Here is a 144,179-nt window from a genome sequence, read left to right on the forward strand (position 1 = left end):
AAAGACCACTTGCCACAAGGCAAGTTTACTTGTTTAAGTGATGCTGAGATAGTATAAAAGTTTATCTCCTAACAGTTAACAAACCATCTTGAGGCAGTTGGAGAAAAGCATCATGTACATATATCCCAGGTTTCAAATTTACTATCTGGGTAGTAACAATACCCTGGGAAAAGATAACATATTATCCCAATTTGGTATACAACTACAAGTGAAGACTACTAACACAGACACACTGACATTTTGACGTGGGGAAATCTGAACATAATGGCTATTCTTAATGGAAAAGTCTTCCAAATATCTGTTCTAAAATATCTGAATAGGAGACATCTTAGCGCAGATCAATATGGCTGGGGGGGGGGGGGAGTATTTTATGTAGTGTACATAGAAGTAAAATTCTCATCTCTTATATTTCATATTTAAATTTATTAAACACATTGTGTAAAATCTACATTGTTTCCGTTTTCATGTTTACAGATAGGTGCTTTGTCACCATGATATGGTAAAGGACTTCCACAGCCTACCTTTTTAAATGAATTCTGTTCAATACTGAGAAATTCTGGCTCATTAAGCTCTCTTTTCATTGCTTTCCCTTTATTTCCCTAAGTCACAGCAAAGACAGGCTTAAGTTCCAGAAAAAAAGTGAAACCATTCCAAGGAATGTCTGTTGATATGAGTACCTGGAATCTATTCTGGGAACAGGGAGAACTCCTAGAGAGATCTAAATGCATCTGACAAAAATACATAAAAGGGCAATGTCTTTTGGACAGCAATTTGAAAAAATAATTGAAGTGCCACCATCTTAAAAAGTGCTGGATACACAGTGCCATTTGTGAAGGTTTCAGGCATCATTGTGGAATTTCTTCAGCATCAGACAGGTTTTGTGGAGTTACTGTGCAAATCCTCAAATGGTACAAATTCACCCCACTTTTCAACTGATGGCACTGTACAAATGGAAAATATGCATTAGCTACTTTCTTTTAAAGCAACAGTACTAGCTATCTGCAAACTACAGTTAATGCACATGTAAACTTTCATGCACCAGAAGCCAATTTTAGTCATACAAGAAAGGGTTATTTTCATATCCTGTGACACCTCTCCTTACGCATATGTAGAAATCAGATTGCACCTTTTATTCTGACATCACACTAGCACACATACCGTATATTTGTATTACCCTAAGATACAACTCTCCTTCATAATTAGTTTACCTTTTATTATACATCCACTAATTTATAGTTTTGTTCTTTACAAAGAAGATGTTAGAGACTCTTTATGGCATTGAAATAAAAACATGATTCCAGAATTTGTACAGGGAAAAATGGAATGGCTTGCTGTCAATTCACATGATAATTTTTTAATTCCAGGTCAATGATATGGCACATACTGTGAAATGAAGAACTAGTCACGAAAAAGAAAAGAAAAAACAACACACATTGAAAATGTACACCCGATAAAAGTAATTTACATTGACAGGTAAGGAATGTCATTTATTAAGGCTGTGCTTTAGAGAGGACATTTAGGGTCAAGTCGCCTTGGTCAAGGCACAGAACAGGAAGAGGTGAGCACAGCTGTCTAGAAGAGGTATATACAATCACTGATGAGGTGGGCAGGCATGCAAATACAAAACCGCACAGCTGTTGTTTGCAACAAAACTTGACATAAGTAAAACAAAATACTGTGAAGTTTTTACAAGTCCACCATTTTACTTCATTATTTAAAAAAATTGGCAAAAATTCCAAAACAAAAAAGATTCACAATTTGAGTAAGTTAAATCATTTGAAACAAAAGTGCTTCCCAGCTCCAAAACCTGCCTGGTTGTGCTATCTGGTCTAGAAGCATTTTGCAGACATCTTAGGAGTGTTCCACACAACTGAAATGTCAGCCGGGAGAAAAGAAATGGAATATTTCCACAGGATACTTCAAACAGTTTTAAATCGTTCAAGTAGTCGACTTCTTACAGCTTCATTTCCAAACCAACCACAATGGTACAGCAATGAGGCTCAGGCATCCTTTAGCAGCAGAAGTTTGCCTCAAAGGGCACGGGGTCTCTTCGGATTGATTTGTTTACTGGCCTGTTCTTCCTCTTGTAGTGCTGTGCGGAAGGACTTCACTTTATCTTAAAAGGAAATAAGGAAGATCAATAGTAACTAAGTAATTTCAGTGTGGTTCCAATACCTAGGGGCTCCACCCTGATGGCTAATTATGTGTTTTTAAAAATTGATGCACAGTAATTGTTTTAGATGTTTTAATTCTCTGGTTTTTAATGTAGATGTTTACCAATTGTTTGTTATTCTAAGGCACTGAATTGTTGCTGATATGTGAGACTGCTCAGAGTCCGGCTGGGGGTTGAAAAGGGTGGGGTACAAATAAGGTAAATAAAGAAATACTTCGAAAAAATAATATTAAAATCAGAGTTTAGCCTCAAGGGAACAGACTGCATTGTGTTCACTACTTCTACAGAATAAATGCAAGAAGAAAACTGGAAATAAAGTTTCTGTTTTAGAGGAAATATAATTTATCATTACTTTCAAACCTAAAACAAAGCCTTAACTATCTTAAATGGAAAGAAGCCAGCTTTGTGTATTATTATTTGTAGCTGGCTTGTTTCCACTACCCCCAATTAAGATTAACACTACAAGTTATGTGTGGCCAACATAACATAGGAACAAACATTTCCAAATTCTTCACAGCCATACTGGAAGAATGGAGATTATACAAGTCCAAATCACACTGAAGCTCTCTCAAGACAATTATACAAACTGTATAAGCTTATGTGCTCCCTCTCATTGAAATTTAATCCTCTAGGTAGAATTTGTACAATTGCTTTCTATGAGCAGCACAATGACACTCTATTCCCAGCATCTAACTGTTTATCAACCACCCACTGAATTCTAAAATAAGTCAATTAACACTCTTGTTAAATCCGCTAGTTACGCAAAAGAGATATTCAACCTACCTCGAAGTTCAGTAAACACGTAAATTTTTTGTTCTAGGATTGCTTCAAGCTGTGTCGCATAGGAGTCCACATCATAGTCTACTTCTTCTGTCATTTCCAGAAGAGCTTTTTCATCTTCTAACCATCTAATAGATTCCTAATAAGAACAAAAAGAGGCAAGGAGACAAACAATTGGATAGAAAGCTGAACTTAAATTCTAATGCCATTCTCAAAATCAGCTATTTGTATCCTGCAGGTTTTTTATGACCCCCTATTCTACCACCCCATTTTTTATTCAAAACAACTTTCATGACTTTGGGGAGCATAGGGACAATGTCCTTAAATACCTCAGTGTCCTTAAATACCTCAAGGGGAAGGAACATAATGAAACTGCACTTATACACCCAAAAGCAGGAGGATGGTGTGAGTTTTAAATAGGGATGTCCAATCTGTGTGGACGGTCTCTTGGGGCTAGGCGCATATCCAGACAAACAGATTCATCTGAAATACTGACCCCAAAACAAGAACTTTAAAGTACTGTTTCAATGAATATGATGTATCATAATCTTGTGATGATAATTTACAGCATATGTAGGTGGATATGCAAATAAATATTTGTATTATAACCTACCATATATTTTACTGAACTAACATGTCTGGTTTTCAAGCCTTTTGCTCTGCCTTTTTCGGTACAGGCTTTATGTCATTGTAATTTCAGGTTTCCCACCCCATACTACAATGTACTTAAAATGTCTAACAAGCTTGAATAAGGTATCAAAACATACCTTAGATTAATATATAATCTTATGTAAAATGTCTTTATAACCAACTTTATAACCAACTACGGTTAACCAACTAACCGTCATACTGTGTTTTTATAATAAGTTATTAAGTACTTAGAAAACTATAGAAAAATAAACAGGCTTACTGCCCCAATTTGGTCTTACTAGTACTACTCTTGACAGCTAACAAGCTAAGTTTGGACATAGTGATTTTTTTATTTATTTGTTTTAGACAGTAGATAACTATGTCATAGCCTTTCTCTGCTTCTAAAAGTTCCTTCAGTTTCAATAATATCTTGCTTTGTGGGATGGGAGAAACTATTGTTTCTGAAACATAAACTGAAAGACCACACAGATGCTCCGAAATAACAAGGTTCTTTGTACTGTGAATGCTTACCTGGAAGACAGCTCTGTGGTCTTCTACAACTTGCTCCTCCATTTCCACCAACTGTGACACAGCTTCATGGAAAGTGAACAGCTGTGGTGAAACTTCCTCCTCCTTTGAAAAATAAGGAAGCTTGTTATAATTTGTATACACCGAGAAACAATTTGAAGCTGAGGCTAAAAGGAAAGTAGTGTTTAGAAGGAAAAAAATGACAGCTTTATGAAACTGCTTAACCTGTTATCAATTTCAAGGCTACTAATGGAGCCTATCTGAAGCATTTGTCTATCACTGGAAAGCAATAACCTAACCATGACCTAAGCCACAGAATCTCAGACCAAACAGAAAATAACTGCCAGAAAACCCTTACAAATGCCAAACCCTTACCAATTTACATCAAATCAGACTTTTTTCATGAATGATATTGTTTGTATGTTAATTCCAAGCAGAGCATCTTCTTAGAGCAAGTCCATGGTCTCTAATTAATTAATATCCCAGATTCCTATTAAAAGTTATGCTCAGGGCAGAAAACAATAAAATAATAATGGTATTGCAAAATATTAAAACAAAAGCAAAATATAAATGCCCACACCAGGTTAAAATCTGAATAACAACAAATCATCTTAGACATGCAAAGTCCATCCAAACAAAAATTAGCAACCAACAAGACAATTTGGCCTTCCCTGTAAAAGGGTTCCGGTCTAGGAAAGCCCTCTCCCACCTTGGCAACAAAGAAAGAGACAGTATCTTCAAATCCAAAAAGATTCATATAAAAGAATGGGATTTTTCAAATAGTGATAACATATTCCAGAAATTGTCCCCATCCTCGCCCTCTACTCCAATCTGACAAGATGAGCTATTACCCAATCAAACTATCTAAAAGTAAGGCTTGGAATTTTATTTCCTAAAAAAAGGACCAGCCTGGACAAAGGGAATGAGGTCATCCGGGGTTTTGGAGTTCGGTGCCATCTCTACGCGGATGACACCCAACTCTACTACTCTTTTCCACCTAAATCCAAGGAAGCCCCTCGGATACTGGATCAGTGTCTGGCCGCTGTGTTGGCCTGGATGAGGGCGAACAAGCTGAGACTTAATCCTGATAAGACAGAGGTCCTCCAGGTCAGTCGAAAGTCCGATCGGGGTATTGGGTGGCAACCTGTGCTTGACGGGGTCACACTCCCCCTGAAGGCGCAGGTCAGCAGCTTGGGGGTCCTCCTGGATTCGGGGCTGACGCTTGAAGCTCAGGTGTCGGCCGTGGCCGGGAGGGCCTTTGCACAATTAAAATTTGTGCGCCAGCTGCGACCATACCTCGAGAAGTCTGATCTGACCATGGTGGTCCACACCTTAGTTACCTCTAGACTGGATTATTGCAATGCGCTCTACGTGGGGCTGCCTTTGAAGACGGTCTGGAAACTGCAATTAGTTCAACGCACGGCAGCCAGGTTTCTAACTGGAGCAAATTACAGGGCACGTTCAACGCCTCTGTTTAAGGAGCTCCACTGGCTGCCGCTTACTTTCCAAGCCCAATTCAAGGTGCAGGTTCTTACCTACAAAGCCCTAAACGGTTTGGGACCCGCCTACCTTAGAGACCGCATTTCCCCCTATGAACCCGCACGATCTCTTCGCTCGTCAGGGGAGGCCCTCCTCTCGCTCCCACCACCCTCGCAGGCGAGGTTGGTGGGGACAAGAGAGAGGGCCTTCTCTGTCGTGGCCCCCCAGCTTTGGAACCTGCTCCCTAGGGAGATTAGGCTGCCCCCCACCCTCCTCTCCTTCCGGAAGAATCTGAAAACCTGGCTTTTCCGGAAAGCCTTTGATGAGTGACTTTTGTTGGTTTAAGATGCCTGCCTATGTAATAATAGACCCACTTTTATGTAATAATAGGCCCTTTTATTGTCACTATTGTCATTTATAGTACTTCATTGACTATGTCAATTGTGTAACTATCTCCTCCCGATTTGACACATTCACCTTTCGGCCCAGACTTGTGTTTGATATACCTGTTTTAACATTTTATCTTGTATTGTTGATATTGTTGATTTAGTGTTGTAAATTTGTGTTTTTGTTTTGATTTTATATTGTGATGTTGGGCAAGGCCCCATGTGAGCCGCCCCGAGTCCCTTCGGGGAGATGGAGCGGGGTACAAGAATAAATTATTATTATTATTATTATTATTATTATTATTATTATTATTATTATTAAATCTAAAGAGCACAAAAAGCTAATTTTCAAAAATATATTACTTGAAACTATGCAACCCCGCTTAACCTTCACACAATTAGACACAAAAACTACAAAAAATGACTTCATTAGGAATATTTCTCACTCCATAGTAATCCCAATGTATATCAGGGTTTAAAATGTTCTGTGCCCAGATGGGTATTTCTGCTGGCAAAATCAAGAACATTTCACAATATCCACTCAAAATCAAGATAGCAGAATCACAGAACAGTAGAGTTGGAAGAGACCTCATGGGCCATCCAGTCCAACCCCCTGCCAAGAAGCAGGAAATCGCATTCAAAGCACCCCTGACAGATGGCCATCCAGCCTCTGCTTAAAAAGCCTCCAAGGAAGGAGCCTCCACCACAGTCCGGGGGAGAGAGTTCCACTGCCGAACAGCCCTCACAGTGAGGAAGTTCTTCCTGATGTTCAGGTGGAATCTCCTTTCCTGTAGTTTGAAGCCATTGTTCCGCGTCCTAGTCTGCAGGGCAGTAGAAAACAAGCTTGCTCCCTCCTCCCTATGACTTCCCCTCACATATTTGTACATGGCTATCATGTCTCCTCTTAGCCTTCTCTTCTGCAGGCTAAACATGCCCAGTTCTTTAAGCCGCTCCTCATAGGGCTTGTTCTCCAGACCTTTGATCATTTTAGTTGCCCTCCTCTGGACGCTTTCCAGCTTGTCAACCCTTCAACTGCGGTGCCCAGAATTGGACGCAGTATTCCAGGTGTGGTCTGACCAAGGCAGAATAGAGGGGGAGCATGACTTCCCTGGATCTAGACGCTATACCCCTATTGATGCAGGCCAGAATCCCGTTGGCTTTCTTAGCAACTGCATCACATTGCTGGCTCATGTTTAACTTGTTGTCCACAAGGACTCCAAGATCTTTTTCACATGTACTGCTGTCTAGCCAGGCGTCCCCCATTCTGTATCTTTGCATTCCATTTTTTCTGCCGAAGTGAAGTATCTTGCATTTGTCCCTGTTGAACTTCATTTTGTTAGTTTCGGCCCATCTCTCTAGTCTGTTAAGATCGTTTTGAATTCTGCTCCTGTCTTCTGGAGTATTGGCTATCCTTCCCAGTTTGGTGTCGTCTGCAAACTTGATGATCATGCCTTCTAACCCTTCATCTAAGTCGTTAATAAAGATGTTAAACAGAATCGGGCCCAGGACAGAACCCTGCGGCACTCCATTCGTGACTTCTTTCCAAGATGAAGACGACGCATTGGTGAGCACCCTTTGGGTTCGTTTGCTTAGCCAATTACAGATCCACCTAACCGTAGTTTTGTCTATCCCACACTTTACTAGTTTGTTTGCCAGAAGGTTGTGAGGGACTTTGTCGAAGGCCTTACTGAAATCTAGGTACGCTACATCCATGGCATTCCCTGTATCGACCCAATTCGTAACTCTATCGAAAAAAGAGATCAGATTAGTCTGGCATGACTTGTTTTTGGTAAATCCGTGTTGACTATTAGCAATGACTGCATTTGTTTCTAAGTGTTTGCATTTGTACCTCTAGTGGAACATTTCCCTGTCAGCCCTCTTTCTTTGAAAAAAAAAATAATACCATGGCTGTGTCTTTAAAAAACATGGCAGATGCCTGAAACTCAGCAGCATTGTTTCCAGCTCTTTGGGTGCAGTGCTGTAAAATAGCACTCTAAACACCACAGAAGCATACAAGAAGCTCGGCCTCTCACTGAACATAGAGAAAACCAAAGTGCTCTTCCAACAGGCACCAGCTAATCCCTCTGCAAAGCCAGGAATACAACTTAATGGTGTAACATTAGAAAATGTTGATCATTTCCGCTACCTTGGCAGCCACCTCTCCACAAAAGTCAACATCGACACTGAAATACAACACCACTTGAGATCTGCAAGTGCAGCATTTTTCAGAATGAAGCAGAGAGTGTTTGATGATCGGGACATCTGTAGAGATACCAAGGTGCTTGTTTATAAAGCCATTGTCCTCCCAACCCTGCTCTACGCCTGCGAAACATGGACGGTCTACAGACGTCACACTCAACTCCTGGAGCGTTTCCATCAGCGTTGACTCAGAAAAATCCTGCAAATCTCTTGAGAAGACAGGCAGACAAGTGTCAGCGTGCTTGAGGAAGCAAAGACCACCAGCATTGAAGCGATGCTCCTACGCCATCAACTCCGCTGGACTGGCCACGTCGTCCGAATGCCCGATCACCGTCTCCCAAAGCAGTTGCTCTACTTCGAACTCAAGAACGGGAAACAGAATGTTGGTGGGCAGGAAAAGAGATTTAAAGATGGGCTTAAAGCCAACCTTAAAAACTGTGGCATAGACACAGAGAACTGGGAAGTCCTGGCCCTTGAGCACTCTAATTGGAGGTCAGCTGTGACCAGCAGTGCTGCGGAGTTCGAAGAGGCACAAATAGAGAGCTTAAGGGAGAAACATGCCAAGAGGAAGGAGCGTCAAGCCAACCCTGACCAGGACCGCCTTCCACCTGGAAACCAATGTCCTCACTGCAGGAGAACATTCAGATCAAGTATAGGTCTCTTCAGCCACCTATGGACACACCCCCAAGACAACAGAAATGGAAGACAATCGTCCTCGAACTACGAGGGATCGCCTAAGGTAAGGTAAAATAGCTCATTTTGCAAGTATAGTTCTCAGTGAATTGTGCCACAGGACATGACGTTGGGGAACTAAAATATCTCATCTGCCTGACGGAGTGTTGTGATCATTTCATTCTGCTTAGGGCAATTTCTATTGAAAAAGTGTGATGCTGTGAAGAAAAACAATGTGCATAATGATGATGATAATAATAATAATAGTGTTTATTTATACCCTTCCTTCTCTCTCCACAAGAAGACTCAATTAAAAGCATTTCAATACAATTTAAAATCGACAAATATACAAACATTAAAACAGGAATAAATATAAATGGTATTTTTAAAATTCAGTTAAAATCCAGTGCTTGGTACACCTCCAAAAACTGTTAGAAGCGAGGGTGCCTCACTACTGAATTGAACTGAAGCTCAAAGCCAAGAACCTAACAGGAAAAGACAACAGGACTGTTATGTTTCATGAATGCTCTCGTGTCCAAATACAGGCCCCACAAGGGTAACTGAATCACTGTGAGAATTCTAATACCATTAGCCTCCACTATCACTGAGGAATATTTCCAGCCAGGTATGTAAAACCCTAAAAGGTATATAGACAGCCACGTGAAGTCTTTTTTAGAACCATATTTGGCAGAGACACATCTTGCTGCCATTAAAGTAAAATATAGATTTTTTTTTATTTTGAGTGGATATTGTGATGAATGTTGTTTTAACTAAGTTTCAAGTTGTGGTTTTATATGCTTATTGTTTTAGTCAATTTGTGTTTTTATTGTAGATGTACTTCTTGTTTTATGTTTTGGTACTTTATATGGGGTGTAAGTTGTCCCGAGTCCCTTTGGGGAGATGGTGGAGAGCTACAAGAATAATTTATTATTATTATTATTATTATTATTATTATTATTATTATTATTAAATAAGATTCTGTAGAATTCAAAGTAATTTAACTGAAATAAATCTCAGGCGATTCACAAAACAAAAGATGAATGCCTCCAACATGTCATTCACTTCGGCTTTTGTTTCATACAAAAAGATAAATGCCAACTGGCCAGGGTTTGCATTTCCACTGCACCAAAAACTACTGAGATTTGTGAGGTACTCACATTTTGTTCACAAAGCAGTTTCAGATCATCTCGCTGAGGTGAGCTCCCAACACCCCACTGTGCTTCCAAGTCGTCAATCTGATTTGGAGCATGATGCATGATTGGACGGATATCACCAGCAGCACTGGGATCAACTGTCAGCTCCTTTACTCTACAGTTGCAAAATAAGTGTTCATTTTAGCAACAATTCACTTAAACAAGTCAAAAAAAGAACACTTCATCAATTCACAGGCAATTCACAGAAATTATGGTGATGTCAGCTTCATGCTGTTAATGTAAGGTATTAATTGTAGTATTGTTGATTAAAAGATGAAACTTTGCAGTCATACAAGAATTTGTATCATACTATAATTTCATATCATTATTTAAACAAGCACACATCTTACTTCAATTAGTCAGATGCAGAAAATCTAAAGCTACTAAAGGTGACATCACCATCACTTACACATGAGGGGGAGGGGGAACAAGCCTGGGCATGAAATGTTTGAAAAAGTAAAGATGAATAATAGTAACTGGGAAGATGATTTGCAGGCCATGCAGTGCCAACACCTGTTGTCAAACAAAATGAAAACAAAAAGGTGATGACTCAAAAAACAACGACAGTAAGTGGAGGTTTGTCTGTAAGATTACACAACTTAATAGGGGTGATCCCACTAAAACAAAAAAAAATTCCATGTAAAGAATGAAGTAGACCTTGTGATCGAAGGAGAAAAGTCGTCATACTCATAGGAAGGAGAGAGATCAGAGCGACTGCCACTACCCTGTGAGAAGGGAATGTCTGAAGGACTAATTCCAAATTCCTTTACTCTGCAGCAGCAAGATACAGCAGCAAATTAAAAGAAAATGTTCTTGTAAAGACCATGAAAATTACAACCACTATTATTGTAAGCAGCTATGTATGTAGCCCTTGAGCCATCAAACAAAATACTTCACAATCAATCTTTCAATAATACTCTTAGAAACCCTATACAAGTAATTAATATAAACTACTGTATATACTCATATATAAATCAACCTCATGTATAAGTTGAGAATAGGTTTGGGGGCCAAAATTATAGATTTTGATATGCCCCATGAATAAGTCAAGGGTTATGGATACGGAGAGGAGAATACGCCAATGCTGCTTCAAGGGCTTAGCCACCCATGTCACCATTTCATTGCCCAGGGATTCAAAAAGGCAAGAAGCGGTGCCACGATGGAGACAGTAATAGGGCAAGTACTTTCAGGTTATCCAAGGATGGACTAAGCTCTGGCCTTTTGCCACTCTACTCAAAGGGATTTTGGCCTGCAGCAATAGGAGTATAGTGTCTAGATTCAGGGAAGTCATGCTACCTCTCTTTTCTGTCTTGGTCAGACCACACCTGGAATACTGTGTCCAATTCTGGGCACTGCAATTTAAGGGACATGTTGACAAGCTGGAATGTGTCCAGAGGAGGGCGACTAAAATGATCAAGGGTCTGGAGAATAAGTCCTATGAGGAGCGGCTTAAAGAGCTGGGCATGTTTAACCTGCAGAAGAGAAGGCTAAGAGGAGACATGATAGCCATGTATAAATATGTGAGGGAAAGTCATCGAGAGGAGGAAGCAAGCTTGTTTTCTGCTGCTCTGGAGACTAGGTTAATGCTGAACAATGGCTTTAAACTACAGGAAAGGAGATTTCACCTGAACATCAGGAAGAACTTCCTCACTGTGAGAGCTGTTTGGCAGTGGAACTCTCTCCCCCAGACTGTGGTGGAGGTTCCTTCGTTGGAGGCTTTTTAAGCAGAGGCTGGATGGCCATCTGTCGGGGGTGCTTTGAATGCAATTTCCTGCTTGTTGGCAGGGGGTTGGACTGGATGGCCCATGAGGTCTCTTCCAACTCTATTATTCTATGATTCTATGATTCTAAGAAGCAGATGGTTCCTGTTTTTGATTAGTTAATGTACTATACTCACATTGACCCGTGAATAGTCAATGCAGTTTGTTGGGTTTGACTCTTCTGACTAGATTTTCTAGACTTACACATGAGTACATAGGATAGGAAACTGAGGTCAAAGGATGGTAACTTCAACATGGTTTTCTTACGAGTCAATACATGGAACAGAATGGAAGGAAACTGATTCCCATTAATGAGCCACATAAGCATCTCAGGGCAGCACTAGTTATATTTTTGTATAACTTCAGAAATGGGAACAAATCATTGCAATGTGACCCATGAATCAGTTCTTATTTTAGTCATATACATTACAAAAATACACAGCCATGCACTTTAAAGGCTTCACCAATATCTACTTATAAAAGCTTAAAAGGTTGTACACTGAGAAGAACCTATATAGGACCTGCTAAAATGTTACGAGATGCAGAAACAGAATCCAAATATAGTTAGTTACAAACAGACATGTATCAACAAAGGAATTAGTCCTCCTGTATAAGCCTAGAAATTTGGCAGCAGCACCACAGCAGATCTGTCTAGCATAATACCTGAATACACAGTGCTATCGTTCTGCCAACAGAACAGGTAATATTTTCCAGTAAGGTACATCATCCAAGGAAACGCGAGTTTTAAGACAAACAAACACAATTTGCTCTTCCAGTATTCACTGCTGACCTTATCCCACCCCCCACCCCCATTTTCTTATCATCTTCATGCACTAGCAAAACTGAGTCCCATGGAAGCCATCCCATGGCCGCACATGGAAATCCATCTTGCTAGAGTGAGACGATGGTCAGAAGCCTTAATTGAAGACAGCGTGAAACAGAGGAAAGCCAGAAGAAGATGGAAAACGTTGTGGGATGGCTGCCCATTCCCAAAGACGGAATTTGCTAAGGTAGATCGGGTCCCCAATCTTAAGGACGCTTTCCCCCGCTTCCTCCTCCCCTCTTGCACGTGAAATTTGAAAACAGGAGAAGACAGCTGTTTTCAACACAAGACCTTCTGTTTATGTTTAAGCCAGCCCAATGCCAGTTCAGATCTTCATCTGTATTACCCTACAACAGTGTAAGAAAGCTGAGTCCTGAAAGAAGATTTTCAGGTTTAAATGGAGTCTAATTCATTACAATTAGTCTTCAGTTGGTATCAAAAGTCACAAACGTATGTCAATTGAGGCTTTTTCAGTGTTAAACTTGAAGTGTATATAAATAAATATAAAGCAGTTCAAATCTGTCCTTTGGTCTAGATTTTCGAATGCCATTAAATAAACCTAGACAGCTCAAAAGCTAAATTGCACCAACAAACCACAAACAAAGAATGTATATACATTTATATAAACTTTATCATACCTGTTTGCATATCTTAATGTATTTAGTGTGTTTTCACAAGATGCCATCCCAGGAGAAATAGTAGCAATCTGAGAGCAAAAAAATAACAAAGGCCCAGAAGTGAATTTCTATTTAAAAGATATTTTTAAAAGGGATGTTTTTTAATGAAGCATACTAGCAGTTGGTTGCTGCATATTGTTTTTAACCTATTGTCAGCCATTAGAAAAGTTTAAAGCGAATCCATATTTCAGACCACCTTACACAGTACCATTCTACCCCACTATTCTTACAGTCTACTAAAGATGCCACTGCATTTTATTCAAAATGAATAACAGTAAACATACTTTTTTTTCTATTGGAAATGTTCTCTCTTTATTTCTTCATACCTAGCAATTCTTCTGAAAGGGGATACACCCCAGTTCTAGGAGATATCATATCGAACCTATGATCATGCTTCCTTATGTATATCTACAATCTGAATTCTAGTAACAGAAAGTTAGGAACTTTGAGTTGTAGCAAGCAGAGAGCCTCTAACTGCTCATGCTGCCATAGCAATGCCATGAGAAACAAGATACCAAACAATTACAATCCTTCCAAGATCATTTCAAATAAACACAAGATTTATTCTAAAGTGAGTACAATAATTAAATGAATAAATACCATATAAAATGTATTTTTTTAAAAATAACAGTGCCATTGTTCCTGTTGGTGCTTGATTTTCAGAATACTTTGGCAGTGAACTTTCTGCAAAGTGCAAGGAAAACCAATCTTATTCATATGCAGATATGCAATTTCTGAAGTTCCACTCAAACCAAGTAGAAGGATCCAACCAAGAAAGGGTTAATTCCAGTCAATGTCCAAGCTTGGCAAGAGACCATGTGTATCTTTTTTGAAAAATATTTATTATTTTAGAGTGTTTTCCCCCATTTGCCTTTCTCTGCCAGGAGATAAGGAACTACCCATGAAAGGTAATTACCATAGTGGAACAATGCCCTGCTAGGGACAGTGGCAAGAATGTACAGTAGAGTCTCACTCATCCAAGCTAAATGGGCCGGCAGAACCTTGGATAAGTGAATATCTTGGATAATAAGGCGGGATTAAAGAAAAACCTACTAAACATCAAATTAGGTTACGATTTTACAAATTAAGCACCAAAACATCATGTTATACAACAAATTTGACAGAAAAAGTAGTTCAATACGCAGTAATGTTATGTTGTAATTACTGTATTTACAAATTTAGCACCAAAATATCACGATATATTGAAAACATTGACTACAAAAATGCACTGGATAATCCAGAACCTTGGATAAGCGAGTCTTGGATAAGTGAGACTCTACTGTAATTTAATTGGACAGGATTTGCTAAAGCAATCTTCTGCCAAAGAGCACCCTAGCTGAGGCAAATCTGTCCAGTCTGTAATACTTTGTAAAAAAAAAAAAAAAAAGGCGTAGCCCACGTTCCTGCTCTGAAAAATTTCCTTCAGGGCAGCGCTAGTTGCGAAGGCTGCTGAAGTGGCTTCTGACCTGGTAGAGTATGCTGTTACCCTATGTGGGTTCAGGGAGGTCAAGGGATTCATAAGCTAGGGATACATGTCTTAATCCATTGAACCAATACATATGGAGAGACCTTCTTCGCACACAGAAGGCAAGGAGTGTCCATTTTTCTGAATGACCTAGTAGTGTGTCTGATATACAGCTTTGGAGCTCTCCTAATGCCCATTTTGTTTCATTGATTCTTTTAAGGATGAAATGGGGTAAAACAGTAGTAAAAAATCACCATTGGGCAGTGTAACAGGGAATTTACTATAGGTAAAAAAAACCCAGATTAAACCAGAGAGAGACAGGGTGGTTATCAAATTTACAAGAAAAGGGGTCCATACAGAGAACTGATAGATCAGAAACCCCCTGGTTGAGGTAACCAGGAAAAGTACCTTTTCACAGGATTCGTAGTGAAACCGTCTTTAAGGCAGTCTGGAAAGGTCTTCTTTATGTGAGGATGGAAAGAAATAAACTGATTGTAGCAAGTCAACAAATGGAGACCGTAACTATAATTTGGCACCATAAGATGTTAGGTTTAAGACCCAGGTCAAGGCCTATTTGCAGAACTAGGGGGGGGGGCAATGATAAATACTCTTTGCATTACCTGGGTGGTGATTGAAATTAATCCTTTCATGAATGGTTGCTTCTCCACTGGGTGAGAAAGTATTAATCTCTTCACAAAGAACTAAGAAAGGATACAGCATCCTTAGAAGTAGGACAGTGTATGTAGAGTAAGATGGACACTACTGTATCTTTCTGACAAATAAAATAACAATGAATTAAAGGGCTATTGTAGTAGTAACTCTTAAGCTGGCACATGGCATCTGGTGAGATATATGAAATACTTCCCCCACAGAGAGAATTTACTGAATTCTGATGAGTAAGTTTCACATCAAAATCAGTCATGAAAAGCTGAGCATCAATGCCCCAAAAGAAAGATCACAGCTGGAATAAATCCCTTAAGCTAATTTTAAAGGCAAGTATTTGAACAGATAGCTGAAGGATGAGGAAATAATCAAGGAAGAACATGATATAACTGCCATGTATTGTGAATAATAACTACAATAATGCTTAATTAGCAGGGCCAATAGGAAGAATAATGAGAATTGCATTTTGAAACATCTAGTGTATTCCAAGTATCTTAGACCTGGCTAACATGATTTGTTGTTGTTGCTGTGTGCCTTCAAGATGTTTTTGACTCACGGCAACCCTAAGGCTGCCATCATGGGATTTGCTTGTACCAATTTATTAGCTCCAAAGAATATACAACCTGCCATCCAATTTGGACATGGTCTCCAGTGAATTACACTTGACCTATTAAAATGGAACAAAATACTTACCATACACGTGCGAGAGTTTTCTCCTATGAATGAATCTCTCAGGACCTGAGTAAGTTTACTCGCTCTGAATGGCGTATGAGGTTTATTTCGGCCTAAGGCTCTGATGCACTCCTGTAAAGAGTAAATATGTTTATGCCTTTTCTTTTGCAAGATCTCTATAAAATACAAGCCAAATAAACAAATACATTATGTGGCATTTCACATGTTTATAAGCTAGTATCAGAAAGGTGCTTCTTGTTACGGGTTTGTTGAAAAACAAACTGCGTGCAGTTCTGTCCAGACTTATCCAGTTCTTTGTTGTATCCACAATGAGCAAAAGAAAACAAGCCAGGAAAATGGAAGAAAATCAAAATTTACTCTTAAGTAGCAGAGTCAAAAAAATCACAATAAAACTTCCAGCAACAAAACTCACATAAAGTCCCTTGCATTAAATTCATGCATCTTCATAGTAGGCTCTCAGCAAGCATTCAGTAAGTCCCCAAAAGACATTACAAACATTTCCCAGATATCACACAACTCTGACTGTATATAGTTCAAACCAGAATACCGATTCTGAACTGAATACAAACACTAGATTTTGGTGGAAACATTAAACGGGCAGCTAATGCTTTTAATTGCCACTGTTTCTCCTAACTTCATGAGCTTCTGCTTTGCAGCACAAAATAAATCACTCAAACTATGAACTGAGGAAAAGGAAAACCTAATATGATCATTTTTTTACTGCTGGCATTTTTAATGCCTCTTAAAAATTAAACTGAAAAAGCCCCTAGGCCAGTGGTTCCCAACCTTTGGTCCTCCAGGTGTTTTGGACTTAAACTCCCAGGAAATTTGTTTAGCAGCTGTTAGGAATTGTGGGAGCTGAAGTCCAAAACACTAAGGAATTTATCGGGTTTTAATCTGCTTTAATTTTTACTTTGGATGTTCTTAATGTATTATTAGCCGCTTTGAGTCTCGCCTTAGTGTGAGAGAAAAGCGGGTTAAAAATCAACTCAATAAATAAATAATAACACCTAGAGGATGAAAGGTTGAGAACCACTGCTCTAAACTAATAGCTTTTTCTGTATGTTTAAAATGGAATCAGGGTATAAAATGTACATATCTTATGTTTAGGCAACATGCACAATTCCTTCAAAGTTTTTCTTTGTAAATTGGTTGTTGTGGATACTTCTCTGACTGTGCATAACCAATACAGAACCAAACTATGAAATAAAGGGTTTATATTTATTTTATTTTTACATTTTAATTTATAATTTCGGTTATTTTACTGAAAGTAGCTTTGAAATGTAATACATAACTTTAAATGTGGTTCATTTCTAGTGAAGACAGCATTTAACCGCTCTGAGTCCCTTCAGGGAGAGGGCGGGATATAAATAAAGTATTATTATTATTATTATTATTATTATTATTAGCATTAAAATGCTGCTGTTGCTGAACTCACATTACTATATGCATGTTTTGAAATCATTCACACATAGCTACTTCTATAAACAATCCCCAAAATGAATGGCACTCCAAGCAGTACAAACACAGTTTAAGAGCCATCTGTTAGGTGTATTCCTTGCCTGGTATAGGTGCAAAGGACAAAGGAGGTCAGGACACAAAAAGAGACTTAAAAAAGATAGGCCTAAAAACCAAGGATGATTTTCAAGAAGTTTTATGTCTTTCCTTATGATGTTTGCCTGCTACAGATGTATTTGACTATTACTGCTAAAAATAATAACAATGTTTTGAATATTTTATCCATTGGAAAGATAACACTGCTATTTCAAACTAGAACAATGCTTTGACAAGTGGACTAGAGGATCTCTAGGTAGCTGAATTCCAATCTATTTTATTTTTTATCTTGAAACAAAAACTATCAGAGGTTACAGATGAAGCCATTCAATTATAAATGTTCCATTTATTTCTAACAATAGTAATTTGGAGTATATGTGGTTGTTTAGTTATTCTTAATCCCCTATATAATTAATGACATTGAGAAGATGACAAACAAAGCGGAGAAAGAGCACAACAATTCACTGCAATTAAGTACAAATGAACATTAAATCATGGATTTATATTTTTCATGTGCTGAATTACCTATGCATACATATCCAAATACAAAACATGTAGATATGGATATTTATTGTTGGATTTCTATTGCTAGCAAGTTACACAAACAGCAAAAATGCTTGCTGGTAAAATACTGTAAGTTCTTTTCCTAAGGAGAAACTAACATGTCAAAGATAGACACAATGAATGAATGACTACACACAAAAGACAACTTCCTCCAAGACCAAATACTGAAAACTTTCAAATGTAAATAAATGTGGCAAAGCAAGGAATAGAATTATATTATTTTGGCATGTCCTCAAAAGAGATGCTAAGAATACATTTTACAGTAATCATCATTGTATTATATAGAGTTATTTTCTGGTTAGCTAAGTAGGCAAGTCTGAAAATAGTTGTATTATTAAGTATTCACCATGTAATAAATTGTCTTCTTGTTTTGTAAACAATATAATATACACTGAAGATCAAAACAGAACTAATGCACTTCCTCTGTCTCTCTCACTCCATTTTGTTTAGTTACCTTAACAAATACATAATTTTCATATAAATGAAGTATGTAGTGGAACTTACAAAGAAAATCTATTCACCTTGGTGCCTATCTTATTTACTTGGCTAGTAGGCTATTTCATTTGAAAGTCATTATATAATACTATATTTTGTCTGAGATATAGGGTCAAAGAGACAGCTTAAATACCCTGAAGTCGCTAGATCCTTTCTGATTTTGGAAGTTAAATAGAAGCTATCCTGGTTAGTAACTGAATGGGGGACCACTAATGAGTATCAGGTAAAACAGGCTATATTTCAGAGGAAGACATTTCTGAGTATTCCTTGCCTAAAAAAACTGTGAAAATCATAAATTATCAGGCAACTTCAAGATATATAAACCCACGCATGAGGTAGAAGATCAGTTTGCTTTATCTTTCAAAGCTTCCCCTACTGAGTAATAGAAATTCAGTAAATACCTCCCCCTTCTTCACCTTATAATTGTAGTCAGAACTGGATGACATTTCTAGATGTAGTAGCCCTTTCTAAAGCAATATTTTTATCATGTCAGAAGCAAATTGAAAACATACTGCAAGTTGCTTCTGGTGTGAGAAAATTGGCCATCTACAAAGATGTTGCACAGGGGACGCCCGGATGTGTTACTATCCTGTTGGGAGGCTTCTCTCATATCCCTGCATGAGAAGCTAGGGCTGATAGATGGGAACTCACCCCGTCGTGCAGATATGAACCACCAACATTTAGGTCAGCAGTTCAGCCGGTCCCTTAGGCCCCTTTTAAGACAATAAGATTGCTAAACTTCAGAGATGTAAGTGTGATGCTGAAAAGGTATGTATTTTTAAAATTACCAAGGCTTTAAAATATATTATTGTACTCTGCTCAATTTACATGATGTTTACAGATACTGCAAAGCTATCAGAAGTAGGCTGGAGGAAAGAATCAAAACATCTGTCCACTGAGAACTCTTGTTCAGTGGTTCTCAACCTGGGGTCCCCAGATGTTTTTGGCCTACAACTCCCAGAAATCCCAGCCAGTTTATCAGCTGTTAGGATTTCTGGGAGTTGAAGACCAAAGACATCTGGGGACCCCAAGTTGAGAACCACTCCTCTAGATGGTGGCCGAAACCAGTATATGAGTGACTTCATATTTAAAACAAGGGTAGGTTTTAGGGTCAAAATACAGATTTTGGTATGACTTGTGGATAAGTTGGAGGTCATTCTGCAGAGAAGTAAAAGTAACAGCACTGTTTCAAGGACCCACCGGCTTCTGAACACCACAATCATGTTCCCACCTAGGCTTACAAAAAAACCTTTTGCCATTTTACTCAGAGAAGGGGATGATTCATTTTTTTTAATAAAAGCTACAGTGCAGTATTAACTAATATCAAACAAGGAATTATCCTCCTCTCTGATTAGAGTACCAAAAGGTGAAAGCTTAGTCTGTTTCAAGAAAACCTAAGAGAAGCACAAAGCCTCCCTTTTCTCTTGGTGTTACTTTTGAGTAAGCCACCCCTCCCTACTCTGAATGACTCCGAAGGGAAGGTGCAGAGCAGGAATCAAAGTATGGGAGAGCCATGGGGGTGATGCTGTGTGTCTCACAAGGACTGGAGAATTCAGGAGATTGAAGAGGTGGCCATCATTTCAATGTCACTCCCTCCACAACCCCCAAATGATGCTATTGCATCATTGGTTTCTTGTCTTGTTTTATTGTTCTATTCGGGCTTGGCCCCATGTAAGCCGCCCCGAGTCCCTTCGGGGAGATGGGGCGGGGTATAAGAATAAAATTATTATTATTATTATTATTATTATTATTATTATTATTATTATTGCGCTAGACATTCGAAAGGTCAGAAACAGAACCATGGAGAAGAGTGTACCATATGTAGGCAAGTATAAGCTGAGTTTTTCAGCTCTTTTTTAGGGCTGAAAAAGCCCTCCTCAGCTTATACTCGAGTGAGGGTCTTAGACAACTTATATTCAGGTCGGCTTATACTAGAGTATATAGGCAATTAGAGTTGGTCAGTCTTATCTTATTAAGTCTTATTATCTTAAATTACACTTTTATGTAAATATTCAAATACATTTAACCTACTGGTGCATCAATTAATGTAATTTCATTGGTATCTATTTTTATTTTTTAAATTTACCAGTAGCTGCTACATTTCCCACCTTCATCTTATACTTGAATCAATACATTATCTCAATTTTTTGTGGTAAAATTACTTATATTCTGGTCGGCTTATACTCGAGTATATACGATATTTACATTGCGACTAAGACAATTCAGGGTTTTTTTAGTTGACTTTTTGTTTAAAATATTTCTACTTATACACAAGTATATATGGTAAGTTATACTCCTCTACTCTAACATATATTTACAAACATATAACATATATCTACATATATTTATATAACATATATCTACTCTAACATATAGGTTTCTTATGATCTTAAAATGCTACTTGGTGGAAGAAGGGTGGGAATATTGGAAAAAAGGTGGGAATACAAACACATACTATTCATTAGTTACCTTCTCTGTATGACCTGTAATAGTGCATTACATAAAATATGATCCATGTGAGATAGAGTTCCGGATTTCCTGTGTATACGCAAACTGCAAATAACAAATCAACTCTATTGAAATGAAGGACTTCTGATTTAAGAATACTAAAGTTGCGCTGAAGGACTTAGAAAATGACTAGGGAGAACATCTTTTGTCAGATGTGGATAAATGAAACCACAGGTATCAATCCCTCAGATACAGAGGCCGTACTGTATTGTCCAAAAGCATATCAAATGAAATGTGTGCATCTATACTAAGGCATGTAAATAGTTTCTCCCTTTTTCATTTTTATTTTCCAATTGCTGTAATGGAGAAAGTCTGTGGTTTTATTACATTAAACAATGGCAGGCATTTAATTTACCTTGAGTGCTAAAAGGCTCTTGTTAATTTCAGCACCTTCCAGTCGTGTTTGTCTGTCTGCACTAGAAGTGTCTGCTCCTCTTTCATTTCCAGCCAAGTCAATCAATGAAAATTTACCATGCAGTTTCCCTTTTCTCCTGAGGATGATCTGAAACACTGCATGACTCCGAGATGAGTGTGCATTTGCAGATGTCTGACCAGATGTTCTTTAACAAAGGGTGGGGAGAGAAGAGGGGGAAATACCATTGAACCACAAATTATCACCAAAAATAGCATCTTCAGCATTGTTTATCACAGCTAAGCTCTCTTTTCTGTTGACAGTTTAAAAGATACTCTAGCTTTTATCAAAATAAAATAAATAAGGCATTTGTTGTATCTGCATACCAATTACTTTTTCTCATCAGCTTTTATACAGGCGTTAACTATGAAATGCAATAGCATCTCTCTTTTGTATTTCCCATTTATCACACCACTGTCTGTTTAAATTCTATTGAGACTATGTTTTTTTTTAAAAAAAAAAAGCTATTTAAACAATTTAAGTCTAAACTTGAATATTAAAAAACTATGTCTAGTCAGAATGTGACTATTATTTGACAATATGTCAAAGAATTAGCAACATGGTAAAACAGTAAGCTGATTACAGAAATGCATATGTTTCTAATACAAAGAAAAGGACTCTTACTATTTTCCTAAAATATTTTAGAACACAATATGTCTTGGAAAATGGATGCAATTTCAAAATATCTCTGTAATTTGTCCCAAACTGTTATATTTCAAAAGATTAAAGTATTTAGAAATATTCACATTTACTATAACTCACTAGAAAAGGCAAAAATAATACCTGCAACTGTTGCCTATCTCAATAAGCTTTAATACATCTTCAACACATTTAACCTCTCGCTCCTGTAATCCCACCACCTGGACTTGCTGTTTACCATCTTCTAAAACTCTTAATTTGGTCTTCCTGTTCAATAAGTCGAAAACCTTGTGGGGATGGGGGACAGCAGGGAAAAGAGAAGGAGAAGAGATGTGTTTGTTAGCAACTAACACATCTAATGTTCTTTGGAACATTAATTATGCCTTTTTCTTGTAACAAAACCAAACCAGTCGAGAGACAAAGAGATACAAAATCAGAGATAAAAACTGAGAACTTCTGACAAATAAGTTCCTTTAAAATCTACTACAGAAGTAGATAATTAATTACATATTTTAAAATAGCATACCTTTCCACTGTAAATTTCAAAAAACGTTGCATATACTTGAAGTTCTAGTTTCTTATAGTTTGGTTTCTTCAACATTAAAAAGACATCTCTAGCTGTGAATAGATTAAAAACAATGGAAGTGAATGACAGAAACATCTTTACAGCCAAACTTATTGACATACTGACTTCTATTTCTTAAAGCCAAATCCTAGTCCCAATTAGTTTAGGCAACTGAATCAATTACTAATTCACCACTTATATACATTCCATTGGTTCAATGGGTCTACTCCAACTGGAAGTAGTAATGGCACTCCATCCCATAAATTCAATTCTCAAAGAATAACAGTTTGCATTTCTGTAGCACTTAAAGACTGAGTGTACTTCATACACACCTATCATAACATAGTGCTAGGTGCATAAAAACAAACAAACGTGTATACAAATACTACGCTTGATCACTCCTTCCTCTCCTCTCTTTCCCCTGCATAGCCAGGAGAAGGAATAAAAAAGCAAGCAGTTTGACAATTCAATTTCTAGGCTTCTTACCACATGTAAACCAGCAATCCTGGCTTAAATAAACTAATCCATATTGCAAAACAATTAAGAAGTCAACAGCAAACGCAATGTAACTGCAATGTTTACCAATACATTTGAGTTTATTTTAAAGCAAAGCTCTGGTCTTTACAAAACAATGTTTATAGCATGAAATTATAGTTTAGCATTATGAGCAGATGTGTCACCCACAGCATATATAAGAAACTGGTAGAATGACTTTGCATGTATTTTGGGGGGAAAACTAGCAAAAGCTAAAAGAGACCACACATGAAATCTGATTGCTCTGATTCTGGGAATTACAAGTGGCTGTCACTCACAGAAGATATTCCCACTCCTATTCTCCATGAAATATTAGGAAAAGTCATTCCTGAGAGTTCTAGAAAGCTTCCAAATAGAGTGAAATACAGTGCAAAAAATATTTAAGAATAAGGTGTGAGTATTCTGCATAAGAGATCCATAAAACCTCAACCTGTCTTCAGCAGTTTCTTTAATTCTTCCAAACAAGTCCCTCAGTCCATATCATGCACTGTTTTGGAGGCTCACCAATCCTCTGAAGCAGCTTTTGGAAAACACAGTGAAGCTCGTGGAAAAAATTCCTCTGTAGTCTTCCCTCTGCCTACATTTCACAGAGTGAAATCCAGTGTAATTCAGCTTTGGACCTGTAAGAACTGCCAAATAAGCCAACTTCACCTGGTACTTCTACTCCTTGCTAATGTTAAGAGCCATGTGCTTCACCAAAAAAGCACTGGATAGCCCAATGAGTAAGTGCCGGCCTTTGATTACAGACAGAGGCAATGGACACTACATTCCTAAAGTAAAAACCGGATACTATCACACCTTAACCTAGTTCTTAAAGCCTGCAATCTCCATTTTGGGGCTCTGATTTTTTATAACATCCTGTAAATAGCCAGGATAGTTTCTGGAAATTTCAATATCTTCTCCAATTTAAAACACCACATCTAACACCACCAAGGTGTTCTGGAGAATGTGGAAGCTTGTTTATTCATAATATTTCAGAACTCTAATAAAGGTTTACCCAAACCTGATGTTTTATTTTGCTCATGAACCTCAAAGCAAAAGTATTTTGGGGATGGGATTGCTTTGCTGTGGATTAACCATAGGCTCACTAAGTAGTATTCGACTCCTAGGCTCTGCTCATCAGAAGAATATTACTAATCTTCATCACCTACCACAGAAATATGCAGCTATAAGATACAAATTATTTTGCATAGAACCAAAGCAGATATCACTCACCTGCTAACGCATAAATTCCTTTAGAACAATCTTGATTCTTTCCTGAAAAATCACCACCCATAGTCTGAAGGAAAAATATAATAAAGTGAAACTACAACACTCCACATGCTCACGTCTAAGAAGCTTTGAATAACCATTTAATTAAGCAGATTCATTGAAATCAATGGACATGTACCAAAATATTAATTGAGTTTGCTCCCCTCAGGTGCTGAAAATACATTATCCTTTTACATTAATGGCAACAATAAACATTCTGAAGGAATTCCATAAAAGCTAATCAAATCCAAATTGTATATGGATTTTTATAACACCAAAGCAATTTGGAAGCAAATAACCTTTGAGATCCCTAACACATGTAAGTAAGCAGGCCTGCAATAAAAGAGGTCCACTATTAGTGTTAATTTGTCAAAATGTCTTGTAGCAGTTTAATTCTAAGACAAAATAATTCTCACGTTGTGTAATTTATTTAGGAACACTTACATGGGTTTTTCCACTGCCTGTTTGTCCATAAGCAAAACAGGTAGCCATTCCTCTTTCAAATATGGTTTCTACCAGGGGCCTTGCAGTAAACCTTTAGCAAAAAGAACAAACATACCACCTATTACATTTAGCTCACAGCTGGTGAAAACAAAACAAAAAGATCAGTGCAATTTTTATAACTATCTGCCTGAGTTAAAGCAAAGAGAGGTGGTGGGGGGACACACACAAACAATCCAATAACAGAGTACTTTGACACAGGTTCAAGTTAGAATTCAGAGACAGTCAGCTCATATTTTCTGCCTTCTAAACACTTTAGAATGTGAGTACAAAGGGTTTTTAAAGGTCTTTCACTTCTAGAGAAGTTTTCTAAAGTAGAATTCAATTTTCTCACATAAGAGATTATAACAGAACTACCTTGACCAGAAATCAGCTAAAAGCACAACGTTTACTAAATCAAACAGGATCAGATCCTGCATCTTTTGTTTAAAAAATAAATAAAAGAACAATAAGCAATTCAGCAAAGGAAAAGATAGCACTTGCACGCAAACAGTTCTCCAAAACATGACTGAAATGATTTAACATGACCAATGACAAGTCTCCATGCAATGTGTGTGTGTGTCTGTGTAGTAATAGTAGTAGTAGTAGAAGTAGCTTTAAAATGTAAACTAAAACGTGGGTAGATTCACAATCACACTGCCACCTGACATGGAAATCACTGGCTGTCCCTATCTAGATCAAAGATAAAAAATAAATAATAATTACTGTATTTCACTGTGTAATAGTCACCACCGCATAATCGGTGCACCCCTTGTTTCCTGTGCAAAAATTGGTTTCTTAGCTTTTCTCATGTAATTGTCACATTAATCCTACCCCCCCCCCCCCTTGGTGTAAGACTTTAAAAAAAAAAAAAAAGAAACGAATAGAAACCGGAGCTGGCTAGGCTTCTAACTCCTCCCTCCTCATTGTTTCTCAGCGGCAAGGTAAATTTAAAACAAAAAATAGAAACCAGCAAGCCTAAGGCACAATGTTTTCTTTACATAATAGTCTCATACCCTTTTGTAAAAAAGAAAAGAAAAGAAAAGAAGAGGAGGAGGGGGAGTGGCATTAAAATGCTACCATTATGCAGTAAAATATGGGAATTTGAAAGCTTCCAAGATCTGAACTGTGCTTCTGCCAGGACATCCAGTCTCTCGGTTGCTCTTTTATTTATTAACTAGCTGTGCCCAGCCACGCGTTGCTGTGGCGAAGTATGGTGGTATGGGAAATAAAGTATTGAGGAATTGGTGGTAGTTAAGGTAAAGGGTCCCCTGGGCTGAGTGGGTTGCTAGGAGACCAAGTGAACAGAGCTTAGCCTTCTAACTGGCAGCAATTGGATAAAAACAATTATTCCTCTCCCTCTAATTAGGACTTTATTTTTCTTTTCTTTTTGTTGTATCAACCTAGAGGCATGGATGAGGGGTTGTGCTGGCAAGTTTCGAGGTTGTGGGGTGTTTACTTTTGTTGTTTTGTCCGCTGCCGTGATGCCATCACTCTTTTATATATATAGATTACATCCAATGAGCTCCAGGCAGCATGTGGATTTCACTCCTTCATCCCTCCTTCCATTCTAGCTATAAAGAAGTAGAGTTCTGGGGAGACCTTTTCCAAGTTCATTCCTACATTTCATGCCCATTTTTATAAAAATGCCACCAAATTTGTTGTCGAAGGCTTTCATGGCCGGGATCACAGGGTTGTTGTATGTCTTTCGGGCTGTGTGGCCATGTTCCAGAAGCATTCTCTCCTGACGTTTCACCCACATCTATGGCAGGCATCCTCAGAGGTTGAGAGGTATGGAGAAAACTAAGCAAAGAGGTTAATATATATTTGTGGAAAGTCTAGGGTGAGAGAGGTCAGTGTGAATGTTGTGTAGTTAGGCAAATTGATGAAAAAGCACAACCTACAAACTATCTACAGACCCACAAAGAAAATCCAACAAATGCTACGGTCAGTGAAGGACAAGAGGGATCCTCTCTCCTCTGCAGGAGTCTACCGGATACCATGCAGCTGTGGACAAGTCTACATAGGGACCACCAAACGCAGCGCCCAAACAAGAGTCAAAGAACATGAAAGGCACTGCAGACTAATTCAACCAGAGAAATCAGCCATAGCAGAGCATTTGATGAACCAGCCTGAACACAGAATACTATTTGAGAACACAAAAATGCTGGACCATTCTAACAACTATCATGTCAGACTACACAGAGAAGCCATTGAAATCCACAAGCATGTGGACAACTTCAACAGAAAGGAAGAAACCATGAAAATGAACAAAATCTGGCTACCAGTACTAAAAAACTCAAAAATCAGAACAGTAAATAAAAAGCAATACTCTGAAAACAGAGGATTTCCAGACATGAATCAACCAAGGGCAGTTAACGACTCTAAACAAAGGATGCCCCAGAGGCAGGAAGAAGACAGCAGATAAGCTTTTCAATGCTAATTAAAGTGATTAACTACACAACATTCACACTGACCTCTCTCACCCTAGACTTTCCACAGATATATATTAACCTCTTTGCTTAGTTTTCTCCATACCTCACAACCTCTGAGGATGCCTGCCATAGATGTGGGCGAAACGTCAGGAGAGAATGCTTCTGGAACATGGCCACACAGCCCGAAAGACATACAACAACCCTGCCACCAAATTTCTAAGAATCCTTGTACAGAGTTATCTATCATCTCCAAGAAAGACATACAGTAGCGTCTCACTTATCCAACATAAATGGGCCAACAGAGCGTTGGATAAGCGAAAATGTGGGGTAATAAGGAGAGATTAAGGGAAAGCCTATTAAATGTCAAATTACATTATGATTTTACAAATTAAGCACCAAAACATCATGTTTTACAGTAAGTCTGCCACTTGTTTGGGAGTGTGGCTGCACTTGTGTTGTCATTGGGCGTGTTGGCCCACTGCGCGTTGCTGCCTAGAAAAACAGTTGTGGATCCAGGCGGGAGGCAGACCGCGTTGGAAAATACAGAATGCTGGATAAGCGAAGGATGGATAAACAAGACTCTACTGTATGTTGAATGAAGTAGGAAAAGCAACTCGAGTCCAGTTCTCAAGTATGTGAATAGTTCAAAGGACATCACAAGTCAAGAAAAAATAGGGTCAGTTGCAGAGTTAACAGCTGAACAAAAACTTTGCTTTGTGGTTCTAATCTGGATGCCGGTACTGTCTGTTCTTTGATTTATCTCCCAACAAACCAGAATGACAAACCCTGTACACCAACTCTAGAGAATACATCAAACCAGCTCCTGATACAAACATGCACAACAGATGCCACATGCCAGAATCCCACTGATAACCAATAAGCCAATCTGTTTATTGTGTCATCCAAACCATATTACAGGATAATAGCAAGAAACATCAAAAGATGCATAAACAATACATACCTGTAGACCATTTCATTAGGTGCGCTGTCATCAAAGGCATAGTCAAAACGGAAAGTTTGGTTTTCTAAGTACCTTGTTAAATCCACTTTTTGTTTGGGTTCATGTACCATTACAACATCTTTGCTAGGGATTGTTATTACATCAAGATCTTTCACTACAGTTTCTAAAAAAATAAATGAAATATGTATTAATTTTCAGGAATTATAGCCAAGAGTATCTTTATGTCCAGAATTCTAGTTCTGAACCAATTTATAAAAGAATCTGATATATGCAAGTCCTAACAGTACCCATGCATTTAAAAATGCATTCTATATGGTGATAAAAAATACTGCTTCCACACACTAGAGCAACTCTAGGTATTTTCATGTAAACAAGCTTGGAATTATTTCATGAAGTGAAAATATATTTAATTATTTTATTAAAAAATAAAATATGCATTATTTGGGCATTATGTGGTAGCATATTTCAGCTGTGTATTTTGAATGCAGAGGTGTACACAATCTATTTTAGGAAAGATTTTAGTTTAACATATACTTTTCATTATTCTTCTGCATCTAGTTCTGAGAAGTCTGATTAGCACTTTCCTATATCAGAATTGTACATTTGTTAATTACCCAAAAAATGATAAAATTAGTGTATATAAATGACTTGTTTATTACTATACCTTTTGCAGAAGTATAACTTAATGGCTTTAATCACTACTGCTTTAAATACAATTTGAGTTCAGACTGTTCAGTTCATGAAACTTAACAAGTATGATTAAAAGGCTTGTTGCAGTAAGAAAAAGATATAAATGACATCAACCATATTGAAAAGAATTAAGGATTTTCATCCATTTGTGCATTAATTAATATAGTTGATTGTATGAAATGGCTGAATCAGCAACAACATAAACAAAGCCCAATGTTTCACAAGACAGACAAACAAAAGGTGCTTTGTATGTACGATTAAATATATTCATGTGCCCTATTTATGTGTGGGAGAAACTGCTTTCAGAGAAAGCCTGAATATACTGATATTTCTCTCATGCAAAGTGCAGTACAGTACTTTAAAAAAGTGATTTTCCTTTAACTTCCCAGTTGCACGAAAGCAACCAAAATTTAACTTCTAATATTTTAAATACACAGTATTGTAACTTTTACTGGAAAATAAAATAAATAACTCTGTGATATATTTGAAGTGAAAACATTAACAATATTGATTTATTTATTTATTTATTTGCGACATTTATATACCGCCCTTCTGGAAAGAAATATGTGAATGTCTTTCTTAAGGCATACTTTCAGTGTCCTGCTATAGAGTTTTGCTTTGTATGACCATGGCATAACTAAATTACAGTCATTATGTCCCGAAAAATAGCTTATTGTAGCACTACAAAGTATTACCTCATTAACAGGTGGAGATGCTGTGGAGACTGCAAACTAAGAGGTGGAATAGAGGAATATGTATGGATTTTACACAGGTCAACAGCCTGTAGAATACAACTGTGGAGGATTTTTTTAAAAATGATTAAAATGTACGTATTTTGTGACCTTTGAGAGAAAGGAAAGCGATTTTTAAAAAGCTTTTCAAACTACATGATCTGTTAAAATATATCCATCTTTTCTTTTCCACATCCACCAATGAATGGAAAACTTATCTAAAGCAAGGATCCTATGTACATTTGTCTGGGAATAAATATCATTGAGTGTAATAGGGCACAGAATTGCCCTGTAAATATATACATTTAGTTGGCAAGAAATAAGCTTTGACCTCTGCCCTAAGATGACACTGAGTGCAACTGCAAATGCTGGAGATACCTTTGAAAACTCATTTCAAACTATGAAATGAATAGTTTAAACAATTCTGGAGCATCTTACAAACACTAAGCAACTAAGCTGAGAAAATAAAGACTTTAAAGACTTATCTGCTTAAGAAAACGAATCCCAAAATATGACTTTTGAAAAAATTGGGGAAATATGATTTTACACTTGAAATAAACACAATCTATGTTATCGATCAAAGGTTTTGTCAAAATACATATACAGTGTTCCCTCACTTATCGCTGGGGTTACGTTCCAGGACCACCTGCAAAAAGTGAAAATCCACGAAGTAGGGGCGCTATATTTGTGTTGTCCCTTCCTCGCCTCTCAAGCACGTGCATGCACGCTCCCACCTCTGCCTTGTTAGGCGTAAACAAAGCTGCTTCAGCCTCCTTTCTCTCCCTTCCCTTAGGCTTCTCCTTAGCAAGGAAGTAGAAAGAGGGATTTATAAGGAATTTATAATATTATTTTATAATTTATACTATTATTTTAGTGTTTATTAAAAACCCGCGAAACAGTGAGGGAGTGAAAAGTGAACCGCGAAGTAGCGAGGGAACACTGTATATAGAACAGCCATGTCAAAACATTGTGGAGATAAACTGTAAATATGAAAAAGTGATCTTGGGAAATGTAGAATTAAGATACCATAATCTCTGTTGGTAATGTCAACAGACCAACTACAATGCTGTTCAGTGAAAACAGAATTTCTTCCTTTAGCTATCTTTGGATAGCTACTGATTATATAACCTCTACAGAAATGGAACTAATTAAATCCCTATCAGACTGAATGTATTTTCCCAGCTTTTGATAAACCATTTCAACTGGATTTTTTTCTTGTCATGTGCTTTGTTTCAAGAACACAGATCAAAGAGCTTTCTAAAGATGTAAAACATACGAAAGAGAAAAATGTGAGAAAAACGCCATGGACAATGGCCTCAAATGTAACAGCATTTGCCTTTCCATTTCCATGGAATTTAATGGTCATCTGTTGTTTTTCTGTATGTAATGTAAAATGTCAAGATATAAGAGCAGTTTCCAAACTACTCATCTTTAGAATCTTCCAAAAATGGTTCAACTCAGACAAAATCCTGACACATGTTAATTTAAAGATAGCAAAACCAGTAATACTAATATACCTTGTTAATTAGAGATGACTTTTTTCAAGGTAAGATCTGACACAAAAGTTACCCTAAAGTTTCCCATTATGGCACTACTCTATAGCACTGAATTCGAGCTGAAAGGAAGTTCAAGCTGAAAAGAAGTTCTACTGCTGCAAATCCAAGAAAAACAATAGATATTACATTACTCGAGATGTCCTGCACAGTCCTGCACACTATGCACACATCTTTGTTGTGAAGAAAAAAAACATGAAAGAACACACTATTTAAAATGAAGAACAATTTTGACCAACATAAAGGTACCAGTATTTCAATGGGAAGGGTGGGCTTGTTTTTGTCTGATGAGATACTCAGGTTAATTATGCTTGCAAGTCATTTCAGACTTTATTCCAGTGTCTTGTCAAGATTTATTCAAAATCGATTTACCTTTATCTTCATCTGTGTCTGAGAGAGTATAACTTGGCTAAAGTCTCCCTTCCTTCCTTTTCTCTCCTTTATTCCATCCTTCCTTTCTTCCCCTCTTTCTCCCTCCCTTCCTGTCTTCCTCATTCATTCCCTTTCTTCTTTTTCTTTTCTTTTCTTCCTTCCTTCCTCACTCCTTTTTTTCCCCTCTCTCTCTCTTTCCTTCCTTCGACCCTTGCTTCCTCCCTCCCTTCCTTCCACCAAGCTGTGGGCAGGGTGAAGAAAATGTGGTAGAGCAAAGGGGACAAAGTGGAATGATAGGGATGCGGTGGAGTGAAAAAGGATGTGGTGGTACGAAGGGGATGCGGGCCATAGTCTGGGGACCGCTGAGATAGGGGATATAATTAGGAGCAAAGAGAACTGACATAACAACCAACAGAAGAGACAGAAGATGAAACATAAAAGGTAGATGATGACTTTTTTCATAATATTCAAGAAATTTTTAAAAATGTAAACCAAGACCAGGGAAGATATATGACCAGCAAGAGAATATACTGCATGGTCAAGAAGAAATGAAAAGGCAATGCTAACATAACACTGAAGAATTACATAAAAGAAAAGAAAGAATGACAGATGCATTCAGGGAAGCAGTGGTTCTCAACCTGTGGGTCCCCAGATGTTTTGGTCTTCAACTCCCAGAAATCCTAACAGCTGGTAAACTGGCTGGGATTTCTGGGAGTTGTAGGCCAAAACACCTGGGGACCCAAAGGTTGAGAACCACTGCGCTAAGCACTTGGGACAGATAAAGCATCAGGAGCAATAACAATAGAGCTGCTTTAAGTTATAGAGATGGATTCTACTCCAGTTCTAATTGAACTCCGTCAACCAATATGCAAAACAAAGCAATGGCCCACAAATTGGAAACACACACCATCCATTCCAATTCCCAACACTAGTCCTGTAGAAGAGTTCTGCAGATACCATGGACTGTAAGAAAAGACAAATAAATGGGTCTAAAACAAATCAGACCTGAATTTCCCTAGAAATCAACATGATTAAATGGAAACTGGCAGATTTTGGACAAATTACGAAAAGACATGGCTTCCTAGAAAATATAATATGTTTGGCAAGACAAAAGGCAGTAAATAAAATCTAAGGAAGACTGCATTACAGTGGATAGAATCAATTAAATAAGCAACAGCCTTGAATTTGCAGGGCTTGAGTTGGGCAGTTGAGGTCTCTCATTCATAAGATCACTATAATTCAACTTGAACACAGTTTACAAGAACACAAAAAGTGGTGGGGGTTGAAATCAACATCATCACACACCATTTAACAAGTACTGCTCTGGTCACATTGTACTGGTTTCAAATTAGGTCAGTACTACATGGGTTAAGTCCACCTACTTCCCTCTTCCTATTGCTAGGTTGAGCTCCTTCCAGGACAGCTAATCCTCAGGTCATCTTCTCTTTAGCCATTTCCCTCCTGTCTTTGAAGACAGGCAGAAGCTGTGCAAGTGCTTTTCTACAATACACACACACCAAAACAAGCATCAACTCAGCAAATGTATATCACTTGCACTTCTAGTCTCGCTTCAGTCCTAGCCCCAACAGATTGCTAGGAAAGGACATCTTCTACTCATGTCCTCTTGACAACCATGGAAACACCTAATAATTTCTGGGTTATCAGATGATATAGGATATCATCTGATAAATGTCCCCTCCCTGTTGTCTTTTGGCAGCAAGCTAAACCCTTTTTATTCAGATAGGCTTTTAAAGATGAAGATTTTTAATATCGAGTCAGAGGGTGCTGTGGTTTTTAACTTTGGATATGTTTTAATTGATTTTAACTGTTAATTTTAAAAAAACTGTTTATATTTAATTTTATTTTAATGTTTGCATATTTGTATATTTAAAATTGTGTGCTAATGCTTTTATGTTAAGCAGCTTTGAGTCTACTTCAGGAGAGATAAAGTGGGGTATAAATATAATACCGTAATTATCATCACCATCATCATCTTCATCTTCTGTCTTCTTTGTTTCTGGAGGTGGGTGGGTCCCAAAACACCATGTCAACATTAGCTACAAGCCTCCAAAATGAATAGGTTGGTGGGAGATGTGGAGTGCCTGATTTACCACTTATATGTGATAAATACTGCAATATTAATATATGCACCATAGTGTAGCATTAAATGATATAACAAGATGTGTAGAGACTTGACTTCTTATATTAATATAGAACACAACTGCTTAAGAAGGTTCAACTGACATAATATTAGACTGAAATACTTTAGATCAAGAGTATCTATATCATCTTTTATTAATCAATACAGTGGAGCCCCGGTGGCATAGTGGGTTAAAGCCTTGTGACTTGAAGGTTGGGTTGCTGACCTGAAGGCTGCCAGGTTCTAATCCAACCCGGAGAGAGAGCGGATAAGCTCCCTCAATCAGCTCCAGCTCCATATGGGGACATGAGAGAAGCCTCCCACAAGGATGGTAAAAACATCAAAACATCCGAGCATCCCCTGGGCAACGTCCTTGCAGACGGCCAATTCTCTCACACCAGAAGCGACTTGCAGTTTCTCAAATCGCTCCTGACACACACACAAAAAAGTCAACAGTTTCAAAATTGCTAGTTGTAATCTGCCACTTTATTCATATTTGCACATGAAGAGTTCTGTTCAAATCATGGAAAGAATCTGCTATAATCTGAGTTCTTATGTCTTTTGAAAAAATAACACTGTCATGCCAAGAGGAGGCAAACATCATCTGCTGTCCGGTCCCTTTAAGATTCTAAAGGGGCGGATCTTAGTCTTGGCTCCTGCCAACCTGGAAATGGCAGTTATTTTTTGTCAATTAGATTTTGTCAGTTGGTGAAGTACTGGAAAGAAATGTAGGAAGCAAAAAGGAGCACAGAAATTCATGTCAGAACTGTGTTCAAGTTAGATTAAGAAACCATATAATGCAGTAATAGAGAAAGTCACGACAACATTGTATTAAAGTCACCTCAGAGATACAAAGAATCCAGTCATGTCAAGACTTTATACTGTGTGGCAATATCCATCCAGAACTGCATAGATTTAAAGGATTTTCTTTCCTCACAAGAGACTTTATAGTGGCATCAAAAGGAAAAGAGGTCCAATTTGTGTATTAATGAAATACTTTAATTTACCAAATACAGCTTCCGATCTGTCTCTCATGCTATGGTGCCTTCCAGTTCATTTAGTTAAGCATGGAGGCAGAACAAACACAAACAAAAAAATTACTATCTGAAATAACTGTTGAATTTAACTGAAAAAGTACAGAAAAAATTAATTGCTAATCTGAGAAATGAACTAACAAAACCCTCTGAGTATTCCTTGCCTAAGAAATAAATAGGATCACCAAAAGTCCACAGATGACACGTACACACATTGAAAATTTAATTCTATTACATTGGAAGTTCAGAGTAATAAATCTTTATTAAAATTAAGATATACATAAAATGTAAATACAAAATAAAATGTTCTATAAAATTGCATACAGATGATGCTAAATCAAACCCAAAATACAAAAAAACAGTCCCAATACATATCAGCCATGTCAGATATTGAGATATTTTTGAGAAATATAAAAAGACCATGCTGGAAGGCACCAACATATTATAATTACCCATGCTAATTGCTACCCTTGGAGAAGGTTGGGAAAACAATTCAAATGTTAACAGAAGGGGATGATCATGATCACAACTACTGAGTAGTATGGGAAGCTACAACTGATACAGTAGCCTCAAATCAAGAAACAGCTACAATTTATTCCTAGCCAGAGGAGATACAAATTGTATCAATTAGTAACTGTGGGCATTTTAAGGGTGCAGTGTTTTAATATGTAAATGCTTGATGTATGATTGTATAAAATAATTTGGTAAAATGTCTTACTAAACATGAATTCCTAGGAGGTCAAATACATCTAGAACTTCAACTTCAGTTAATGCACCCTAAGAGATGTTACCGGTATAGTGAAAAATTACTTAACACATCACTGTTCTTCACAAAGCACTCCAGTGGGATATTATGTAACCAGTACATTACATAATTCCAAAGTAATCCTCTCCCCTCCAAAATTCCATTACAAGTTCAACATTTGTCTGTGACACACTAACAACTCATTCAGCCAGGTAGCATAGTGACATCAGAAGCGTCTGAATAATCAGACATTTTAAATGAAGTGTTATTTACATATGAGGCTGCGATCATAAAAAAGCAAACTTGCATTCTAGCAGCCTAGTGCTACAAAACTTAATCCTTCTAGTAGTCAAAGTGCACTTAGAAAAAGTTTTATACATTTAAGATTGCCTTCTTCACATTTCAGAGGGAGTGCATCTATTGTGAAAGCCAGCACCATAACAGGAAAAAGCATTTTTAAATATACCCAAATACAAAGGATCACACTTTCAATGTAGAAACCAATCCAGAAACCTATAATAGACCGCCAAAAGAGGACAACACAAAAGATGTGTTGTGCACATATACACAAGAGGATTCAGAAAGAGTTTGATGAAGGAAGATAAGGTTCATTCTCCTCCAAGTCCAAAAGCCTAGGTAAATACTAGTTACATGTACATTTTAATCTGATGGCTGTTTCTGAAGATACACTTATTTCTACTAGCTAACCAAAGTCTTTTCCTGCAAGACAATAGAGAAAGGGGATATTCCTCTTCCTTATTCAAGTTTCTATCTTGTAACATTCAGTCTCTGTTTTCAAATGCAATCGCTTTGTGCTCAGTTGTTTTAGAGAATGGAGGCTTGAAGAGTCACATGTCCTACCTCTGCCCTGATATGTACTCTTCCCCTTTTTGGAGGATGGGAAAGTGAAAATTTCAACAATGCCCTTTCTTTAAGTTGGAAAACACACTGACAAACAGAACATTTCTTTAGACCTGGTTAAATCATCATTATCCTTCAGTTTTAGAATGCATACACCAGGGATCCCCAAACTAAGGCCTGGGGGCCGGATGCGGCCCTCCAAGGCCATTTACCTGGCCCCCGCCCTCAGTTTTAGACTTAGGCAAAGTCTGAAATGACTTGAAGGCACAACAACAACAATCCTACTTGATTATCTCATTGGCCAGAAGCAGGCCCACACTTCCCACTGAAATCCTGGTAAGTTTACAGTATGTTGGTTAAAATTATTTTTATTTTTAAATATTGTATTGTTCTTTCATTTATTAATATTGTAAATGAAATATTGTACGTGAATGATATGGCAATACTGTAATATAATACATTGTGTATACATATAATATTGGTAATAATATTATAATGTAATACAATATAATATTTATTTATTTATAACAGTATTTCTACCCCGCCCTTCTCACCCAATAGGGGACTCAGGGTGGCTAATAATAATAATACAATATAATAATACTGTATAATATAATATTATTTATATATTATATATTAAATGTAATATTACTAATAATATTACGGTATAATGGTATAGTACAATATAGTAATATATAATGCTAATATTGTGCTATGCTAATAATATAATATATTGAATGTACATACAACTTGTAAGCCGCTCTGAGTCCCCTTAGGGCTGAGAGATGGTGGGGTATAAATGTAGCAAATAAATAAATAATTGTTGCTGGGTTGTTGTTTTTTTGGCACTACAAATAAGACATGTGCAGTGAGCATAGGAATTTGTTCGTGTTTTTTTTTTCAAATGATAATTTGGCCCCTCAACAATCTGAGGGACCATGAATCGGCCCTCCACTTAAAAAGTTTGAGGACCCCTGGCATACACAATCTGAAATAAATTATGAGAAAACATGTTTTTTCTTGTATTCAGAAAAATCTCATTAAAGGGCTAATTCTTGAACATTCTTAATGTATCAGATCTCTAAATTACATTATTCTTAATTTTGCATATTGTGAATTTGATAAAGCTGAAAGAAGGATTTTAATAAGTAACTGCAGAACACTTAACATAATTGTACTAAAAAAAGTTTTAGAAACTATACTTCTACAAATATATTACGGTAAGTAAAATTATCTAGGTAATAGAGGTAAAAGTCTCCATATTAAAAACAGCCATACCTTTTTTATTGAGTGGTCGTTTTCGAACACATACACATATCCTGTGCTCATCAATCTAAGGGGAAATGACAAAAATGTATAACTTAATACCAAATCTAACATTTAATAGGCAAATTATTGTAGCAATTATATTGCTATATTTACCTTTTTATCAGTTTTTAAAGGAGAATAGGATCACACAATGTCTTAATTTTAAGAAAGCCTTATGTGATCTTGAATTCACCACTACAGACACTTGGCAGTCCACTCCCAATGCAGCACACAACTACAAATTGGGTCACATGAGAAATCTGAGTGATCGTTTCCCCATTTTTATTCAATTAGCAGTTTAAAAAAGTCCCTCCAGATATTTTTGGCTGGCAACTTCTGTCATTCTTCACAACTGTCTATCCTGGTGAATGTGGCTAGGAGTTTCAATTTAATCACATCAAGAGGGCTGCTTGACTCACACTTTACAGGATTATTTTGATTGTGATTATATTTTTTCAGCCTTTTAGAACTCCTCCAACAAGTGATGTGCAAATTCACAAATTATATTATCCATATTATATCATTCATACAGATTTATTATACCTGTTAAAATGCAACTACAAAAGTGTAAAATCTAGCTCAGATAAAGTGTTGCTTTGGATCTCTTTTATCAGTAACAGGAGTGGAGTTCTAAAAAGATCTTAGTCTCCAGTCATAGCTCTTTTAGTCTCATGAGTACGTTTAGGAATCTCTGAGAACACAGGTTGCCATGACTAAGATCTCATAGTTCCCAGCTAGGAAAAGCAATATATAACTATTAGAAAGAAAAGCAAATGAAGCTAACGTATAGGCCATCTCTAGATAACCTGTTACAACTACATGTGAAAGCAATAAACTAATATATATTTGTCAGAATTCTAATAGTGAAAAATTAGTATCACAGTTAACGGAAAACACAGAATTCTGATTGTATTTTCCTCAAACAAATAGAAAATGCTTCAAGAACAAAACCCACAGGTTTGAAACGCACTTTCCTCCATTTCTTACCTAATTTAGGTATCAGTTTTCAGACAGTTTTCTAGTACAACACTCACTCAAATTGGTAAGTTTGTATAAATGCAGCTGTTTCAAGAGATTTCACCAACATCACTGCATAATTAATATTTGTGTTGTGAACACAACAAAATCTATTTTGAAGTACCCCAAGGTTTATATTTTGATAAAATCATAACAAAACATACGGGATCTGCAGTTGTCAGTGGTCTATAATCCAGACTTCCTCTAAAATCTCTGATCATACACATAATTTCATAGTTTGGATTTGTAGCATCAACATCCTAAAAGAAAGAAAAAATGCCTATCAATATTATAATATTAAATTACTCAGCTTTCATGCATTAACTTCATGTGCCATACTAGAAACCTGAAGTTCAAAGACTCTGAAACCTGTTATGATGAACTGCAGAAAGGCCATAACCTAAAAGGGAAGAAACTCTTTTGAGCTTCCAATGAGTTAATGTAAACATTAAATACAGTAGAGTCTCACTTATCCAAGCTAAACGGGCCGGCAGAAGCTTGGATAAGCGAATATCTTGGATAATAAGGAGGGATTAAGGAAAAACCTAATAAATATCAAATTAGGTTATGATTTTACAAATTAAGCACCAAAACTTCATGTTATACAACAAATTTGACAGAAAAAGTAGTTCAATACGCAGTAACGTTATGTTGTAATTACTGTATTTACGAATTTAGCACCAAAATATCACGATATATTGAAAACATTGACTACAAAAATGGCTTGGATTATCCAGAGGCTTGGATAAGTGAGGCTTGGATAAGTGAGACTCTACTGTAACAGTAATCTGGTATTATTTCCTTGAATCCAATTACAAATAAGAGATTAACTACTACACTCATTTCCCCAAAACAGACCAGAATAATCTGTGAGCCTCAGCCTCCCAATTTGTGGGGAGATACCAAAAAGCAGGTCTGCACTCCTCTGGCTCCCCAAAACAAGGTCCTGTATCAGGGTGACCAAGGCTGATTCTGTTCCCAAACCATTTTGAACTAGATCAGATATCTCCGTGCACCAAGCCAATGAAATGTGAGTCTTCCAAATTCTAAATCATTAATATGGTTGACTTCTGACTATCCAGTTCCATTTTATAGACTAACAGAGAAAGAAAAAGTAAACCCTGTTCCTGGAATACACTCCAGGTGAGTGTGGACTGCTCCTTCAGCTTGCATTTGTCTTAGATAAATTTCATTACATCAATTTCAAGGTAATTTTGAATTGTTTCTGTCTTTCAATGTGTTAAACGACTGCACCTGGTTTTGTATCATCAGCGAATTTGATAAGGGTTCCTTCTACATCAGTGGTTCTCAACCTGTCGGTCCCCAGATGTTTTTGGCCTTCAACGCCCAGAAATCCTAACAACTGGTAACATGGCTAGAAGTGCAGCCAGCTGCCAGCTGCAACAAATCACTCTGACCAAGAGGTCATGAGTTCGAGGCCAGTTCGGAGCCTGCGTTTGTCTCTGTTCTATGTTAAGGCATTGAATGTTTGCCTTATATGTGTAATGTGATCTTCCCTGAGTCCCCTTCAGGGTGAGAAGGACGGAATATAAATACTGTAAATAAATAAATAAACTGCTCTACATTATCTAAGTTAGGCCTGCACGATTTGCAGCCGTCCAGGTGTTTGGACTTCATCTACCTGAATTCTTAGCCATTGTACAAGCTAGCTAGAGATTCTTGGAGTTGCAGGCCAAAACATCTGGAGAGTCGCAAGTTGTGCAGGCCTTATCTAAGTCGTTGATAAAAATAATTAAGAGTATCAGCCCCAAACAGAAACCCGAAGCATTTAACTTAATTTGACGTACAGCCATGGATGATGACTCTTTAAATATATTTTTCCAATCCCTGATGGATCCAGCTCACAGTACTGCTATCTATTTTGGATTTAACAAAATGTGTGGGTGACTTTATCAAAAGCTTTACAGGAATGCAGATAACTACACCTTCAAAATTCCTACCATTTACTATACTACTTCATTATCACTTTTTCCACAGGCAAACACATTATTATATGATTCCTTTTATCACTTCCTGATTCTTCCAGTTAATCTTTCAAGATGAGTTTGATGAAACTTTGATTAATCATGGGAAACAGGGAAAGATTCACACACAAATGCTAGCATCTTCCCAATAGCCTCAAATTCCAGAAATCAGACTCAGTCCCACAATGTAGGATAAAACAATGCATTTATCAAAAATGAAACTACTAAAATAAATGCCAAGCAGGAGAGATTTTATTTTCAAGGCGTTTGGCAAACCCACCACAGCAATCCTCCCAAGGATTTCAATATTAGATTCAATAGGATAAATGAAAATAAGCCATATACCATGGTTAGTTCAATATTCTATATTTCTTCTGCTACACTACAAAACTAAAATATTAGAACTTTTAAGATACTTAAAAGAAGATAGACATATTGAGTGCTTTAGAAATCTTTCACTCACATGTCAGATCTAATTGCACTGGAAATTAAAATGCCATTAGAAAAGCGATGCCGATAACAAATACTCAAATAAGCCATAAGGAAACATATTGAATGTCACGTTTAACACAAATTGAAAAGCTTGATTGATCCAACTGGCTTCAATACTGAGTTGATTCCATGTGCTAAACTATGTATGACCAGCATGTGAGAAGGCCCATTTCTGCAAATAGTCCCATCTGCATAAAAGACAACCTATATCTTAAGCAATTTTTAATGGGCAAATATCTCCTAAGCTAATTCCTGACAGTTAACAAAAAAATCCCTTACACACTTTCTACTTAAATTATGATTTATACACAATATCAAGTTGCTTGAACACCGATATTTTTTTCTTAATGTCAATTAGAGACTAGAAGTCTCACATTTAAACTAAAAAATGATCATGCCAGCTTGCTGACAGGATTACACTACTGGCTCTTCCAAAGCTTCAGCCATACGACAAAACTCATTAATATTAAAGGATTTTGTTTTACAGATTAGCCCTTTCCCCCCATAAAATGTGCAGCAACGTATTTATTTCCTATAAGACCTCTTCAAATACTGCAGAATTGCTTAAAATAGAACTTCTTATATCACATTTTCAAACATAACCTTAATAACAAAAATACAGTATTTTAATTCACAATCTCTTAAGAAGTATTACTTTCCAGCAAGTCAAGAAATTAAAAAGTAGAACAAAATGAAAAAAAATCAGTGAATGAAGAAACAAACCTGAGCTCGTTTCTCTCTAAGTTCCTGCTGCTGTAATCTTCGTTTCTCACGTTTTTCTTGTAATTTCTCAACTTCTTTCACACAATTTGATTTTCTACGTGCTTAAAGAAAAAGGAGTATTCTTTATTTTCACTCATTATATTTCAAATTTTAAAATGTGGTCAATAGAACAAATTATTATTTATGTTAACAATTTTTTAAAATAATCAACCTAGACAGATCATCTTACTTTAGAACAGGTCTGCAAAACCTGCATCCCTCCAGGTGTTTTGGACTTCAGTTCCCAAAATGTTTGACCATTAGACAAGCTGGCTAGGACTTCTGGGATTTGGAGTCCCAAAGATTGTGCAGGCCTGCTCTAGAAACATGGCACATAGCCCTGGAATCTCACTCAGAGGGAATTGCATGTTGCTACACCAAAGTGGGAATACAGCAGGAGAACTTGAGCACTAACGCCCTGGTTATGGCCTAGTTTTTTGTTAAATTACCAACATGAATCAACTATCCCAGTGACTTCATGAAGAAATATTTTGCCATGGGCTACAAGTAAAATCTTTTCCTTCTGGTCAGATATTGAAGCCAGACATACCTTGGTGACTCTCAGTTTCACAGTTCCAGCTAGTCACTCATACTAAGTTGTTACCATTCTATAAACAAGCCAACAGTAATGGAAAGGAATATGTATTCTTTCTACCCTTGCCTGGGCAACTATAAGTTTTACTTTCCCTACTGGAATGCTTGAGGCCTTTTTATGTACAGTCAATCCTGGGGTTATGGATAAGAAATGGTTACTTACCTGTAACTGTGTTTCTTCAAGTGGTCATCTGTGAAATTCTCACTTATGGTACTGCCTGCACAGTGAACTTTGGAATCCTCTAGACCAGGGGTCCTCAAACTTTTTCAGTGGAGGGCTGATTTACAGTCCCGAAGACTGTTAGGGGGCCGGACTATGATGAAATAGTCCAAAATTAAGATTGTTGTAGTTGTGTGCCTTCAAGTTATTTCAGACTTAGGTCAACCCTAAGTCTAAAGTTTAGGACAGAGGCCAGGTCAATGACCTTGGAGGGCCGCATCCGACTCATGGTCCTTAGTTTAGGGACCCCTGATCTAGACGATCTCATAAGACCATAGGTAAACAAAGAGACCTCCAAAGACCACCTAGATGGTCTCATAAGACCATAGATAAGGAAAGGTCCCCCTAAAGATCATCTAGATGGTTTCATAAGAACATAGACAAGTAAAGGGGCCCCCAAAGGCCATCTAGACAATCTCATAAAACCATAGGTAAGGAAAGGGACACGCAAAGGCCATCTAGATGGTCTCATAGGACCATAGGTAAGGAAAGTGACCTCCAAAAGCCATCTAGATGGTCTCATAAGGCCGTAGCTAAGCAAAGAGACCTTCAAAGACCATCTAGATGATCTCATAAGACCATAGGTAAGCAAAAAGACCTCCAAGACCAGATAGAATTAGGTCAACCCTAAGTCTAAAGTTTAGGACAGGGGCCAGGTAAATGACCTTGGAGGGCCGCATCCGGCCCCCGGGCCTTAGTTTGGGGACCCCTGCTCTAGACAGCTGAAAATCTTCTAGCTGCAGCCCCACCCACCCTCCCCAGGAAGTATATGACCAGTGAGAGGGGTTGTAGCCTCAGTTCCTGTGTCGCAGAGCAGCCGCAAGAGAAACAAGGCATGACAGAAAATGGGGAGGATAGGCAGGGATGTGCAAATTTTACAGATGACCATTAGAAGAAACACGGTTACAGGTAAGCAATTCCTTCTTCGTGGTCTCTGTAACAGTAGCACTTATGATAGACTCCTTGAAGGGCAGTCCACTGGAAGAGGTGTGTCAGGCAGCCAATTGGTCTTCCCCACTTACCTTTGTTACCCATTACAAACTGGATGTCATTTCCAAGAAACATTTGGCAGAGAGATACTTCTATCTTCGGTAGCATTACTCCCGCTATCCAAGAACAGTAGCTCGCTAATCTACCATGTGACTTTCACAGAGAACACAAAGAAGAAGGAATGGTGACTTGCCTGTAACCATGTTTCTTCGATTGGTAATCTGTGAAATTTGTACATCCCTGCCCATCCTCTCCACTGTCACGCCTTGGTTCTGTTGCTGCTGCTCAGCAGCGCAGGAACTGAGATTATAGCCCCTCCCACCAGTTATATGCCTCCTGGGGAGCGTGGACGGGGCTGTGGCCAAAAGACTTTTAGCTATCTAGAGAATTCCGAAGCTCACTGCACAGGTGCAGAAAATACCATCAGTGCAACTTTCACAGAGACACAAAGAAGATAGGTTCTGCAAGTTTGTTCTTCGGTTGAATGTGTATATGTCAGAAAAGGTTCGCTTTTAAAGTGTCACTCCAGCCATTTTTTTAAAGTTTTGGATAGCATACGGATCCTCCTAATGCTTCTTTGTTGTATGTGCCCGTGTTCAGAAGATATCACCTCCCTTTATGTCCCTGTGACAATTGGATCTTGATGTCATGCATCATGTTCTGCAGTTGATGGTGGTTGGTCACGTCAGACCGAGCAGTTGGTGATGGAAAGGGTTAATCTAGTCCTAGTTCTAAAGGGCAGAGTAATCTGTAATTAAGAATTTACAGGTGAAAGCAATTAAGGATGGAGGAATGCAAGAGATAGGATGCAGCTGGGTTTGACTAGATTTAAGGAGCTAGCCTGGAGACTGATCTTTGGGAGAAAAGTATTTGTCTATGGATGCTGCTAGTTTATCCCCAGGTTTATGGATTTTCTGTATCACGACCTGTCTCCTGGAACCTTGAATCTCCAGACTATTGACTATGGTATAGATTCTTGATCCTTGGACCTTAATCATTGAATTCTCAGCATTTGATTACTGGACTGGGTCTTCTGACTATGGTGTTCTCCCGAGCCTGCATTGGTATTTGCTATCAGTCTTTGTTTTATATTCTGTGGCTGAGTGCTATCTTTTATGTTTTGTATTTGGACTATGAAAACAGTCAGACAGTAAGTGCTGCTTTAATTAAACAGTTTGACCCAAGTCGGGTGTTTGTTTTGTCACCTCTGCCTGTGTCAGTACACAGAGCCCTGGTAACATGACACTTAAAAAGTTTGGCTTGTCATGTAAATTAAGATTGGTGAGAAAGTTTCAAACACTTTTTCCCTGTGATAACTCTTCCAGGAGTGAATTTCTTTCCCTAGGGGTTGATTTCCTCTCACTTCCCTTCTTCACCTCTGTTCTCAACTATGTGTTGTATGTAAGTCAGATGTTTGTAACTCGAGGACTGCCTGTACTGTTTTTGTCACAACTGTTCAGGTTACAATGGGTAAAAAAGCTGAACTAAAAAAAACAAAAATGAGGCTCTACACTTAAGCAGCTTGGAGACAGGATCTATCTCATACTACATTGGAAGAAATGGACCTGGTATCAGTTCATTTCTGCCTGTCTTCCACCCCTTTAAAGTTTTCTAAACATGCAGCAGCCACTGTTATCCCTCATCAATGTATTAGCAGAGTTCTTGCTCTCCTACATCACTCTTTTCCACTTTAAATGGTATGTACAGTGAAAAGCACCAACACAGAACAAGCACTGATTAAACATGTTATTCTCTTGATTCAACCTAATAAAAGGTCTGATCAGTTTTCAATCTCAATCTTTTAAGTACTGAAATTTTACACATATTTTGTAACCAACAAGACTCTGGAAGAACAATCATACTGATTTCCTGGAAGAGACATAACACTAGTACAGATGTCATTATTTATGAATTATATAACTGTCCAAGAGAGAATTATGTAATGCCTAAAATGAATGAATCCTTGATACATGATTTACATACAAGGGAGTCCAAATTCCTTTTTTGCAGCTTGAACTGGAGATATATCTGAAACACTACCATTCTGTTGTGTAGAGGAAGACTGTTCAGGAAGTTGAGTAGGTCGCGCACGTGCAGAACCAATTACTGTAAAAACCAAAATTAAACATTACTACAAAATCTAGCCTAACTAGATAAGGAATTATTTTTACTTCTCAACAGTATGACTTGCTAATTACAACAGTGTACAAATATGGCATGTAGAAAAAACTATTTTTTTTGCAGACAAAGCAACTTCTTTAGCAGACCAATTAACTTGTATCAGAATTAAACATGTAATAGGCACACACCAATTCTTTTTTTTTTGGGGGGGGGGGGTGATATTGATGTTTCAGTATAACATAGTTTCAAGGTAAGGAAAATTATTCTAATAAATACCATACATACTCATGTATAAATCAAGTGCACGCTTTGAAACTCAAAACTGATATAACTCATTTATAAATCAAGGGTCTTTCCACCAACAGGGGGAAGCACCAATACCACCTCAGGGGGTCTGCCACCATTTCTGCACCCAGAAATAAAAAAGGCCAGAAATGGCACCACAGTAGGAAGAGGTCAGTAATTCTTTTAGGTTCTTCCAAGGACTAAGCTCTTGTCATTCTACTCAGAGAAGGAGGTAGTTCCTTTTTTGACAAGATTTAAGGTACAGTAATCACATTTATTCAAAGATAAGTTGGCCCAGTTTTGGGGGGTTGATTTTTTTAACTAAAATTTCTAGAGTTGTACGTGAGTATATAGAGTAAGTCTTCTCTGGCAGTTCCATATAACCTTTCAAAACAGGTTGCAGCAGGAAAAAAATGGCTGGGCATCAACAAGAGGGGCAATTTGGTTGCAAGATTTGTTTCCATGTTACACAAGCATCTCTGATAAAGTAGTTAACCTAATTATTTTGTGGAAACCCAACCAACTCCCTGTACATAGACCATATCAGTGCACTGTGTGCTTCACATTAAAATTCTCAGTTTTATGGACACTAAAGCAGCACCATCCAAGGATTGAAGGAGAAGGCAGTACCCCACGAGGAAGAGGGGTGGGATTTTGTGAGTTCACAGATGACCATTCAAACAAGTTATAGGTAAGCAACCTGTCCTTAACAGTCACTGTAACTCACACAAATAGATTAGCTAAATATAGAAAGAGGAACTGTCATACCATACAGCCTTCAATCCCACTTCTCTGTTCTTTCGAGCCTGATATGTAAAGCCTAGCAATGCCGACACAACTGTATATTGTTAAGTTATCCCGAAACACAACATGCATGGTAGCCAATGTTTCTCAGGAATTTCACTGGCACACTTACTACGTTTTTAAAGGTACTTGTTGAAGCAATACGGACCAAGATCAAGACTATGTCCAAAAAACATGCGGCAAAATTGTAATCCAGTCTGAAGTCAAGCCAGATGGATGCGTGAACCAATGTAACAATGTTAACAGAGAATTGAAAGAAAGTCTATTTACTGAAAATACTAACAATGAGAAAAATAGAGCTCTGAAGCGTTTCAGAAACGCTGCTGCTTCACTGAACAAAAAGGAATTGAGGATTTAGACAAGTGTGCTGGGACATGTGTGGAGAGTAGGTGGAGCTACTGCCCAAATGCTTATGTAAGGACTTTCAAGTGATGCACATTGCACAGATGCAGGTGACCCATTTGTGTGAGTCACAGAGATCACAAAGGAAAAATGTACACAAAAATGATATATGAAATGGCAATTCTCGAAAAACTGTGTCAGAGCATTTCAATCTCCCTGGACACACAATATCGGATTTACAAGCACCAGTTCTCAAAGAAATTTCAAAGGAAACAAAAACATCTGAATATTCCCAAATTTCAATCCATTAGCAAAGATATGAATAAAGATAATGGTTTCATGCTTAACAACCTAAAGCTCAAGAAATGAACTGATATCCATGAAACCTCATACCTACAAATCAGTCTTAAAGGCACTGTTAAATTCTATTTTTTTTCTCCCCCTCACTTTTTCCATGTCATTCAGAGAAAAAAAATCAAGCAGGTTCTCAATAATGCTGCTACTGCAATGTCAAGAGATAACTGAACAAGAAATCATTTGTCCCATGCCTTGAAAATAAGCTCTTCCTCTAGTAAATGGGAGGGGCAGGAATGCTTCCTCTCTTCCAATACCTCTACATATCATCCAAAGATTTACTACACAGGCACAGAATCCAACTGTGAGATAACACAGGAGCTAAATAAGACAGGACCTTATTCTCACACCACTCACACATACACAGAAAGTAAGAAATTAGTAACCTTAACTCCACTGCTTAATACCTGATTAAGTGCAGGTGAAAAGAACAATATTATTGGGCTGTGTTCTTACAGTGAAAAAAGGAATAGAGATGTTTTGCCATTGGAACAAGATAGTTTAACTGGAATTTTATCAACTTATTTTTCCTTCTTAAGTGTAAAATTAAGTGACCAACTGGCTTACCTCTGTTGTCTCTAGCAGGAGCTTCAACTTTAGAAGGAGCCACAGTCCGTCGATTCTAGAAAAAAAAAACACTTTATATTTTCTTACCTATTCTGCTGCCTTTTTTTTAAATAGAAAAGTGTGAAGATTATCAAACCTTCAGCAGATAAAGAGGAATGGCCAATTACCATAATTCATAATTGCATAAAAACCCTTCAGTTTTTTCCATGTAAAGTATGCCTATACTATTTTGTCTAAGGACATATCTAACCTGCTTCTTCTGTTGTTCTTTTACTAGTAGAGTGCATTGTACAATGATGGTGCTAAATAAATATGATGATATACAGTAGAATCTCAGTTATCCGATTTAAACGGGAGGACCCCAACTCGGGTTGCCCGGATTAATCGGATAACCCACATTCTAGGCCCAGGCGCCTGACAGAGGGAGAAAACTAATCCCTCCAGCAGGCGCTTGGACCCAGGGAAGCAGGAGGCATGCCGCTGCTTAGCGACATGCCTTGCGCTTCCCTCTCTGGGTCCAAGCGCCTGACGAAGGGAGAAGACAACTCCCTCTGTCAGGCGCTTGGACCCAGGCAGGGAAGCGCGAGGTGTGCCGCTAAGCAGTGACACACCTCGCGCTTCTCTAAAGGCCCAAGAGCCGAGCGGAGGGAGAAAACTCCCTCCAGCGCTTGGGCCCAGGGAAGCAGGCCACGATCGCTGCTGCAGCAGCAGCGATCGCGGCCCACTTCCTGCTGCCTCTACCTCTCCTCTCGCAAGAAGGAGCTCCTTCTCGGGAGAGGCCGGAGGAAGCGGCGCGATCGTAGACTGCTTCCCTGGGCCAAGCCCTCGCCCCTTGGGAAGCAGCCTGTAAAGAAGTGTGATGTTTTGATTTATGGATGACATGTTTATTTGATTTTGTTTAAACAGTCAGGTTTGGCTAAGTTTAAAATGGTAAGTATTAGAGTTGATAATATGTAGGGGAAGGTAGCCATCTTAGCATTCTAAGGCAGGTTACCCTAGCAACAGGGGCGGAGCCAACCGCTGTTTGAAGATACCTTCCCCTACATATTATCAACTCTAATACTTACCATTTTAAACTTAGCCAAACCTGACTGTTTAAACAAAATCAAATAAACATGTCATCCATAATTCAAAACATCACACTTCTTTACACAGCCCACGAACGCTGCTAGGCAGCGGCGCTCATGGGCTCCTTCCAAGGGGTGAGAGCTCCTTTGGGAGGGGGGGAGGGGCGGCGGCCCCTCGGATAATCCAGAGCCTCAGATCACCGGGGCTCGGATTACCGAGATTGTACTGTACTCACACTGAGAAATGTGTAACAAAATAGCAAATGAAGTTCAATGCTAAACAAAACCCTTAAAAATCTAAAACTGAGGGGTACAAGAATCTAAAACCCTCACTTCAGACCCCATCAATTGAAATGTGAATTGACTAAATAAGAACTTTAGAATGTCAATGTAACAATACAGTGTGCAGATGCGATAAAGTCACAGCCCATACTGAACAATACTAGAAAGCAACTGAAAATAAGTTTCAATATAATTCTGCATAACTGATGGTAGAGTTTTATCTGAAAGAGTGAGAGATTTAACACAAAAATTCAGTATTAAAGTAATGTAGTTTTACTTTGGTCTATATCAGTGTTTCTCAAATTTTGCTCCGTGGAGCCCTTAGGACTCCAAAAGCACATTCAGGGGCTTTGTGCTTCCTTCCCCCTCCAAGTGTGTGGTTGCGAGGAAGGAGATATCTGTTAGCTGGTTGCTCATCCACCACCAAAGTGCCAGAAGCACAGCAAATGGAGGAAGTGGGTCCTTGCCCACCAAGGAATCAATGGAGAAGAAGTGCTTGAACCCTGCCACTGCCACCAGAATCGAAGGCTGGAACATGCTGAGGCTGGTGACTCCAGCCGCAAAGCTTTTCCTTTCCTTTCCCTTCCTTCCCTTCCTTGCCATGCAGACTCTTTCCCTCATACCTTCCTTGTTTCCAGAACCCTTTTCGTGCATGGCAGAAGGGGATTGGACTGGATGGCCTCTGGGGTTTCTGCTATTACTACTACTATACTACTACAAAGGTTTGATGGCCATCTCTTGGGTGTGCTTTGATTGGTGCTTTTCCTGCATGGCAGAAAAGGGTTGGACTGGATGGCCCATAAGGTCTTCCACTGAAATACTTTTAAGTTTATGTTGGTCAAAATTGTTCTTCATTTTAAATACTGGGGGGTTTTTTTGGCACTATAAACAAGATATGTGCAGCGTGCCCAGGAATTTGTTCATGCTTTTCTCAATTAGTTCACATAAACACTCTCCATCTGCCACTGGTCCGGCGTGTCTAGTCAAATTTTAGAACACAATGCACCCCCTGTGTCCAAAAGTTTGTGCATGCCTGATATACATACATTATATAAAATATTACATATAAACATTTCTTGGGGCTCCACAAAAAACTTTTCCTTCAAAAAGGGCTCAGCATCTGAAGAAGTTTGAAAACCTCTGGCCTATATAAAAGCTACGTCATGTGTAATTCTAAATGTAACTTCCTTTTACGAAAGCAAATAGAAACCACAGGGGATCATATCACATTCATAGCTATGGAGAAGCTTAACGTCGGACAAGAGAAAACTTACATACATCAAAAAATCCAGGACAACTGGGGAAAAGGACTGAACACCCATTCTATTCTCCAGCTTTATCAATATAATTTATCATAATCAAGATCCAATGGTTGCTATCTAGTCTTGTGCATTTGCATGGAATTGTTATCCATTTTGTTTTGTTTCATTCATTTCGCCCTATTTTTGTTTGCTGCTTCCAAAAACGTGGAGCCTATCCGAATGAGAGTTTTGACACGTGTCCGAAAGAATACAAAAATTCCATACAATATATTGGCGGCAATGGGAAGGCTTCCAAGGCCCACCCTCTACTAAGTTTTAGGGCTAGAGGGGTGAAAATCGCCATACATGGAGGGCCAATCAACCTCTTTTAGCCCACCAACTTTTAAAAGGTTTTCTAAATGAAGAAGATAGAAGCCCAACAATTTATTTCCTTTGAAAGGTATTTGGTTTAAAAAAAAACTACCCAGGGGGAGGAAAAAGGAGGTGGGGTTAAACAAAGAATTAAGAATAAAAGATTTAAAGATTTAAAAAATATCACAGTACAGCAAATAGAAGCTACAGAGATCCCCTTCTTTCCCCCACACCCGAAGCCCCGTGTGTGCTCCCAGCCAAACCCATCCCACCTCCACCCCTTAAAAAATCCCAGCCCCCTTCCCTTCAAAGAATTATAAAAATAGAAGCTAAACAGCCAAGCCTGGGGAAAGAATAAAAAACAAAAAAATTATTTCCTGTGGCAGCAAGGCAAGGAAGGAAGGCAAGGCAGCAAGCAAGCAAACACATTAGCACAGAGAGACTGCATGAGCTGAGCAAGAAGCAGCAAGCAGCAAGGGAGATGTTGACAAGCTGGAAAGCGTCCAGAGGAGGGCGACTAAAATGATTAAGGGTCTGGAGAACAAGCCCTATGAGGAGCGGCTTAAAGAGCTGGGCATGTTTAGCCTGCAGAAGAGAAGGCTGAGAGGAGACATGATAGCCATGTACAAATACGTGAAGGGAAGTCATAGGGAAGAGGGAGCAAGCTTGTTTTCTGCTGCCCTGCAGACTAGGACACGGAACAATGGCTTCAAACTACAGGAAAGGAGATTCCACCTGAACATCAGGAAGAACTTCCTCACTGTGAGAGCTGTTCGACAGTGGAACTCTCTCCCCAGGGCCGTGGTGGAGGCTCCTTCCTTGGAGGCTTTTAAGCAGAGGCTGGATGGCCATCTGTCGGGGGTGCTTTGAATGCGATTTCCTGCTTTTTAGCAGGGGGTTGGACTAGATGGCCCATGTGGTCTCTTCCAACTCTACTATTCTATGATTCTATGACCAAGTGAGGAAAGCCACGTGGCCCGAAAACCAAACAAAAAAAACAGAAATGATGCAACTTTCTCTTTCGTTTCACCTTTTGTTTCATCTGAAAATGGGCTCTTTCGTTTCGTGCCATCTAAATGGACAGTACGAAACAAATACCCGAATGGAACAAATACTGCGCATCTGCCCTTTAAAAATTCCAGAAACAGGGCAAATATTTGAGGCATCAAAATGTGTGTTGACCGGTGTTATATGTCTGAGGGAAAAGATACCATACATCGAGGCACTGCTTTTCACTTTTGATGATTAACCATTTGTAGTAACCTTTTTCCATAACCAAAATTTGTAAGGGATTACAATTCCTCACTTCACTGCCAAAATGTATAAGGGATTACAATTCCCTATTTCACTTGAAAAATTAGAAAACTGCTAAACCTTGAATTCTTTTTTTTTAAAAGGACCACATACTAACTAACTGGCAAACAGTGATGGTAAATTCAACAAAATGGCATAATGGTAAACTCAACCAACCTTCACAATTTTGTTTACTTTAGCTGAAGGTGTTGGAGGTGGAGGTGTCTCTGGGCTAGGATCATCCTCTTCAGGAGCAAGGTCTGGGTTAAGCGAAAATATACTCTCCAAGTCAATCTGTATACAAGAAAAACAAATTGTTTTTGGTAACATGAAATACATGCCACATTTTTCTTTTAAACTAACAGGCCTGACTGTTTAGTTCTAGTAACCATCAGATCATCTACATTTGGTGTGGCCACACTATTACCTAAGCTCAACGGTTTCCATTTCATCTTGAAAGGTAAGTTAACAAGATCAAGTCAGTTAAGATAAATGCAGTTTAGTTCCTGCCAATATCCCCTACTGATTTGAAGAAAGAACTGCTCTAGCTCTCACCCTCTAAATACAGTAAAGTCTCACTTATCCAACACTCACTTATCCAACGTTCTGGATTATCCAACGCATTTTTGTAGTCAATGTTTTCAAAACATCGTGAAGTTTTGGTGCTAAATTTGTAAATACAGTAATTACTACATTGCATTAATGTGTAATGAACTACTTTTTCTGTCAAATTTGTTGTATAACATGAAGTTTTGGTGCTTAATTTGTAAAATCATAACCTAATTTGATGTTTAATAGGCTTTTTCTTAATCTCTCATTATCCAACATATTCGCTTATCCAACTTTCTGCCGACCAGTTTATGTTGGATAAGTGAGACTCTACTGTAGTGTCCTGCAAAGTCATAATTTCCCCCTTACTCCACCTAACAATCCTGGACCAGTAAAGATTTGCTATGGCCAAATAAAGAATTCCATCTCTTAATATTTTACAGACACATTCTGATCCTATGGATTGTCACTTCCAGGCCTTGTGCTCTTAGACATAAGAAAGAAAAAGTGCAACTTCCTTCTCTCAGAATCTTTAATCCTGACCTAAATGTCATTTCATAGCCACCTCTGGCTAAATGACATCTCATTCCCTCTTCTTTGAAGCAATATTCAATAATTAACCCACACACTGCCCTTTCTATATTTTTTTAATTAAAGACTTCTTTGCTGGAAAAGCTCTGATCTCAGGTCTATCACTCGTTTCTTACACTGGACTGCAATTTCCATAATTCTTCATAATGGACTGTAATGGCTAGGACGACTGGGATTTACAGTTTAGTAACATTTCAGGTCCATATTTGACCATATCTCTTACACTAATATTCATGAATCTGTTGTATTTACTCGAGTCTAATGTGTCATTCAATCTAATGCACACCTCAACTTTCAAAACTTTGAAACAAAAAAAATGATTTACTGCCGAATGTAATGTGCAGCAGCAAAAAAGTGCACTCTTTGTAATCTGGCCAAAAAAGATATACACATTATAGTTGCTGCCTGCTTAGGATTCCTTCTTTTAAAACAAAAGTGTTAAACACCGACACTTTCAGCAATGGAAAAGAAAACCTGGGGTGCATCTCTGCTGTAGAATGAATCCACTTGAACTGTCCTGGCTCAATGTTATGGGGTCATGATGGCTGCCAAAGAATGTTGATGCCTCGCCAAACTACAAATCCCAGCATTTCATAGTACTGTAATTAGAGATGACATCCCTGAAATAGGAGCTCTAGGTACTCCTAGAGTAGCTTCCCCTTTTGCTTTGACTCAGCACTCAGTACTAAAACTACAATATTACATGAATCTAATGCACACCCTAATGTTGGGAAGGTAATTTAGCCATAAAAAGGTGAGCAAAAAAAATTAGCCAAAAGAAAGAAAGCTCTCTAAAACTAGAGCTTATTTTCACCTAGTCCTTCTGTTCCAGAAGAATTACCTCCTTTATTATTTCTGCCTAACTAATCTATTACATTCATATGAGGTACTGCTATAAAGGTCACTGTTGTCTGATTTGCTGCACTTATATGATAGATTTGATGACCCTAAAGTGAACTAGTAATTATAATTTGCTATGCCTTTAAGAGATCAGAAACATAAGCAAAAACAATCCAGTCACTTTGTAGTATATTTTAGATGTATATTCATTTATTCGTTCATGTATTTACTGATAAGATCTTTATGGCTACCATAACGTACTATTTAAAATGCTATATCTATTGCCTTTCATCATGTAGAGAAATTAAAAATAACATATTTAAATACAAGAACCTCTGAACAGCTGAAATGATGGATATGTACCTCTTTTCCTTTAGTATCACCATTTTCAATCCATTCAACTGTAACACTTTCATTATCTTCATTAAGAGATGTTACCATAGCTTCATGTATTCGTCCTGGAAGGAAACAATATTTATTTATATGCAAAACTGTTGATGTAATGTTCCTCAATGAGACTTAGAAAAGAATATAACAAAGCATAGACAATCACAGTATTTATAATATAGGTAGGCTTGTAGAAATGCACAATGATATATACTCCAAAACTCACAGTATCCAGAATAGCCTTTCACCCGCAGCTGGGGGACAAAGCATGCATCCCTAGCTCTTCAGTCGCAAAGCAAATGGAAATTAGAATTCAATGTTATTTTGGAGGGCATGGGGAAAAACCTTTCCATAGCTGTTCCTTTTTTTATCTCCATTGCATCATTCCTCAGAAGTAGGGGATACAACTTCTAAATGGCCCTTAGTCTCTTGCCTAATAGCAGAGACCATAGTGTTATTGCATTTGTATAGAATTACTTACCGTTTCTGTTTGCTCCATTTGTATGGCCCCATTTACGTCCGCCACTTACGGAAATGGGCGCCTATACAAATGGGCTTTTCTGTCCAAGGTCTGAAAAAAACCAAAAAAATTTGAGGCATTGGACAGCAAAGCACCAGGCCCTGCAAACCATGCTTACGGGCCATCAAGAGGTCAAGCACTCGACGGTAGGCCCGGCAGCCAGAGCATACGAGCATTGAACGCTCAATGCCTCCTAGGCCCGGCTACAAGACATTGAGTGCACGATGCTCATAGGCCCGACAGGCAGGGCCTACAAGCATCAAGTGCCCAGCGCTTGACTGAAAGTCCTGCGAGCCAGGGCCTACAGCCAAGCGACAAAATCAGCCAACCAAATGGCTACTGTTCCCCGTTCCCATGGGGTTGTACCGTTCCGTGCAATCCGAATAGATGAAACGGAACAAAACAATGAAAGAAACAGATGAACAGTATTAGGGCCCAACTCTAGTAATTACCTTCAGTTTGCAATCCCCAAAATAACTGGCATAATCACTCTTCAATTGGTTATATAATTTCCTCTGAAACCACTCCAGTATTTCATGTGCAGATTAATAAGAGAGATTTAGAAAATCTTTTTTTAAAAAACTATATGGTCAATATTCTTATTCTTGAATTACTGCCAGTGTTTTCCTATATGCGTCTAGTCCAATGTGTGTACAACACTGCTGCCCATATTGCATTTCAAACTTTTAAAAACTGTTTTATTCAGCTTACTAGTTCCCTCCCTTTGCTCCACAAAAATTTGTTTCCTGGATATAAGGAGAAGAATATCATGGGATGGCAGGTGACACTCTCAAGAAAACTAATCTCAGAGACTACAGCCAGGCTTGCTAATATACAGTCTGAGACCTGGAGTTAATGAGTTTCCATAGTGACATCAGTGTCAGAGGAAACTCTGAGTGAATAATGTGGATGCTAAGGCAAGAGTCCTTGAAAAGGAACTTCAATGAATAAGACCACTGACATTGTGGGGAGGAACCTAAGTTATCTTATAAGTATGTCAAGAACCCTCAGCTGGAGATTTCTTGATGATTTCCATAACTGGAACTCTCAAGGCTTGATATGATGGACATCTGTACATGCTTAAAAAGCCTATCTCATGGGAATTTCAGCAGTGTAAACTATAAAGATTTAACAGAACACCTGATAAGTCCCTCACCCTCTCATGAAACCTCCCTTCAGATCACAGCCCATGTGGGAAGCCTTGCAGATAAGCCTATGCAGCTTATACCACCTTTTGTCTTACCCTGTGATAATCATTTGAAATAAATAATCATTAAAAGATGACAGAAAAAAACTAAAGAGAAACATAGCAGTAAAATAGTATTTTAAGAAGAACTTTCAGAAAAGTAATATTCTCAAACTAAATAAAATAAATTCTGAAGCTCTATCAGGGATCAAGGGATTTAATCATGTACAGTACTCTTAAGTGTGGCAGCTTTTAATGAATGTAGATATAATTCAATACAATGGAATTCAGCTAAACAAGTTCACATCATGGACGTTTTTCTTTAAGAATACAAAATGACTACCAATATTCTCTGTAGTTTGCATGCAAAGTATTAGCAATTTCTTTCCTTATTTCATTTATTAGTCACATGTAAGAATTTCTCACTGCAGAGGAGTCAGCTACATTAATTTTCAGATGATATCAAGAAAACAATCATGCATAGAAACATGTATCAATCTCCTATTTACAATATAAGCAATTCCTTATGATCTAGGGTGTGTCCCCATTCCACCAGCAGTTTAGCTGAATCTATCTAAAAGGGAAGCTGAGGAAATAGGTTGACAATTCCTTTTCTCATTTTCAGTTCTCTTCTCAGTCGACAGTCGCCATTTTAAAAAATATTTGAACGAAGTGTGGTTTTATACAGCTTGTGTTCCTCTATACCAGTGTGGAACTAATTAATGCAGATTCCTTAAACACTCAGATTCAAGTCAAACAAACCTCTCTTCTGCCAATATCACAATAACAGAATTCAGCACACCATGCTGAAACAGTAAGAAGCCACCTTTTCCTGATACTGACTTACTTAGGGATACAAAAAGGCATGGGAAGAGGACAATTCCTCTAAAAATTGGCAAAAGGAGCATATGATCAATGTTTTTAAATGCAGAAACTGGCAATTTTCTTCTATTAAGTATCATTTCTGTCATAAGAGAGAGAATGAAAGAGAAAAAGTAACAGAAAGAGAAAGAGAGGGGGGAGAGGGAGAGAGAAAGAGGAAGAGAGAAAGAGGAAGAGAGAGAGAGCTGGAGCAAGACTAAGATAGCTCAGTGCATTTTTTGGATGAATTCTGTAGCATCCAAACTGTAATGCTCCCATTGCCAAGTTATACATGAGGGTAAAAATATGTTACCAAAACAGATGACTAATAGAATAATACATTTCAACTTCTGATATTTGGGGGCAGATGAAGTAAAGTGTGAAGAATATTGTACTGTCTCAGAAAAGATACAAATCTTTGGGTAAATTCTTGTTAACCAAAAAGGCAGTCTAAAAAAAAAGTTGAAAGCAGATTAACAAAACCAACAAAAATACGCTAACCATGTGGCAGTTCCACTCATTACACCAGAACCACATACTGAATTCAAGATAAGCTTTAATGGTTTAGAACAGTGGTTCCCAACCTGTGGTCCCCAGATGTTTTTGGCCTACAACTCCCAGAAATCCCAGCCAGTTTACTAGCTGTTAGGATTTCTGGAAATTGAAGACCAAAAACATCTAGGGACTACCAATTGAGAAAATCTATGCCAACCACATTCTACATAAGTGATGGACAGGAGAAAAAGTTAGGCATGGAACCTATAGTTGTAAATGCACCTATACGTTTTGTGTTAGCTGGAGAGGGGAAAGAATGAATAGTTGACACTTCTCACAGAAGGCCATTCCCTCCATGGGAAAAAGAGGGAAGAGAATAAGTCAATACAGTTGAAAGAGGTGGTTATACATCATTCTTAATTAGACAAAATTATTGGAATCAATACTACCAGTATGAACTTTTTAAATCTTAAATCCAATTTGTAAAAATCTAAACTCAATAAAGTTTTGGTTAAATCTGGATGTGCCTATTATGTTTTCCTGGTTCTGCCTAAAGGGATTTGGTGATATGATCTATCATTTAGACAATTATACATTCATTTTTCCAAAAAATAAATCTGTCTAAAGTCATACCCAGTACCATGACTCAAGCAAGATTTTTTAAAAAATTGTAACTGTCTAAATGGCTAATTATGATAATCAAATTTATGTTTTATGATGATACATAAGGGTGCTACAGTACAGCTTCAAACTATTTTTTATCTAAATTCACTTTCTGAAATGTGTTTCCTATAGGATAAAACCCAGTGCAAGGAAAATAAATTAAATTGTCATATTTTCCCAGATCTAACTAAGCAGGAAAAAAAACAAACTAAGCTGGCAACTCACATTCAAACATACCATTGTGAGTTTTACTGTAATGCACTTCCACACTTTCATAGCTCATGATATTCAAATTGTATTTCATACAAATTTCAGTAGAGTCTCACTTATTCAACATAAACAGGCCGGCTGAACGTTGGATAAGCGAAAATGTTGGATAATAAGGAGGGATTAAGGAAAATCCTATTAAACACCAAATTATGTTATGATTTTACAAATCAAGCACCAAAACATCATGTTTTACAACAAGTCTGTCACTTGTTTGGGAGTGTGCCTGCACTTGGGTTGTTACTGGGTGTGTTGGTCAGCTGCGTGTTGCTGTCTAGAGAAGCAGCTGTTAGATTCGAGTGGGAAGCAAACTGCCTTAGATAATACAAAACATTGGATAAGCAAAGGTTAGATAAGCAAGACTCTACTGTATATCCCTTTTTGTAATTTTTTAAATCTCGCAGATGAGATCATCACAATTCTTGTTAAAGATATAAATGAAATTTAAGATTGGATATTAACATACACAAATCCAATGACCTTCCTGAGAACAGTTCAAAGAATTGCTTTGCCTAGCCATTGATATATAAGCCAGGGCTTGATCGTTTAACCACTACCAAAAACATCCTGGGGTTAGCTGCCCCACTGCCCACTCCCGAAGTAATCTCAAATGTATATTTTTTTTAGGCAATTAAGAGCATAATGAATCTACTTTATACAAAATACGGTACAATATATTTATTGTTATTGGCTGTCAGGTCATTTTCAAATTATGGTAATCCTAAAGTGACCACATCACAAGGTTTGTCAAGGTTTGTCGGGGAGGGGGGGTTGCCTTTGTCTTCCACTGAGGCTGAGAGAATGTGACATATGCAAGGCGACTGACTGGGCTTTCAGGACAAAGCAAGGACTTGAATCCTGGTCTCTGAAGTCATAGTCCAATGCTCAAATCACTACACCATACTGGCTCTATATAAATTTTCACAAAGAGATTAATTATCTCTTTCTGTAATTTATTTCTCTTTTCTTCTCATAATGAAACTCAAGGCAGCTAACAACATATTTAAAAACAACATAGATTAAAATAAGACAAACTACAATATCCGAAACATATTTCCAATTAAGTTTCATTTACTTGGTATTCTTACATAAGTACCTAGCATTAAAATATGATACACAAAGCTTCAAAAATATTATTGCACTTTTAGAAAAATGTGCTAATTGGTCAAAATTGATTCCATCCTTTCTCCTAATTATGTTCATGATTGGTCTGTCTCCCAGAACACTTATGTAATTCTGCCTCTCTTGCTCCTTTCAAACCCTACCTCACATCCCACCTCAACCCTTTGATAGAACTTCTGTATTTATTACAGCTAAACCTAACTGTAAGTAAACAAAAGAAATAATACCATAAGGAGTCATTTTCACGTATGCACTACCTTGCCCTGCAAACAAGAGTAAAAGTCCCTTTGATCTCCCCCTCTTCCATCAGTTTTGCAGATCCTACCTTTTCACAATCAGGTTTATCCTTTCTTTCTTTCTTTCTTTCTTTACCCTGAGAAACACTTTTCTCGCTGTCTTTTCATTTTTCTGTTTGCCTACTATGATGTTAGAGTTTGGTATATTACCTGGCAGATTCATAGTTAATTGTGACATCAGGAGTGACTAAGCAGAACATGTTTTGAGTAAATCATGAAGTAACTAATTAATGGACTCTGCAAGCCAGAGTTTCTCAAACTGTGCTCCTCTAGATGTTTTGGACTTCAGCTCCCACAATTCTTAACAACTGGTAAGCTGGCTGGGATTTCTGGGAGCTGAAGTCCAAACACCTGGAGAAGCAGTTTGAGAAACACTGCTATAAGCAAACAGAGCAGTGGTCTTCAACCTGTGGTTGATGTTTTGGCCTTCAACTCCCAGAAATCCTAAAAGCTGGTAACTGGCTGGGATTTCTGGGAGTTGTAGGCCAAAACACTTGGGGACCCACAGGTTGAGAACGACTGCAAAAGAGAATAGGTTGCAGTGGGGATGATATAATGCAGCAGGTGATTGGTTAAAGGGAATATAAATTAAGCAAGTAACCATAGCAAGTGGGCTTCCCTGTAGTGAAGCATTTAGGGTTTCTCTATATAAGAGATTTTGGTGTGTGAAAGTTTGGTTTAATTCTGTGAAATAGTGGATCAAATACTACTTTATAACTCAAGGTACAGTGAAAGAGAATACTGTAAGTAGAAGAGAGAAAATGTATATATATTGTACAAACTGTATATTTTTGACTACAGAACTGTAAAGATGAAAAGCCTTCCTGGATGGTTAAAATTCTGCTGTTTAATGTTTATACTCCAGAGTTACTAAGATTATCAGCACTCACTTCTGCAGTGTACCCTGAAGTTTGATAAAGTAGTGAAAGGCCAGAAAATTATCCAACATTCAGTTTTCCTATTGACACACAAAAAACCCTTTCTAAACAAATTTTATTCTCATTTTGCTAATAGTTTCTATACTTTCTTGAAAATGGCATCATTGTAAAAATGCTCCAGTTAACTACTGCCAAACAGTTGTTGGAAGTCAGCAAAGACCCATCTCCCAAGCAGTTCAGATGACTGCTGGACTGCCGATTCTTGATGTAGTAGTAGCCGCACTAAAGACATGTTTTATTTTCCAGCATTAATGTTGAGTGAATTGACTAACAATAACTCAAGTCTATTCTGGAGAAGCCAGAACAAGAAGCCAGAACACAGACAAATACACACATAAACACATACAGGAAGAAAAAAGAGAATCTACTCATTTATTGGGTTCTGATGCCATCTACAAACATGAGAAAACCATTTCTGAGGTGACAGGCTATAGGCACCACAATCTCTTGAAGCATATGGTTAGGGCAGAAGTAGCTATAGCATCTGTATGATTAGGCTCTCTACTCACAAGGGTGGAATGGCTACTGATACATTAATCAGCACTGAAGTAATAACATAAAACCCAGGTAAATTCAAGTGAAATAGCTTTCATATTCAGGGGCAGAAAACATACCAAGAAGAAAATAAAAATGCAATTTAAAAATGTATTCACTTTATATTTACAGCAGTGAACTATAGGCCCATCCAATAAATTGAGGCAGTGTTCTGTCATCACCAATAGGAATGGGATTTTTTTACAGCACTTGAAATTGAGTCAGAGGTGTATAGTCATGCATAAAGCCTTTAGACATTCAGCTTACTTCAGTCGAGTTGAAGCATTGTAAGAAGCAGATTAAAGATATAGTAAGAATGTTGTTGTCAGCTCACCTAAAAAGGCCACCTTTTGCATATTAGTCAAATACAACGAACTTTTAAAATTCAGATTCATGGCCAGTCGAATTGGATTTCTTTTACTGAATTCGTAATTCAATTATTTTGATTTCCAATCAATGAATCTGAAGGAACACAATTATCTGTTAATTGTAAACAAGCTGTAATTCCAGCAATTGATTCAAATACTGAACAGCATAAGCCACAGGAAAATCAGAAAAATGTAAAAGGAAATAGAAGCATTTAGATGCACCAACACAGGAAACAGGCAGTTCAATCGAAGTAGAAAAAGCTATGTCAGCAAAAGTGTATGACATATCAGATTACTCATAGGAAATGAGAAAGGAGGGATGATTAAAGAAAAGAATCATCCAAATGCTGAAAGTGAAGAAGGTGCAAGAATTTGGTCTGATGCAGAACATGAAAAGGGATATCAAACTGAGATCTCACCTAGAGTGAACAGAGTTTAAAAGAAAATCAGCAAACAGCTTCATTCTGTGCTGAAATGGGTCATATTCCCTCCAAAGACGAAAGTTTGAATCCAGATGGTCCTGGAGATATCATATATGAACACAGTTTGGACCATAATAACATACTGGATATGGGGTTGCTGCAGAAAAGTTTAGAAAATTGCTCTAAGACAGTGGTTTGCAACCTGGGCCCCCCAGATGTTTTTGACCTACAACTTCCAGAAATTCCAGCGAGTTTACCAGCTGTTAGGATTTCTGGGAGGTAAAGGCCAAAAACATCTAGGGACCCTGTCAGAGTTTTATATCATTTCTTAAGTGAAAATGGGTAAGTGATTGTACGGATCATGACCAAACACTGTACGGCCAGCAGCAATCAAGCCACCTGCTAGAGTTGGAGTACTACTAATAGAGACTGAGTACATCATGTTACTCGAGGTTGGAGGTTGGTTGGAGGCTGTTTGAACACTGAATGCTGAGCTGGAGTTGCTGGAGCTGATTTGTCCAAGTTGGAGTTGCTGGAGGTGTATTGTTGCTGCAACGTCTGAAGAACAAGACTGTGGCATCTTGCTGAAGATAAGGACTTTATTGTTTACTATTCATCGTGTGGAAGCAGCTGAAAAATTCAAGGACTCTGCTGTATTTGTAAATACCTTTATATAAATCTTTTCTTTGTTAAAGAGACAGTTTGTTTTGGTTATTCTCTTTAACCGGAGGGTAAAGCTTCCAAAAAAAGAGGGTTGAAAGTTTAAAACCCCAATTGACGGGCGCGACAGACCCCAGGTTGGGAACCACTGCTTTAAGAGCATGGAGGATGTTACTGTCTTACTATAGCAGCTTATGACTGGCTATCGATCTGTTTCTAAACATAACTCAAATTTCTGGTTTTGAATATATGAATTTGTGTCCTGTTTTAAGTGTCAGAAGAGGCTATTATCTTGGTTCGACTAGCATCAGAGGCTCTTTTGTTGGTGACATAGAGCCGTGGTTCTCCAGATGTTTTGGCCTTTAATTCCCAGAAATCTTAACAGCTGGTAAACTGGCTGGGATTTCTGGGAGTTATGGGACAAAACACCCACAGGTTGAGAACAATTAACATAAAGGATGGCTTTCTAGTTCCATTTCTGTTTACATTCTACCAGGATGCAAAGACTGGTCTTTGACATTTCAATAGTGATATTACTAAAAGCTATCTTAAGTACTTTGTTATTTGTTTCAATATATTTTTTGTATTTGAGTATTTCTCAATTTGATTAGTGTTACCCATTTTATCTTCTATTTTCGGCAGAAAAGGGGGATATAAATATAATGATTAACTAACCATATAAATCCACAACTGGGTTTAATCTGAAAATAGGAGGCACATAACTCTATTTCGATCAGGCATCCTCAAACTGTGGCCCTTAAGCTGTTTGGGTCTCCCAACTCTCAGAATTCCTGATCACTGAACAAGGTGGCTAGGAGCTGGAAGTCAAAACAGCTGAGGGCTATAGTTTGTATATGCCTGACTTAGATGATCCGTCTCTGTAGCTTTATGCTACATCGAGACTAAGATAGGGGGTGTATTTGTGACACCCACAGCCTTAAAAGTCATCCTGTCTTGACTATTCAGAAATCTTGATCATGAAAAAGCTGTCTAACAAAACAAATCCCTAAGATAAACCATTTTAAAGATTCCTCCAAAAGGCAAAGAGCAAATTATGAAGAGATAGTTTCACATCAATTTCTACATGAAGACTGTCAGTGTATGACAACATACACTCACAGTAGTTCCATTACAGCCAAACCATTGGCTTCCATTGTGACGGCGCGAGTGGCGCCATCTATGTGTTGGAACTATAAGTTGCAAGATTTGAATTGTATCATGCCTGATTTTGCCCTTACCCTGTAAATGTAGTTGGATTGGTTATTTATATCTGTCAATCAATGTTGTGTGTACCTGTTATATTGCTCACTCAGCAAAACTGTTTGGCTCCACCTCTTCCTGGAGTAGGACTGTGTTTCCTCCTTTTCATTCCATCAGCAAGTTCTCTATCGGATGGACGTGAAAGAGAGGCTTGGCTCAAAAAGCCCTTCAAAAGTTACCTCTCAGCACCAATTCTGAGGTTCTTACCCTTGGGACTCACACTTCATGTTCAGGGCCAACCTGAACAACGTTGAGGAGTCTCAAGCGCCTTCACATCAGTCCTTTGGCAACAGAGGAAGACTCTTGTCTTCAGATATAGGTCATTGGACTGAGGCTGAGTTTGCTCCGGCATTCACAGCCAGAGAAAGAGGGATCTGGACAAGCTTCATGGACTTAAACAATCAAAGACTGTAATGTATATTTTCTTTTACCCCCTTTGTGAAGAATAAACCCAGTTTTTGAGTTAACTACAGTGTTTTGGTCCTTGGGAGTTCCAGTTTCCCTAAAGGAGGGCAAGAAGCAATCTCCTGGGGAAAGATGTCACGTCCATGCCTCTTTCACTAAGAGTTTACAGCCCCAGGCGCGACGGCACATCCATCTCTGGAGAAAGGCAGGCAATACATTCAATAAATCAATCATTTTTAAGTCACCATTTCTACTCTGGAAGTAAAAAATACAACTCAGTAAAGATACAATGTTCTACAATGATGAGACTGTTGAACTATGATTGGTCATATTCGGTTTCAAATCTCTACTCAGTTTCCAACTTCACAGGGTCATGAGCCAGCTGTTATTTATCAGTCTAATCTGTGTCACACACTTCTTAAAGATATATTTCAACCAAGCTCAGTAGTGGCATTTGAGTAGCCAACATGCAGGAAAAAAGACTGGTCTAAATATTATGTCTGATTTTTTATTTTATATGATAAGACCTAGAAGCACAAGGGTTTAAAAACAAACAAACAAGGTAGCTACTGATCTGTGTGGGGTACTATCTGATATTCACTAAAGATACACATCACACACACACACACACACACACACACAGGAAGTTCCCAAGTTACGAACAAGATAGGTTCTTAAGTTGTTCTTAAGTTGAATTTGTATGCATGTCAGAACAGGTACATTTTAAGTGTAACTCCAGCCGCTTACATACACACACACACAGCGATTTAGATAGCATAGGGAAGGGTTAACACCCCTGTGGAGCTTGTTTTGCTATCTGTACCCCTGTTCAGAAAATGTCAACTCACTTTGTGTACCTGAGAGAATTGGATTGTGAAAAAATTGGCTTGTTGTCAAAACAACAACAAAAAATAAAAATAAAAATAAAGCTTCAGTGGAGACACCTTTCCCCCACAATAACTCTTTCAGGAGTGAATTTTCCTTCTGAGAAGTAGATTTCTCTCACTTCCTGGTGATATATCCCTGTTCTTAACTATAAGTCATTTGTAAGTTGGATCTTTGTAACTCGGGGACTCCCTGTACATAAGACAAATTGATTTTTAAAAGGTAAAGTTAAGTTACTATCAATTGCATCCAGAATTGCTTTAACATGAATCATAACATATCATGTCTATTTTTAGACAGACGCCAATAATGAGGTTTCAAATAACTGGGTTCCATACACTCAGATGATTTTATCTACAGAATGTTTTCTTACAGTCTACTTGATTCTTTCTTCACGCAACTGCATACCTGCACACCTTGTTATTCTTGTCACACCTGTGGGAACACTTTTCCATTCTTCCTGTTGACAAGTTTTATATACAGGCAATCCCCGTGTTACAAACGACTCAGTGAAGAACAGGGGTGAGGTAACAGGAAGTAAGAGAAATCTACCCCTAAGAAGGAAAATTCCCTCCTGAAAGTTATCATGGGGGAAAGCTATTTCCGCTGAAGCTTTATCACCAATCCTTCTTTCCACAAGCCACATTTTTCACTTTTCATTTTTCCAATTATCACAAAGACTGAAATCTTCTGAAGAGAGGAACAGTCAGCAAAACAAACATCACAGGCGTGTTAACCCTTCCCTATGCTATACAAAGTGTGTGTGTGTGTGTGTGTGTGTGTGTGTGTGTGTGGATGGATAGATGGATGGATGGATGGATGGATAGATAGACAGATAATCTAGATGGAGCTGCACTTAAAATGTACCTGTTCAGACCTACAAATTCAACCCAGGAACAAACTTACAGAACCTATCTTGTTCGCAACTTGGGAACTGCCAGTATTTGTAGAGTACTCAGTTCAAGGTTCCTCGATGAACATGACAGATAGTAACATCTTGCTATCGGGGCTTAATTGCAGCTCCACTAACTTCAGCTTTGGCACCCTGTTGTTGGGAAATTACACTATTCAGAACAATAGTGATGTTTTATAGACAATCAGATTTGGCTGTATGACATCACCACCGAAGATGGACAAAATTAGCTTGCAGGAAGGACTGTTTTTTGAACACAACAAAGTGACACCAAAACTGGAGTTGATCAAAGCTGCAAAGAGGCTCATAACATTGTTGATACATTCTCTTCAGTGCTAATTACAGAGGGTATCACAAGATATTTGCTTTCTATTTGCAGCAATCTCCCATGTTAAAAATCCATAAAGAATAAACTTTTGAAGGATCGCCAAAGGAATTTTATATCTCCAAATATCCCTACTGCATCCCATCAGAACTTTCCTCACATTTGTAGATTTGTCACCTCATATCATTTTACTCACCTCAGACTTTACTGATAATCTTGAACAATTACACTACCAACCACAAAGATTGCCCCAATGTACTTTACAGGATAATATATTGGGAACACCTGATATTATAAAGCTTAGACTAATGTGTGCAATGCCAATCATACACACTTCAGACTAAAGCATTGTTTAATTACTTATCTCCATAGTGATCTACTATTCCCCGTACACACTCACAAGAAGTAGAATCTATACCCACAAACATGAACCTATAGCAGCACAACAGAAATTAGAATATTTGTGTTTCTTGTTAATGGGAAAATGTGGTTTATTTACATGTTGTTTGCCAAACTAAGTAAATTGAACATGCAAAATAAAAACCATTAATTTAGGGAAATATAAACTCCCAAATTATTATTCCATCCTCAAACGCATGTAAATCAAGCTTTACACCATATTCTAAAGAACCCCTTCCTCTTCTCACAGGAATCCTACATCCCTTAGAAATAAAGACATGAGGCTTCAGCAAAACCTGGGATCATAGCACCTAAAAACAACCCTATTGGAGTGGGGGAAGATGTCAAAATCCACACACACCAAGCCTCTGTGTAATGTGATATTCTGCCCTGCTCTCAGCCACTCATCATCACCTGATATTTGAACTCCTGTGGACGTCTTTTTGTGACTGGTATATTGAAAAGGGGGTCACTGCAGGCCTAATTGGATGGGAAAGCTGCACACAGGGATGAAAAGTGAGAGGAAGAGACCTCATCTCAAATGTGGTGCTGGAGGAAAGTTTTACTTATATCCCCAACTGACCAAAAGATAAATGAATGGATCTAAGAGCAAATTAAACATTACTTCCTACTAGCAGCTATGTCTCTCGTATTCTTTCATAGATATTAACAGATGTCTACAACAGACAGGGCCCCTGGTGGTGGCGCAGTGTGTTAAAGTGCTGAGCTGCTGAACTTGCAGACCGAATGGTCGCAGGTTCAAATCCCGGGAGCGGAATGAGCCCGCTGTTAGCCCCAGCTCCTGCCAACCTAGCAGTTCGAAAACATGCCAATGTGAGCAGATCAATAGGTACCGCTCCGGCGGGAAGATAACGGCGCTCCATGCAGTCATGCAGGCCACATGACCTTGGAGGTGTCTATGGACAACGCCGGCTCTTCGGCTTAAAAATGGAGATGAGCACCAACCCCCAGAGTCGGTCATGACTGGACTTAATGTCAGGGGAAAGCCTTTACCTTTTACAACAGACTAGGGGACCCTGAAATGGAGCAAATGCACAACAACTTACTCAGAGAGTAATACTGGCCATTTTTGCCATTAAAATATTTTGATGCAGGGGAGACACTGGAGATCAAGAAAATAGACTTGATTGCCACATGCAGGCCACAGGATGAATCTGCCCATTTGTACTGCAAATATATACAAACCCAAGCTGCACTTCTGCATGTAGTGGGTGTTACCATCTTTATGACAGAAGCATGGGGGGAGGGTGATTACTTGTGGTGACAAAATAACATTAAAGACTAAAATGTGTTACGTGTTCACCTAAATTTTATATATACATATGCTGCTATTCTAATATTAGAGAACACGCCTGTATGAGACTGCTGCTATGTAACTATCATGCTATTGCAGTATTTGTGGATTTTAATTTCTTCCAATTCTTCAAATTGCAAAAACTGAGACATGAGCTTAGTCTGCCACTCTCGCCTAAACATAGTGATTATGTTATTTATATAATCCTAGGCCTTTAATACTGTCTAATGTCCCTGGTCAATCAAACAATGCAATTTCATATGCTCATTTAGGGTGCAGCTACACTGTAGGATTAATGCATAAAGTCTGGCATCACTTTAACAATTATGGTAGGGTAGGCAGGAAAATGAAACAAAAGAAGCAATTTGTACTCAACATTGTAAACTCAACATTCTGCTAACAAGTACAAATTACCATGCTTGATATCATTTTTGATTGCATAGTAAATTTCAGAGAAAATGTATAAGTCTACACTTTTGAAAATGATCACTTTTCACATGGCAAATTCCAAGACCTCATGGATTCCCATTTTCACTAAACCTATTGGCACAACCCCTCTTATGGATGTAATAGCCCCATTCACATAGGATTTGCACAAAATAAACACCACAAAAGTCCCAGATCAGATTAATACATGCTGGCATGCACTCTCTACTGTACATAAGAAAAGGACAAGCTTCATTATGGCCTAGCATGCTAACAAATTCAGTGGTTATCCCTTTTTGGAAGGGTGCATTACATTTTTTTATTCCCATCAAACATACACTACTATATTACTCAAGTACAAATATTATCAAAATCTCAAATATATGAAAGGCCATTATGTCTTCTCTCAAGTCTTGGCCCAGTTTCTAGGACAACAGTGAAAGCTAACCAAAAGTAAGGTGTGTATATGTGCACATGTTTTCTTCTCTCTGTGTCACATTTTTTCAGTTTTTGTTTAGATTGAGGTACACAATTAAGTGAACGTAAACAAATTAAAATCTGTATTACCCATACATGGTGCCCCTGTCACATCTTCTGATGCTTTTTCCAGTTAAGCTAACTCCCTGATAATACATATCAGGAAGCAATTTTGTGATGCATTATGAAGCAATGGTAGTTGTAATTGGATGAGTTTCACTTAACTACAAATAAAAAGTACAGTAGAGTCTCACTTATCCAACATAAACGGGCTGACAGAATGTTGGATAAGCGAATATGTTGGATAATAAGGAAGGATTAAGGAAAAGCCGATTAAACATCAAATTAGGTTATGATTTTACAAATTAAGCACCAAAACATCATGTTATACAAATTTGACAGAAAAAGTAGTTCAATACGCAGTAATGCTATGTAGTAATTACTGTATTTACGAATTTAGCATCAAAATATCACAATGTATTAGAAACATTGACTACAAAAATGCGTTGGATAAGCTAGAACATTGGATAAGCGAGTGTTGGATAAGTGAGACTATACTGTATACTAAACTAGACCAAACTGTGCCACACTAATCTTACTGCAAATACAATAGAACACTTTCATCAGTACAAATCATTTTTATAAGATGACAGCAATCCAGCAGAACTCAGAGACCTAAATAAAGCTTACAGATTGTCACTGTCAGTCAAAACCGAAAAATAAATTCAGAATGGGGTAGATCTTTTAACACCCAAACAAGATCTACAAGATAGGCATATTGATGGGTCCGCCATGCTCTGAAAATATTAATGGAGCAAAATTCCATATCCTGTTCTTAATCAAATCAGGACCATATTTCCTTTAGTTCAAAAACACTGTCTTTCAATATAATCACTCAGCATACTGGATTCTAATGAGTGTGCATGTGCCTTCAAGTCATTTGTAAATTATAACACCCCATGAACTTTATAGGGTTTTGTTAGGCAAGGACCACTCACGAGATTCTTCTATTTCCTTGCTCTGAAATATAACTTACAGCACCTGGTGTTAGTTGGCCCTTCATATTCAAGAAGCCAACCTGAATTTTCCCATTTTATATAAGGGATATCATGTTATTATGCCAATTTAGTGGGTTGAGCATGCAGACATTTTGCTATCCATAGGAGGCAGAGTAAGGAGGAGTGGTGGTGGAGTCCTGTAACCAAACCAGGAGATACCAAGGACCAACTATACTGATTTCTAGTAAGTAAGTTTATTGGTTTATAATTACTGGTCTTCTTTTGTGGTGGGTTGTTGGTTGGTTAATTAAGCCTTCCTACTGTTCTTACCACTGGTCTTGTAATTTGTAATTAATGATGAGGTAAAGTAATTTGAAGGTAATGGTGCATATTTAAAGGGAAAGAGATAAAATGAGTCTGTATCCTAATAGCCTGATCAGCCAGTTCTTTGTCATTCCCATACAGCTAACAAAATTCAACAGGATGCTCAAGACTGAGAAATTCTCAAAACTAGAAGTATCTTTCAGTGTACTATGTATGTGCCTTTTATATGCTATAGCATATATGTGTTATATATGCATTATGTGTCTTCAGGTTGCCTTTCATAGGCAAGGAATACTCAGAGATGGCTTTTTCAGTTCCTTCTCATGAAATATAGGCTACTGGACTCGGTACTCAATGGCAGTCTCCCATCCTAGTACAAATGACGTCTGACTCTGCTTAGCTTCCAAGATCAAACAGGATCTATTGCCTTTATGGTATCCAGACCTAGGCATTAAAATAGATAAGTGTCATTTGGTTATGATCATTTTCTTGGACAAAAAAAATATATTCTAAAGGTTGAGCTAAACTGCAAAAGGAAGACACAAACTTGTCCCTGGTCATCTCCTTACCATTTCCCATTAACCCAAATTACTTTTCCTCACAAAGTTCCAAATGTATATCAAGGGTTTGATTTGATTTTTTTTTCCAAAAAAGAAAAATAAATCCCATTTATGGAAATCTTTAGCAGTGAATATTTTCAAAAGGGTGATCTATAGACAAATGCCTGCACTCATTGAATTTTTAAAATCTCAAATACATATAGAACATCAGAAGGAGATAAAAACCACTTATGAGGCATTTTGAAACAAGGAAGTAGAAATTATATATGCCTTCTATGATCCTGTATATAAATTGAAAGTGATTCGTCTTGCTGACAAACAAGCAAACAATACTGCAAATATCTATACTTAATATGTCTTTTCCCCCAGAGTCTTCTTTATGTCCAATAGATTGGACAGTACAGCATAAGATTGCTACACTTTCCTGAAAAAAATCATGTGGCCATTAAGAGTTTGGGGCAGATGCTAACTACTCCATTCCTAGTTAAAAGGTGAATGAATGATCACACTTCGGTAACACAGCAAGCAGCCTTTGGCAATGTATTTTATCACAGAAAGAAAGGCACACCAAGAAAAAAATGGCCAGCTGGATGGATGAATGTAAGTCAGGCATTCTGTGACATTGTCTCACAAAGAACCTGCTTGAGTATTACACCTGAATATTCTTCAGAGGCCCTCTTCAATTTTTTCCTCTGCTGATAACAGGTGAATGGTGCCTCACATAAATGCTGAAGTAGTCATTCTTTCTCACATTACTAAAATACACTGTAAAGGCATACTATCAGACCTCCATATTCATGATTCCAACCCTCTATGACTTGAAATATATATTTAATTGCAATAAGTAAACCTTAATTTTGCCGATGTATATAAAGGACACCATTTTATTTCACTATTGTATATAATGAGCTTGAGCATCCACAGAATGTGATATCCATAGGGAGGTCCTAGAGCCAAACTCCACTGTATTTTATTTTATAAGTTTTATTTTCACTGACTTCAGTTTTCACCAAATGTATCTCTTGCCAATACCATCTTTATCCATTGTCTCACATATACTATTATCGCAGCAACTGTTATTCAACTTTTTAACATTAGCTAGTTAACTTTCACAATGTCTTACCCTTTCATATACTGTATTGTTAGAAAGTAGTTTTTATTTTTAAAATATTTGTTATTGTGTATTTTGTGGCCTTATGATAAAGCTGTGAATGTTACAGTTCTATTGTATTTAAGAAAAATGCCTAGGGACTAAAAAGTTGCAAGTCACAGTTGTAATAGCAATGTATATGTTCTGATTTGTTAATCTAATTAACTCTATAAAACGGAAGGACAATTTTATACTAAATTTGTTTGCATCCTTGAAAGGCTACAGCAACAGATTGTACCAGGAAACAAGGTTTTTTAAGAGAGAGAAAAGATAATATAAGTATCTGCATAGACCTTTTCTCTGGAAGCGTCATTCATAAGGCAGTCTGAAAGGTCCGTTCAGAAAAAAGTATGTTTTTAAGAAAACAGCTAAGTACATTGTAGAACCAATATTCTGTAGATAGCAATTTCCACATTCCACAATTTCCCATGCTGTTTATTTAGTGAGTAAATTGAGATTACAAATGCCAAGATAATTAGTATATGTTTGATTTTGAAGCGATATATTATTAATGCATTTTCCATTGTTTCCGCAGGATGTTGTTGCGTGCAGCTACTTTGTGCTTGGTGTTCATGCAGTGTTTCCTATATGTTAGTGTTCGATCTAAGGTGACACCAAGGTATTTAGGATGGAAACAGTGTTTGAGCTCTCGACCTTCCCAAGCAACTTTCAGTTTCCTGTTGGCTTCATGTTTACGTAGGTGGAAAGCACACACTTGTGTCTTGGAAGGATTAGGCTTCAGGTGGTTCTCTTTGTAGTAGCTGGAGAGATCTTTCAAGGCATTAGTGAGTTGGTTTTCAACTGTTTCAAAATCTTTTGCTTGTGTTGTTAGGCCAAGGTCATCAGCATATATAAAACTCTTTGTGAATAAGGTTGGTGCAAGAATGCTGCCTTGGGGTAAACCATTCTTTTGCCTCCTCCATCTACTTTTCTGGCCCTGAAACTCCACATAGAAGCTGCGGTTTTCCAGCAGGGTCTGGACAGTTTTTGTAAAGTCAAAGTCCCGGGTGAAATGGTAGACTTTATGCAGCATTTTTCTATGTTGCACAGTGTCATAGGCTGCCGTAAGGTCTACAAAAACTGTTCCCGTAATGCAGCCTTTCTCATAGCCTTCCTCGATATGCTGTCAGATGAAGAATTTGACCTGTACAGTTTTTCCCTGGTCTGAAACATTCTTGTTATGGAATAAGCTTGGGTTCGAGAACAGATCCTAATCGAAACCTGCGGAAACTTACTGTCAGTGCATGGGGTGCAGACCCACAAGTAATAAGAACATCAGCCCTGGCCTTGTCTTACTCAACTGCTGAGTACGCCTGTCCTGTCTAGCACAAGTCTGCCCATGCGAAGCAGGTGGACATAGCACTGAACAAAACATGCAGAATAATCACAGGATGCCTTAAACCTACACCTGTTGATAAACTCTACAAGTTAGCTGGCATTGCCCCTCCTGACGTGCGACGGGAAGTTGCTGCTAACTGCAAGAGAAATAAGGTCAAACATTGTGAAAACCACCCACTGCATGACTATCAGCCTCCTCCCACCAGACTCAAATCAAGGAAGGGCTTCATGAGAACCACCACTCCTCTTGATGTTCCTCCAGCAACAGCAAGAGTGTTCCTCTGGGCAGCTAAACCAGGCAACTCTAACTGGATGGCCCCCCATGAGGGTCTTCCTCTAGGGGCAAACCAAGAATGGGCAACTTGGAAGTCCCTGAACAGACTCAGAAGCTGAGTGGGCAGATCAAAATACAACTTGGCAAGGTGGCACTACCTGGAGGAATCATCCACCTTGTGACTGTGGAACAGAACAAACAACTCCGCATATGTATGCTTGCCCACAATGTCCTGCCTCATGTATGGAGGAGGAGTTGTTTAAAGCTACGGACAATGCCGTCGCTGTTGCCCACTTTTGGTCTAAAACTATTTAGCTGCTTGTGATTTCCTTTACTTCATCCCTTTTTTAATTTATTTATTATGCAATGCTTTTGACACGAAATAAATAAAGTTCCCATTGTGTTACACGACTGGGAGAGAGGCAGATTATAATCTAAAGAACTGTGAAGTTATTTCTATCCACAATAAGTGATTTTCTTCCACCAGAAGCCATCCTGTTATACTGCTATTTTGAGGCAAAGAAACTCAAGAGCACTTGAAAATATGGCATATCCTGTCTAATAAAGAAACTATAATATCAACCACACAGAACAATGATCTTAAAGAATTTTCTCTTTATTTTCAATAATATTACGATCTAGTCCTTAAACTATTTAGAAGTGGCATGGAAATGCTTCATGTAGTGATTTGTTATTCTTGAGCTCTTCTTCCACCACTAGCTGCAGCAAGAGTTTTACCTGTTATAATCAATTGGAAGAGGTTGGGAATGAGGACAGGATGCAAAAGTTCCAAGGCAGAAACTACTTCTACTCAGAAGATATAATTATCTTGACTACTTCTCCCAATACTATCCTTTGCGGAGGGAAAAAGAAAACATCCCTCAGTCATTTTGAAGGTAGAATAAGAGCAATATTTCTACCCTACTTAAAGGACTCAAAGTACCACTAAACCGCCCTACCTTACATTACTCTATTTCATTACTATATGAGCATCTGCAGTTGTGTAAGGTTATAATAAAAACACAGTACCTACAGTGCAATTGCAAAAGCTGAAAAAGAAAGCACTATTAACAGCACTAGTTTTTATTCTTTCTTTTAATACACCAGCATCGTAGCCTCCCCATCACCACAGAAATCCTCCTGTATTTCACAGAATATTCAAAACTGCTGAATAAATATCCTTCTAGAAAGAAAAACCTCAGCCTGACCGCACCCCACCATCACCAAAGACAGAAAGGAACAGTCAACAGGATATTTTATGATCACAGACCAACAGAGCTAAGTCCATCAGTTCTCTCCGTATTGCAGCCCTCCACCATATTATATTTCAGAGGTAACTGTTGCAAAGCTTTACAAGGGACAGTTCATCTCCATCTATAGAAAATCCCACACATTCTGCTGCTAGGAAACACAGGGGCAAAAATGGAAAGCACTGAGTCGACACAGGAACTTCATCCCTGCTGAAAAGGGGAGGGGGCGGGAAGATTAACATCCGAGTGCTAAGGAGGGTGATGATCTTATTTAGTTGAACACAACACAGCAAGATTGGTGCTAAAAATGGGGGTGGTACTGAAGCTTACCAAGCATTCTTCCATTCTGCTAACAACTGTAAATAAAAATACAGGATGAGCATCCTTTATCTGTAATTCCAAAATATTCCAGTATCCAAAACTGTCCACATGTGTGGCTGAGATAGATAATGGTTACTCAACGTATAAGCCATTTATGCTTATCCCACTTAGATGGGATAGGCAATATATTTTCTTAATGCACTTGTTGAAGGGAGAGAGCTTAAGCACCCTCTCCCCTGCTCTATAAACCATGAAGCCATGTTGTCTCTGGGCACCATGAGACACAAAAAAGAGAAACACAAACCCAAACAGACATGCACCACCTCTGTCATCTCACCATCCCTGTATCCCTTGTCATTCAGGCATGCATGTGATTTTCCACATTTAGGTGACTGTGGATAGGTGATATATTTTCATAATGCATTGTTGAAGGAATGAGAGAGAAAGCACATCCCCTTCCTGCTCCTTCCTTCCACAAGCCATGAAGCCAAGTTCTCTCTCAGCACCAAAGCCTTTCTCAGTTTGACACACAGAGAGAGACACCTCACTATTCCTATGAGGCCAAGTTCTCTCTTGGCACCAAAGCCTTCACACACATATTTGGGTAATGGGTAAATTCACATAACAATAGAGTTGGAAGAGATCACATGGGTTATCTCAGGCATGGCAAATTTCGGCCCTCCAGGAGTTTTGGACAGAAAGCTGGCTGGGATTTCCAGAGGTTGAAGTCCAAAACACCTGGAGAGCTGAAGACTGCCCATACCTGGTCTATCTAGTCCAACCCCCTGACATGCAGGAAAAGCACAATCAAAGTACCCCTGACAGATGGCCATCAAGCCTCTGTTTAAAAGCTCCCAAGGAAGGAGCTTCCACCATACTCTGGGGCCCCTTCCACACAGCTGAATAAAATGGGAACACGAATAGGCAATTCATTTTCATAAAGCACTTGTTGAGTTTGGGGGGGGGGGGAGAGGAAGCACACCCCCTTTCCTAGTCCTGTCACTACCGGACCCCTGGTTGAGAACTATTGTATCTGGGCTCTGCTAGTCCATGTCAGCCCTGTTACCATCACTGGCCACACAACCAACCCACACAGCTTTGTGAATTATATTTGGCTTCTGTAAATTAATGTGGATGTTTTATGTTCAGATGTTAAGTCATCATATAATTTTTGTTTCATTACATTTTGGTTTAATTTATTGATGTTAGGTTTTTAATGCTGTTCTCATATGTGGGTTTTTTCTGGGATTTATGTCAGTATTTGTTTTTTCTATGGAGACATTGAATGTTAGAATCCGCCCTGTGTCCCCCTGGAGAGATAGGGCGGAATACAAATAACGTTTTATTATTGTTGTTGTTGTTGTTATTCTATAGGCCTGGAAGCAGAGTTCCCTCTGTGAGTTCCCTGTGTTCCTCTGCTTGACCTGGGCCCCTTTCACACAGCTGAATTAAATCACACATTATCTGCTTTGAACTGGGATATATGGCAGTGTGGATTCGGATAACCCAGTTCAAAGCAGATATTGCAAGATTTTCTGTCTTGATAGTCTGGAAGGGTCCTGGGAAAGATATTATGTGTGTCTGTTTGGGTTCTCTGTGTGTGTGTCAAACAGAGAGGCTTCTAGAAAGAAGGAAGCGGATGTGATTTCTTCCCCCACCAAAACAAGTGCATTATGAAAATATATTCCCTACCCCCACTCTAAAGTGTGGGAAGTCACATACACTTAAATGCAGGGATGGTGAGAGTGTTTGTGGGGGGGGGAGGCTTCCACACAACAATATAACCCAGAATATCAAGGCAGAATAACCCCACAGTATCTGCTTTGAACTGGGTTATCTGAGTCCACACTGCCATCTATCCCAGTTCAAAGCAGACAATGTGGGATTTTATTCAGCTGCGTGAAAGGGACCTGGGTCAAGCAGAGGAATGCTGTGATGCCAGAGGGAACTCTGCTTCCAGGCTGATAGAAGAAAGGAGCAGGAAAGGGGGTGTGCTTTCTCCCCCCCCCCCCCAACTCAACAAGTGCATTATGAAAATTGCCTATGCCTGTTCTCATGTACACCTATATCAATGAATGGGTATTTCAGCTTCAGCAGTGGAACACTCTCTGCCTTGGAAGCTTTTTAACTGAGGCTGGATGGCCATCTGTCAGGGGTGCTTTTCCTGCATGGCAGAGGGTTGGACTAGATGTATAAATTCTGGCATATAAACCCAGTTCAATGTGGATTTTTACACAGCTGTGTGGAAGGGGCGCACTCTATCCCTACTCCCTTTAGCTTAGCCGTCCCCACCCAGCCATACACTCGCCAATACCAGCATTATTCCCTTCCTTCCTTCCACAACACAATACACGCCTCTCCAGCCCTAAAGAATCCCTGCGTTCTCCTCGCCCCCGGCCTCTGAAACCCGAGGGTCACGCCCTTCCCCTGTCACTCCCCCAAAACAGCCCCACAGAGAGAGAGAGAGAGAGAAAGAGAAGGGGGGGTCCTTTGCCTTTCTTTCCCTCCCTCCCAGCACTGCAGCAACCTCCCACCCCGCCTGCCGTCCATGTCTGCCTTTCCACGGGCTCCCTCACAGCATTATCAATTCTCCACCAAGCGCAGAAAGCGCCTTCGCGGCCACAGGCCTCACGCCGCCTCCCTTGGTGTCCTCCTCACAATGGGCCCTGCCCGCCTCGCTCTCTTCCAGCAGCAGCAGCGAAGGCGACCCTTCTTCCATCCCTCAGGCCTCCATCCACCTCCTCCATCTTCAGCCTCCCCACCCCGCCCCACCCTACCCTTTCGCCGGCTCACCATCGCTGCGCTTGATCTCCACGTAGATCCCTATCTGGATCTTGCCGAAGTTGGCCGTTGCCATCGCGTCATAGAGACAGAAAGCGAGAGAGAGACGAAAGGGCGGGAAGGGAGGAAGGAGGGAGGGGGGGGGTCTGCGAGGGAGAATGAGAGGGAGCGCGAGCGAGGGCTGCAGCAACGGCAGCAGAGGCAGTTTCCAGGGAAGGAGGGGGAGGAGAAAAAGGCGCCGGCCGGATACAACCGTCGCCGGCAGCCACTGCGGCTGCGCAAACCATGGAGGCGTCATGGCTGAAGGACCGGCTGAAGGGGTGGGAGGGGCCACAAAGCAAAGGGGCGTGGCCTGTTTGGTGTGAGGATTCTTGAGACGTCGTTGCCCCGCCTCCTCCGCAAACGGCGTCTAGCCAGGCCTGGGCTAATTTGGGCTTTCCCTCAAGATATTTTGGATTACAACTCCCCCAATTCCTAACAGCCACAGGCCCCTTCCTTTTCCCCCTCAGCCGCTTAAGTATCCCAACCTTCAGGCCAGCAGTTCAGCCAGCACAAGGGTTTAACCCAGGGGTCCCCAAACTTTTTAAACAGGGGGCCAGTTCACAATCCTTCGGACCTTTGGAGGGCCGGACTATGGTTGGCCACCGAGCAATAATAATAATAATAAATAATAATAATAATAATAACAACAACAACAATAATAAAAAGAGGGTTGGGAGAGACCCTTTGGGCCATTGAGTCCAATCCCCTTCTGCCTTTGTGCACCAAAAGCACAAGCACAGCACCCCTGACAGATGGCCACCCAGCCTCAATGTTAATAATAATAATAATAATAATAATAATAATAATAATAATAATAATAGAGGGTTTTGGAAGACAATACTCCTGACCTCATAATCGTGTTAAAAAACAAAGTATAGACTGTTGATGTTGCAATCCCAGGTGACAGCAGGATTGAGGAGAAACAACTGGAAAAGCTGACACGATATGAGGATTTAAAGATCGAATTACAAAGATTCTGGCACAAGCCAGTCAAGGTGGTCCCAGTGGTGATCGGCACACTGGGTGCAATGCCTAAAGGCCTTGGCCTGCACTTAAACACAATCGGCGCTGACAAAATTACCATCTGCCAGCTGCAGAAGTACACCTTACTGGGATCTGCTCGCATTATTCACCGATACATCACACAGTCCTAGACACTTGGGAAGTGTCCGACGTGTGATCCAATTCAACAGCCAGCAGAGTGTCTGCTGTGGACTCATCTTGTTGTGTTTCTAATAATAATAATAATAGGTTGTAAGAGAAGAAGAGACCTCTTGGGTCATTTAGCCCAACCCCCTTCTGCCCTTGTGCCGTGGGGGCCGGATAAATGGCTTCGATGGGCAGCATCCGGCCCCCAGGCCTTAGTTTGGGGACCCCTGTTTAACCCATTGTGCCACCGCGGATCCTATTTGGAGCGCTAATTCAGGAAATTGCATTGGATAGACAACATCATCTCTAGTTTCTTAGATACGGATTTTTATGGGTGAGCAGATGAAGACTGGCAAGTGTTCTGTATCTCAAAAACAAGAGCTGGTAAAGGGAAATAGGTGCCATTTTTGAAATCAGGGGGTCAAATATACTCGGAAGCAGGGCTAACATTTGAGGCAGCAAAATGTGTGTTGGCCAATGTTTTTTTTATCATAGTCTGATTATCAAGGGGTAACTAATCCTAGCTAATGATGTATTGTATTGTTTGTATTACATTTCCTAAGTGTAAAGCAAAGGCATCTATGATGGCAGAGAAGGTAATTCGAACCCACTGTCTCCTCTCTGGGTAAGCGCTGCCACCAATTTATAGCAGGGACCCTTTTTGGTATCCCACCAATTATATATTTGTAATTACAGTAGAGTCTCACTTATCCAAGCCTCACTTATCCAAGCTTCTGGATTATCCAAGCCATTTTTGTAGTCAATGTTTTCAATATATCATGATATTTTGGTGCTAAATTCGTAAATACAGTAATTACAACATAACATTACTGCGCATTGAACTACTTTTTCTGTCAAATTTGTTGTATAACATGATGTTTTGGTGCTTAATTTGTAAAATCATAACCTAATTTGATGTTTAATAGGCTTTTCCTTAATCCCTCCTTATTATCCAAGATATTCGCTTATCCAAGCTTCTGCTGGCCCATTTAGCTTGGATAAGTGAGGCTCTACTGTATATACATATAGAGGTATAGATGTTCTTTCTTGTACTTCAGATGTACTCTTCTAGATTTATTAAGTGTTCTATGGCACTGAGGAATTACCTTCCCCCATATAGGAGGAGGGCGACCCGCTGTGAAAAGCTGTTTCCCGCCATTATAGATACCCTTGCTTTACACTGAGAAAAAGTATTTTTGAGGAAAACAAGATACTACAAGATACTACAATTCATTTGTTTGACCAGGAATGCGTAGTGGTTACAGTCAGGCACTTAAGCGTAGTGGTTTCACAATCAATCAGGCTCTTGGTTTAGTTAGAACAGTTCCAAAATATTGAATGCTGAGGTAACTTCACTATGTTAAATAATTCAACAAACAGGACTCTTCAGATTTCTTAAATCTCTTTCTCTGTTTAGAGAAACACCACCTAGTTTTCTTTGTCTCAAGATAGTTGTCAAAACTATGTTCTCAACTCTAATTACAGTTCCCAAACCTATGTCAATTCTCCTTTCTCCAACCTCCTACTCTCCTTAGAACTCCCCCTTTTCAAAAACCCCACTCTCCAACTGCAACTCTGGCTCCCAGCTGTAATTGTCAGTTTGGCTCCGCCCACATTCTGTTACTGGGCAAACGCTTCATTTACACCCGCCAGTCAGATTGCCCTCCCTGAATTGGCTTCTGGATCGCTCCTCCTCTCTGGCTTCAGCCATGCCTTTGGAATCAAGGCTTATATACAAGAAAATGGCTGTCCTTACATTATCCCTACAGGGTAGGCTAATCCGTTACAGCATCCATTTTACTAAATGTGTCCTGCTACTTCTCCTTCTTTCAGGGGCCTCTGTTTTAAGATTACTTCTGGCCTTTCCTTAAAATCAAGTCATCTTTTAGGATTATAGTGCTGGAGAAGAACCGTTTAATGGCATTTTTTTGTGTGTGCTTATACCCCGCCACCATTTTCTATTCTTATACCCTGCTACCATCTTTTAAAGGGACTCAAGATAGCTTAGATTTGGGACAGAATGTCCACAAGACATAAAAGCAAAACAATCCATTACAACAAAAGCACAATGAAATAAAACCTAGTAAAATATAACAATCCAGATAAAAATGCAATTACAGTAGAGTCTCGCTTATCAAACATAAATGGGCCGGCAGAATGTTGGATAAGCGACAATGTTGGATTAAAAGGAGGAATTAAGGAAAAGCCTATTTAACGTCAAATTATGTTATGACTTTACAAATTAAGCACCAAAACATGTTTTACAACAAATCAACAGAAAAAGCAGTTCAGTACACAGTAACGTTATGTAGTGATTACTGTATTTACGAATTTAGTACCAAAACATCACAATGTATTGAAAACATTGACTACAAAAACATTGACTACTAAATGGCAGACTGTGTTGGATAATACAGAATGTTGGATAACCAAAGGTTGGATAAGCGAGACTCTACTGTAAATAAAAAATATGAATATAAAACAGCAGCATTGAAACTCCATCAAAACAATGCTCGACAAAAACTAATGACCAAAAATACTAAAATGGGTGTGAACAGGCTATAAAAGGGGCCAGGCATGGAATAGTGCAAAACAGTGTACCATAGGGTCAGGGAGTTGGATGAAGTGCAGAGAACAGAGTACTATGTGGTGAACTAGGGACTGGGCACATGTAACTAGGGACTAGTCATTCTCAATTACTAATGTTTATGATACTGTTCAGGCTTTTTAAAAAACCTGAAAAATTTGGGGGCGGGGTTGAAGCCCTAACACCACCTCCACCACCACCACCACCACCACCACCCCCCCCCCCCCCGTCCTTGGCTCCAGCCCTGCCTTTATGTATGTTCTGGTATGCAGCTTCCTTGACTCTATGGTTCCTGAGAAGTTATAAAAGGAACTACAGACCACATATGCTCCTTCCCTCCCTCTCTCTCCTTTTGACTTTGTGTCCTGTTGAAATCTGTTTTGTTACAATAGAGATGCCCTGGCTGGATGGCACAGAGAATTATCCCAAACATATCTGAAACTGGACTGATAGGTTTTGTACCTGTGTATGCTGAACACTCGAAGGTTGCAAGTAAACCAAATATGTTATTTTTATCCTAGTCTATTTCATTTTTGTCTCTTGAGTGCATGATATAAAACAAGTTGTTTTATGGGAGAGTATATATTTTTCGGCACTGAAAAACACTTCGGAAGCACTGCTATTTTTTTCTTATGCACGTGCAAATCTCTGTTTTCCTAACAGATCAGAGATAACAGGCTATTCAGTCTAACAACTGAAACAATTGCCTTGCATAATTATATCTGGTTGTATACCACAAAAGAGGATTCTACACTAAAGAGTTTTTTGGCTCTTCTCTAAAAGGCATTTTCCAAAAGATTATGAATGCCATTTTCCAAAAAACAAAAAAAAAACTTATATTGGACTCTCTGTAGCAGAACAAACATTTCTGCAGCATATATACATACTATCCTGAATTATTATCAGTTAATGAGATCCCATCCACTGTTATTTTTATTTTACCTAAAAAACATAACAACTTATATAAATACGCATTGGGAAAATTGAAAATGCAAAATCAAAAAAGCTTGACTTAAACACAGTTCGATATTCCAACCGTCAGCTAAAAATGCACAGTTTTGTTGCCTGGTCCTCTTATTGTGATTTCAATGAAGCTCCAACAGCAGCTGAGCTCCTTTGCAATCCCTCCTTCCTACTCAACCCCCTTTTAAGTATTTCTTTCACCGTATGGTGTGGCTTTTTAAAGCCACCCCCAGCTGAGTATATCACTTCATGAATAATAGCATTAGGAAACAAGACCACAAAGTAGTGCAGATACAAGAACCGCTACATCTATAGAGATGCAAGGCTTTAAATATTTATTCTTGTTGCTCTGAAATAAAACTTGTCTTTCATGTAAGGAGTAAAAAAAACCTACCAAAGTGCATACACACCATGGTGCTCAGTTTTTTGTAGTTCTGTGAGCAAATAATTTTAACTCAGGTATTTTAATGACTTATTTTTGCAACACTGATCTCTTTCCCATTTATCCATAGCCAATCCCACAAATATACTTAAAGGTGAGGGAACTTGATTTTTGCTTAACATGGATTGTATTAGTGTATTTACATTTTTTGTAATGGAATACAAAACTGTGTCTTTCAGCGATTAAGAATAATCAATTATGACATAAAAAAGAAAAAAGGAAGGGAGCACAAAAAGAAATTTGGTAAAATCTTTAAGGGTGCATTTACATTGCAGAATTAATGCAGTTTGATGCCAATTTAACTGGCATGGCTCAATGCTATGGAATTTATGAGATTTATAGTTTGGTGAGGCACCAGCACTTTTTAGCAGAGAAGGCTAAAGACCCTGTAAAACTACAAAATCCTGCACTTATACAGTCACAGCAGTTGAAGTAGTCTCAAACTGCAATAATTCCACAGTGTGAATGCGCCTTAAGACTAAGGGTGGTTTTACACAAACGCTATAATGCAGTTTGAAGCCAGCTGGGGACGAGGCGCTCACAAAATGCAGCTTCCCAATGTGAGCTGCTGCACATATTATCCAGAAACAGCACAATTAAAAATTCTCCAGAAAATCCAGAATAAGACAGAAAATCAGCCAGCCAGAGTATATCACATGCGGGGCTTGATACGGACAGAAAAATACAGAGTGCTTGTCAGGATACCGCTATCACCAACATTTGCCAGGAGATAAAAAGGACTCCCCCAGGAGAGGAAAACGCATCATTCCATCGTGACTCTGATTTTCTGCCTCTTGTTCTCATTTCCTGTGCCCTGCCATGGTCCCATGCTGCTCCTGAACATCTCAGCGGACTGGATTAGGAAATTTAAAAATTCTTTGGTTTGGTTTTGATCTGAATCGGCAACTGTCAAACTGGTTCCTGAGACACTTGTGTAGGCACTTCAAAGTAGAATCTGTTCAGTTTAATCTACTTCCTAATTTGATGTTAGTGTCTGTGTAGAAGAACTGCTCTAAATTGACATTTTAAAGCAGAGGCTGGATGGCCATTTGTCAGGAGTGTTTTGATTTCAGTAAGGCCTTTGACAAAGTCCCCCATGACCTTCTTGCAAATAAAGTAGCCAAATGTGGGTAGGCAATGTTACTATTAAGTAGATCTGTAATTGTTTAAGTGACAGAACCCAAAGGATGTTTCCAGTGGTTCCATTTCATTGTGAAAAGAAGTGACTAGTGGAGTGCTGCAGGGTTCGGTCCGGTGGCCAGTACTGCTCCACATTGTTATTAATGACTTGGAGGAAGATTTAGAGGTGTGCTTATCAAGTATACCGGCCTCGGTGGCGAAGTGTGTTAAAGCACTGAGCTGCTGAACTTGCACACCGAAAGGTCCCAGGTTCAAATCCCAGGAGCAGAGTGAGTGCCTGGTGTTAGCTCCAACTTCTGCCAACCTAGCAGTTCGAAAACATGCAAATGTGAGTAGATTAATAGGTACCGCTCCAGCAGGAAGGTAACGTCAGGGGAAAACCTTTACCTTTACTCTTATCAAGTTTGCAGATGACACCAAATTAGGAGGGATAGCTAATACTCCAGAGGACAGGATCAGAATTCAAATTGACCTTAACAGATTAGAGAGCTGGGCCAAAACTAACAAAACTAGCAAAATGAATTTCAACAATGTAAGATACTGCATTTAGGCAGAAATGCAAAGATACAGGATGGGTGTGCATGGCTTGACAACAGTCCATGTGAAAAAAATCTCGAGAATCTTCATGGACAACAAGTTGAACATGAGGCAACAGTGTGATGCAGCAGCTAAAAAAGCCAATGGGATTTTGGGCTGCATCAAAAAGAGTATTTATTTATTTATTTATTTATTTATTTACTAACTACACTTTTACTTTTAGTATAGTGTCTAGATCAAGTCATGCTTCCTCTCTATTCTGCTTTGGTTAGATATCACCAGGAATAGTGTGTCCAATTTTGGGCACCACAGTTTAAAAGAGATATTGACAAGCTGAAAGGTATCCAGAGGAGGAAAACTAAAATGATCTGGAGACCATGTCCGATGAGGAATGGCTTAAAGAGCTGGCTATGTTTAGCCTGCATAGAGAAGGCTTAGCGAAGACATGACAGCCATTTATAAATATGTCAATAGATGCCATAAGGAAGAGGGAGCAGGCTTGTTTTCTGCTGCCATGAAAACTAGGACTTGGAGCAATGGGTTCAAATTACAGGAAAGTAGATTCAACCTGAACATTAGGAAGAATTTCCTGACTATAAGAGCTGTTCAGCAATGGAACTCTTTACCTCGGAGTGTGGTGAAAGCTCCTTCCTTAAATAGAGGCTGGATGGCCGTCTGTTGGGGATGCATTGATTGTGCTTTTCTTGCATGGCAGGGGTTGGACTAGATGGCCCATGTGATCTCTTCCAACTATTATTCTATGATTCTATGATTGTATTTTCCTGCATGGAAGGAGATTGGACTGGATAGCCCTCAAGGTCTCTTCCCATTCTATGATTTTATGTCCTCTCCTCCACCAAGTTGAGTGCAAAGTACATTTGCAGCAATTAAAATAAACTGAGGACAAAGGGATAAAGTGTGAAGAGGAAGAAAAAACAGGGTTTTAAAAGAGGAGGAAGTAGAGGAAGAATGGTAGAAGATTAATTTGGACTGTCCCTGTTCATTCAGGACATTTGGAACATTTGGTGTTACTATGATGTGTGATGAGAGCTTATAAATCAAAATATATACTACTGTTGGGCCCCATCTACACTACACTGTTGTATAAAATCTAGATTATCTGCCTGGTGCAGGATTATATGGCAGCATAGAAGAGGCCTTTGTTCCTTGGTGAGAACTGGGAGGTTCTTAGTTTTATCAGAGCTTTTTGTGTGTTGCAGAGAAGTTAAAATCAAAAGTCATCTCCCCCCTTGTTTTCACTCCCCCCATTTCCTATTTTCAGGAGTGGGAGGGATGGAAGGATAGACTAAATTCCATCTTTCAAATTCTCTGGTGTACACAGAAAATTCATAAAAATATAAGTTAATTTTTCCCTTCACTTCATGCTCTGGAAATGTATGGGGTGGTATTAGATACATTCTCACTATTTCCTCTCCCCCCCCCCCCAATATTTATCAGAATATGCATACAATACTAAGAAATAAATTTTTGATATATATACACACACATACTCATAACACTAAAATGGCGTTAATACAAAATCAACATAACATGCAAACAACTACTAACCACTCACAAACAATTAGAAATCACAAAATTACCTACAAAACTATTTAATAAAAAGACACAGAAAAGAAAACAGAGTGAGCTCACTAGAAAGGGGAAAACTGACCGATCCCCTTCTCTAGAGTGTTCTGTGCTTGTCAGAGTATTTGTGTGAGGTCATCTGTTTATACTGTGGTAAATTTGGTAATGCTAAAAAGTTCTCGTAAATATTTGTGCTTGTTAAATATCAAACTTAACTAAAACTTAGTGTACAGTAGTACAGTGTATATATTTAACATCTTCCTTTTAAAAAATAGTTGTGTCCACATGTCAAGATAGTTGGATGTTATAAAACTCTTTGTGAGTTTTGTCCAATATGTAGCTTTCACTCTGACATGACATAAAGTGTTAACTGGAATTCAGTGTTCAAGGTTGATTTCTTTTAGTTTGCAGAAGGCCCACCTACACCCAGGACCTTTCCCAATGGTAAATAATTTCTTGTCTCAGTTACTGCTTCAAAGAAACCAATATTTCCTTCTTACTTTCTTCCTTAATGGAGCATTAGAAAGGATCAGCTAAGTAATTTTTAAATTGACTTGCAGTCCAGTCCTGTCCTAAATTAATCCCAGTGAGACAAAGTTGAGATTGCTGCTAAATCCCTTACACTGGTATAGTTAGAGCTAGGCTCTTGGCATGCGTGATCTTGTAATGCTTTTGTAACCTTAATATTTCAGACCATGTGCAGCTCTCAGTCATTGCAGAATTAGGAAGAAAAATGTGCTCTCCTTTTCATGATATGAATTGAAATTTCATCAAGTTACTTCACAAAAGCTGTCATTACAGTAAGTGTTCTTAGCTTAGGAAATAAACAGTGTTTATTTGTAACAGATAATTCAATTAAAAAATTATGAGATATCTGAAGGGGGTTGTGTGTGTGTTGTGGGTGAATCTGCTATCTAGAAGGGTCCAGTGAGTATTTATAGGACAGAGACACCAAGGTTGAAAGGTAACAATTGCCAACAAATTAATGTCAAGAGAATCAAGAGAATACGTGATATGTGATTAAACAAAAGATTACTGAGAGGATGATCTGCTGGATCCCAAGATGTGACTATTTAATTAAACAGCACAAATTATTACTTACTAGGGGTCGAAATCCTATCCTTAGTTCCAACTGGTGGGGTGAATACATTGAATCGAGCAGTCACTTACCAACTTCCCATCAATATAGGATCTACTCCAGTTGGCTCTAACTGATTTTTTTTGTTTCCCAGGTTAATGAAATTATTTTGTTATGAAGAGAATTCTAACAGAGGCATTTTCTTTTAGTCCCCCCACCCCCAGAAACCATTGTTGAGATTCTTATTAATTTCAGAGAAATAAAAATTGCTATTGCCATTAAACAAACCACTTTATCCTGTTCCAGTCAATAGGGGCCATTATTATAAGCTGTTGCTACAGGCATTTGAATGTTCATCATTTCACATGTAGACAGATGATCCCTCCAGCAGTTCATTTTGTTTGCGGGATGCAATGTGTTAAGACTCTCCTCCTATCATGGTCAACAATCTCATTTCCTGGAGAGGACTCAAGACATGCCAGTAGAACTTCCACAACTTCCACCTACAATCAATCTCAGTCCAGAACTATCATCAGAATGTATTTACTTACTGGACACTATCATACAGCTACACAATGGCCATCTATGTATCACAGTGTAAGCAAACCCAACTCACATGCCTCCAATTTCTATTGTGAATACACTACCAAATCCATAATTTAAAATTGGCTTCTGTTCAAATCCACAAGACAGGGATGCTGATTACATGGAATTATAACAACATTCCTCAAATTGCAGTACCTATTATAATGAAGTTAAAAAAACAAGTTAATAAAGCAAGACTTGTTCCCAGAATAAATATATTACAAAACAGACTAAAGACAAGAAAAGGTAGAAGCCCACTAAAGATTGCGTATATGCCTCCCAAGTGAAACACTCAGATTTATCATCAATGAACTGCAACCTACTCTGGATAATAATGCAGCCCACTCAAGACCTTTTGGTTGCAGACCTTTTCTTGCCTACATACAATTTCCCTATCTCAAAAAGTTACTTAGGCCCCATCTACACTGCCATATAATGCAGTTTGAACTGCATAGTCTCATACAGATTCATCTGCATTGAACTGGATTATATAAGTCTACACTGCCATATAATCTAATTCAAAGCAGTTCATCTGCATTCTAAAATGGCATTGTATAGCAGTGTAGATGGGGGCTTGCTTACAGAAGAAAGCACAACAAGAATGAGGGGATGGGTGAAAGACCTTGCCATAATCTCACATCCAGTGCTGCCTACACATCTACCCAAGAAATGTAATCACAGGACCTAATCATATTACCCACAATACTTTTACTTGCTCATCATGTAATGCAATATGCCATCCTGAACAAAGCCCTTCAGCACTCTACTTTGAACAAAGAGGCTAGTCTCTGCACCAGATAATAAATGGACATAAAGCAGACTTGAAAATTGGGAGAAGACAAATATACATACAAGCCAGTTTCAGAACAATTCAGTGTTACTGGACACGCTGTCTCAGACTTCAGAACAACAGCCATTGAACAACTACAAAGGAAGATTGTAAAGAGAAAGGCAGAATTGGAATATATTTAGAATATAATTGGGATATTTGAATACAAACTCTAGTCCATCAGCAACACTAGTAAACGCCACAACCTTATCACACTTGCTTTCTAGTTCCCAACCAGCATCACACTACATTCCAATAACCTGTTCCACCATTCATATAATTATCTACTCACCTTGGCCTTAAGCAACATCTTTTCTTCTATCTTTGTCACCTCATCACCAAATCCACAAGTTTTGCATCTCTATTTCTATTCATACATACAGCCTGTTCCTTCAAAGCTATAAAGTTATGTTGCATGTATCTATAGACTTAAATCTACAGAAGTTTAAGGTGCAGACTTTTGTCCCTCAGTTAATCTGAAAGGGAATTTTTTTTCCCTTTCCCCTTCCTTCCTTCCTTTTACAAAAAGTTGAAATATGCTTTATCGTTTAAAAGATGCTCTGTGGTCTCAAGTGTAGAATACATGGGAAATAATACACATATGTAGTAAACAGGCATTTTGGTGAAAGAATATACTAGTATACTGTCATCAGTAGGATTCTGGTAAAATGGAATACATGTTTCTTTTTAAAGTTATTAACTTAGTCATCATACCTTTGACAGTTCTAGTCATTATATTTCATATTTCATAAACATGGACCCAAAAATGTAAGTAATGTTCCAGGTATGATAAGGCTGCTGTTGTACTGTTTTGCAGGCTGTGCCTCTGCCAGTAACAGCAGCATACCATCTAGAAATAATTCGGTATGGAATAGAGATAAACAAAGGAACAATCTACTTGTTTAACTTCTGTAATGTCATTTGCTTTTAAAAAAAAACAGTGCCAGCTGTAATCTGTAAACTATTATCTCAACAGTTCACAATATTGTGTTTCATATCTCATCATAGTAAATCCAGAGGAGTTACAATGCTGCATTTGTAATCTTATTTTTCAGTTCAGAGTTGGCAGGTTGTTCTTAGAGTGAACATGGCCAAGAATCTAGCTCTTCCTTAATTGAAGGGCTAATAAGGATGGACACTGATGGCACCCAGCTTAATGTGCTTAAATCTTTGGTATTACAGTCTTTCAAGCTGTTACAGTTCTTCCTGATGAATTTTTCCTTCAAAAATGTATAGAGGAAAAAGTATTAGCTGGACAGAGACTATTGGTTTTAGGGCAATAAAATATCCCTTATTCCAGCAAAGTATTTATGACTTTGCTTATCAGTTCTGCAATCAGAAGCACTTTTGCAAATAGAATAAGAACATGGATTCTCACACTCATTTGTAAGACAAGCCACAAAAGGCTGCTTTGATGTTTGAGTGCAAAGCAAGATCATAGCTGATGATTAGACAGATATGACAAATCTTCTGTATACAACTCAGTAAGCGTGCTTTATTCCCAGAATCTATTTCTGCTGGAGTAAATCTCATTTATTTTTAATATTTTTGAAGACAAATCTTCAAAGGGAAGTATGGAAAATATTTAGGTCACTACCTCTTCCTTTCCTTGGAACATTATTTAGCCTACTCATTTTTAGTAAATATGGTTACAATAAGTTACTCAAAAGTAAATAAGATACTATCATTGCAATTATGTGTGTTTTAAAGACAAATCCTTTGCCAGATATTTAGCCTACAAAAGAAGGATCAGTTATATAATGGGGGAATAATAATTAGAGTTCCCAATTGACTAGAAGATGGAACTTTGAAAATATTTGAAAATGATATGGCTATGGAGGCCCCCAGTGTTAATTTGTAGGTTAAATATGAAAAGCAAGTGCATTTGGTTTTTTTCCCCCCTTAACAATAGCAAAAGTTCTAGACATCTTATACGGCATGGATTTCCCAGAGAGCTACAATGTGAATGTTTGGTGTTAGAAATTCAAAATATCTTATAGATGGAATGCAGGGCTAGACAAGTGTCCAGCTAAGGCTGGGGATCACCAGCTCTGAGTATAAGTCAACAGTTACACCAAAATAATCAAAATAATCCTCTTGGCCAAGCTTCTTCTGCCAGCCTTATTTTTGGGATGAATAGCAAATAACCAACAGATAGTGAGGGAATAGGAGATGAGAGAATATGCACAGCAAAAACAGCAGACTGCAAGAAGGAATGTATGGGAGCACAATTTGGAAACTGAAACAAGAAACAGGGGGCAAGTGACAGAGTGCAAATAGTTTTGAGAGTGTGAATTGAAGCAAGTAAGAGAGAGTACTGCAAGAAGCATGCGAGTAGCAAATGAGGCCAAGGAGGGAGGAGGAGAGATGGGAAGGTGAGCTTTGTATACTGAAAAAGTGAAGGGTGCACTTGAAATGGTGGGAGGTTGGATGAGGAAGTAAGTAGGAGGGAAGAAGGGAATGAAGTGGAAAAGGTAAATTGAGATTGAGAAGTGTAATGGAAGGCTGCGAAAAAGAATGGAGAAAATGCACACTTAAAGGCAAGAGGAAGAGAAGGAGATGGGCTGTCGCATGATGAGGGAAGAAGTAGGAGGTGTAGCAGGGGAGGCATGGCAGAGACATAACAGAGGCATGTTGGGAAGGGGAAAAATGGGTGGAGAATGTTATGAACAAAGTGACAAAGCCAAAATAACAGCTGCTCTGCTCCCCAAGGCAGCCACATTATGGTGCTATACGGAAGAAAGACGTAACTAGAAAAAGGCAAGAGGAAGGGGTTGAAAGAAGTTCAATAATGCAGATAGTCAGTGTAAAGCTTCTAATTTTGAGGAAATAGATCCAAACAATAATAAAAGATGAAGGCTGGATCTATATTGCCAAATACTGCAGTTTGAACTGCATTATAGGGTCAGTGGAGACCTATATAATACAGCTCAGTTCAATTCAAGCTGCATTATTGGGCAGTGGACCCAGCCAAAGTGTTTCTTTGGTGGACCAATTCCACATTTATTTGTTTTGGGACTATAGTATGGGCATTTGAACCAGTTGCTCACACATATGTCTTACTAAGTTAAATGTAATGCCATATGCTTCTACTATGTAAATTGTTATGGAAACAGCAGTAGCTACAAGGTTGTAGATGTATAAAGGATATAAGTCAAGGAGATGTGCAAGAATTATGTGAAGAGGCAAGTACATTTGGCACATTGGATTGGAACTTGTACTGAATCTTTTTTCTTATAATACCATTTATAAATTTCAAGGAGGTGGCTGCATTAGCACTTTGCAGCAAAAGCAATGTTTATGTAGCTAACATTATCTACCCTTACTAAATTCTGTTGAGCATAAGGTTTTGTTGACTGCAGCCCACTTTATCAGAGTAACTTCCATAGTGAGTTGAGAAGAAATGAAAATGTGAAAAGTACAAATACTTTTCTTTATCTTAATTAGCATTTTAGAATAAATTAACTACTTCATGTATATATATATATAAGAAGTGAAGTAGAGGAAAGTAGACTTGTTTCTGCTTTTAATAAAATATTCCATATCTCTGAAGGAAATCAGGCCATACTTTCCCCCTCCAATCATTGCTGCTTGTCCTTACTTTCCCCTGCATCTTGCCTCGTGAATCAGATGGCAGTCATTCTCAGGGGCTTCCTGTGGTATTTTAATGGATCTGTGGCTTCATAACATCAGCAAAAAAAACTGATGGCAAAATTATAATGTACTGAGAATGCCATAGAGGTGGCTGTGACTGGCAAAATGCAAGTATCATTGTTCTGGTTCTTTTATTTGTACATCACTACAAATGTGCATTTCTACATTTCCCCACCATTGTAATCCCAGTGACAATCCTGCAAAGTAGGGTTTGTTTGTTCTTTGAGAAATAATGATTGCACACAGTCCCATGGTAAATGCCATTACTAAGTAGAGATAGAATTTGGGTCTCCTAAATCCAGCGCTTGAATATTATACTGGTTTGCTGGATCAATTGTAACTGTAAAAGTGATTTGAAGTTTGAAATATAGGGTGTGGGTGGGGCGGGTGGTGGTGGGGAGAATGCAACAAGTAATGTACCTAATTTGAATACAGGCAGTCCCCGAGTAGCAAACATCCGACTTACAAATGGGTAAGACAACCAGAAGTGAGAGAAATCTACCCCGAGAAAGGGAAATTCACTTCTGAAAGAATTATCATGGGGAAAAGGTGTTTCCACTGAAGCTTTCTCACTAATTCTTGTATACACAACAAGCCAAATTTCTCAAAATCCAACTGTCACGGGGACAGAAAATGAGATGAAATATTCTGGACAGGGGCACAGACAGCAAAACAAACATCATAGGGGTGTTAAGCCTTCCCTGTGCTAGCCAAAGCTGATGGACAGATTTTGGGAAATGATTTGGACATGAGACCATGACTTTGCATTTTATATGGTTTAATTCTATTTAATTGATTGATATGTGTTTTAATTGCTTATATGTTTATATTGTATATATTTTGATGAGATGTGTTTTGTTGTTTACCTGTGTGGCATTAAATTTTTGCCAGATTTGTAAGCCTCCTTGAGTCCCCTCCGGGGTCAAGAAAGGCGGAGTAGAAATGAAGTGTGTGTGTGTGTGTGTGTGTGTGTGTTGGTGGAGTTACACTTAGTAATGTTTCTGTTTCACCTTACATACTAATTCAACTTAAGAACAAACCTACAGAACCTATCTTGTTTGTAACTTGGAGACCGCCTGTAATTGGGAAAAATGGAATAACATGCAAATTAAATGGCTAGATTTGAGGAAATTGAATACGGCAATCCTAACTAAAGTAGATTGTATATTTATGCTAATCAGATGTGGATGCAACCAGCTATCACCAGCCTAACCAATATTTTTCCTGTATCACCACTAAATTCACTTTCAGATCTGCACATAGGGCTGAAATTCAATTTTATTTAGACATTGATGCCTTTAGTACACCAAATGATAATGCTTCTGGGTTAGGCCATATTTGAGTGCTTGAACCCCAGAATAAAATGCCACCGGATGAGTTTTGGCTGGCAGAACGTCTGGGAAAGGAGCCAGAAAACTATTTTAATGAGGAGTTAGGTGTTGTGCTTCATCTCTACCCAAGCCCAAGAAGCCACAGATTAAACTTCATATGTGTTTGGAAAAATTTGTTGGTTACTGGGATGGTAAAAGCCCGAGAAATTAGAAAGGATTCCTTGTCATCTCTGGCTTCAGTTAGTATAAACATCTACACCTGGGAAGAAGTCCAAGGACCATTGATAGAAGTTGGGAAAATGGCTATTAAATACAAGTGTGATGGATGACCTTTCATAAGATCTAGACACAGAGGTACGAAACAATGAGAACAAAAATGTTAAATAAGGCAGAAACCTTTGCATATTTATATACGATTCCTTGGTGTATGCTCAGTGAGTTTTAACATAGACCTAGGACTGTGGTGGTGTTGTGTACTTGTAGAGCAGCGAGGGAGTCTCTCTGCTGCTGTACGGGGGGGGGGGGGGGAATGAATTTTAAAGGCCATTTTAATGTATTTACTGTATTTTAATTCTGTTTTTACCACAGTGTTACTATTTAATTGGTTTTTAAAATTTTTTTGTATTGCACCTTTTAAACTTGTCTAGTGTAGAGTGTTAGCCACCTTGCGTCCCCATGGAGAGAAAGTTGAGGTATAAATAAAGATAATAATAACAATAAGCAGAGGGAGGCGCTGTTGCCGCTGCTTCCATTATCTGCCATATATTGGCATTGCCTCACTTTGTCCAGTCATCAGGACAATCCTGGTTGTAGTTCTTTTATGAGAGGGATGGGAGTTACAGAGATCTTCATATGGTGTTGGACTTCAAATCTCAGTGTGACTTACCGTATATACTCGAAGATAAGCCGAGTTTTTCAGCCCTTTCTTTTTTGAGCTGAAAAAGCCTCCCTCGGCTTATAATGGGGTCAAGGTCAAGGCTGGGCAAAAGAACCTGGAGGCCATTGATTGCAATATATGATATATTTCTCTCTTACCCTCCCTTATCAGTGTGTTTTCCAAAGCCTCCCTCGCTCTTAACCAAGGGTATATTTTGAAAAGGGAAAGATGCCCTTACAAGTCAGGAAGAAGAAAAATATATCCATTAATCTTATAAAAGAATTTCCCCCTGAAATATTTGTTAAACTCTCCTACAGATATATAGGCATTAACCCCCCTGCATGCATTTGCAATTGCTATGTACCTATATATCTGTATCTATATCTATATACATTAATTTTATATATGAATTTTCCCCTCATATGTTAGCACTTTACTAATCTACTATTACAACCTCACTGTTTCTAAATTCTATGTTTTTAATAAGTGTGTTTTTATTCTTTTTGGTTAATGTGCAAATATTACAATTGGTGCATGTTATTGTTTATTGATGTATTGTATATTGTTATTGTTTTGCATTTGATATTTCTGTGAGCTGCCCCAAGTCCCCTCCAGGGGAGATGGTGGTGGGATACAAATAAACTACTTATTATTATTATTATTATTATTATTATTATTATTATTATTATTATTATATGTTTGCAGGTCTTTGCAAATCCTATATACATATAGATCGATGTACTGTACCTGTATATCTATATCCATATATATACATTTTTTAACCTACTGATGCCTCAATTAATGTAATTTTATTGGTATCTATTTTTATTTTGAAATTTACCAGTAGCTGCTTCATTTCCCACCCTTGGCTTATACTCTGGTCCATACGTTATCCCAGTTTTTTGTGGTAAAATTAGGTACCTTGGCTTATATTTGGGCCGGCTTATACATGAGTATAAACAGTAATACTGAGTGTTCAGGCCAGGACAACTCATATTTACAGTTCAAAGACTTTTGGATGGCTACATGATCCCCACCCCTATTTAAAAAGATGGCATTAATCAAAGCCAATGACACATCATGCTGGCTAGGATACTGATGGCTCTGGGCAGACAGGGAGTGGACCATGAAAGTAGTTCAAAGAGCTGCCTATACAGATGGGAAATCTGATCTCTGTAAACAGGGGTGTGATCATGACTACAGCAAATCTTTCACTAACTCTTACAAAACTTGAGTAGCTCTTTTGCAAGCATGACCACTGAAATACAACTGAGAATTAAGTCATTTTCACATCAGCAGAACCACTGAAGAGGACCATCTAGCCAACTAAGTGTATTCATAAATGTATACAACTGGACCTATCAATTTTATTTGTTCAAAGTGGTTTATCACTAAGAAGAGAAATTGTGTTTGTCTTTGGATCATTTCCTGGACATGAGTGGTCCACTAACAATCAATGCTGTCATATTGTTGAAGGTACAAACTTCATTATTTATGCTGTCAGGGTGAGAGTTGCCATAGCATCAGGCCACTTAATGAATGGGAGGGGTTTGAGAATTGACTCTAGCACAGATCAGCATTGCTTCTTATGCAAACTTGGCTGAAAGCCTGGGCTGTGGTAGCACTAGCATATAATAATGCATTATGCCAGCAAGGGAATCAAAGTTTATGTGGGTAAAAGATGGTATGTGGATGTGGGCCTGATCTTAAATATGTCACTCTTTGCTCTAATGTAGTAAAGGTAAAGGTATTCCCCTGACATTAAGTGTAGTCGTGTCCATCTCTGGGGGTTGGTGCTCATCTCCATTTCTAAGCGGAAGAGCCGGTGTTGTCCGTAGACACCTCCAAGGTCATGTGGCCGGCATGACTGCATAGAGTGCCTTTACCTTCTTGCTGGAGTGGTACCTACTGATCTACTCACATATGCATGTTTTCGAATTGCTAGGTTGGCACAAGCTGGGGTTAACAGCGGAAGCTCACCCCACTCCCCGTATTCAAACTGCCGACCTTTCAGTCAGCAAGTTCAGCAGCTCATGGTTTAACCTGCTGAGCCACTGGTAAGTGCACACTATATAACAAGACTGGGGTAAACAAAGCCCTCCAAATGCTCTTGGGCTACAACTCTCGTCAGCCATAACTACCGTGTTTCCCCGAAAATAAGACAGTGTCTTATATTAATTTTTGCTCCCAAAGATGCTCTAGGTCTTATTTTCAGGAGATGTCTTATTTTTCCATGAAGAAGAATTCACATTTATTGTTGAACAAAAAAAATGAACATTTATTATATACTGTACAGTAGTTGTCATCACAAACCTGCATAACCAGACAAACTGTGAATCCTATCAAGAATTTCTTGTTACTACCATTATTTCCATGTACAAGACTCTATGGTACGTACATTTACCGATCCTGCATGCTCTGGTGTTCTGTTTGGCGGGCATGCTTCCAAACAAAACCTTTGCTAGGTCTTACTTTTGGGGGAAGCCCAATGGATTCCCCCACTGTCCCTCATCTTAAGGATCTCCATGTGATGAGGTCCATCATATATAGAACATACCCCATTTTCACAGAGATCTTGATCTAAATGGGCCTTTCTTGCCCTTCCCCACTTCCCGCAAAGTAGAAGTGTTCCAGAAGTTATTTCTCTTTGTTTTTCAAAGTCATTTAAGATCCAAAGCTTGCCTACACTAGTCAAAAACCCTACACTTGCATGAATGCACAACAGACAATCTTCACAGTGCACAATGACTTTCACTGAGTATTCTTAAGTTTTTTGGCTTTAATCTAACTTTGTCTCACCTTAGGCAATGTTAGGGAATATGCTAGAGTTTGTTGAAAATTCTGGCATATTCTGGAGCATCCTGGACAGCTGGATTAGAGATAATCTGGTCTGATCCCATATCCAGGTGGATACCATGCCATCACCCTTTCCCTGTATTGATCAGAAGGAGGGTGGCTCACCCCTGTACTGCTGCCATTGCCACTCCTAGCCGATCGTAGAGCTCCATCCGAGCACCTGGCTTCTGCTGATGTCAAATCAGGGTGTCCGTGCGAACAGCAAGAAAAAGAGGAAATTGTCCCTCTCCTTTTTGCTAGTTGGTGGGTGCCTGTTCTGACATCGGCAGATACAACTGTGGCAGCCAGACACTATAATAGAGCTCCATAGCTGACTAGGTAGGCCTTGGAGATTTTTTCCCCAGTTCTATGATTCTATGATTTACCATCCTTGAGAATATAACAGTTTTCTATGCAGCAATTCTTTAAAACAAAAAATGCCCCAGAGCGATGGCATTCTGTCTTGCGATAGCTGCATCTTGTTTCCCTTTTCATGACAAAGAGTTTTGCCTGAATGAATTGTTACTTTTAGTTTTTCATCTTACTGAAATAGCGGATTTGCAAGGTTGGTGGTGGCTTGACAGATACCAGCTGTTGCTCTTAATAATTATTCAGACTGCAAGAAGAGAGCTGCTGTCTCTACCTGCTGCAGGCACCCTAGTACCCTTCCATTGTTGTAAACTGTGGCCCCTTCTACACTGCCATATAAAATCTGGATTATCAGCTTTAAATTGGATTTTATGACAGTACAGACTCATATAATCCAGTTCAAATCAGATAATGTGGATTATCTGCTTTGATAATCTGGATTATATTGCAGTGTAAAAGGGGCCAAAATGACTAACAATCCCTACTTTTTGATCATGCTGGCTGGGGTTTATAGAGTTGGAAGAGAGCACATGGGCCATCTAGTCCAACCCCTGCCATGCAGGAAAAACCATAGTTGTGGGAATTGTAGTTGGAAAGAAATATCCAAAGAACACCAGCCTGGCATTAGGCAGAGAGGCAGTTGGCTAAAATTGATGATTTGTGCTCCTAGGGTAAGAGTACAGTAGAGTTTCACTTATCCAAGCCTCGCTTATCCAAGCCTCTGGATAATCCAAGCCATTTTTGCAGTCAATGTTTTCAATATATCATGATATTTTGGTGCTAAATTCGTAAATGCAGTAATCAAAACATAACATTACTTCGTATTGAACTACTTTTTCTGTCAAATTTGTCGTATAACATGATGTTTTGGTGCTTAATTTGTAAAATCATAACCTAATTTGATGTTTAATAGGCTTTTCCTTAATCCCTCCTTATTATTCAAGTTATTCGCTTATCCAAGCTTCTGCCGGCCCGTTCAGCTTGGATAAGTGAGGGTGTACTGTACCAGAATTTCAACCTTGACTCTCTTCCTAAGCCCTATAATCTTGTCATCTTCCCCATTTCTCAGACTCACAACCTCTGAGGATGCCTGCCATAGATGTGGGCGAAGTGTCAAAAGAGAAGGCTTCTGGAACATGGTTTGAAGCACCATGGAACAGGCCTTTATAACTATGAATGAATAGGTGGTATGTGTGGATAACTAAAGAAATATAAACTGATTTTGAATAAAGCACCTTTGTGGGATTTAAAATAGCCAAGTGTTAACACAGCTTTTTATTTTTTTTATTCCGATTTAACAATAAAAGCAAACCCAACTCTGAGTATTGTTTACTTAATGAAAACCTATGAAATTCATGTGGTTGCCACCAGTAGAAAGGCGACTTAAAGGCACAGTTATTCAAAATCTGGTCTCCCATGCTAGGTGTGATTTTTAACCTTGCATCTTTTGAATAAAATATGCTCCTTTATAAAAAAAATCTACCCACTCTATATAGGTGAGTGTCCCAAAAATTGTTATCAGACTCTCAGGTTTTCAGGATGGGTTCCCTCAGACACCATATTGATGTTGAGATTTTACTATGGCTTACTTAAAGATTCACTGAATTGGAGTTCAAAGAGAGCTTGTGGGGTCATTTCCTAACAACAGTATTTTATGATTGTGAAGTCATTAAACTTATCAAAATAATACATTCTGTGCTCTACCACAGACAAGCTGTACTAATACTTCTAATTTCTCCAAATGGCCTCAGTAGATCCTGTAGACATTATACTTTTAATTAAGATTATATATATACATTCATGTTTCTTATTTATTATGTGCAACTTTTGCGGCAGGAATTGAGGGATATAGCAGTGGTGTATATTTGCAGCAGGAATTGAGGGGTATAATTTGGTGTACTGCAGATATCAGCTCTCAATATGTTTTATAGAATACAACCCTATACTGAGCCTGCAAGTCTGAAGGGCTGGGACTATCTGGAAGCCACTCTGCTAGCATTTCCAGCCAAAGTACAGGATATAAATCCCTCTTTTCACCCCGCTTCTTTTCAGACCTGGAAATTTAATGTAACGTTCCAGGTTTAATAAGCTCTACAGTCCTATCCTCCATGAATGTAATTAATTTCTGGAAATGGAATCTGTTAATGGCTATGGTATTACCTAAACTAAATGAAACCTCCTAGGTGAAAAGCAGTATGCCACAGACTTCTTATATGACAAATCTCACAATTGTACAGTCAACATAGGCAGTAGTTGTGTTGGCTGGGTTCTTCTCAAAACTGTAATGCAAAAATTCATTGTACAAGATTTGCAGTATGCTTTTAAATAACCAGCTATAGAGAAGCTACAATGAGGGAGAACTATTGTCTGCATTCTGTTTCTTCCATCATCTTGAAAATATATCTGTCAGGACACTGTATATAAAAATGACCTTGAAAGCCCTTAAAATGCAATATTTACATATATGTGCAAATAATGAGGTGTAAAAGAAAAAAAAATTGGAATATTCCAAAGGACTGATTTTATTTCATGTGCAATCTGGATGTCAATAGATGCACACATATTGACAACTCTGACACTAGATGGCAGTATTGGTCGTTTATAGTCTTTTCATCTTCAATTTTGTGATCAATTGCTAATCCACCTGCAAATTTCTGGTTGATTTATATTCCCACACCTCCACGCACCTGAGCTCCCTATAGAAAATATGTAATGCACAGTAGAAGCCAGATAGCTAACTCACATGTGTCTTTTAAGAACTGTGTCTACTTTTCAGATGAATCTTAAGCCCCATCAAGATTGACAATTTAAATTGGTATGAGTTTGGATTACAATGCACATGAGTTGATATGGTTTAACCCAGGGAAAGCACCTGGGCTAAAATAATAACACGTCTGCACCCCAGATTAAAATAACTCAAGAGAAAACCCAAACGTGCATCAATGCAGAACCAGCTGTGGATGTCTCAACAGCCAGGCAGCCCAGGGATGTAGTGGGATGGTTGTCCCCTCTGGCCTTCTTCCTCTCCATTGCTGCCAGGTATAACATCAGCAGGAGGACCATCCTCATGGCCAGCAGTCCCCCTCCCCCCCCCCCCCCATGCTATGTGACTGGCAAAGAAGCCTTGGAGAAGGAAGAGGGGGCAGCAGTTGGACCATGGCCTAGTGATGCTGAATTGGCTTCAGCACAGCTGGTGGTGTGGATGTCCTGCCGCTGTGGAGGAGGCTCCTGTGGGGAACCCATCTCAGGCTGTAATGCAGACGGGAATTGGCATTTTGGATGCTAGTTTCTGGCCTGCATTGTGTGGCTATGGAGAACTGCCATGAAACATACAAAATCAAGGGTGTATTTACATTGTAGAATTATTGCAATTTGACACCACTTTAGCTACTATGGCTCAGTGCTATGGAATCCCTGGGGCTGAAGTTTTAAAAGGTCTTTAGTCTTTTAAAACTTCACTTCCACCAGAGAATGCTGGTGTCTCACCAAATTACAAATGCCATCCTCAACATCTATACACACACACACACACAAAATCAAAATATGGTGCTTTCTCTTATCTTTTCAAATGTTGGCTAAACTTGGATTCTAACGTCAAAATCACAAGACTGATTTTGATGATAACAGCAGAGAGATATGAATGGGGACATGTGTCGTTTTAATGCACAGGGGTTTTTTCATGTCAGGAGTGATGTGAAAAATTGCAAGTCACTTCTGGTGTGAGAGAATTGGCAGTCTGTAAGGATGTTAAAACATGAACAAATACATACATTACATCCTCAAGATACACTTTTGTGGTAGACATATGTAGAAATCCAATGATACTGTACTAGAAGAGAACCTTCCAAGTTTGGAAGTCTATGGACTTGTTCACACCAAGCCCTTACCGTGAACTGGTCCAGAAGTCAAACATGAATGTCCATAAAGGTAAAGCTAAAGATTTTCCCCTGACATTAAGTCTAGTCGTGTCCAACTCTGAGGGTTGGTGGTGCTCATCTCCATTTCTAAGCCGAAGACACCACCAAGGTCATGTGGCCGGCATGACTGCATGGAGCGCAATTACCTTCCCGCCGGAGCGGTACCTATTAATCTACTTTCATTTGCATGTTTTCAAACTGCTAGGTTGGCAGAAGCTGGGGCTAACAGCGGAAGCTCACCCCGCTCCCTGGATTTGAACTGGCAACCTTTTAGTTAACAAGTTCAGCAGCTCATTGGTTTAATCCGCTGCGCAACTGGGAGTCTTCAATATGGGGTAATCCAGGCTGAGGTAGTTTAATCCCATATTAAGCAAAGTTGGAGGATGATCCAGAGGTTCATGAAAACTCTACATAAGTGCTGCAGTTTGGGTTGAATGTGGACAGCTGACTGGCTCCAAGATGTTTCTCAGGCCAGTGCCACCGTCTGTCGACTTGGGGCAGTGATACCATTTCCTTCTCTCTGTGCTTGGTGGGAAAAGGGGATAGAATGGGACCATGTGGCTTCAGTCATTACATAGCTGGCCAGAGAGCGCTGGAGAGCTGCTGGCCATTGCTGGGCATCTCTGCTATTGTCAACCAAGGTGCATGGCAATGGCCAGCAGCTCTCTGATAGGGCAGCAAGGGTGACAGTGCAGTGAGGCCAAACCAGTTCCAGCTGAACTGGACAGTCTGGACTGTGCCCTGGCTGCTGCTGTGGGTTGGGGTCAGCTCCGCAGCATCAGGGGACAGTTTGAAAATTGACAGCTTGTTCAATGATAGCTAAAATTGTTCTGTCCATAGTGTTTTATACTGACAAATGGTACCTTGTGAAGTAATAATAGTTAGTTAGCATGATTTATAGAATGCTGTATCAGTACCATAACTACATGAAAGACTCTCCTGCTCTGATATAAATTGGCTTATGGTTTCTCTAATCCTTTGCCATGTACTTGATCAGATTATAAATGACATAGAGAAGCAGTGTGAGTTTTGAAGAGTTTTCTCTATCTACATGCCAGTAAGGCTATATTATAATCCTAAATCATAATGAAAGCATCAATTGGCATTTAACTAAAGACCAATGGAGACACATATTTGGATGCTTTTTTAATCTTATTTTTGGCAAACTAATAATTGTGTTTCTAAATGGTGATATTATCAGATAAAAGAGATGCTGATTTAAAACACTGTGGTGCCTCTTCCTTTGAAACTCAAAGTTTTATTCAATTACTGCTACTTGTTTCCAGCCATCTGTTTTGATACTATGCAAGCATTCAAAGCAGAAAAAGAAGATTAAAGAAAGAGCAGATGATGCAAAGAAATCTGTAAAGTTAGACCCATTGAAATAAAGTTTGTGTTTTTTGTACCTTTTGGCAGTTGGAAGACAAAGCCTAAGAAGGTCTGCATGTTTCAGAGTTGCCACAGTTTTCCTCCTTGTCCTTATCTATCCTTTCAAGCAGCTAGAGGTAATATCTCCCTGCTGAAAGTATGACTGTGTGCCCACCTGCTTTTAAAATGATAGGAACAGGCCAGTTTTTTTGTAAAATAAGGGGACAATACCTCTTTCTTGGGGACATAGTTTACACAATAAATATATGAATTCTCCCTTTTTTCTCCAAGCACATTCACAGCATATTACAAAAAATCCCAAAATCCAAAACTGTCCACACAGGTGGCTGAAATAGTGACACCCTTGCTTTCTGGTACGCAAACTAGCTGGAACAAAGATAATATGTAAGAGTCTATCTAAAGAGGAAAAAAAGAAAAAGACAAAAAAGAGGAAAAATGATAAAAGGGGACACACAAAAGAATAACCTTTCATATTTTCCACTACTTTAAAAATGTTCAGTTACCCCAACCCACCTCCCACCCCTACCTTGTGCCCTCAGCTTATTCATATTGGTGCAAACTGAGTTCAAAGTGAGAAAAGTTTGTGCTCAACTCAGGAAGGAGAAGAGAAAGAAAAGGAATCTTTTCCTTCTCAATGGGTTCAAGAAAATTAAAAAAAAACAAGACAATTGTGCTACCAAAATGCTATGAAAGAAATTATAGTATTAATAAACTACTGATTTAAAAAATTAAATTTAAAGCACAAAAATGACAGCATCTAGAGATGTGTGGACCTAAAAGAAAACTGGACCATTAATGTCCTTTTCCCAGAAAAATTAAGAAAAATTATAGATAAAACAATTAAGACAGAGTGTATACATATTAATTAATATATCTGTCTTCAGTACAGATCCAGCATGGTATCGTTGTTTGAATGTTGGACTAGGGCACCAGGGGTTGAATCCCTGCTCGGCCATGGAAACCACTAGTTGACCTTAGGCAAGTTACACTCAAACTCAGGCCTCTTCTACACAGTTGTATAAAATCCACATTGAACTGGATTATATGGCAGTGTGGACTCAGATAATCCAGTTTAAAGCAGATATGTGGGTTATCTGCCTTGATATTCTGGGTTATATGGCTGTGTGGAAGGGCCCTGAAAGAGACCCTACCCAGAAATAATTTCTAAAAATTATTTAAGAGGAAGACATTTATGCAACACTATATATATGGTGTTAGGTCATTGCCATTTCTGGTCTTGCTTTCCTTATCCCAGTTCTTTTCATCGGAATGAGCGCAATATGTAAAACTATTGTTGATATCTGCTCATGTTTTTATTCTATTGGGGTTTTTTTCACTATTTCTTTATTTAGCAACATAAAAGAGGCCCCTTACATTTTAGATGTTGTTTACAATTCAGTCAGTTGTTGATTCAAGTGTTCAAAAATCTTTATAAAATGAAGGTTAATTTCAATTATATTCTGCTAAAATTGTACTATAATATACCAAACAAAATAATTTTATGTTAAAAATTGATATTACTAACCATACCACTTCGTTAAAATTTCCTTTTAAAAATAGTCCATTACCAAATGCTGCCAAAATAAACAAACAACCCTCAAAAGTTGTTGCCTGCTAGTAGAAATACGTCAAGGAGATGTCCAGTCTAGCTTTCCTGGACAATAAATTGGACATATTGTCATGATGCCAAGGTACAGAATTTTTTTTTTTGCTGAATTTAATTTCTCATCTGTCCAGATAGTGGTGCTATAATCCTGTTCTTTGAAGGAGAAAACGATTAATGAAAATCCCGGAATGCATTTTGTTGCATTTCATTTTTGGCCATCAATAAGTAAAGGTTTAAAGGTTTTATCTCAGAACTGGTAAAAAACAAAGAAAGGACAGACACTTCTTATGTGCAATGCTGCATGCCTTGTCAACCTATATACGAAACCCCTCTTTGAACATAAATTATCTTATCCTGCCCAAATGATATTTCATGCCCTGCTTGCTCAAATTTGAAAAGAAATCGACACAATGAAATGCAAGCTTTTCTTGCTTGCAATAATACAGGAAATATATTTGTTTATACTGTGGATGGTGCTTGGTTTCTCTTAGGCTCCTTCCACACATCTGTATAAAATCCACATTGAACTGGTTTATATGGCAGTGTTGACTTAGATCATCCAACTCAAAGCAGATATTGTGGATTATTTGCTTTGATATTCTGGGTTATATGGCTGTATGGAAGGGCCCTTAGAGTGACACTTGACAGGGAAAGGAAGTACTAACTTCAGAACTAAGTTCTTTAATTATGTGAACAGATGAGCCATCCAGCTCTTCCCGACACACTTTTCAGAAAAACAGAAGATCATTTTCATTAATCCAGCATTTCATTCTGTTGGCTTGTGAGACTACTCTGATGAGAGTGCTTGATTCCAATTTGGGTGATCCCATTTCTAGTTTATACTGGGTCATGAAACTCTCTGGGTGACGTTGAGTTACTGGTCATTTTCACAGGACACCATTATAGTGTTTTGATATCACTTCAAATACCATTGAGAGATGAACATGACAACCATCTTTAAATATCTGAAGAGGTGTCACGGAGAAGATGGAGTGACCTTGTTTTCTGCTGTCCCAAAGACTAGACCGAAAAGCAATGGCTTTTAAATATAAATGAAAGAGATTCCATCTAAGCTTTAGGAAGAACTTCTTGACTGTAAGAAATTTTAGTCCCCTTCCACACAGCTGTATAAAATCCACATTGAACTGGATTATATGGCAGTGTGGACTCAGATAACCCAGTTCAAAGCAGATATTGTGGATTATCTGCCTTGATATTCTGAGTTATATAGCTGTGTGGAGGGGCCCTTTGAAAGCGGAATGTACTGCTTTGGAAGGTGGTTGAGGGCCCTTCCACACAGTCATATAACCCAAAATATCAATCCCACAATATCTGCTTTGAACTGGGTTATCTGAGTCCACACTACCATATATTCCATTTCAAAGCAGATAATGTTGCATTTTATTCAGCTGTGTGGAAGGGGTCAGAGCCTCCTTCTCTAGATGTTTTAAAGAGGAAGTTCAATGGGTTTCCATTATCTTTTGCTATATGGCTAAGGTTGGACTTTTTGGGCTTTGCTTCCCCTTTCAGCTCTAAGATTCAGATTCCATGGCTCCATCCACATTCTGGGATGTGTAGTTTCATGAGCTATTTATAATTCTTTTTCAGAACACTCTAGTGCAGGCCTCTTCAACCTGCGGCCTTCCAGGTGTTTTGAACTTCAATTCCCAGAATTCCTGACCATTGAACAAACTTGCTAGAGCTTCTAGGAGTTGGAGGAGCAAACATCTGTACAGCCACAGGTTGAAGAAGCCTGTTCTAGTGTCTCACCAAACTATAAATCCCAGCTTCCATGTGGTGCACTGTGGCAGATAAAGTGAAGCCAATGTGCTGTAATTGTGTAATGTGAAAAAAAGACCACTTTTTTCATCCTTGAAGATAGAATGGGAAAGAGGAGAGGTATGTATGCTGTCGTGAATTCATTGGAGAAAGTCAATCTATGGAAATAAAATTATGTTTTGCCTTAAAATATAGTAAAATATAGGGGGGAAATGTAATGTACACAAAAGTCAGAGAGACGGTTGCCTCAATTATGCTTTCCTTGAATTTTCACCATATTTAGCAAGTATGTTTGGAACTATCTGGCATAACATCTAGGCTATGGGATAACAGTAAATTCACTTGTGAGACCTATTTTTAATGGATTTACATCAAGTTTGACAATGTAAAATGTAGATTGTGTGGCATGTGTGAAATTCAGTTTGGAGGAAAGGCCTAAGGGGACCCTAATTATTTCTTCAGTCATTCAAATTATGTATGGCACATGACACTGAAGTTTTTGATGAACTTAATTTAAAATAAAATAAGTTGATTTGCTCTAGGACCCATTTGATTTTAGCCATCCATAGTATCCATTGAACTCTTCTCCAGCATCATATCTCAAATAAATGGATTTGTTTCTATCAGCTTTCTTAACTGTCCAGCTCTCATATTTATGTATAGTTATGGGAAATACAATGGTATAGTTTTACTCACAGCAATACACTACTATTTAGAAACTACAAGGTGATGAAATCAGAATTTGTCATTTCCCCTTCGACTAAAAAGTCCCAGTAATTTGACCGGGAAAATTCTGGCCTCAGCATACCACTGCTCCAAATAAAACATGCAAAGGATATCACGTAATTCATCAAGACATGTTGTATCATAAGGCATGGTAAATATACACAAATGATTGGAAGTTTAGGAAGTCCATTATACCTTAGCTTTTGGTCTACTAAACAAAACAAACATTTTCCCTTGCAAGGTAGTTTTTTCTTTCTGTATTGTTTCAGAGCCTAGTTGCTAATTTAAATAAATAAATAAATCAGCTACTCCCCAAAGCCTTCCAATCATTAGTGTAAATGAACGGGCTTAATGGTAAATAATGATGTTGCTAAACTAAGACCATCTCATTTGATGTGGGTTTAGTTTATTAAGAAAAACATTGTCACAATGATTACCACTGGGAATTTTTTCTCCCCATTCATTTCTCTTTCTAAAAATGTTACCAGAAATAGCAATTTTACCATATTTATAATTAAGTAGAAATAGAATACTTCAGGCACTATAGCTATTAAAGAGAGTAACTCATCTAGGAATATGACTGCTTACTGAACCCAGTGACTCTGAATCCAGCTACTCGTGGTCTACAGAGAACAGAATAATATTCTTTTGTATTCCCTACTGCCCTGAAAGATGGGATGTTCCAGAGGCAATCATTATACTCAGGGCTTGTTTTTCTCATGGAATTTGCTTCCCCATGAGTAGAAACAACTTTTTGGAAGTACAGTGCTTTTTACAAAAGAAATGGACAATTCAATCAATTTGGCTTAGTTGAATTTGACTTTCAGTTCTTTCTGTTCTGAATATGGAGATATATGAAATCTTTGTCATTTCTTAGGAATGAAACTGAAATGACCGAATATATTAAGATATAGTACACATGAAACAATACAGCTGAAAACAAATGAGTATGAAAATGTGTACAATATTTTGAGCAAACCTTTGAGCTTTAGGTGTGGAATGGGAAATTGACTGAATGCATAGATTTTCTCCAGCTACTGAACGCTAGTTTGAAATTAATTCTTACTTTGTGAAAACAACATCATTTCCACAAATTTGTTCTCCACTAAGGTTGCTAAGAATGGGTTTGGGTCTCAGTGAAATCTTGGAGGTCCCACTGAACTTCATTTGATCCCTCAAGGTCCCTTGAGTTTTTATGGAGAAAGGGATGCACACAATCACTGACATCCACACCCGTGCCTCCCTACCATCTGCAACTTCAATCTTTGACTGATAGCCAGAGGTTGCCCATACTTAAGGGCCGGTTCAGCCAACCAGGAGTATCTCTCAGAGAGAGAAATTGGCAAATAATAGGAAGAGGTGCTTGCCCAGCCTATGGAGGCAGAAGTGGTGGTGACAGTGGTGTTTTCACTACTACTCCCCCTCTTCTGGGAAGCTGATAGCTTTTGGGTCTGTGTTTTCAGCCACTAGTATCATTGTTGGATGTCTCAGATTAGTCATGATATGTGATTTCAGCTTCTGAAATTTTATGGATTCAGGGTCCTAGGCTCCGAAGGATCAAATGAGACATGAACATGTTGAAGGCAGAAAACAGAGGCTTTACTCATTTGGCCAAAGTGGGTGTCAGGAGAATTTGCACTCTCAAATCAGACATGGGGCAATGGATACATACAAACACATTTATAGAGGCTTGACAGCTGTTCACACAAAGGACTTTTGCCATGCTGAGCACTTACTGGTGCACTCTGGTGCAGGATAGGATCCATGTGCTGAGTGGTTATGGCATGTCATCTGCTGCTGCCACTGACTGGATTCAGAGTCTGGCAGGAAATTCAATTGACTGTCATTGCTCAGTTTGAAGTTTATGACTGTTTCTTGGGTCTGCCGATTCATACGTGAACCGCTCTTTGGGGTGAGAAGGGCTGGGTACAAATATAGCAAATAAATAAATAAATAAAGGAAAGGAATGTAGGCAGGGTTCAGGTGCTAATGGTTGTATTCCTGCCAGCCTGGGTGAGACACTGGATGTAAACTGGCGAAACAATGGGTGATAATGGGTGTTGCCATATCTGAATAGGTTCTCAGGAAGAGTCAAGGGCAGGGCATTTGGTAACGCTGTGACCTTTTGGTCTGCCTGGCGATTAGCTCATTGTTGAGTACACAGAGGTATTGTTAGGTAATTATGCCAGCTGACTGAAGGGAGGCTGGGATTTGGCCTGTGTCCCCCCCCCCCCCCGGGTGTGTGTGTGCTTGTACAACTGTAGATTCATACCAGAGGTCATCTGAACTGGGTTTCTGAGGGAATGGTCACCCTTAGACTTAACCACTGAGACCTTTCCTGGTACAGCGGTCGGATCCAACAGCCGACCGCCTGGTTACATCAAGATATAACTTCGCTGCCACCAAACTAAATGTATTGGTCTACTACCACATCATTCACTCTTCCCTGTCCCACTGGCCCATCGGCCACTGGGGTCAGTACACAGAACCACTCAAAAATGAAGGGAAACTCTGACTCAAAGAGTAATGACTATTATGCAGACAGGCCCCCTTCTTATATTGATGCACAGAAAAACACACTGAATACCTGTGTTGAAGTATAAACAGATTTGTAAAGTTTATTTGAACTAGAACAAGAAGGTTGTGTATTGATATCAGAAGATTATCAGGCTGTTTCCTTAAAAGAAAATGGTTCCTTAACTTGTCTTTCATAGAATTGTGTTCACTCACAGGAGAAATTATCAGGCTTTTGGAAACCCCTCAGTTCTCCTTTCCAGATGCTCTTAATATAAGCCCTCTGTTCCTTAGAGGCTTTCTAAAAATATAGCACTTCTCCCCAAAGGCTATTTTTATTTTTCTCCCCTCACACAGGTTGGTTTGGCCCATTCTTCCAGGACCTAGAACGTTTTCTACACACTGGCCTGGCAAGGTAGGCCCATTCCGTTACATCTGACATTTCCTTGGCCATGGCTCTTGGGTTTTCTTTGGCGTCCTGGTGTTTCAACAACAGTCATCTTGGCTTCTAGGGTGAGGTCAGACTTGTTTGACTCTAGAGCCCATTTTAAATGTCTTTTTAGCACTGTATGATATCTGTAGAACTCTTATCCAGCATCACATTTCAAATTAGTTGAGTTGCTTGCTTGTAAAACAGAATTTTGTATATTGTTTTGGAATTTCATCAATTATACAATGGCTGTAAAAAAAAAAACCTTTGATAAATAATGCTACTACCAAGAAAGAAAAAACAAGGATGCTAAATAGTAAGATGCCCTTCTGGTATCCTGAAACCTAGTTATATGCACTAGCTCAACATATCCCTTCGTTCTTCCCTAGCCTTAACTATCTACAATGAGCATCCATTTTGAGTATGAAATCCAGTGTGCAGAAAATAATATAAACTTCTGAGTAAATGATAATTTATAATAGATTTCAAAAGATGTCATACTTTGAACCTTCTTTTCTCTGGAATCTTGTGCTGTGAAACAATTTCTAAGGCTAAACAGTAGGGAAAGGAAGGACAGCATGGACAAAGGATTCATGCACCTTTGTGACTGTTACAAATCAAGAAATCTCAAAGGCTCCACAAAGCACCTTCCCCCCCCCCCCCACTACTTTTTGCACTAAAATAGATTAACATGACAGTTTCTCTGAAAATTATTTCTAAGGCTGTAAGATTAGAGGAGCACTTCATAGAATTGGTTGTATGAATAGCATTGTTCTGTCGGTGCTGCATTATGTTTCCTAATTGATTTTACTTAGCGAGCACTAAAACTATATCACATTACAATAATTTGCTGACTATAGATATATTTTTAACAGCTTTTCTCTTTTATATACCTATGCTGAGATTGTGTTCAAATCTGACTAAATCAGGTTTATATGTTGTCATGTATCCTTTCCCCAAACTTGTTTGCAACCAATTGTTTTCTCTAAGCAGGATAGTTTTTCCCCTCCTTCTTCCACTTCCTTTTTCCATGTGACACTCATTCCCTTTCTATCTACTGAGCATGCTCAGTCCTCACTGGGTGACAGCAACGTCTTGTCATCTTTCTTATGCTATCCTAAAGCCACCCCTTCACAATTTTGTACTTCTACAAATCTGTTTTTCCAAAGCATCTTGATAATACACACATTCACATTTATCTGTGGCCCAATGTTTGTTGCTGTTCTGTCAACAGCAGTCATCATACTTGTTCTTTACTTAAGGAAGTGAGGGTTTCTTAGCTTGGTATAAATGCTACATTAGTCTCATTTTGGAGTTCTAATATGGAAAATAATGCAAATTGCATTTTAACTCTATCTGTTTTAACTTTTACAAGCCAACAGGCGTCCCAAGGGTGGGGAAAAGGCGATCATCAATCATTTTCAGTACCATTATATCAATTACTCTGGTTCTATTCCAAGGTGAACCATGATGTCATTCAGAGGCAGCCCCCTCCCCAACCAACCCACTAAGAAGTGCTCCAAGGTGAATGTTTTTATTTCCTGTTCTCAGCCATAGCATTACAGAATACAGTCTTTACTCTCTTAGTCCACTTCTTGGGTATCTGCCAGGGCCTCTTTCTAGGAATCCCTAAATCAGTGGTTCTCAACCTGGGTCCCCAGATGTTTTTGGCCTACAACTCCCAGAAATCCCAGCCAGTTTACCAGCTGTTAGGATTTCTGGGAGTTGAAGGCCAAAAACATCTGGGGACCCCAGGTTGAGAACCGCATGGCCCTATGGTCAACTTCCAGAAAAAAAATTAACCATAGAGTTGTGCTGGAGGTTTTACAGATTTCTAGAGAGAACATATTAATCAAGCTGCAAATAATCAAATCTGCAATAGTTAAACCCACAAATTTGACTTTGTGCAATATCACTTCCAGTAAAGCAACAAGATGGCAAAAACTCTGTGCATTCAAGAGGAGCTGAAAATTTTCTTCCAGCCATATAACTGTGGACTTATAGAGCTAGAAGGAACTGCAAGGACATCTAGTCCAACTCGATAATTCAGAAATGCCCAACTAAAGCACTCCTGACATGTGACCATCTGACTTCTCTTTAAAAAACCTTCAGAGAAGGAATTTTCCATACTCTGAGCCAACCTATTCTACTCTTACATCTCTTACAGTGAAGTCCTTCCCAATGTTTAGGTGGAATCTCATTTCTGGTAACTTAAATTATGTTTATGTTCTAGACTCTGGAACAGCAAAACCAAACCAAACCTAACCCATAGCTACCATATCTTCTACATGATACACCTTTGCCTGCTTTCAATATTTAAACCATTGGAGTGTACACTTGCTCAGTAAAGCATGGAGTAACAGCAGCAGTTTCAACCAGCTTGACTCCCTCCCCCATTTTCCCTTCAGTTTAATTTAAGAGTATATTTACAAAACTGAAGGGATAATGGGGGAGGGAGTGCAACTATTTATTCTAGACTCTTTTTTCCAAATACGTCTCTCCCTGTCTCTCAATCTCTCTCTGTGTGTGTGTGTGCCTGTAGCCATCTTGTTTCTTTGTGTTTGAAAGCATTAAATTTTGGTTCTTGGCAACCCCCTTTTCAATGGTCATTGTCGGTTTCAGGTCTTCAGGGTATTCAAATGTATATTTCAGAGTAACATATAAGAGCAAATATCAAGATTTTGAACTGGAATTCTTCACTGTTTCTTTTCTCCAGCCCAACTTCTCGCCATTCCATTCCTTCTTGCTATTGATGTTTGCTGTTTCATTTCACTCTAATTATTCCCACTGGTGGCAAGAGGCAGGTACTCCGTCACTACCAATGGATGTCTAGCTGCCACCACAGCTTTCTCTTGATTATGAAATTTAATGGCTCACCTGGGAAAAAATTAGTCTTACTTTGAAAAAAACCCACTCCAACACAAATACAGTGTTGACAGTTTGGGGATTATTGCAACAGCTGCTTTGTAACTACTGCTTCTCTCAGTTGTCATTTCAAATAGTTCACAGTGCTGCTCTTGGCTTTCCTTTGGGTGAATTCACTGGCTTTAAGTGGGCTTATACTGCTTTGGAAAAAGAAGCAGGCTTTCACTCACTCCTGTAAAAGGATCAGATGGAAGAAATATAATCAGCTACTTCAGCAAAGACCTTCAGGAGCCAGAAAGGAATTGAGATTTTCTCATTGAGATTTTTGAGTAGGAGTTTTGTTCTTTTTTAAAATCTGTGTGACACCAAATAGGTGAAGTATCAGCAAGAAAATGGCCAAGCCCCCCCCCCCCCCCGCCCCCAACAGATTCAGCAGATGAGTTTTTTCCTTGACTTTCAGGCAAGGTGTGACTTGTTGCCCCAATGTGAGGTCAGTATAGAGTTGCTGTCTGCTTTCTGTCAAAATGACTGATGTGCCTATTTGTATATATGTCAGGACCAGAGATTGGGAAAGCTATTGTTTGAACCACGGTTTTCAGAATCGCCCAGTGACTGGATATCATTGAATGCCATATACTAAAGAGCGAAAACACTAGTAGTCCAACACTCGGACCACTGCACCAAACTGTCTTTTAATATCTACCCATCCTTCCTCATAAAGAGCCCTGGGAAGTATTGCCAGGCGAGTTCTTCAAAAGCTGGCAATTTCAGAGAAACTCCTTATATGTTGACTTATCCTTGGAAAGTTTCAACATGTGTCTACATTATGGTGTAAACTGTCATTTTGAATAATTCTTGTGGATAGGTAGTGCGTACAAACAAAACAAAAAAAAAATACTTAATTTAGATTGTGCTTGCTTATTAACAAGCTCTTACCCCCCCCCCCCCCCCCGCCAAAAATCACATCACATCTGGTGTTTAGCAACTTTGGAAATACATTTTCACCAGTTTCCCTACAGTCTTCCCCTTATACTCTAAGTTCTAAAATGCAGTTAAGCATTAGGGTCATTTTGTATTCCTCTTTCCCTTGCTTGATCCCTGTTGAATCTGTCTTCTGGAATAATAGTTGTGTTTACTGGCTGCAGCCATTTTTACTGCTTCCAAGACACACATTTTTACTGCTTCCAAAACACACATACATCAGCCACAGCTGTATAAAAACACAAAGACTAATAAATGTATGTATACATACATGCACACACACATATTTCCAAAGCAGTAATTTCTCACCCTGGATCTTGTAGCGTGCTTTTTATCCAGCTGTCCATTATTTTTGTTCTACAATAATAAACTCTTAACCTTTGTTTTAAATGTACGTTTTGCTTTGAGTTATTCTTGATTCTGTTGATAATGTACGTTGTCTGCAATATTGTCTAATGAATTTGCTATAATACAAGTATGAGGAAAATGTAGCCATATTATGCCTTCAGAAATCCTTTTGCAGCCTTCAAGTTTTGATAACCCCACCCCAAGCCAATGAATCCCTTAGAAATCAAAAATTGGATGATTTTCCACCTGCATGTGGCAAAAAAACAAAAACAAAAGAGGAGTGGCAGTTTTACTCTACTTCAGTTTGCCAAGAAGTTAGCTTCCTCCTTACCTCTCAGTCCTTGTGGTTCCAGGGCACACCTGTTCTGCATCTGCCTTCTGGTTAGAAGCAAATAATTTAGATTATTTTTTTCTTATTCGATCTCCCCACGATTTCAGTCTTAATTTCCAAAGAGGAATATATGTTCTCTGAATGTGTGCATTTGAATGATAAGCTCCGAGCAACTCTGGTTGGCAATTAATACATAATGCTTAATGACATCACCAGGGACCATTCATAAGTCATAGGTTTTGGCCTGGAAACCGCAGGGCTTGGGACAATCCTGAATTGCCAATCTTATTGACATCTCAGTCAGGAAAGAAAAGCAAAGTGATTACTGGACTTTTCTAACTCCATACCAAAAAGGAAGACTTGAAGGGAACATTTAAATGCCAGGAAGTATAAATTGTGTTAAGAGAAGCCAAATTCTCCTGGAAAACGCCACACATTTTCCCCTTTCCTTTATTTTGTGTTTTGTAGTGGTTTTTCTACTTAGACTGGAGAGATTCAAATATCATGGCTCAAGGTCTCATGTAGCCAAAAAAGCAAAAACAAAAAAAACCTCACTACAGTGAGCCACTTTCATTCAGCCTAAGTTAAAGTTTATTGAACTTACCAGTAACAAAATTCCCTTTCTGTTGTCATTGTTATTTGCCATCAACTCAGCTTAGAGTGACTCTATGAATGAGAAACATTGAAGAGCCCTGGTCACCAACAGCCCTGTTCAGGTTTTGTAGACTGAGGCCTATGACTTTCTTTGTTGAGTAAATCCATCAATAATGCATTCCTCTTATTCTACTTCCTTCTGCTTTTGCTGTTTGTCCTGTAGTCTCACAATGAATCCAAAATACAATACCTTCAATTTAGTCACCCCCATTTCTAGCAAGAGTTCAAGTTTAATTTGCTCTCAGACCTATTGATTTGCCTTTTTGAAAGTCCATAGTGTCAGTGGGACTCTCCTCTAGCAGCACAGTTTAAATGAGTTGATTCTTTTCCTGTCAGTTTTCTTTCCTGTCCAGTTTTCACAACAGTGCACATAAATTGGAAATACCATGGCATGGATGATTCAGACTTTGGTATTTAATGATGTATTTTTACACTTCAGTTCTTTCATAGATGCCTTTCAAAGTTTTAGTCTCCTGATTTCTTGACTACATTCTCAATTTTGATTAATGACTGAGCTGAGGCATATACGATCTTAATTCTATATTTTCACCTTTGTTAAATTATTTAAATCACCAGTGGTTATAGGTTTTGTTTTCTTAATATTCAACAATAACCCTGTTTTTGCGGTTTCTTCCTTAACTCTGCAATAATCATTCCAAATCTCTACTATTTTTTCTAATAATATTGTGTCATCTACATGTCAGCAATATCGGTTATTGATATTCATTCCCCCAAATTTGACATCTTCTTCCTGCTAGTATAATTCCAATTTCCAAATATGTTGAATAAAATGTAACTTTCTCTGATTCCATTTTAATTAAGAAACCATTTTATTTCTCTGTATTGTGTCCTGAAATTCTCCTCTTGTCAAGATTATAGGTTACACATCAGTTTTGGCTTGTTCTCCATCAGTGGAGGGACCAGCCTGTAGTAAAAAGGAGGGTGTAAGGATATGAGTAGCCCAGAGCAGTGTTGAACTTGGATGCAAACTCTTTGGAAAAGTTGAGCAAGCATATCAGGACTAAAAGCAGTCAAGCAAACATACTTTTCCCAGGATACTACAATTGTTAGAGTTTCAAATAGGCAATTCCATCCTTTCCACTCCAGTGTTCTTTTGACCATGAGGCAACATGGCTCAAGACACTTCAGAGACAAAGTAAGCAGGGGCAGCAAGCAAAGTTGTCTCTGCAATGACAGGATGCTCTCCTGCTAGTGTTCACATTTTTTAGAAGCCAGCAGGGTAGCTATCTTGTCCTTAGAAGCAACAAGCGCTGGGGAAGCCAGGCTCTAGTAGGGCTGAGCACAGTCATGGGAGAGTTAAAAAGAGGAGAGATATAGTAGCAAGGTCTAAAAAATATGAAAGTTTCTATTAGAAAACAATCAGTCAGAAAGAATGAAAAAGTAAGAAGACAAGTCATATACTGTACCTTATAGCCAATCCAAGGGGTCAGGAAGTCAAGAAGCTTGTCTGCAACAAATAATTCCCAGCTGGTGGGAGATGTATAGCTGCCAGATCTTGATAGCCAAGTGGCTAATTACTTGGTATCTGGTATTTACTAGAGTTGTGCACGTTTTCATTTTTACAAATGGGCTCTGGCTGGTTCAACCCTTTTGGCCAGCCGGAACAGCACAGACTCCAATGCCATTTTTTTCAGGCCGCAAAAGACCATGTGGTTGCTGAAAATGACTATTTTCTGTTTCTGTTTCATATGGAGTGGGGAGAGGCAGCTGTGCGCCCACACAGGATTTCCCTATGAGCCCTGCATGTTGAGCCAATCAGAACAGAAGAAAGTTATGACATGTCTTTTAGCCAAGCTGGGCTTCCTTTTTTTGTGAGCAGGCTTCTGATAGAGACAAATCGGTGGTCTAAATTCTCAGTGCCTCTCACAGCTCTGCATGGCTTGGTTTACTTTTTGACTCAAATAGCAATGAATAAGCAGTTTACTTTCTACGCACTTAAGAAACTGCCACCGATGGTGCCTTCACATGAGGCAAGCTTTAAATGTGGGGTAGAGGATGTATATTATCATTTCTAAAACCATAAAATGAGGAGGTAATTTATATCTTTTTTAAAGAATGGCTAATGCTCCTTCACGTGGTATGGCTCCCACTGAAATAAGTGTTTAAAAAGGGTGCCTCCCTTAACTCAGCTTCATTGAAAGGGTGTGGAGGGCAAACAATCCCAGAATGGGTGATTTCTTAAGTCTGATGCCTTTAACCCAAGTCGTATTGAAGGATATAAGGAAGAAGGATCCCAGAAAGGATGGGAGGCTTCCATCTTTCCATAAGGAAAGATGTGTTGAGCCATCTTAAAAAAGCTTCCACCCATGTGATGAGGGGGAAGCCAGGACAGTGCGGGTCACCTCTGGTAATGTGAAATCCAGGCTGAGGAAAGAAGGGAAAGTGGATGGAGAAATAGCCAAGCCTCCCTTAAAATCTGAACCAAGCGGCTTGAGGCTTGAAGCAGCTTAGGAAAGAATGGTGAGTGAAGGAGAAATAGCTGTGTCTCTCTTTTTAAAGCCTGAACCTAGCCAGCTTACTGAGGCTTTGGATTCCTTCTGTGTGATGAGGGGGATGAGCGGGAAGCCTGGATGATGCGGGTCATGGTGCAGGTGGTGCATGTGAAGAGGTTCAAGGAGAAAAGACCAATGCCCTAAAATGACGGAAAAGGGTTCCCCATTGCCGCCAATGGGCTGGATCTTCCCGGATCTTTTGGTTGCTGGATTGAAAAACAGATTTTTTTTCCCTGAATTTGGGAGGCTCCTGAAAAACAGATCTGGGGGTCTACCAAAATCCAGATACTGAAAACAGAATGAGGTTTAATCGAATTGTACGCCTCTAGTATTTACCTGATGCGTGGAGCATTGGCTCTGCTTCTCTGGCTTGCCATTCTTGCACAAAGAAAAGAGTTGTCTCCCCAGTCTCAAGTTCTGTCTTGTTAGTTCAGGTTCTGGGGTGGAGGAGTCTTCTGCAGCTGAAGGACCTTCCCAGTCTGTCTCCTCTGGGGTTCCTTAGAGACCACAAAGTGAGGAAGGAAAGCAGCTTTCTCTGGCAACAAAATTGCTTCCCTATTCCCTTCCGCTGTGTCTCAAGTCCAAAATTGTCCTACATTGTTACAAAGGAGCTTTACACTGCCATAAGTTATCACAGCAGATTGGACGAGATGTCCTTTGTAGTGTCTTCTAATTCTGAGAGGATACAAAATAACTCACATACCCACATGGGGTATGTTCCCAGATTTGATGTGGATACCCGACACCAAGGATAATCGCAAATCCAATTGAAAATGCCTAGAGAGGACATGGTTTGTCAGACATGGATAAATGAAACCACAGATATTGGCCCTGTGGATATGAGGGTCATTCCCAACTTCCCATTGCTATCTAAAAGAAGGTGAGTGGGAAAAGAAGGAAATATATAATTAAGAGTCTCCTAAAGAAAAATTACAGTAATGTTTATCTAGAGTAGAAAGCTATAATATCTATGAGCCCCCTATTTAAATATGGTTAGGATATGTTCTTCCAAATAAGGTCAAGGCATCAAGATGCATTCTTCAGAGATTTCACTTTAAAAACTTTGTTTTAATGTTACATTTTCTATTTTATGAAGCACATGCTTACACAAGTATTACTGCTGTTGTCAGTAATACCGTAACATTTGTCTTGCATCCCTTGGTTGCTCTGGGAGCTTGTTGAATTTTTAGCACGTTGACTCTTGCCATTTTTTTCACAAACCACAGCTGTAAAGCGCTACAAGAGAGCCAATTTGGACTAGGTGTAAAATACTAACTGAATGAAGGGCCTCCAAACCCTATTTCCAAACACGTTTAGCTTTAATACACATATTTATATGTAGGGAACACAGGTGCAAACCTCAGATTACTTACAGAATTTATTGTGAAACATACAAAAGTCTCACCCTACTCTACCTCACCAGGCTTTTGTGAAGAGTAGGAGCAAACATTACAGACCAAAAAAAGTATTTCAACAGCAGAAATTTGTTTATTTACAAATTGGCAGTAAAAAGATTAAAAGCCAGCTAGTAAATTTTCATTATTTACATTCATACTAGGCACTTGAATATTAATCCAAGAAACAGTTATTAAAACATTGTAAATATCAATACATTAATACATTCTTATAGAACCTCAAATAACATAGGAAATAGCATCTTGGATCTTGTCATTTAGTATATGTATAACAAAGACACTTCACATTTCAATAACTTTTAAGTCCTCAATAATGTGTTGAGCATTCAAATATAACTCTAGAAACCAGGGTTCAAATCCCTGTTTGGACATAGTAATCCACTGGGTGAGTGTGCAAGTCACATTCTCTTTCAGGCCCAGAGGAAAACAGTAGTAACCTCCCCCCCCCCAAAAAAAACCCCCAAATCTTCCAAGAAAATCCTATTTATTTATTTCGTGTCAAAAGCATTGCATAACAAATACATTTTAAAATGATGAAAAAAAAGGAAATCACAAGTAAATAAATAGTTTTAGACCAAAAACGGGCAACAGCAACCGCATTGTCCGTAGCTTTAAACAACTCCTCCTCCGTGCATGAGGCAGGACATTGTGGGCAAGCATACATATGCGGAGTTGTTTGTTCTGCTCCACAGTCACACAAGGTGGAGGATTCCTCCAGGTAGTGCCACCTTGCCAAGTTGTCTTTAGATCTGCCCACTCCACTTCTGAGTCTGTTCAGGGACTTCCAAGTTGCCCATTCTTGGTTTGCCCCTGGAGGAAGACCCTCTTGGGGGGCCATCCAGTTAGAATTGCCAGGTTTAGCTGCCCAGAGGGACACCCTTGCTGCTGCTGGAGGAACATCAAGAGGAGTGGTGCTTCTCATGAAGCCCTCCCTTGATTTGAGTCTGGTGGGAGGAGGCTGATAGTCATGCAGTGGGTGGCTTTCACAGTGTTCAACCTTATTTCTCTCACCGTTAGCAACAACTTCCCGTCGCACGTCAGGAGGGGCAATGCCAGCTAACTTATAGAGTTTATCAACAGGTGTAGGTTTAAGGCACCCTGTGATGATTCTGCATGTTTCGTTTAGTGCTATGTCCACCTGCTTCGTATGGGCAGACTTTTGCCAGACAGGACAGGCGTACTCAGCAGTTGAGAAAGACAAGGCCAGGGCTGATGTTCTTATTACTTGTGGGTCTGCACCCCATGAGCTGCCAGTCAGTTTCCGCAGGATGTTGTTGCGTGCAGCTACTTTGTGCTTGGTGTTCATGCAGTGTTTCCTATATGTTAATGTTCGATCTAAGGTGACACCAAGATATTTAGGATGGAAACAGTGTTCGAGCTCTTGGCCTTCCCAAGTAACTTTCCGTTTCCTGTTGGCTTCACGGTTACGTAAGTGGAAAGCACACACTTGTGTCTTGGCAGGGTTAGGCTTCAGGTGGTTCTCTTTGTAGTAGCTGGAGAGATCTTTCAAGGCATTAGTGAGTTGGTTTTCAACTGTTTCAAAATCTTTCGCTTGTGTTGTGAGGCCAAGGTCATCAGCATATATAAAACTCTTTGTGAGTGGTGGTTATGGCTGGTCGTTCGTGAAGATGTTAAATAAGGTCGGTGCAAGAACGCTGCCTTGGGGTAAACCATTCTTTTGCCTCCTCCATCTGCTTTTCTGGCCCTGAAACTCCACATAGAAGCTGCGGTTTTCCAGGAGGGTCTGGATAGTTTTTGTAAAGTCAAAGTCCCGGGTGAAAATCCTATGATAGCTTCACTTCCATGTCACCCTAATTTGGAAACAATTTGACAGTATCCAACAATAACAACCCAAAGTGGGACACAAGGAGATGTATATTGCTACCTTTCCATCCCATAGACTGCTTGGTGACCTCTAGAGTGCAATACAGCTTTGCTTCTTGTCAGAATTTATTTAGGAACCACCAACGACACTGGATGGTACCTTGTGGGAGCAAGGGATGGACTCCAGAAATAAACCTGCAGTGAAGCATTTCACTTCAGAGGCTGTAATATCCTCTCACAAGGCCCAGCACAACCCAGTACTTCACTTTCACATGTTTTAGTGGCCTAAATTGCAAAAACTTCTGCACATTCCACACTTGGCAGAAACCTGGGAAACTCCAGAATTATAGGAAATGAAGCCAGAAATGACAGAATGCTCAGTACCTTGGACAGCTCTAGACAGTAAATAGGCTGAAAGCCAGACACGTATTTGCTGAGATGCTACATTCAACCAGTGGAGCATAATGCTCCGTCCATGCAGCTCTACATCCTCCCCCTGCCTTGGCAACTTTCAAGCCTCAGGTGGAACAATTGCTGCTAACTGGTGGGAAATGGGAAGGCAATTCAGATGACAGTAAAAAGTTGGTCTGAGCTCAAGGCAGGGAATGGGCTGTACTTCCAGATGGAGTGCACCTTGTTTTATTTTCCCTTAGAAAGCATACCAGTTGCTTCTTTGCATTGCCTCGTCCAATAAGCAGCAGTAGGAACCACCACCACTGTCCCTGCTCCTGTTCACACCAATAAACCTGATAGCTGCAGAAGAGATGGTTTGGACAGGATTCAAAAAGCTAAAAATAATAGTAATATGTAATAACTTCCTGCATGAACACATAAGTCACACTTACTAACATGCATTCCACTAAGTGGATCCTATTCAATATCTGTTATGCTACTCCAACAAGAACCAGATCCAGAATGAGCATTAAAAGAAAGGTTGGCCTCTTTGACCCTGCCATCATACTTATGGAGGATTTGTTTCTTTCAGCTAATTTTGAGTTCCCTTCTTATTCAAAAATGAATGAATGAATGAATATTTTATTTTGATCAATGACCAGCATTATTGTTCAATAAATGTTGTAATAAATAGATGTGAAACAACAATAAACCTTTTTCTTTCAATCCTAAGTAAAAGGTATGTAGAGTAAAACACAACAAAAACTGCCTGAACTTTATTCCATGGCCCTTTCACCCATGTTCCCTTGGACAAATATTGATTAGTTATGAGAGGATAACTAGATAACACTTCCTTCTCTGTCTTCTTATAGTGGTGTGGTATTCAACTATTTGACTTTTTAACATTTCCTTTCATGTTTTATGTTGCTTTTGTGCTTATGGAATCAAACATTTCCTTGTAGCTTGCCCTTATCAAACAAGGCTTTTTATGGGAGTCTGTTTAATGGCAGTCAGACATAATTTCCATCCTTTAAGGTCATGCCGATCTCTTCAAAGGTTAGAAGATATGCTAGTGTAAGGCTGACTTTTGTGAGTAGTTATGCGATGGCTTTTAAAATTAATCCTTGTAGGGAATAGAATACTCCAATGAAGTATTATGTAGTAGTTTCTAAATGCATCCGCCACAAAAAATCTTCTCAGTGCATGTATCATACACAATAAATACTTATTTAAATTGGGTGAAAACAATCTATCAGCAAGAAGAGACATGCATGTACTATGCATATTAGAATAGTGCTAAGTTTATGTTGAGAAAATGTTATTATATATGTTTACTACACTCCCAAAAACACAACCCTGAGCCTTGTTGGATATTTTGGGTCAGCTAATGGCTGTGATGGGTGCTGAGCTAGTGGGATGTAGTTGGCCAAACACACAAAATGTTACATAGATCAATAATGTAGAGAAAATACTGGAAAATTCATTTTGATATCATAAAATGATTCACTATATCCAGAACTTATGTCCCAGCTCCTATTGCTTTATATTCATTTATCTATTTTTATCTTCTCTGTTTACTTTGTTATTCAACATTTTGTTATTCAGATACTTTTCTACTATTCTGAATTGATATACCCATTTTCATTATTTTATCTATGTTAATTACAGCAAAATTAAACAGAATTTAAAAAAAAATACCACAGAAGAAAACTTGACTACATGAAGCCAATTAATTTGCATCAAACTTGAGCCCCTCCAATCCTTGTTTTGGTCACTTAGGCTTCCAAACTGGGAAGGCAGGATAGAAATAAATACAATAATATGTTTAACCTCATTTAAACTTTTATATTTTGTGGATTTTAATAGGTTTCTAAATTTGTTCTGATCCATTATGCGTCTCAAAGGGAATCCTGGGATATTTAAAGAAAGAGTTTGAATATAAACGTGTGAATATGCTTTCATCTTTTCTTTATAAGCTATTAGTTAGCATGTGTCGTTCTTCTGCAATCAGTGAAAAGGGCTTCCACTATTTCAGAAGAGATCTAATATGGCATCTGAACAGTGACCTCATTGACATTTGTACTTCAAAACATGGGAGCTTCCCAGTTTAGTGACAAGAACAGATGAAAAAAGACCCCACCCCATAGTTCCCAGAATTTTCTGGCCAGCATGCATTTTTTTAAAGCTCTGAACAGGAAACATGTAGTTAATCCTAGTGCTGGATAAACTATGGAAAATGGGTATCGCACCCATTGCACACATTTTGCAGTTCATTAGGTGAATGGCAGCCTTTACTGCAAGCCTTTTACATCTTTCTCAGCAAGAACTGTACATTGATCTTTTTAAAGCAAGTCAGTCAATCCAAGTCTTAAATATTTTAAATGCAAATAAAGTATATACGTCTTCTTCAACCTGCCCCTAAATGTGTTGAACAACTCTCATCATTGCAGTTAGCATGACAATGGTATAGAATCAAACACACATGGAGAGCATTGAGCAGAAGAAGGCTGAATTATCCAGGGCAAAAAAACAGCTTGTAAATATTCTTGAAGTCCACCATTTCTTCCATAGTTTTGTAGCTGTAGATGAAAAATGAAAATAATTGATTTAAAAATGCAATTTTATCCTGGACCCTTGAATGTAATTTTTTAAACATTTTGAAAAATTGTAGAGATTTAGTTTACAAGGATATTGCAGGTAGAAGAAACAGTTTCTCCATGACTCCATCACTGAAGGCAGCCAGCACAGCTCTGATAACTGCTAACAAACATAGCATCTTCCCAACAGGAAGTAATTTCACGGTTGACTGAATTGCAATGCACACAGCAAACACAGTTCCAGGGTCAGTGGAGCAGTGGAAAGCGAGAGAGACCTGGATACATTACTCCTGCCCTTGGCATGTTACACAGCTGTAAGGTAGAAATGCTGTCATAAGGCCAACCTTGCACTCCAAGATCTCAGATACTGCTGCATCATGCCCTTATATGCAGGGCCGGCCCTAGGTATTTTTCAAGTGTAAGCAAACAGTACATCATTATGTTCATATAGTTACATTACACAGAATTAACGCAAAATAACTTGCATTTTAGAATGCAAAGCACTCCCAAATGATGGCAATTCAGCCTTTGTTTAAAAATTTTACCATACTCTAAGGCAGTATGTCCCATTGTTGAACTGCTCTCATTATCAGGAAGTTCTTCCAAATGTTTATGTACAATCTCTTTTCCTACCGTTTAAATCCATTGCTATGCATTGCTAAGCATAAACCAAACTGGCTCCATCTTTGGTATCACATCCTTTTAAACATTTGAACATGGTTATCGTGCCACTTCTCAATTATTTTCTTGGCTAAACATACCCAGCACCCTCAGCCACTCCTCATAAGGCATTAATGATTGGAATAATTTGATTGTGTATTTATGCATGAGTATTTAGGCCCCAAATATTTAGTGTATTCAGAATATTTTGACCTCTCATATTTACATTATATTTAAACGCCTTATTATATTTAAATTGTAGGAATGCTTTCAAAGTGTGCTGTCATAGCTATTCGCTAGCCATATAATGTTTTTATGCAAATCCCACTTATTTTACCTTATTTTTCAGTGATAAATTCCCTTGTTTAAGGTGATGGGTATACGGCCACTGTAGTGCAAGACCAGAATCAGCAAACCACATGGAGAGCAATGTGCCAAGACCCTGGGCATGGAAAACCCAAGAAAAGGTACTTTTCACACATGAGGGGTGTTGGGGGGGGGGATCACTATTGTTTCCCGCTCTTTCATACCAACATTAAAGTTTTGAATCAGAAATTCAGAAATAACAAGCAAGACCATTTACAACTAGATGTAAAGAATGAAGTGCCCCTTGATAATTTTTTCCATGGCAATAATTTACAATGCCTGATGCAATGTCTCCTGAAGCCTATTTAAAGATTTTTTCCTTTAGTCAAAATTAAACCTTAATTTGTTCCACACAGAAAGCCATGTGAGCTCTTATTCCTGGTGTTGTGATTCTTATTACAGATGCTGGGTTAGCTTATTCCACCATTGACAGTTTAAAGAGACTGGCAAAATCCCATTGCTGTTTGCTGGGTCAAGAATCCTAGCCACGGCTGCTTTAAACTTCTAAAGCTCAACATCTTTGAACTGATTGTCTGCAACACAGCACAAAACCCCAAGGAAAATTTAAGATTTCATGGACAGTGAAGAGGAGTTAGTTTTTGTAACAATGATCCGCACTGGCAGGCCTCCACTTGAGGGAAGCCAACAGTGATGTAGCCTTTCATCGCCACCAGCCGAGAGATCACTCTTCATATTGACAAAGAAAAGTAATAGAGAAAAGAAAACAAGATGCTGAAGGGGTTGTTTGAGAAAGGGATACCAAAAGCTGCTGTTGTCAAATAGCAATCTGGAAAACCCAGTACAGCCTCTGTAAAGAATGATTAACAATTTATTTTTGTATTTTTCTATTTTGCTTTGTTTATATCATGCCTTTCTCCTGGTATGGGACCCAAGGTAGCTTATATATACCATTCTGGGGAAAATCTAAAATCTTGATATAGGTTGAGCATCTTTTATCTAGAATTCAAAAATACAAAATACAGTAGAGTCTCGCTTATCCAACGTAAACGGGCTGGCAGAACGTTGGATAAGCGAATATGTTGGATAATAAGGAGAGATTAAGGAAAAGCCTATTAAACATCAAATTAGGTTATGATTTTACAAATTAAACACCAAAACATCATGTTATACAACAAATTTGACAGAAAAAGTAGTTCAATACACAGTAATGCTATGTAGTAATTACTGTATTTATGAATTTAGCACCAAAATATCATGATGAATTGAAAACATTGACTACAAAAATGCGTTGGATAATCCAGAACGTTGGATAAGCGAGTGTTAGATAAGTGAGACTCTACTGTACTCTGAAATCCAAAATTGCCCACATGGGTGACTGAAATAGTGACACCTTTGCTTTCTGGTGGCTCAGTGTACACAGACTTTGTTTCTTGCATAAAATTATTTAACTTATATATAATTAATTATATATCATAGAATAATAGAGTTCAAAAAGACCACAAGGGCCATCCAGTCAAACTCCATTCTACCATGCAGGAACACCCAATCAAAGCATGCCCAACAGATGACCAATCAGCCTCTGCTTAAAAAGGAGATTACACCACTGTCAAACAGCTTTTACTGGCAGGAAGTTTATTTTAATGTTCAGGTGGAATCTTTCATTCTGCAATTTGAATCCATTGCTCCAGGTCCTAGTCTCCAAAGCAGCAAAAAAAAAAAAAAAAAGAAAAAAAAAAGAAAGAAGCTTGTTTCCCCTCAATGTGACATCTTTCCAAATGTTTAAACATGATTACCAATCCTCATTTCTCCAAGCGAAACATGGCTTCCTTAGCCACTCCTCATAGAACTTAGCTTCCAGGCCATTTTTATGAGTTCAGATCAAAACCTGTCACTTTGTTTTTAATAATAATAAATAATAAACTTTATTTATATCCTGACACCATCTCCCCAAAGAGTCTCGGGGCGGCTTACAAAGGCGCTCCAAGGTGCACATGTAACAAACAGCAAGTAAAAAATGATACATAAGTATAAACAAGTCATTTAAAATTATAACAACTCCTGTAACACATATAACATATAAGTCGAAATAATACAATTTTAAAAGCATTAGTTAATAAAACTAGCAGCCATCGATTCAAAAAGTGTCAAGTGTCATTTTAGACTTTATGTTCCAGAATCCTTCATCAGTCATGGCCACAGGGCATCTTACTTGGGAGACTCTTGAAGGTGCTGTTCAAGAAATAAACTTGTATAAGTTTTTGATCTATAAAAGAGCCTGTGTGGAGTCTAAAGCCCCTTCTACACTGCCATATAATCCAGTTCAAAGCTGGATTTTATATGGCAGTGTAGAAGGGGCCTGAGGTTTTGGCTAAGATTCCAGAAAATCAGGATGTGAGTACCCATTTGAACATGGAAACATATGCTAACATATAAGATAATCGTATAATGTTAGAAATACTTCAGTTCTAAACTATTCTTAAACATACCCAATGCAGCCCACTGTTTTTAGCATCTAATTCTCTCAAAAAAAAAGGCCCATTCAAGTCATTTCATCTACAAACAATGAAAGAAACCTAACACACCCTTATACGTGGAATCTGCTTTCCCGCCAGTCATCTAATAAAATACATAGTATTCAGCAACACACTCAAAGATGGGGTAGCTTTGTTTCTCCAAAGGTATTGGGCAGAGGAGTTATTGTATATTTGGCACTGTAACTCTGCTTGTAAAAAAACAAGAGACTTTAAAAAAATAAAGGCTTGGGATTCAGACCAGAGGAGTGACCACTAGGTGACATGACTCAAAACTGGGTGAAATCCAGAAAAAAATGAATAGCAATAGCGGCCGTAGTTCTAGAATACTATCTCTGTAATTTTGTGACTTCTTGCTGTTTAAAATACATCACATTTCTCCTGTTCTCATCAAAAAAACAAAAGCTAAACAAAAGTTGCATCTAAACTGTAGCAGTAATGCAGTTTGATACCTTTTCAATGTAGATACACCCAAAACTACAGGCAAAAGACGAACTGTCTGGATATCTTTTACAGATTAACAAATAATCCTTGCCCTGCTGATGTCATTCTTAATTGGTCTACACTCTTAGGCACAATTAAAGCTAAATGGCCACTCACAGAGAGCTGGCGAATGGAAATTCTACCATTTGAAGTATTTGCATACACACTGTGTAAAGTGCATTTACTTTGGTGCTATACAAAGCTTTTTAATTGCTCTCTATATTAAGAAAAATGGTTTTATTCACAGCAGGGGAATTAGTTTAGGAGCAATCTTTTTTTTTCTAAAAAAAAATTAAAAAGAATTTAGCATACATAATAGGCCCCTTACTGAGATCCTTGGAGGGAGGAACGATTTAGTTTTGAGAAGTGATACCACAGAGACAGGGTGAATGATACCCAAGCTGCTTCTCTTGACTTTATTCCCCCCATCTTTTTTTTTATTAAGACAGATTAAAACAAAACCTACATACAAACATTAAAAAAACAAAACAACATCATCAACTACAAAAGATCAAAAATTCTTTTTATTGAATAACTAGCTGTGCCCGGCCACACGTTGCTGTGGCAAAGTGTGGTGGTATGGGAAATAAAGTATTGAGGAATTGCTGGTAGTTAGTATATGTTGTTTCCTAAAGCTTGCAAGTGGGGTTTATATCCCTGTGGAATAATGTCCAGGGTGGGAGAAAGAAATCTTGTCTGTTGGAGGCAAGCATGAATGCTGCAATTAGCCAGAATGATTAGGATTTAATGGCCTTCCCCCTGCCTGGGGGAATCCTTTGTTGGGAGGTGTTAGCTGCCTCTGATTGTTTCCTGTCTGGAATTCCCCTGTCTTGTGAGTGTTGTTCTTTATTTACTGTCCTGATTTTAGAGTTTTTTTTAATGTTCTGTTTTATTATATCACAGTAATTTTATATATTATATTTATAATTTTATATTATCTGCTTAGAACTGGATTATATGAGGCCCCTTCTACACAACTATATAAAATCCACACTGAACTGGATTATATGGCAGTGTGGACTCAAGATAATCCAGTTCAAAGCTGATACTGTGGGTTATGTGCCTTGGCATTGGGGGTTATATAACTGTGTGGAAGGGCCTTGAGTCTACACTGCCATATAATCCAGTTCAAATCAGAAAACCTGTATTTTAAGGGCAGTGTGGGTGTGGGGCCTAAAGGGGGACGGGACAACACTTCTGACTGGTAGTGTTGTCGACCGCGTTTTTAGGGGATCGGGCCCCTTAAGGAGAGAGCCGATCCGGTCCTGAGAGAACGGACCTTGGCGGAGCCAATAGGAGAATATGAGCCGCAATACAACCTGAAGCCGAAATGAAGAAGGTCCGCCAAAGTTGAAGGAAAATCCGCCAAGGAGTCTTTATTGAGCGATTCAGCTGAAAAGGACTCTAGTAGTGATCATTCAGTCTACTAGGGTACCATATATCCAAAATAAGGCCATATTTATACAATGTTTCAGTCTGACAGCCCCTTGAATTTCCCGTCCCGCTCCCCCGCCCATCTGATCGTTGATAGGCTAGAAGGTTGAACAAGGCGGGCTTTCGTTTCCCGCCTTGCTCTGTTGGCCCAATAGGGAGCTGCTTTTTGTCCCCACTCGAGCCAATCAGGAAGGAGAAGGCGGGAGTTATTGAAACAATGAAGTGACAGGGCAGGAAATATCATATTAATTCCTGCTAGACTGATTTCTAAAGGGATTAATGACAGCAATCAAGGGTTCCTGTCACGTATACAGATTTTAGATATGCCTTGGGGTGTCAGAGGTGGAAGTAAGGTAATGAGCCGTATTTACAGGCTCTGCAGGGCGCCTTCCTGAGGTGTCCTGGAATTTCCTTAGGATGAGATATGACAATGTTTGCCTTGGGGGCGAATCACCTTTTGTTTTTGGGAAGGGGAAGCCTGGGTCATAGGAGCTGGGGTTCATGTTGGGGTCAAAATATTTCCCATTTGATTTCATGATTTGACAATTATATGAAATAAAATGAAAAATAAAACAAAGTTGGAATATAAACCCTGCTGGGAAAAATACATATTTTCCGGGAATCCCAAAGAGTACAAATACATATAGGCAGACAGATAGATTTCATGGAAATAAGGGAGAATCCATAAAAGTGAGTTACATTGCATAAAGGGGAATCATGAGTGATATAAACAATTGAAAATATTTGATAAGAACGAAGTTCATAACATCTGGAGAACCCAATATGGAAATTCATAAAAGTGGAGTTTTAGCAGCATGATTTTACAATTCATGAAGTTGTTATCTCTTGCCTCAGAGTGCAGGGATAATCCACAGTAAACTCCAGTAAAAAGTCTCAATCACCTTCTACTATAAATATATGGGATATAGAACATAAAGTCTTGATTTTTGAACTATCTTTTACAAAGTCCTGGGGGGGGGAGGGTGGTCATCTCGATCACAGTAGCAAGGGAGAGAACGGCTGTTCTGCCTCCACCTTTATTTTATCATGCTAAAGATAGGCATGAATCCCAAATTTCAGATCTTCTCCTTCTAGTTGTAGTAAACATTCATTTCTCAAAAACAACCAGTTCTTCAGCCAAGTCAAACACCATGCATTATAGTAGGTTTTGAGACTAGGAAAACCTAGTCTTTTTCTTTTCTTATCATCTTGTAGTACTTTGAATCTGACCCTTAGTCTTTTTCCTTCCAAATAAATGTTGATAGGTCTTTTTGCCATTGCTTAAATGGAATGTCATTCAATATAATTGACAAGGCTTGAAATAGAAACAGCAACCTTGGTAGTATATTCATCTTTATATAGCTGAAATTCTATCCCTAAGAGAGAGCTGTAGACATTTCCACCTATGTAAATCTTTTTTAACTTCTTTCCATGTTAGGTAATAATTATTCTTAAATAACTCTTCAGATTTTTGTAAAAATGTTGATACCTGAGTATTTAACAGTTTGTACACCTTAAAAACCCAATTTCTCAGATAAGATTTTCTGTTCCATTTTTGTCAGATTCTTTGTCAGCATTGTTTTCTCCTTATTAATTTTAAACCCTGATACTCTTCCATGTTCTTTCAGAATAGGATTCAGATCTCTACCTGTTATCACTAAGTCATCTGCAAAGGCTTTTAACTTATAACTTTGTCCTTTTATCTTTATTCCTTTGATGTTTTTTTGCCTTACCTATGGTGTTGTTCAAAACCTGTATTACCAGCAAAAACAATAATGGGAAGAGGAGACAACCTTGTCTGGTCCCTTTTTTGTATTTTACAAGATTTAGTCAGTTCCATTGACCAAGCTTTGGGCACTTTGCTCATTATAAATTCGTTTTACCCATCTTTAAATTTTTGGCCCCAAATCCATATTTTCCATGAACACCCATAAAAATGACCAAGAAAGGCCTCTCAGCATCTAATCAGAGCCACCTGTTTTTCATTATTGGTCTCATAATATTCCAAAATGTCCAGAGCACATCTAACATTATTATTTAGATGTCTCTTTGGTAAAAACAAACAAACAAACAAACAAACAAAAAACACTGCTTGATCTTCATGTATTAAGATGTGTAAGATTGTAACATAACCAATTTTAAATATGGGTGGAGTTTGTGGGGACCTTGGATTCTGGGAGTTGTAGTTCACCTGGATCCAGACAGCACAGTGAACCCAGCCAATGACGGATCTGGACCAAAATTGGCACAAATACCCACCATGGCCAACTTTGAATACAGTGGTGTTTGGAGTGGGAGTTGACCTTGGATATGTTTGTATGTATGTATTTTCTAAGATGGTCCTAACTTTCGGAAAGCATTGTAACTCTTGTGAACAGGGCCGGTCCAACAATGGAGGCCGTTTAAGTGGCCGCTTCGGGCGCACGTCAAGGGGGGCGCTGTTGAGGCTCCCTCTCGCACTCCTCGGCCCACTCGCGCATCTCTCGCACTCGGCCCACTTGCGACCCTCTCGCACTCGGCTCAATCGCGCCCCTCTCGCACTCGGCCCACTCACGCATCTCTCTCACTCGGCCCACTCGCGCCCCTCTCGCACTCGGCCCACTCACGCATCTCTCTCACTCGGCCCACTCACGCCCCTCTCGCACTCGGCCCACTCACGCCTCTCTCGCACTCGGCCCACTCGCACCTCTCTCTCACTCGGCCCACTCGCGCCTCTCTCGCACTCGGCCCACTCACACCCCTCTTGCACTCGGCCCACTCATGCCCCTCTCGCACTCGGCCCACTCACGCCTCTCTCGCACTCGGCCCACTCACGCCCCTCTCGCACTCGGCCCACTCACGCCTCTCTCGCACTTGGCCCACTCGCACCTCTCTCTCACTCGGCCCACTCACGCCTCTCTCGCACTCGGCCCACTCACGCATCTCTCTCACTCGGCCCACTCGCGCCCCTCTCGCACTCGGCCCACTCACGCATCTCTCTCACTTGGCCCACTCACGCCCCTCTCGCACTCGGCCCACTCACGCCTCTCTCGCACTCGGCCCACTCGCACCTCTCTCTCACTCGGCCCACTCGCGCCTCTCTCGCACTCGGCCCACTCACACCCCTCTTGCACTCAGCCCACTCACGCCCCTCTTGCACTCGGCCCACTCACGCCTCTCTCGCACTCGGCCCACTCACGCCCCTCTCGCACTCGGTCCACTCACGCCTCTCTCGCACTCGGCCCACTCGCACCTCTCTCTCACTCGGCCCACTCGCGCCTCTCTCGCACTCGGCCCACTCACACCCCTCTCGCACTCGGCCCACTCATGCCCCTCTCGCACTCGGCCCACTCACGCCTCTCTCGCACTCGGCCCACTCACGCCCCTCTCGCACTCGGCCCACTCACGCATCTCTCTCACTCGGCCCACTCACGCCTCTCTCGCACTCGGCCCACTCACGCCCCTCTCGCACTCGGCCCACTCACGCCTCTCTCGCACTCGGCCCTCTCGCCCTTGCAGCCCTCTTGCCCCTGAACAAGACCTGAGGCCAGGCCTCTGGGCCTGCTGCTCCACCTGCACCCTTCCTGGATTCCTCTCGCAACGCCCGGCAGCCCTCCGAGGCTGGAAGGAGCTCTGGCAGGTCGAGCAGGCCTGTGCCCCTGCCATGCACCTCCTTGGGGACCCTCTCAGCCATGAAGAAGGTAGGAACCCGTCCCTTTTCCCAGCATTTCGCCAGGCATGTCTCCAGGGCAGGCCTGGGCCAACTTGGCAACTGAGGGGGAAATGGAGGGGCCTGAGGCTGGGTTGCTGCAGGTTTTTCAGCTGCCTGGCCATGTTCCAGAAGCTGGAACATGTGGGCCTACTCCTAGGATTTATAGTTTCCTAAGGCCCCTTCTTCACAGCCATAGAAGACAGATTATCAAGGCAGATAATCCACATTTTCTGCTTTGAACCAGATTATATGCATCCACACAGCCATATAATCCAGTTCAGAGCAGATAGTCTGGATTTTATATGGCAGGGTATGGGTTCTTCTACATAACCATATAATTGAGATTATGAAGGCAGATAATCCAGGTCATATGCACTGAACCGGATTACATGCATCCACACAGCCATATAATCCAGTTCAGAGCAGATAGTCTGGATTTTATATGGCAGGGTATGGGTTCTTCTACATAACCATATAATTGAGATTATGAAGGCAGATAATCCAGGTCATATGCACTGAACCGGATTATATGCATCTACACAGCCATATAATCCAGTTCAAAGCAGATAGTCTGGATCTTATATGGCAGGGTATGGGTTCTTCTACATAACCATATAATTCAGATTATCAATGCAGATAATCCACATTATCTGCCTTGAACTGGGTTATCTGAGTCTACACTGCCATATAATCCAGTTCAAAGCAGATAACCTGCATTTTATATGGCAATACAGAAAGGGCCTAAGAGTATATTGTAGTGTATATTGTAGTTGTGTACTTCAGAGGGATGCATATATCTCACCAAAGGGCAGCTGCACTTTGGAATTAATGCAGTTTGACTCCAATTTCATTGCCATGGCTCAATGCTATGAAACCCTGGGAATTGTAGTTTTATAAGGTCTTTAAACCTTCTCTGCCAAATAGTTTAGATGCCTCATCGAACTATAACTCCCAGGATTCCATAGCATTGAGCCGTGGCAGTGAAAGTGGAGCCAAACTATGTTAATTCCACGGTGCCTCACTTCTTCCAATGGAGAAATAAAGATACAAGTGCCAGTTAAGTCCAGTGGATTTCTTTATTCATACCAGGGGTCCCCAAACTTTTTAAACAGGGGGCCAGTTCACGATCCTTCGGACCGTTGGAGGGCCAGACTATAGTTGGCCACTGAGCAATAATAAATAAATATATAAATAAATAATAATAACAATAAAAAAGAGGGTTGGAAGACACCCTTTGGGCCATTGGCTTAGAAATTGAGATGAGCACCAACCCCCAGAGTCACCAATCCCCTTCTGCTTTGTGCATCGAAAGCACAAGCAAAGCACCCCTGACAGATGATCACCCAGCGTCAATGTGAAGAAGAAGAAGAAGAAGAAGAAGAAGAAGAAGAAGAAGAAGAAGAAGAAGAAGAAGAAGAAGAAAGAGGTTTGGAAGAGACCCCTTGGGCCATTTAGTCCAACCCCCTTCTGCCTGTGTGCACCAAAAGCACAAGCAAAGCATCCCTGATAGATGGCCACCCAGCCTCAATAATAATAATAATAATAATAATAATAATAATAATAATAATAATAATAATAATAGGATTGGAAGAGACCCCTTGGGCCATTTAGTTCAACCCCCTTCTGCCTGTGTGCACCAAAAGCACAAGCAAAGCATCCCTGATAGATGGCCACCCAGCCTCAATAATAATAATAATAATAATAATAATAATAATAATAGGATTGGAAGAGACCCCTTGGGCCATTTAGTCCAACTACCTTCTGCCTCTGTGCACCAAAAGCACAAGCAAAGCATCCCTGATAGATGGCCACCCAGCCTCAATATTATTATTAATAATAATAATAATAATAATAATAATAATAATAATAATAATAATGGTTGTAAGAGAAGAAGAGACCCCTTGGGTTACTTAGCCCAACCCCCTTCTGCCCTTGTGCCGTGGGGCTGGATAAATGGCTTCGATGGGCCGCATCCGGCCCCCGGGCCTTAGTTTGGGGACCCCTGATTCATACCATATGGAGAGGGGCAGATTTCTCGCCCTTTTCATGATATTGTTTAAACTTCCACTCTATGTCTAATTTTTGCTTTGTGTAAGGTAAAGGTAAAGGTTTCCCCTGACGTTAAGTCCAGTCATGTCTGACTCTGGGGGTTGGTGCTCATCTCCATTTCTAAGCCAAAGAGCCAGTGTTGTCCGTAGACACCTCCAAGGTCATGTGGCCAGCATGACTGCATGGAGCACCGTTACCTTCCCGCCGGAAGTGGTACCTATTGATCTACTCACATTGGCATGTTTTCGAACTACTAGGTTGGCAAAAGCTGGAGCTAACAGCGGGCGCTCATTTCGCTCCCGGGATTTGAACCTGGGACCTTTCGGTCTGCAAGTTCAGCAGCTCAGTGCTTTAACACACTTCGCTACCGGGGCTCCTTTTTGTTTTGTGTATTTTATGGAAATATGTTTCCATATGTATATTTTACGGAGTGTTTTTAAATTATTATGTGTTCTAGCAATGTTGTCAACCGTCTTGAGCGGGTAAGAAATAAAATTATCATTATCATTATCATTATTGAGTTGCTGTGCGTTTTCTGGGCTGTCTGGCCATGCTCCAGAAGCATTCTCTCCTGACATTTCACCCACATCTATGGCAGGCATCCTCAGAGGTTGTGAGGTCTGTTGGAAATTAGGCAAGTGGGGTTTATATATCTGTGGAATGATGTCCAGGGTGGGATAAAGAACTCTTTGAGGCAAGTGTGAATGTTGCAGTTGGCCACCTTGATTAGCATTGAATGTCCCTCACATATTCAAAACCTGGCTGCTTCCTGCCTGAGGGAATCTTTGTTGGGTGGTGTTAGCTGGCCCTGATTGTTTCATGTCTGGAATTCCCCTGTTTTTGAGTGTTCTTTTTTACTGTCCTGATTTTATTTATTTATTTATTTATTTCCCATACTTGTGTCCCGCCCTTCTCACCCTGAAGAGGACTCAGGGTAGCCTCACAACTGCCAACAATTCGATATCCGATTGTTTTGGGGGGGCGCCAAAATTCTGTTCGCTTACACTTGAAAATTACCTTGGGCCGGCCCTGCTTGTGAACAACTGATCTGGACCAAAAATGGCACACGGGCCCCTCATGACCAACAGAACATACTGGAGGGGTTAGGGGCAAATGGACCCTATATTCTGGGAGTTAAAGAGCTGGGTTGATCCACGAATTTGGAAATTGTAGTTCACACACAATCAAAGAGCACTGTGAACCCAACTAATAATGGATCTGAACCAAACCTGGCACACAGCACCCTCATGAGTAACAGAACATACTGGAGAGGTTTGAGGGAAGTTGTAGTTGAACCCCACCGATGATAGATCTGGACCACAATTGGCACACAGAACTCCCATGATCGACAAAAATACCAAGATGGTAGTTGCAATTCACTCTGCATCCAGAAAGCACTCAGAGCCCCACTAATGATGTATCTGGACCACACTTGGCACACAGATCCCCCATGACCAACTTAAAATACTGGAGGCGTTTGAGGGGGTGATCTACCAAGGTGGGAGTTGTAGTTCACCCTGCATCAAGAGAGCACTCTGAACCCCAGCAATGACAGATCTGGACCACACTTGGCACACAGAACTCCCATAACTAACAGAACATACTGGAATTTCAATGAAGAAAGGGGGATTTATGGTTGCCAGACCTTGAGATGTCAGGCGTTTCACTGCTTATTTGAGATGTATCAGTTCCTTATCCTAGAAACTTTCCACATCTTTGCATTGGCAAGGGAGTCACGCTCCTGAAGTTCTTAATCAGCTGAATTGGCCAATAGCTACTTAGACTTTTTCTGGAGGAAAATTATCTGGAACCAGAGGTCTTTCTAGATTTGACTTTTCTGCATTGCATTCCATGAATTCTATAGGATGAATTATAGCAGCCATCCTATAGCATATGGAAATACCCTACTATGACTCATATGTAGAACCAGGGATTTGGAGGATACTTGAGTTTTGCTTATCTTCTAATATTTATGTGTTCAATTATAAATAATATACTACTCTCAAATATTTTTTGTAAAATTAAAATTAATGCTAATGAAATGCACAGTAAAATATGTAAATTCATACCTGTATATATATTGATATAACATTAATCTTTCTCCTTATTAATTGCCAGCTCCTATTTGCTTGACTAAAATTGATATGGAAATAATAATTCAGCTAATTTAGTATCTCTCAATTTTATATACCGTAATATAATCTATAAAGCCAAAGACATTTATGGGGAATTGGCTTAAATCCTTATGCAGCTGCTAGGAGCATCTGTGAGATTAATAGCTTAAAGTTAATTGTTTTTGCTAATATTTTATGTGAAATGTCCTGCTCAGCAGAGGTAATGTGACATTTTGCTCACTAGGGATGTTGAATCAAATTCACTGGAAGCAGTGGACACTGAATTCAAAAGATCTTCATGTGCTGATGTCAGCATTGAATTTTGTATGTTGTGGGTTTCAAGAAAGAAGGAGTATATGTATTTCTTCATGCTCTGAAATTTTCCCAGAAAGGCAATGAAACTGGCAAAAATACATACTGGAGTATAAGCCGACCCGAAAATAAGCCAAGACACCTAATTTTAGCAAAAAATACTGGGAAAACTTATTGACTTGTGTATAAGCCTAGGGTGGGAAATGCAGCAGCTACTGGTAAATTTCAAAATAGAAATAAATACCAATAAAATTACATGAATTGAGGTATCAGTAGGTTAAATGTTTTTGAACATTTACCATATTTCAAAGAAAAACAGTAAACTAGCTCTGTAAGTGGAAAAGTGAGGTCAACAAAAATAATATGATATCAGTAATAATAATAATAATAATAATAATAATAATAATAATAATAATAAAACAAAACTTGATTTGTATCCCCTATCTCCCATGGGGACTCAGGCTAGCTTCCAACATAGTAACAGGCAAATGCATATATAAACAATGCAGAGCTAGATATAGATCTATAATTATATATGCTAATTTCACATATGCATTTCCCTCTGAAAAGTTTGCAAATACTCTCTCTATATATGTGCATTTCCCTCCTGCAATATTTGCAAGTCCTACATATCTATATTTATACTTATCTAGACATGTCTATATATATTTGTGTGTGAATTTACCTCTGTAATATTTGCAAGCCTTATATAGTTATATACATATATATCTATCTAGACATTTCTCTCTATATAGAAAATTTTATCTATATAGGATTTGTAGAGATTTGCAATCATGTGAGGGGAAAATTAATATATAAAATGTATTCATATAGATAAGATATACAGGTACATTGAAATCTCTCTCTCTCTCTCTCTCTCTATATATATATATATATATAGAATTCGAAAAGACCTGCAAACATATGAGCAGAAAATTCATATATAAAATGAATGTATATAGATAGATAGATAGATAGATACAGATATATAGGTACATAGGGATTGCAAAGGCTTGTGGGGAAAATGTCTATATATCTGAACAAAAGATTAACAAATATTTCAGGGGGAAATGCTTTTATAAGATTAATGGCAATATTTTTTTTTCTTCTTACTAACTTGCAAGGGCTTCTCTCCCTCTCCTTTCCCTTTTCAAAACATTCCTTTGGTTAAGAGCGAGGGAGGCTTTGGAAAAGAAAACACACTGTTAAGGGAAGAGAAGAGGAGATAGAAATATATCATATATTGCAAGCAATGGCCTCCAGGCCCCACTGTCCGGCTTGACCCCATTATAAGCCATGGGAGGCTTTTTCAGCTCAAAAAAGGACTCAAAAACTTGGCTTATCTTCGAGTATATATGGTACGATAAATCAGAAATACACTGAAAGCTATATCTTTATAGAATACTGTAAAAGGGAGTTTAGACATCTTCATGGAGGTGAAATCTGCCCATAGCTACCAACCATTAGAATTATGACCTTAACAAAATGTTGCCAATAGACAATATGAATAACAAGTCTCGTGAGACTTATTTGGTAGTGACAATGACAACAGTGTTCTGAGATCCAGGGCGAGATAGGGTTTGGAAAAGTTATTCTTTCGATTACATTTCCCACCATTTCCTAGCCAGCAAGTCCAATGGCCACACTGGCTGGGAGAGTGTAAGAGGTGTAGTCCAAAAAGTAATATTTTCATGCTCTCGAGCCAGCCCAAGATAATACATTGTCTCAAATACCCAAAATGAGGTCTCAGGACTGGGGTCCTTTGAGAACAGTAGACCTTTGCCTGCTGCTCAAGGACATATGCTAACACAAGACCTTGCTGTTGCTCCGATCTGGGTCCTATAAGCAGTTCTCTCAATACATAGAAGACATCTGCATTGCATTTTGAAAATAGGTGTTGAAAGAAAGAACATGGAGGGGATGATGAGAATACAAGCCTTAAAAATGAGGTTTCGTTTAATTTCCTTACAAGGACATTTTTTAAAAGCTTAATTAAAAACCCCCACTGTTGGATCTGGAAAGAAACTCTACTAGTTACTTTAGCTTTGGTACCCATAGGAATAGAAAACAAGGACACAAGAATATTAGTGAAACAGATACTGCAGGACTTAATCATGAGTATAAACAGTGCATTTCATGACATTGCCACACATGGGATCACTTCCAAATTGGAATGTGCCTGTGGGTCAATTTAGACATTAAAGAGAATGTGTATTAGATATAATGAAGCTGCTTTCCTCACACATCAGGATTTTCTCAGAGATACATGTCTCAACAATCAGACTTGCTAATTAAACCTACGTGTTTCCATTGGCCAATCACAAAGCACAGCATGCTAAATACAAGAGGTATAGTTGAATGAAATTTACAAAAAAATACGAAAATATCCCACTTTCACCACATGAGAAGAGATTTCTTCTAAATAGGTCTAAGCATAACATCTAGTTTGACCCTTAGAAATGAGTACCTCCCACTATCACCACCACCAACATAGATTGGAATTGTGGCTGTCATATTAATAAGTCTAGTTGCTGGTACGAACAGCTATCTGATGAAAAATTTATCATGCATCTCTCCATGCTTCATCTCTTTCAGACAGCATACTGCAATTATTCTTTCCTTTCCATGTCCTTCAAATGGTACCATGCAAATCAATCTTCCTTTGCTAGATTAGCTCTCAGAATGTGTTGCATCCCTCCCACCCACAATTCCCAAACATATACCAGCTACAGCAGCTCATCCCAAGAGCAGAAATACTAATTTCTTTCAGTACATGGATGACTAGCCTCCAAGAATTCCCTCCAGAGACCAAGGTCAAAAGTGCATCTTGAAAAGTGAGGCAAACTATTACAGCTTCTGAGAGCTGGCAATAGAAATGCTGTAGCACAGCAGTACTGACTGAATATGCATTATTTTAATATATAGTAGATTAGTGCTAACCTGACCTACAACTAGACTAATGACCTTATTGAGATAGGCTGTTTTTTTTATAGATGCATGAACATTAATCCTCTATATGCTAACACACTATGACAGCATCACTGGAAGCAGGAAAAGGTAAGCCCTTTTAGGTAGTGACAGGAGGAAAATGCTTCTCTCAATTTTTGGATCGTGTTGAAAAGTTACTGTCTCTATCAGATGTCCCTGAACACCTCAGAAGTGGAGTGGGCAAATCAAAAGATAATCTGGCAAAATGGCACGACCTAAAAGAATTTTCCACCATGTATGACTGTGGAGCAGAACAAACAACTCAGTATCTGTATGCTTGTCCACAATGCCCTGCCTCATGCACAGAGGAAGAATTGTTTAAAGGATGTTTTAAAGATGTTTTTAAAGATGTTTTTAAGATGTTCTTTAAATTGTTGATTTTAGCCGGTTCTTGTAAGCCGCTCCGAGCCCTAGGGGAGTGGCGGCATATAAGTTTGAAAAATAAATAAATAAAATAAATAAATAAAGCTACAGACAATGCAGTTGCAGTTGCTAATTTTTGATCTTAAATTGTTTAGTCACTTGTACTCCCTCTATTTTATCAATTTTATACTTATTTATGCAATGCTTTTGACACAAAATAAATAAAGGTGTTTGCCAAATAATAATAATTAATTAATAATAATAATAATAATTTATTCATTTTTATCTCGCTTTTCTCCCATGGGTGGGATTCAAAGTGGTGTACAGGCATCCATCAAAGCAGGAATTGTGGCAGCATGCCCAACCACTTTATTTTCTGCACTGACACTAAAGTAGGGATTGTGAAAATCTGTCATTCAAGCTCCTTCATTCACAAATCTAAAGAAATCTGCAAAAAAAATGTTCTATAATGAGCTGACATGGCGCTCTCTTCTAGTTGCATTAGCTAAATCAAGCAGATATTTCCAGCTTGGAATAGATGGTGTTGTATAGCTGTTACAGAAGAGCCTTCCACACACAAAAAGCTCTGTTTGATTTGGTTGACCTTTTTAAAAACAGCAAGACAAACTGCAAGTGTAGAGGTGATGGCACAGAGAACACCACACTGGGTGCAAAGAAGCTATCTAGAGTCCTAAATTACATTCAGACATAGTGTTGTAAAGGAATCTAGATCCAGCAAACACGTGGGGGAAAGTCTAAATCTCCACCAGCATGTTTTTGCCATAGCTGGAAGTGGCAATGGCAGCTCTATGTACCCCACTTCTTCTCTAGTGTACAAAAGCAACTCTCCCTGTTCTGGGCTCACATCTGTCTTCTGTGCCTGGTGACATTGGTGACATACGTTAGAATAGTATGGGATAGTGGTTTAAACTTTGGACTACAACTCTGTAGACCAGGGTTGGATTCCCTGCTCAGTCACATGGTCTCATCCCCAGAAAACCCTATGACAGAGTCACCCTAGGGTCACCATAAGTCATAAGCTTCTTGAAGGCAAACAACACCAACGCCATCAACAAGCATTCAGTTATGTTAGTGCATATGAATGATAATGTGCAAAGGGACATCCTGTACATTTCTTCATAGTGTTGTAAACCCTGATGCACAAGAGCAGCTAGTAGGATTCCAGGAATGGCTCTGTTTCCCTGACCATTGATCAGGCATGGGACAAACACATTCAGCTGCTTTTGTGCACCAGCAGAGAAACAGCAACCTCTATGCCCAGTGTAAGGTTTCTGCTTCTTCATCAGATGCTTGGGTGCAACTGGAACACACTGGGGAACAACTTCATACTTAACCAGTGGCTGGAAGAATAGAGTGTGAGACTCTACTGCCTGCTCTTACTCACTAGAGTAAGGACTAAAGTTTCATCTGCACACGTCACAAAATCTGAGGCTAGTCTGGAGCATTGTTGCTTTGGTCAGGCTCTAAATTTGAGGGAGTTGTTTCTGTGCTTTGATGAGTGCAGAGTCCATATTGTTCAGTTGTGCCAACAGGGGTTCATTTGAACATTAATAGGTGACAGGGAATCAACATTTGTTGGACTTCCCTTTTTGTTTGGGGGCTTTGTAGTGGAATTATGAAGAGCATTTTACACATTTTCTGTATAAAATTACAAAGTCGAAACTCTTTCACAGCCAGTACAGCATTCCTAGTGATGGGGAAATTACATCCTCTAGGACAAAAGATTAAAAGCAAGGTTTATGAATATTCTTTAATTTTACCTGATTGAAGACCTTTCCTTTGGTTAATCACAGGAATCTTAGTGAATGAATTAATCAATTGATTAAAGTGATGAATCTTGCATAAATAAAAAGGCTATTCAGGCTTTGAGCATATGCATTGTCTGCTACATCAAAGTGCAGTATCATGTAGCAGTTAGAGTACCACAGTGTATTCAGACCTAGATTGTAATCCTTGCTTGCAACAAAGCTTTATGGACAGCCTTGCACCAGTCTCTTACCTTAGAGTCAGATCAGTGTTGACCCAAAATGGCCTATAAAATTTAAGACAGAAGTAGGCTAAAACATACATTACAGAAG

General features: G+C 39.0%; 1 protein-coding gene and 1 long non-coding RNA gene across 6 annotated transcripts; one reads left to right on the forward strand and one right to left on the reverse strand.

Annotated features, from left to right (window-relative positions):
* Positions 1 to 403: 403 nt before the first annotated feature.
* On the reverse strand, positions 404 to 79,109 carry kif2a (kinesin family member 2A). Of its 5 annotated transcripts, none has more exons than XM_062972391.1 (21): positions 78,854 to 79,109; positions 55,085 to 55,179; positions 52,919 to 53,035; positions 48,487 to 48,541; positions 45,997 to 46,119; positions 42,171 to 42,271; positions 39,135 to 39,230; positions 37,924 to 37,978; positions 28,520 to 28,682; positions 25,088 to 25,178; positions 24,608 to 24,671; positions 22,820 to 22,911; positions 22,438 to 22,580; positions 21,598 to 21,802; positions 16,122 to 16,232; positions 13,262 to 13,329; positions 10,728 to 10,811; positions 10,005 to 10,155; positions 4,115 to 4,216; positions 2,957 to 3,092; positions 404 to 2,116 (listed from the first exon to the last, which is right to left on the reverse strand). In XM_062972391.1, exons 1-21 carry the CDS (start codon positions 78,915 to 78,917, stop codon positions 2,031 to 2,033), a joined length of 2,202 nt encoding a protein of 733 aa, XP_062828461.1. In that variant the 5' UTR covers positions 78,918 to 79,109; the 3' UTR covers positions 404 to 2,030. The 5 variants fall into 5 exon arrangements, with proteins under 5 accessions (XP_062828461.1, XP_008101066.1, XP_003216286.1 ...); XM_008102859.2 differs by having other exon boundaries at positions 10,698 to 10,811; positions 46,054 to 46,119; positions 78,854 to 79,108; XM_003216238.3 differs by having other exon boundaries at positions 10,698 to 10,811; positions 78,854 to 79,108.
* LOC134296741 (uncharacterized) lies at positions 4,214 to 20,025 on the forward strand. Its single transcript, XR_010003583.1, has 2 exons — positions 4,214 to 9,472; positions 12,638 to 20,025. It is a non-coding gene; the product is annotated as an uncharacterized LOC134296741 (long non-coding RNA).
* Positions 79,110 to 144,179: the final 65,070 nt, after the last annotated feature.

This window comes from Anolis carolinensis, chromosome 2 (assembly GCF_035594765.1).
Source record: "Anolis carolinensis isolate JA03-04 chromosome 2, rAnoCar3.1.pri, whole genome shotgun sequence".
NCBI classification, from domain to species: Eukaryota; Metazoa; Chordata; class Lepidosauria; order Squamata; family Dactyloidae; genus Anolis; species Anolis carolinensis.

Bases quoted from the DNA above. Each gene is read 5' to 3' on its own strand.
- kif2a (XM_003216238.3), bottom strand. From the start codon at position 78,917: ATGGCAACGGCCAACTTCGGCAAGATCCAGATAGGGATCTACGTGGAG. The intron at 46,120-48,486 runs GTAAGCCAGTTG...TGGTTTTTACAG, and splicing joins TCCTGCTAGAGACAACAGAG to TAATTGGTTCTGCACGTGCG. The intron at 25,179-28,519 runs GTATGTATTGTT...TTTTTGCTAAAG, and splicing joins CCTAATGAAATGGTCTACAG to GTTTACTGCAAGGCCCCTGG.